A 144,179-nucleotide genomic window follows, 5' to 3' on the forward strand; every position below is an offset into this window, starting at 1 on the left:
GTGCATCTGAGTTTGATTGACTTATATAAAGTAGAAACTCAGGTCGCATCCTGGAAACTTTTAATCTGTAGCGGAACTGATCACAGTTGACCAAATAATCTGCCAATTCCCTTCACCGGACTGCAGCAGCGACAGAAGCTAAGTCCCTTTCCCTCTCATCCCACAGCGCTTGCTCAGCACTATAAAGAAGCATTAAATCCCAGCAAGAGAAAATGAGAGCTTTCAAAGTAAGGAGATGATGAGCAGACTTATATACAGGGTAGGGCATGGGTTTCATATTATCTGGATGTATAATTGCTGTCACACACTTCTCTCTGACATTTTTAGGCTTGGTATTTGAAGTCATCAATTACGAAGTAAAAAGAACAGTTTGGATAATGTGCACAATACCACTTGTTCCTTTACGGCCTGTCAACTACGGTACACAGGGATGTCAATTGAATAGTAGAAATTATCAATATTAAAATAATATTGGTACAGAATTTCTGCCATGAGAGTCACCTCCTCACATAAAACTGATTCTACAGGAAATACTTTTTAATAATGTTTTAAACATTTGTAATTGTATTTAAAACACGAAATGTAAATGAAATAGCATTTTACATTTTCTATAATGTCACATACCACCGGGGTCTCTAGTGGAACGCATATGACAGTTTAACAACCACTGCATCTGTATTAATGTTTTTGTAGGCAATCATAAAATAATAGGGTTCTCAAATATATTTTTTTACTCTCTGAAAATCTTCTTTCATATATCATGGAAATCTCTGATGGACTTCAGTTATGCTAATTCAAACTTCAGTTCTGATGTCTCTTGTGTGTCAAATCTTAATCATACTTGTAGAGTAGCGTATATATAAATAAATACAACTCATATAATAGTATGACTAAAATATTTTCAGATTGTAGAAGGTCATTCCACTGTATGGGCTGTGGTAGTCTTTTTTGTTTAGTTTTGTGTTTTGTTGAATTCAGAAAAAAAGCATCTACCCCAGTGGGTTCCCTGTTCAGTTTAACAGCTTTTACAATAACAATTTTTCTTGCAAACTGTACCCTATTTTGAACTGAACTGCCAGTTTTATAGCCCCCTAAGAATTAGCATAAGTCGTTGAATGACATTCATAAGTATATGTATGTTTTTTATAGGAAACTTTTGACAGCTGTATTAACCTTCTAGTTTATTATTCAGAAAATGTATAATTCAGAAGTATGTTCTGGTAGCTAACTCATTCTGTTCTTTCAACATCTGTTTGAGCTAAGAAAATGGGTAATTTTTTAATGTGTTCAGATGTTATGTTAGGCCTGTCAATGTAAACGATTAGGTTGATGCATCGTTCCAGCATCACTTCTTTACATTCACAGAAGCCAACTCAATAAACACCATGTGATACATTTGAAAAGTTAAAATAAATTACCTATATACTGTAGGCCGTTCCATCAGGCGCACGTGCTTGAGATGCCATTAACTTCCGGTCGGTATTTGTTTATTGGTCTGGCTAGTGTCTAATAAACTACTTATATTTTATTTATTATGTGTTAATATTAATTTATATTATTATTTTATTGTACACCTAAAAGATTATTAGGAACACCATACTAATACTGTGTTTGAACCCCTTTCGCCTTCAGAACTGCCTTAATTCTACGTGACATTTCAACAAGGTGCTGAAAGCATTCTTTAGAAATGTTGGCCCATGTTGATAGGATAGCATCTTGCAGTTGATGGAGATTTGTGGGATGCACATGCAGGGCACGAAGCTCCCGTTCCACCACATCCCAAAGATGCTCTATTGGGTTGAGATCTGGTGACTGTGGGGGCAATCTTAGTACAGTGAACTCATTGTCATGTTCAAGAAACCAATTTGAAATCATTTGAGCTTTGTGACATGGTGCATTATCCTGCTGGAAGAAGCCATCAGAGGAGGGGTACATGGTGGTCATAAAGGGATGGACATGGTCAGAAACAATGCTCAGGTAGGCCGTGGCATTTAAACGATGCCCAATTTGCATTAAGGGGCCTAAAGTGTGCCAAGAAAACATCCCCCACACCATTACACCACCACCACCAGCAGCCTGCACAGTGGTAACAAGGCATGATGGATCCATGTTCTCATTCTGTTTACGCTAAATTCTGACTCTACCATCTGAATGTCTCTACAGAAATCGAGACTCATCAGACCAGGCAACATTTTCCCAGTGTTCAACTGTCCAATTTTGGTGAGCTCGTGCAAATTGTAACCTCTCTTTCCTATTTGTAGTGGAGATGAGTGGTACCCGGTGGGGTCTTTTGCTGTTGTAGCCCATCCGCCTCAAGGTTGTGCGTGTTGTGGCTTCACAAATGCTTTGCTGCATACCTCGGTTGTAACAAGTGGATATTTCAGTCAAAGTTGCTCTTCTGTCGGAGCCGATAGTTTTGCAGTAACGTGCTCCGACATATAGCTCTGTTGTGCTCCAGGTGACCCGAGTTCGAGTCCCGGCTCGAGGTCCTTTCCCGACCCCACTCACTCTCTCTCGCCCACTTCACTTCCTGTCCTCTCTAAGCAACAGCTGTCTAAATAAAGGCAAAAACGCCCCAAAAATTAAATCTTAAAAAAAGGAACAAAAAGTTAAGTTGCTCTTCTATCAGCTTGAATCAGTCGGCCCATTCTCCTCTGACCTCTAGCATCAACAAGGCATTTTCGCCATTCTTTGTAAACCCTAGAAATGGTTGTGCGTTAAAATCCCAGCAACTGAGCCCGTCTGGCACCAACAACCATGCCACGCTCAAAATTGCTTAAATCTCCTATCTTTCCCATTCTGACATTCAGTTTGGAGTTCAGGGCCCAGTTTTTCAAAAGTAATCCACTAAGATTTTGGATAACGGATTGGATCAAATCTTGAAAATGTGTTTTTCAAAAGAAAAAACGGATTACATAATCGAATTAGATCACGTAATCCAATCTTTTTTTCATCAGTTTTGATCCGGATCAAACCTTTAGTTTGGGTTTTTCAGAACTTTTTTGTAGGATTTGGATCACTTTGATCCAAAATGTCTGGATTAAACGGATCCCATCAGAAGGGTGGATTCAGCGTGGATTTCATGCCCAAAATGTAATGAAAACTTAAAACATTTATCAAATAATACTTTATTTGGATCATGCAGTATTTTAGAAGATATCCTATTTATTCATAAGGTTTTAATTTTATTTGTTCATCCGTCAGGCTACAGTGATTAAACGTATTCAGCCTTTCAGTATAGGCCTAAAGCAAAGTAGAAAGAGTTTGGCCTCATAAAATAATTATCCAAACAGCTGTCAAAATTGACCAAAAACAATACATTTTATTCTGTCACTAATTGATCTATATATTCATCACAGTCGAAAATATTTTTGTTTTTAGAATATTTATTAGTGATGCATGCAAGGATTACAGAATAACCAATAAAATGCAAAGAATGGCAATCACTGATTTTTGAAATCCAATACAAAACCAAATCAGAAATAGTGTCTAACCATTGCGTCCCTTGTTGCACGTCCTGTTTGCTCGTTCTGGCAGAGGAACAACTGACTTTGACCAAACTGCAGCAAACCAAGGCCAGACTTGAGATCAGCCTCCTAAAGGCTACTCTCAGACAAGCTGGTCTCTCCACATCAGATGATGAAGTCTGAAATTATTGTGGAGTATTTGACATTAAGTCTTTTTTTTATTCAATATATCTATACTTGATGCTTGTTATAAATATCCTCAATGTACAGTGTTTGTGTTGTAGGTCTCAGATGAGCGGACTGCAGGAAGAGGATGGGGTGGGGTTTTTCTTGTTTTTAGTTTTTTTTAAATGTGTGTGTTTTCATTTCAAATAAAAATACACTTATATTGACCCCACATTGGCTATTCCACTTGTTGCTCTTTACATATCTATAGTTCTACATTATGATTTCCTATCCTGTTTGAGCACTGGTTATCCAGCACTGGTTATCCAGATTTGGTGATCCTGAAAAGTTCCTATCCGGATCAGATTGATCCAATCCGATGTTGCTTTAAAAAACTGGCTCCAAAAGTAAAATGGATTACGTGATCACGGATCGCAAAAAAGGATTACTAAATCCAGATCAATTTTATCCGGATTAAACCTTTTTAAAAACCGGGCCCTGGAGATTGTCTTGACCAGGACCACACCCCTAAATGCATTGAAGCAACTGCCATGTGATTCGTTGATTAGATAATTGCATTAATGAGAAATTTAACAGGTGTTCCTAATAATCCTTTAGGTGAGTGTATACTCATAATTGTATAAAATAAACAATTTGTTGAATTTTGTTGTTTGTTAATTCTATTACATAAACAATTCAAATGCGTCGTGTATCTTTGTTGCATTTAAAGAAACCATATGGGACAATGACATCTAGCGGTTGAGCTTGGTATTGCAGTCTAAATTCAAAATATTGGAGAGGCAAGTTCAGCAAAGTAACGGTTGTTCGCGTTCTTTTTCTGGTTATTAGATCAACAGGGACTCGATTATTTGTGTACTGGAAGTTAAGGGTAATCCACAAACATGCACATATGTTGTGACGTTTGTTTTTGTTGTTGCTTCAAAACCGCATATTTGCTGTACATATACAGCATATTTTCTACAAATATAAAGTGTTCACTATACAAACATTATCTATTCCAAACTCTAAGTTAACTTTTAAAGTTCTCCTTAAAAAGTTGAAATATAAAATGAAAGTGTCACGTCCGTAAGGACGTTTATAGTATTGTGTGGGCGTGTTGTATTGTTTTTCCGTCCTGGCTGTTTCTCTTACTTTCACTTTCTTAGGTTGTTGCTGATTGGCTATCTTGCCTGTCAGTTAAGACTAATGAGATGAGTGGCCGCGCCTTGGGAGGCGGGAGCGGCATCAGCATGATGAGTGACACCTGGTGAAGCGGATACTTAAAGACCGTGCTGCTGCCAATTTGACAGAGAACCTTAACTAGAGAGCACAGGACCATTACTAGAGAGCACAGGACCATTACTAGAGAGCACAGGACCATTACTAGAGAGCACAGGACCATTACTAGAGAGCACAGGACCATTACTAGAGAGCACAGGACCATTACTAGAGAGCACAGGACCATTACTAGAGAGCACAGGACCATTACTAGAGAGCACAGGACCATTACTAGAGAGCAGAGGACCTTTACTAGAGAGCAGAGGACCTTTACTAGAGAGCAGAGGACCTTTACTAGAGAGCTTTGTATTGAGAACCTTTGCTTGTGTAGAGAGAGGGCGAGAACTGTTTGTATGTTTTATTACGTTGTTCTCATGTGTGTACATCGTTCCTTGCTGTGGCTGTGTCCAAGCCCTTTTCACTTGTGAATGTTGCGGTCCACAAAGGAGAAGGGAATAGGTAAGATGTCACGTGACGTACATTGTACACACGTAGTAAATTTGTTGTATTAAAACACTAGTTAGGGATTTGTGCCACCCGCGGTATTTATGTTTATTATTTAGTGTAGTTTAGTTACGACGTCACGGACGTTGAAGTCTTTTCTTTTGATCTTTTCTTTTTTGTTTAGTATTAGAAGTTAACTGTGTTCGATAACTGTTTTTGCTTGTATTACTTGTTTGTTTGGCACAATCCGTTTTCCCCTTTCCTTCGTGGTTGGGTTTTGTGTGTATATATATTATTAAACTCATATTCACTTTATTCAGTGGTCTCTCGTATTTTCTCACCTCACTTAGTGTTACATGTTGATGTGTGTCGGAGTTGGTTACATATGTTCCCCTCCTAAAAACCCTAGACGGTTACGAGTCATAGGAGGGTCGTAACAGTAAGTAAATGAGAAGCTTGGACCCATTATCAATGCTTGCAACTATAGAGGGCATGCATTGATGTCACTTTCCCACGCGAACATGCCGGGACATGCTCCCTTTATTGGTAATAAGGCTGCTTTCAATAGGAGAAACAAAGAAACTCAACTATAACAGGCAGTTATTTGCTGAAATTACAAGTCCTTAAGACTCACAAAAGATTCAGGTGTTCTTGGACACTCAAATGTTGCCTCCTGATATTGCAATCATTATTTTTGCTGAGTGTTGTACCACTCAAGGGGGTGCGTTTCCGGCATGTTCACGTGGTACAGTGACGACAAGTGCATACCCTCTATTTACCTTTTTTTGTCTCCATCTCAAACTGCGTCATACGCACGCAAGTTATGGTTCTCTACATTTTCAAAATTGACTGAACAAAGGCTCCTCACTCAGCCTCCCACCATGGCACAGCATGGGCCTTGTTTACAAATGTGCATGTGTTTTAGCGTAAAACTAGAGTGTGATGTTTGAATTGAAAAAAGCTTGCAAGATAACTTTTTCTGTGTACATGAGCACGCAACTTGTGGGCAATTATTATTCAAAGAGGCCCATTATGTCGGTTCCGTGTTGTTTGCATCACACTCATTATTTAGAGGTAGAAATTTTGGTGTGGAAGAGCTGTGCTGCTGTCTCTCTGTGACTCGGTCCCTTCTCTCTGCTGCCAGTTTGAGTGTGGCAGCAGGCACAGACTGGGAAATATTCCAGGAACCTTTCTCAAGCAGCTGAATATTCATCTTCATTAGGGCATCATCACCCCACCACACTCCAGTGCTGATTCCTGTTAACACTGAGCGATTGTGCAAAATGGGTGGCAGTGTGGGTGATGCTGGGGTGGGGGGTGTCATGGATGAAGGCTTAGAGAAAAGTGGAATATGGAATGAGACAGTAGGGTGAGCATGAACGCTATTATGAAGGACACACTGACTCATTGCTCTACTTCAGCAACAATGTGCCCCTCGCAGATTTGGTAAATCGTTTCTGGTCATGGATTAATGTGCACTTGTAAAAGTTGAGTCTTAAAAACATATTTAAAACATCTTGTCTTTTACATGATTAATATTAAGGAGATGCTATTTGAGGCATATTTGTTTTTTGAAGGTGAACATCTTATCTCTAATAGTGGAGTTTGCTCATAATGTATAGGTTACTTTGTGTGTTGGCCAAATTTCTTTATCTCCTGAATACTTGTGGTGACATTTTAGACAAACAGCTCTACAGCGCATTTCGTAAATATGTTATCTCCTTCTGCAAAATGTGAACAAGTAACGATCTTAGTTCTTTGTCAGCCGCCATAATGCTTTGAAAGGGAGGGGTGGAGTGAACCACAGGTTGCAATCGGCAACCTCATCAGGATTGGATCTTGTAACATCTGCTTTTGGAAGGCAAGACCATGTTTCTGTTCTACACCATTTGTAGTGGACGCTTTTGCATTGCATTGAATTTTCCAGTTGAATTAGTGTAATGTATAGCAGAGAGCACGATCGCTATTTAACACACAGGCTAGTTGACCTACAGTAGATGGAAGCATGTCTCTTTACACCTTATTTTATTTTGGCTCCACAGACCCTTTATAGAGTTGTTTGCTGAGCTTTTTTAAGACCTAAAGGCTTTATAAAGCTAAGAAAAAATAATCTGGGACACTGGGTATAAAAAATCAGTATTACGAGCCAATTACAGCACTTCTCTTAACATTTTGGCTGGTGGGCATTAGGTTTCCATGCTGTAATCAGTGAAGCCTGTCAGATTTTCTTAATGTTCTCAAACCTTCCGCTAGGGCATTGAAATTCTTTATTGTTAAATTCTTAATTCGTTTTGTTTAAAGTCTGTTTTGCATGCATTTTCTACTAAATGTATTTACTTGAGACATGTTGGATTGTTGTGGGCATGTTGGTATGAATTACCTATAGTTTTTTAGTTAGTTTGACAGTAACCTCTGCGTATTACAGCTTTTCAGCTTGAAAGCCCTATGTATTCTCTATCCTTTTCTCCTGGCAAACATGGTCCTAGTTTAATTTACCCTCACGTTATTACTTCAGTGATTATAGGGACAAATATTGCTGTAGTTTATGCAAGCTTCGTGGTCATGTTTATGTGGCCAATAACTACCCCTGCTAGTCTGCAAAGATCTTTGAGCAGAACTCATGATCATGAAAAACAGCTGAACATCTTTTTACTTAAACCCTGGGTCTTTGTAGGTTTTTGTCTAATGTCTACCATCTGCACGTCAACCAAAACTGGTTGGAAAACTGAACTGAAAGCATGTAAACAGAGGGAACTCAGACAGACTCTTTTCTGTTAGGCTGTCAGACCGCATTTTAGCTTTCAGTGTGGACTGACAAATTGTCACACCACACCCTGCTAGAAGACAGTTTGTTATTTTTTGTACCAAACATCCCAATCTGTAATTGGTCAAACAAACTCATTTTATGGGATAAGGCATGTTTTGCTGGGCCGGTCATGATGTTTGACCTAACAGAGCAACATTTATATATTATCAAAGAGCCACAGTGTTTACAATTTGAGAAAATCAACCTTTAAATGGACATTTTTATCCAGCATAAACTAGGATATATAAATGTATTTCACTTAAGCATACATTACTCTTAACATTTAGAAATGTTTATGCTTAGAGGAATGTTTATCACAATGATTGACGTCAAAACTAAAGCCAACACTAGAATAAAGTCAAGATAAATTCTTAGGCAGCAAATTCTTTACCTATTTCTGTTCAGCCCCCAACTCAGCATTATATTACTCCATGAGTGTTTGTCTACGTCACTTTAATGACATCAGACCATAAGGCCGTGATGAACAGCTTTTTTCATCGAGGCATGAATCAGAGCCTATATGCCAAAACAAAACCAGGGCTGGATTTCTTTAATCGTCATTAATTGTTGTAGCACTGATTCCCAGCTGACCATTTTAGCTGTGCTTTACACTTGTCATATGTCATCAATCTGATGGGGCTGCTGGCTGAAGTGAATGTTATCCTTCTGAATTCACAGTCTAATGTATTTGGCCAACAAGCGAAGGCGGGCGGGTGTTGAGATTTTATGTCTCATATCACATGGTCTACTTCTCAGTAGAATTGTGTTTGGACTAAGGGGCCGTCTGCATTTCATGTCTCCATTCAAGATCTGTCGTAATTTGAACCAATAAACATCAGTCAGAGCAAATATCCCATGCATTCAGTAAATCTTCATCTATGAAAGTCATGGGATTCTCATGAGCTCCAGTCAGGTTTTACGGGATGTGGACAACCCTTATGGGAACACCTAATAAACAACCATAAACATGACCATGCTTCGGTTATCCCCGTTGGGACCAATAGCGTTCCTATCACGAGTGAAAATGCTTCATGTGAAGACTGTTGTAAAGCTGTTCAGACTTTAAAATAGGAGAATATACAACATCTGATATAATGCTTTATGGCCCTGGGATATTTTTTTATGACAGATGGTTGGAGATGTTATGCGCATGGCATAACATAGGATGTCAGGTTTACAGACTGGAGTCGTTTTGATCATGACTACATAGATTGTTGTTGGTGTTGATTGGGATAATCTCTGAAATAATTTACATGCCAGTAATATTTAGACACAGCATCCCCTTTGACTCAATTTGTTATAGTGTACTCAGTGTTATGATTCTGCTGCCAAAATCTGTTGTAAAATCTTGCAGATTTGTTTTGAGAACCGATGTCAGGGGAGCTGAGAATGACCAAGGAAAAAAGACTGGCACTGTAACAACTGTCCTGGTAAAATTAATAACCTCATTGCCAAAGTACCTCAATATTTTACGTCACTGAAAGGGAGCAAAGGCTTAATAAAGAAGTCTCTCTATTCACAGTCTTGCTGCTTGTGTTGATTTGAGGCTCCCAGTCTTGATGATTCATCAAGCTCCATATGAAATACGATCTAGCGAAACAAGACATGTTTGACGCAGCAAGCTGAAATGAATTAAACCATCAAGACTGCTTGAAGTGCTGTAGCTACAAACTTCTCTCTGTACTGCTATGCTACTGTGCACTCCTTTTGAAACTTGCTCATTATGGATTTCTACCTTTTTTTTAAAACCCTGTGGAGATCCAGTTCTTGTATTTCCTGTATATCGCCTTTGTATGCAGTTAAAAATACAAGAACTGGATCTCAACAGGGGTTTTAATAAAAGTAGAAAGCCATATTGAGGTCTAAATTCAGCCTGTTAGATATAGTTTAAGCTTAATCAGAGACTATGGCCCCTGGAGCACATCCCCCCAAGGCACTATCTTCTATGCACATCTGACAGACTGCCATGCACAGACTCAAATCCTATTCTCATTTACAATCAAAGATTAACGGACGACAGCTATTTCAGATCACAGAGACCAATTGCATGCCATTTTACAGTTCTCACCCATCCACTACATTTCGTTACACTGTACTTGTATATGTGTAATGACAATAAAGTTTAATCTAATCTAATCTAATCTAATCTAATCTTCCTCACCCGGCATAAAGCTAGTGTTTTCAGTCGACAAGAATGCTGGGAAATTGATAGACTTTGAATGGTTCCTTAGGGATACTATCAAGGTATTTAGTGTAGCTGTAGGGGACAGAGGCTTGGGCTGACTTACAGTAAACTATTTTGTCATACAAACCTTCATTTTCTCTTCAATTTAATTTTGTATACTGGCAAGAGTCTGTCTGTGGAGCTTTTTATTTACGTGTTTCCACTTGAGGAGCGTATGCTTTTAATAAAGTAAAATGTCCAGTTTAGGGTATGCCAATATAATTGAACAGGACATTCCAAGTCACATTTTGCATTTATAGCCATAATAAGCACATTTGTCTTTGTGTACTACACAAATTGATATGGTCAAGCACCGGTAAACAGCTGATGCTATCACTCATATTGATTATTCTGTTCTGGTCTGTCATAGTCGGCATAGTTGGGTAAACTTCAGCGGTAAATTGGGACTACCACAATTTTGTTTTCATCCTCATTTGCTCAAATAGCAAAAGAAAAACTCAACTACAGTGTTTTCACTACTTTCAACATAATGAAAAATATAGAGAGAGTCTGATGATGGCAGTCAAAAGAGAGAATGATGTCAAATTTGCCGTGACTTCCATAGATGAATGAGGGAGCATGAGAGGAGAAAGATAGGTGAGCAGCAAGAGAGTGAGAGAGGGATATAAAGCACTGAGACAAACAAATGTGAGTTATTGATTTATTGGGGGGGAATAGTCTTTGTGACTTTGTGCAGGATTGATCAAATGGAAGGTTATCCTAACTCACAGAAGCAAGCTATTTGCCAATATCCATCAGTGCAGATTCAAAATGCTTGCAACAACCCTTGACATTCAAAAACAGTGCAACAGTTTGTGTTAAAGGCCACATAACAAGATGAGAGGCTGATGTTAAAAAGATGAAAAGTTGGATTAATGCTAGTGGGCATGAGTAACATGAAGAATTTAGCCAAGCATATTCAATGTAGTTTTAAAGCTTGTTCCTGCTCATATTTATTTTGAATGTGTCCGCTTTTAACAATATTGCTTGTGGGTAAAATAATGTTAAGTGTTATTTTTTTTATTTCTTCACAACTTCATATTTTCCCTTGTAATTTGAGGTTCAAGTTGTAGGTTTTGTATGTTATAATATTAGCTGTTCATCTGATTACACGTTATGCTTTTATATTTGTATACATTTTTATGACATTAAGTTTATATTCTAAAATTTTTTTTGAAGTGTTTTAGGAGATGTACAATACTGTGAAGCATTAATGCTTTGAAACTGGCTGTCAGTAAATGTGATTGAACCCACGACCTTGGCGTTGTTAACGCCATGTTCTTACCATGGAGCTACAGGAAAGCTAAAGAAAAATTACGTTTATTTTGCTTTTTTGGCCAGTGATGTGTGCATGTTTGTGAGCATATAACTGTTGATAAGATCAGAAGAAGGATGAGCCTGTGCTTTAGAGCAGCTGGAGAGGAGTTTGGAGACATTCATAACATTGGTTGTGAAGGCATACTGTGGTAGAAATGGCTGCTAGTGGTTATCTTCTTAAAAAATCCTCAGCATAAAGATGAGGTGGCAGAAGGAAAAGGTGTATGTCTTGAACATTTAGTGGAATGTTTAATGGTATGTTGGTCTTGTTATATTATGGCCTTGGCGGGGGAGAAGGAAGAGAAAGCGCAAAAGAAGATAGCAGATACTGAGGTCAGAAGGGGCTTTTATTTACTTTATTTTCAATTAGCTGGCCTGAGCATGTACTTTATATTTTAAGTTTGTGACCAAACCTAGTACTAGAGAAACAATTACAACAAAAGAACCATAATTGCAACACAATATAGAAATTGAAGGGATGGTTCCATTAAAAACTAAACAAAAAAAACTGTCATCTATTCAGTCTTATGTTGTTTGAATGCTGAATATGACTCTTTCTTTTGTTGTACCCAAAAGAAGATATCTTTGAAATATCAGACATTTCTCAATTCATTTGTGTGCATACAGTGGAGTCAGTGTGGTCCAGCATGTTGCTTGGTTACCAATGTTTTTCAAAATACCTTCTTTTAAAGGGATTTCATGCATTCTGACTTATTTACAATGTTAAATGTGCTGTCTTCTCATGCTTCACATGGTCAACTTGTCAAAGAACAGTATTTCTATGATCGATACATTCCCCGAGCGTTTGTATAGGTTTGGGAATTTCTTTTTCGAACATGAAAATGAGTTTCATGCTTTAGTCCCCTCAATCCCCCCGCACAGGTTGTATGTTTTCGGACATAATTGTATAGCTGTGTCTTTCTTTTACTGTAAATATGTGATGCAATCTGTGAAACCCGTCGGATGTCGTGCTGGGGCGTTTTTTCAGGAATACCAAATAATAGCTAGAAAGTATTTTCTTTTCCTTTTTTTTATTTAAATATTATTCTATAATGTCTTGTCTATCATCTATGTAAATATTGGTGGAAAAGTGACTTATAGTGGCTATAGCTGATGTTTAAGGACATGCCAGCGAAGCTGCAAAAAATCACTCATAACTTTCCGTCTCTTAAAGGCAGGGTTGGTGATTCTGTCTAAAAACATTTTTGTCATGCTGGTTGTAAATCTCTTTACATCCTGATTGCAAACAAAACGTATAGTGGTCAAATAATTTTTTTATAACTATTCATCAAATGTAGAAGGTGTAGGACCAAAAACGGTTCTGGCCGAACGCTGTGACTGGTCATGTGTGCATTCCAAAAGGCCTATTAATGGTAACATTGGCACTAGTTTTTGCATGTAACTGAGTTCTTAATGTAATGCTAATATATATATATATATATATATATATATATATTTTTTTTTTAATCTAAATGCAGAATTTTATATAAACAGTGAATCTGCATTGAGCCTGTTATGAAATGTGCATGTCAAAAATAGATATACATCACATTGTAGATATTCATGTACTTGTAAAGGAACTTGGATGTCTCTGCAGATCAGCCCACACTGTACTTCAGAAAAACATGTTTTTAAAATATGCCTCAGCACGGCACTTCATATAAGTCTGGATTTTAACTGATGTGAACTGAAATTATTTTGAACTGTATCTGACAATGTCGACCGACGAGGGTTTTAATCACCCAACAATTGCAATGAACTTCAAAACTTGAGCAGGACTGACAACTTGACAATAATAATATCGTCCTATTAAGATTATCTCGGCTCACAGAAAAAGTCCTTTCCTTTTAATTTCATGTTGGAACTGAATCATTATGTTGTAATACTCTCAGGAACAAGTCTGTAGATTGTGCAATTAAATTTTAGAACAAAACGCTTTTGGTGCAGTGGAACGTTCCCACAGGATTCCAAGATCCTTGCTTGCGATGTAAGAAGTGGCTGTTCTTGTGTCTTTTGTAACAATCTTATTGGGTGTCAACCACATGAACCACTTATTAATTAGAAGATAGGAATCCCACTGAGGACTTTTTCTCAGCGAGCATGTGTGCAGCCTGAATCCCCATCTGCACGGGAACGTCCCGCTTAAAGCTTTGTATAAGCACAGCAAGCAATCTCTGCACATGGCTGAATCCTCAGTGTGGGAGGTTCACAGGGTAATATTCTCAGGGTGACTGTCATCAAGGATTAGATGTTCAAAATGGTGGCACTGCAGTGTTTCTGAGGTAGACTTTTGTTCGCTGTAAATCTGCTGTCCCGCAGAGCGTAGTGCGCTTCGTGTTTTTTTCCGAAATGCTCGTAAATGACTGAGCTGGCCGGAAGAGTTGATCTAATAATGTGAATATTCACCGCCGAGAACGATTGATAGATCCACTTTAGAATGTGTTACAAAACAACGGCTCATAGTCTGTCAAAAACAAAAACTTCTGGAAAACAAACGACAAAGAGAGACGAACAAGAAGCGACAACACTGTTTATACTGTCAGTTGAATAGCTGTCTTTGAGCATGTCAGCTTGACATGTTTATGGTTTCAGCCAAACAATGACATTTGATAAAAATGTGCTTGTGCTATAAATAAACGGAGCGCCGAGGTCACAACAGATGTTTTCTCCTTTAGGTTTGTTTATAAAACGAATGTAATTAAAATGACACTTCACGTGCAAAACATTGTAATATTCTCTCAGTATTTCAAGGTATAAAGATAGAGCTATTCATTTATATTTATATATACATTTACAGTATAAAATTTGTATACAGACTAATTCTTAAACATCGGAAAGGTTGACTGTAATTCTTTTGAATTAGCAAAAATCTTTTTGTAATTAATGATACATCTATTAATTTACTTGTTCTAATTTCATCTGGGGGAAGAAAAGTTCATATTTTATTAAGGTTGCCATTTTTAATGACACACACACATCAGTGGATGTCAGATCCAAAAACAGTCTCTTCTTACAATGCCATGTAAACTTGAGACTATTGCACATTTATTCTTGTTATTAATACCAATACAGTAAACATACGCTTAGTCCTACATGTAATGTTTAAAAATAAATTTTCTGAAACAAACACACACGCTTTTTATTCGCGAGCGGAATAATGCCCAGCGACCGTAATGAGTTTCCTCTCGTCTCCTCCCAAACGGAGAAGGTGTCAGTCTTAATGAGAGCTATTAAAGGTAACTTGCGCCATTATCACGCCACCTCTGTTATTTATGGCAACCATCAGCATCTACTTTTAGAAGCCTGACTCAAAATGAATTCCTCTAAAGGTTCTTTTTCATGTCCAGTTGCTTCCTCTTTTGATGGAGGTCTGCTGCTGTATCCTATTCTAATCAACTTGTACAAGTTATTAAGACAGGTAGGCTGAGCGGCTTTGCCCCGCGGAGCGCTTCATTCAGCTGTATGACAATTTATGAATCTCAGTGCCAAAAAACGAGCTCTTGGCTCACGGCTAAATGTGAGCGAGGCTCATGGCCTGCCAGATGCTCATTCCAATTGCATTCACATCATACCTTCTTAGTGTAAAAATTCCCTGCCAGGATATAAGCGTAAAACCGCTGCTTGTACCTGACGTGGCTCCTTTTAAGCCAAGGAATTTGAAAAGAACAATGATTACTGCAATTGGGAAATAAGCTCAATAATGAATCCAAGCGAATGTAAATAAATAAATAAGTGTAATTAATAGGGGGACCAATATGAAACCCATGATAATCAAATCTGTTGTGTTTTTCAATTTGCATGATTAAGATCTTAGTTGTGTTGTTCATTTATGATCCAGGTTGTTCATTTTCAAAATGTCAACATATCAAAATTCTGAACACTGCACTTAATTATCTGCAGAGCTTTAAAATCATCAACGTAAAAACCAATTAACTTTAATTTGCTACCAATTAAAATTTGACTTTTAGGAGTGTTAATATGCTAATCATGGCACTAAACCTATGCTGGAAACTGTTTACACATTACAGACCCCTGAGGCAACATGTGTGTGTGCTGGCACAGAGAGGTGGGGAGGTGAGGGTGGAAAGGCTTGCCATAAATGAGCAAAGCATGAGGAATTTAGAGTGAACTGACTATATAATGTCATTGATTCATCAGTGATCTACTTTGGAAGTCGATAACTGTTACGGGTGCACTCCGTACTATATGGTTGTATAACTTTTTAGATTTCTAAAATAATAGAGAAGTGTACAGTCGTGATAGAATAAGTAAACTGCAGCCTTGCAAAATATGATTTTCTGTTCGTAAATCAATAAGTTGTTCTGGGTTTTATTTATTTTTAGCCTGAGGTGTTTTTAGTTTTTGATTCAATTAAATACTTACAGACCTTTATAATTAAAGTTTGAAAATCTCCCATTGACAAACATTGATGAAATGCTTAAGTTTCAATATTTAACCAACAGGCATCTTTAATACATGCTAACTGAATTGTGACTGGTTATCTTTCTTACATCTGTTTGAAAAGCAATCGGTCTCTGCTTCTTTGCATATATTTAACTATTTATAGCTGCGTTTATGCATGACATTAAATGTTGATTCTCATGTGCAGCCGACTGAAAACAAAGACATTTGCTCAGTATTGTGAACGGCAAAGTTTATTTTACATAAAAACAAAGTTGAAAACCTAAGCTTACACAAATCTTCTAGACTATTAGGCCTATTTTGCTGTCTGACCTTCAGGACATCTCTAAGATTTTGGTTTTTAAAGGGATAGTTCACCCAAAAATAAAATCTGACAAACTGTATAAATAAAGATTCTGGCATAATTTACTCACCTCCGAGTTGTTCCAAATCTGTATAAATGTCTTTTTTTTAATGAACACTTTTTTCTTAAATCAGGACTAGGCCTTAGTTACATAAGTAGTTTTTACAAACATGGCATTACAAAACATCACTTGTGTGCATGTTGAGACAAAACAATGACACTGTTCAATGCAAGTTGTTTTCAGTTTAGATAGCTCTAACATTTACTGTAGTCTATAGGACTAAACCCTGTACGGGAAACCACCCCAGATAAATATGTTTGGAAGAAAACTTGAGACCAAACTGTTCTTGGAACCAATTGACTACCAGGAAAAAATTGCTTTATATATTTTGTTCTGTTGAACAAAATAAAAGACATTTTGAAGAATGTAGGACAGCAAACAGTTCTGGGGCACTTTTGACTACCATTGTTAATTTTCCTACTATGGTAGTCAATTGAGTCCAAGAACTGATTGGTTACAAGCATTCGTCCATACAGCATATCTTTATCTGTTTTCAACCAAAAAAAGAAAATATATAGAGATTTGAAACTAGAGAATAAGTAATTCATGACAGAATTTTCATTTTTGGGTGAACTATCCTTTTAACCATTTCCAAAGTAAAGATGAATAAGAGGTTAATTCTCCTATTGGACAGGATCACTTTATTTATTATTTGTGTGATAGAGATTCTATTACACTGAATGAACGCTCAGTTTGCAGAAAATAACATTCATCCATCTGAAACTGTTATTTTACAGCTGAGACTTTAAAGAATAGTCCCTTTTTTGCATTGGTTGAGGTGGAATCGATAAACACAGTCCATTATCTTCTTGTCCTGTAGGATTGTGTTTTGAATGAAGAGTACTTCAGTGAAACCTATTCACCAATAAGGTTGATGCATTGCTGTGTAAAAGCAAAAAAAAAGTGTGAAATCTCTATAGATGTTTTAAAGAAATGTATACAGTAGCTGTATAGAAATGGACATAAGGTCAACAATGCACATGCTTTTGTTGAAACATGCACAGGCACTAGACAGTTCAGTTTCTTTCTTAGATTTGACATGCATGAAAATAAATAATATATTGTATTTTTGCAATTGTGCACTGAATGCATTTTTTACCTCTTCAAATTAAAATCAGGACGGTGTCTGCTCACAGAAACACGTGAGGCGAAATGAAAGAAATGAGGATGCAGGTAAGAGAATACTGAGATTTTCTAAAAGCAGGATATTAAAATTTATGCAAATCACATATCGTCAAAAACAATGTCAGTTGTTTTAGGCATAACCTCAAATATGTGTGTGACAGCTGAGAAAATCCCCAAGTAATTGTCTAAATGATTTGATGTGAATGCATGGACAAATGAATAAATCATGGCTTGTTTCCTGTTTGTTTGCCGAAGTTTGCTGTCGTTGTTCATAAATGACAGGGCTGAGGTGTGTGGAGAGAGGTGCCAGCAGTTCATGGCGCACCGGCCCTGTGATTAATTCCACTGACAATATAGTAACCAATGATCGATTGAGGAAGCTTGGGCTGTAAAGACCGTTTCCCCTTCACTTACTTTGCCTTTTTCAGAAGACGTCTGATATTTTGATCACCGGTAAAGGCTGTGTCAGTGGAATTAATCAATGACATAGAGAAAAAGAACCACAGGAGAACTGCATGACAAACTTCACAAGATAAATGAGATAGGGTTAAAAAGCAACTTCAGCAGGATGTAAAATGTCGTATATCCATGATTATTTGTGATTTGTGTCAAGTTGTAAACGGCTTGTCTAAAAGTATAAGGACAGTTTTCAATGCAGATTTGTTAAATAATATTGCGAGATATAAACAGTACATAGGCTATATATTATTATCAAACTGCATTATCCATTATTACCTGAAATGTAAAAATAAATATGTACATGTCAATCTTGGTCTTCCTATCTGTGCTCCCTTGCTGTGACTGCAGCACGTGTTTAATAAATGTTTTAAATGCGAAGATCAAGCTCACAAATTTCTTGCGCGTAATAATTTATTCAATACATTAAAGTGCATTCCATCCGTGTGCGTTATCCCCTACTGGTTTAAATGACCACTGATGCCGGTCAGAAGTTTGACCGCTAGAGGGAGCCAGTTCAACCAGAGTTTCAAAAGAGACGCACTCGCTCTCCTAACTGTCTCGTAGAAATGTTTAAGTGGACAGTCTTCGGTTGCAGCCTAGGTTAAGATTGAAAACATGCATGAATTCCGATGAGCTGATATTTTATTTTAATGTAATTCTTGATAACAAATCTCCAAGTAAACACCGAAATGGTTAGCCTACGGGTGTCTGGTTTAAAAATACAAACACTTACATAGGGAGCTGATCAATCGAATATGAATCTCTCTCCTCACAAAATGTTTGTGATTTTAGAAAATACATATTTAACATCTTTACTATTTATTTTGTTTATCCAGTTTTATTAGAAGGGTTTTAACACAAACGTCATCCTTTACCTGCACTCGGTTCTGCAGATGCATTCTGAATTTCAGATACACGAGCTGAGCCAGAAGGCTTTGAATTTCATCCCCAGTCGTTGCTGCCACAGTCTCTCAGAGTAGTTCACACAGTCGTTTTACAGTGACGACGAGCTCAGTGTCTTACTGAAATCACGCAGGCCGTGGTGTATTTTACAGCGCTGCGTAAAGACCGAGCCAGTTATACACAGTAGAATATAATCAATTTCTAATCGCAGGACGAAATAAGAAGACCGTCACAGGTAAAGCAGCGCGCACTCTACACCGTTGGCTCTACACCGTACGGATGCTTCCAAACGGAATGCGTTTTGCGAAAAGGGAGGGAAACCGCCAACGCTCTGCCATAAAAGTTCAGTATTCCCAGGGTAGGCGCGCACGCATTCATTGCCAGGGCTTGTGGACCTGCCTCTTTCTCAGCCCAATGAGCGCGGCAGAGGGGAGGCTCTTCCCACCAAACACCTCTGGTCCATCTCTCCTCACTGCTCCACTCAGCGAGCGGGCTTGCCGGAGCTACCCGACACCGTCAACGCCAAGTCGCTAAATTGCGCGGATCCTAATCATTCCCCAACTGCGTCTGACAACCAATTTTCTGATATTCTTTGCTTTTGACATTTTTCTCGTCCACCTCAAATTGACAGTGAATTTGCAGGAAAAAGCAAGTGCCAAGTGTATTCTGAAACAAGTCACGTCTTCTTTCTGCTTTCTTTTTCTTCTGCGAATGACACGGAACGGACGTCCGGATGAGATACAGTAAGTGCCATAGACTCGCATTATATCATACACGGGGGTATTCTAGTATTTATTATTTGGCTGGAGGCGAGTGCGGATTCATTTGACTTGACTGAAATATAACGGATGTTTCGTTTGATCCTCTTTGCGCTATTGATCCGAGAGTGAGACGGATTGACAGCCCGGTCGGTCGACACCTGAAGACCAGACAGCGCATCAGCTTGCCCGGTGTTTAGGCGTATCGCTCAGGAATGTCGTTCGCTGAAATGTTATGGCCACTTTGCAGAAGAACGTGCTGTGCCTTGGCAATAGTCAACTTGGTGTAACTCAACGTGTAACGTGTTCATGTCTGTTTTCAGTCATGCTTTAGCAGAGTACTGTTTTTGTAAAGTACTAAAATGACGCTCCTTTTAATAAAGAGGCAAAAGGCAGCCGTAAACAGTCAGCTGGCTTCTACTCGCCACTTTTTGTGTGGTGCTGAAATGTACCCGGCGATTCTCGTATTGCTTTTGCACGCTGATAATAGCCCGTCTGCTCCCGCTGTATATAGAGGCAGAGTGTTATAAAGCTTTACTGCTAAATGAAGTTACTTTACTGCGTGTTTTGAAATTTGCTAACTAGCCTGCATGGTAAATACGTATGTATATATATATATATAACTCAAAAGTTGCATATTTATTTAGAGCTAGTCTACACCTCTGTTAAGATCCGTATTTAAATTACGATTGTGTATCGTTTTCGACTGCTTTTGATGTCATACAAATATTGCATTCCACTTGGCCACCTCTCTGCTTCATTTTGAAACTTACAAAATAAAGAGATAACGGAGTTTCCAGAGGATACCGCTGGAAACCATTCAGCCAAATAATCCGGTTTAGTGAAATGCAGCTTGTGATTGTTGTATGGTTTACCAGTGAGAAGAAAACCACGGACCTGCTGCACATTTCTGATTGTGAATGAACACCCAGTAACAGCAGTATATTTTGTAGTGTTTAGAAGTGCGTGAACAAATTACTAAACAGTTGGTACAGACGACATTCTATCCACTTATAACGGCACTGTCCTCTAATTACAACTGGCAGACGGCGAATCACAGAAATCTAAATAAGCATTTGATGGAAGGATGTTTCAGTCACATTTGATTTTCTGAGTCTGTCTAAATCTGTTTGCATGACTGTATTTTGCCACCCAATGACATCATGTATCGTAATGTGATAATGTGCCAAGGACACTGAAAACAATTGAGGCAAATAAAAAAATATGAGAAAACTGCTGTTTTGTAATGTGTCTACTTTTAGTTGCTATAGTCATGTTTTGTGAGCGCAATGCACAGTGCGTTTGTTCACTTTTTTTCCAAATACATGTCAAATCATGATTTTCCTTATTTATACATTTCTTCATGTTTTAATTGTTATTATTGTTATTGTGGTTCTTATTATTATCATTATTAGTTTTCTTATATTTTTTATTGTTAAATATAATTAGTTGCCAGGAAAACAGAAACTGTAATTGTTTATAAATTAATTAGTTCCTAAAATTTCTATGTATAAATCAAGAATTTAAAGGATTATTTTGTATAACGCACTCATACTCCTATACAAGAGAGACTGTTTATTTGCCATTAAGGTTATATCAAACTGACCTTGAGATTTCTCTAAAGCCTATCAGTTTTATTTACACACACTTCCTGTAAGCCTGCATTTCTCTCTCTCTCCTCTAGATCTCTTACACTGATGAACCAACTAATGGATGTTGGATTTGGCTGTGTGTCTCCTTTCTCTCTGTTCTGGAGATACATCAGAGTGCATCCCTGAATTCTCTTCACAACATGAACCCGAGGTGGGGGACACTTAGAACAAAAGAATAAGCATTCAGCTGTCTGTCAGCTGGCCCACCCCTGACATTTGGAGGGGAAGCAAAATAAATATAAAGCCAAAAATTATAGCAAAAATGCGAAAGCGAAGAGAGGAGATGCAGCGAGACCTGTGGACTTCTCTCCTGCTAGTGTGGATTACTTGCGTGCCGTACTCTTCCATGGCTCCATTGAACAATCAGACGCAAAGTTTACAAACCGCATCAACTGCGATCCTCCGAAACAGGCCAAGCGAAGGACAAAGAATCCTGAATCGTGCCAAGAGAGGATGGGTTTGGAATCAAATGTTTGTGTTGGAGGAGTTTTCTGGACCCGATCCAATACTGGTTGGCAGGGTGAGTATTCTAATTGTCAACTGAATATTAAGCTTACTTATCATGTGGAAACATTAATTTTGCTGCTTGAATGCCTTTGCGTCTGACATTTTGTGAGGGAGCAATAATTGCTGTGAAGTAGAGGGCAAGGTTGGCATCACAGCCAAGTATGAACCTTTCACGCTATCGTTCTTTAATGGATAAAAGGCAATGATCAATTAGACTGCAGAAAGCTACTGATCTGGAGGGCAATTTATTGTGTTGTGTTTAGAAACCCCCAAAATATTCTGAAACAGTGTGAAAGAATGAAGACAAGTATAGTGAGGTTTGCAGGAAGAGAACCGGGATTCAAGGCCGCTGAGTGATCACGAGCGTCAGCTGTACGCGCACCGGTCTCGAATCCCGGCTCTCGTCCCACCTACCTCACTACAAAAAGCTTGAACAGAATTGCAGGGGCAATACGTTCAGCATGTGTGTATGGTGTATGGCATTGAGATATTTTAAGGGGTAGGAGAGCGACTTGGCACAGGACCCGTGCGAGAGCTCAGGGTCCTGAGAGGACTAAAGTCAGAACAGGCCAAAGCAGCTCGTTCACAGATTATTGCAACCGTGAACCCTGGGACATGACCTGGCACTGCATTTGTCCCACAACTATCACTTTGCTGTAACCAACTATATAAGTTAGTCACTGAAAATAATGTTTATAATAGAGTAAATAGTTATTTATTTTCAAAGAAATGCATAATGTAATATCTTTTAACACCCTCCATATTTACCACTACTATCCTCACCAACGGCGAGGTTGAGAATGCCCTCCTGTGGCTGGGCATCAGCTAATTAAGGCCTCTACTTGAATTCTCCTGTTTTTTTCCACTCGTCTCCTCCCCTTCACTCAGGCATGTGAATAAAACATGTGCTTTCATGTGGTCTTTACACCTGTGTTTTCCCGAATTCGTCGCGGTACAAAAAAGTTCTTACGAGCGGCATCCATTTTTCAAGAGCTACAATTAAACAGCCTTTGTTGAATTGTGCCATAGCGTTTGATCAGCAGAAATGAATAAACAAACACAATAAGCGAGCTCCCCATGATGATCTCCAAGGTATAAGGGCAAATGAAAGCGATGCTTTCTGGCAGACACATCCACGATGCTACAGCGTTTTCCATGGGTGATGGAGAGCCACCGCAGACGCTTAGACAGCGACGTGCTGTTCTGTTCCTCTGTAATGTGTTGTGCTTTATTCAATGCCATGAAGTTTTTGTGCAGACTCCTAAATTGCTTGAGAAAGAGTTATTGTCTGTAGGAAGACAGCGCGGGTGAATGGTCGGGTGCAAGGGGTGCCGCCGTGTTTGGCTTCCTTGGTGGGGCGGCATTGATTGAACTTCATTTTTCCACCGTGCCTTTTTTCCTCACCGCAAGGTTAAGTGCTCATGAGCATGGCTTGCGGTGCTCAGATAAGTTCCATGTTGCAGCGAGATAGGAAGCTGCGCTGTCGGAAGAGATTGAATACTCCTTCGCTCTCTTTCTCTCTTGCTATCTCTCGCTCTCTCCATCACCTAAGATCTGCAGTCCTCTCTCACTCGTTCTCTCTAATTAAAAAATGAATCAAATAAAGAGTGGGAGGTGTGTGATTCAAATGGGTCATTCGAATCAGCATGTTTTTTTCCTCTTCTCGTACCATCTCTGCCAGGCATGTGGATGTGGGCAGATTCTCGAGGAACCTCAGGCCGAGATTACGCTCGTTTTTATCCTTTAGCTTTATTACGTGCCGATCTAATGTTTAATTATACACCCAGCTCCTGTCTTGTCACTGCCCAAACTCCCCTTGAGCACCAGCTGCCAGTCGGAGGACACAATTAGCATACACGTAGAAGTGGGCATGGCATGGCTAAAAGAAGAATAGCCAGACAGAGAGAAGAAAGCGATGTCGCTATGGAGCATGACAGAATGCGCTGTGCTGTTCCACGCGGCCGTTTGGTCTCGGCGCTCTGACTCACTGGGCTGGAGATGCTGCTCGTCGTCACCTGGTTCTGAAGGGCACGTCAGAAACAACACAACTCATGCTGCTCCTGGAGCTCTGATCTGCTTCCACCACAACCCCTCCAAACAAGAGCAAGCTGCTTTTAGACAGTCTTGGAGTCCTTATGACACTTTTTCACAAACATTTTTGGTGCGGGTTTTGCATATTTTAACTTTTCCGTGGACAGGTGACATGCAAATATATTTATGACTTGCGAATCTTCATCGTCAACACGACCAAGCCATACATCACCATACTTCACATATAAATACGTTTCTGGCATGGACCACAATATTGCAATCTATAGTCCTGATGGTATGATTTTTGCTATAGGAATTTGTAGTACATTTTAATACATTATGTTTTTATATTTTTCAAAAGAAAAAATTCCAATCTTGGCCTGATAAAAACCGACGTGGTTTTGTTTACCTAAAGCATTGTCAGTTTGATTATAGCATATGTTAGTTCGATGCTATCTTGGACACGGCTTTGTTCCCTCCTCTTTTGGCTAGAGCCTGTGGTGGTGCCTATATACGACGGATAATGATGGAGACCATTCTTCTCATTGGAGTACAGATGTACTCTGCTCAAATTATTAGCGTTGCTGTCTGATGTCATTTCTTACCATACTGTGCTCTTATCTCTGATTAGATTATATTTGTTTGTGGCAAAAAGAGAATTGAAAATACGCTTTTCGTATTTAGCAATTCCGAGCTAAGAACGAGTTTTGAATGCAAGAAAATGGCTTTGATTATTAATTCAGAAAAGAAAATGGATATGTGCCTGTGGACATTTGTTTCCTTTGGTGTTGTGTAGGGAGTGTGACAAATTCTTGATAGATTGGGTAATAGATGGTCTGAAAACCATCAGCCTGCCTGTGAATCTTTTCTGTTTTTTTTACATTAAGAAAACACAAGCAAACACTGGTTGATTTGTCCTAAAGTGTGTCTCCTATATGCTGATGTCTGGTTTACTGCGAGGCTGATATCAGCATTACAATGTACCGAAAAACTTAATTCCGAACGCTTCTGAAACATGTTTATTTAAAGGAGGAGGGATTTTCCCACACAGATTTGGCCTTCATAGAGCCTTGTTTAAAATCTATATCATCATCTTGCATTGTACATTCAACCCAAATTAAGCAATAATGCACCCGTGTAAATAAGCACAAAGGCTCAGTATTATTCTCCAACGCTTCATTTAATTCGCGCCTACAACTTAACCTTGAAATATTCATTATGTTATTATTAATTACATTACAATATTAAAAATGAATAACTTGCCTATCAAATATTAATTAGTAGCGCTCTGTCATTTTGTAATGAAAGCCAGAGTGGATTAGTTTCACAGAGCACAATGACTGCAGCTGAGCAGGGGTATAAATCTAATGTCGGCCTGCTTTAAAGCTACACTGTTCAAATTTCAGCTGAAAATGACCATATTGCAGCAAAGGGGTATCATAGAAATGTTGGTTTCGGATCTAGCTTGTTTTGTTTTTTGTGGCATTTGGATGCGTGCCCTATTGCTAAGGGGAAAAGAAAAATATTGTGACAGTTTGAATGTAAGAAGCAGTGAATCCTCGAAACGGACAATCGATTCTTGTTTTCTATGCTGCCTGTGCTGTTAACTGCCACTGTTTTTTTGCTGCCTTGACACATTGAAGGCACTGAAACTGCCCCAACAATTCTACAGAGGAAATGTTTTGCTCTAACAACAGCGCTTTAACAAAAACACTTCTATGTTTGGAGGAGAGAGTGTCTCTGCGGAAGGCAATATGATCACATTTATTGCTTCAGAGGGTTGCTGCATGAAACGACGGTTGAGCACGACTACCACATTATTTATTACTCCTATATAGTAACATATGCACACTATAAGCAGTTCTCTGGTTTAAATGCTTCTGGTCATGCTCTGTAGTGAGTGGTGCATGTTACACCACAGAGCAATACTTGCCCTGTTCAACTTCTTGACACTTCATGAATTATCTATATTTCTCCTACTGATCCGCTCTGGAGAATTACAGCTCTAACTCTCAGCTGTTTTCCTTCCTTCTATGTTTGTGCTGCTCTGGAACACATTACAATTTCTCACTTTCAGGAAACAAAACTTGTTTACCGAACGCGGGGACGCATAAGTGTATGCTGCCGGTCAAAAGCTTAGGTTCACTTGCACATTCTTTATTATTTTCATTCTGCCTTACTCAACTTCTCAAAACTATGGATCAATACAAATAGAACCTAAGAATTATGTTGTGACTAGCATTACAAAATTAGGATAACGCCGTTATATTTAGCATTTAGTTATATCTTAGAGCAGGCTCCTTTTCACTAGAATCTGCAAAATATGCAATCAAATATTTTATCTACTAGCTTTTTGATGTATCCCGGTATATTTTTTAAAGAGAATTGATTTTATTGGCTGCTGTACTTCAATAACTGTAAAGGCCCCTGCACACCAATAGCGATCATTATAAAGGTAACTTAAATAATAACTCTCGTGACATGCTTAACAATGGATGATAACATTGTTTATTTTAAGCTCATTGATGCAGATTTACCCTTTCACTTCAAATGGATTTTGATTGGCTGTTGATGTTTATTGTTAATTTTTCCACTTTCGTATGTTGTGGAGTTTGCTATTGTCTTCAATTTAGATGATAGCTAAAACTATAAAATGTTATCTTTATCGTCCTTGGTGTGAACGGGCCTTAGGTCATTCATTACTTTACATTTTTAGAATATGTGTTAGCAAAATTACACTTTTGTATAAAAAATTTTTTCAAACATTTAAGTATTTACATCAAAATGTTGTAAATATCATAAGAAATATTTCATTGTGATCTTCAAACGTCTAAAGGTCTTCACACCTGATTGCATATGACTCATACAGGTATGATTACACCTGCAATAAGATCATAACAAGTCGGTTGGGGCACTGCAATGATTTCAGTCTTTTCATATCCTTCAATTCCATCATAGAACCTCACGCTTATGGTGTGTGAGACGACTTAATTCTGTGCATCTGAAGAGGCTTTTTAGCAGATCAAAGGTCCACCTCCTGATCCCTTCACAATTTACCCCTGCCATCACATACTCACATACAAGATTTTGTGCATTAATCTGTATTTGGTCAGGTTAGACAGAGGCAGCGCAGGTTCTAATGGATATCGAACAGTTCTGTGTGATTGAAGGGCCGGCGAGTGGCTGCTAACGAGGGTATTAGTGGACTTATCAGTAACCAAAGTAATGAGACACTGATGACCAGCATTGGCTACTGCTATCCATCTGCAGCTCCTAGTCTGACCTGTTATTGGGAATGTATCACTTGTGATGGGGGTGGAAAGATAGAGAAAGGTTACTTTTTTGGTCATTTTAACACTTTTATATTTTCGTGCAAAGATATGGGTAAAGCATGGTGCTGGTAACCCAAAGGTGGTGGGTTAGATGACCACATTCTCTATAATTTATATTTCACACTGAATCACTTTGGATTAAAGCATCTGATAAATGCGTAAATGTTTTAGGAATAGGACTTGCCTGAATTGGTCCAGCCTGAACTCATTGGAAAAGTGTAACCATTAATGCTGTCTATGATTTTGGACAAAGTGAATCATTTAAAAACGTTACATAAAAATAGTATATACAGTATATAAGCATGAAGGTCCAACTTCATAAACGTCATTGGGGTAAAAGGTGATTGTATAGACCCCTTTACGGCCGACGTCACGATTACGTCACATTAAAAATCAAGCAATAATACACGTTAAAACTGGAGCTGGACAATATAGAACAGATTCGGCTACAAAAGGAGGTTAAAATATCATCTTGTTGTTTTGTTTACTGCCACAATCGACAGAATACAGTCTCCAATTTGATATTTTAAAACATACCTGCTGCCATTGTCAAACAAAAACACTGACGACAGCTGTAGTTAAACACAATAAAATGAGCGGACTGAACAGAAACGATCATCAAAATACTCGCGTTTCACTTAATAAACTTTAAGATTAAAAAACGTTCTTTTTTGTGTGTATTATGATTTGTGACTAAAAATATCTCACGTATACCCAAACCAAAAACTGGGGAACAAGGTTATTTTTCATGTAGGTTCACTTTTGAACGCATGGGGTATGCTTGCTAACTTTGTTAGTTATGCAACTAGCAGTTATCTATCGGCCATAAACTAAACATAAAGGAAACTGTTTGTCATCTCTTTTTATTTAATAGTCCACAAGTGCATTAGTATAAAGGGAGAGGGAACAGTGGCAAGGCTCATGTTATTTGTCAGGTTTGTGTTCAAGGTAATGCATTTGCTAACGTTTGCCACTGTTAGTAGGCAGGCATCTATAGATGTATACGTTCTCAACTTTACTATACACGATTGGTTACTCTGTCTGGTAGGTCTTGATGTCAGGCCACTTAACTGGAGCTAATCCTGTCTGCTCTTCCCTGGATCCATTGAGTGAGGGCGTACCAGGTTCCTTGCGTTAAAGTGAACTTTTTCAAAAACAGTCGCGGTCCTAGACAGTGAATGACCTTACATGTTAAAAATTGAATCCGTTTTTTCTAGTCATTGTCGAAAAGCAAGCAAACAAAACAAACGTGCTACCTAGATTAGGTAATGCGATCAGGGCGACCTTAACGCCTCCAACTAAGCTCTGCCTACAAAAATGCGTAAAAAATGTTTACTAACTACTAAAGGCATCTATAAAAATATGATTATTACATTTCTTGCAAATTAGCTATCTTATAAAGACAGTTTATTTGAACGTGCTCGTCTGGCCAGAATTTAACTTCTGGTCTGTTTGGTTATAATCTAAAAATTTTTTTAAATTTAATTTATATTAACATAAATTTGAATGAATATTTCATTGTACAGTATATGAACAGTATTCAATTGTATTAAAACTACTGTTGTTGTACAACGTGTTGTAGAATATGCTCTAACAGCTACCCACTTCGACCACACCTGTTTGTTCTTATCAAAATCTGTGGCATGGTGGTGGCAGCACCTCAAGATTAACAATAAATGTTCCACAGCATCCTCCAAAGAAAGTCAATGGTCCTTTCTTTCTTTTTCCTCACCATTACATTTTTATTTCATGCCTCCTATTCAGTGTGTTATTTCACCCAAGAGCTGTGGGTCATGCAGGCCTTTAAAGCCATTATATCATTGCTAGGTGTGTTCGGTGGTTGTTTTTCTGTCTATCCCTGTCTCTCGCTCCCTCTGCATGGTGGCTGTAATAAAACACCAGAAGAGCTGTGGGATCACATTAACACCTCAGCGGACCAGCCGGACAGCTTGTCTATAGCTCTATGTTGTTGTCTTTGTCCCCATTAACAAGGTCTGCCCGCGTATGTGTGTGTACATGTTATGCATCCACGCATGTATGTAATTGTCGCGGGTACGTGTATGTGTGAATCTAAAGCATTTCTTGAGCTAAGCATATTTCCATTACAACACCGAGGTCACTGTACAACTGCAATTACAGACAAAAGGCTCGCTCCAGCTGCCGTTCAGCAGGTGCTCTTGAATCATTAAATATGTATACAGCCAAGCATTTAAATAAATAACTGCTGGCATTTTATTTCTCCCTCCTATCTCCAATTCTTAATGCCCTCGTAGCATCTCTACTCCCTGTCTTTTCACAGCTCTCACATACCCAAGTGCGCACATACAGCAAACGCTCACTGATATACAGCTCCGGCAGGCATAATGAGCCAGTGTGCCAGAGGTGTGACAGCGGTAGAGCACCTTCGCAGTGACTTATAGGGTCTGGTTGCAGGAAGAGTTGTTTGAGGTGTAAATCCCACAATCCTCGGCGGTAACAAGAACACAAACACACATAACCGTGCGTGCGCACACACACGGGCCATGCGCTTTGCCCCAGCTCTGAATCTTTTTCCGGAAGGCCCGGGCGGGGAATCTGCATGCAGCCAACCGCCTTCTCATCAGTCTTTTAGGGACATTGTGGGAATCCACAATGAACCTTGTGTAAACAGGTTTCACATAGCGCCGAAGCGGGCTTGATCCCGCAGCCATCCCAATGAGCGAAAGTGAGATTAGACGGGTGGAAAACAGACAAGACTCCGACCAACTGTACATGAGACAATTTCACTCAGGTTTTCAGGTAATGGCAGCTCAAAGTACTGTATATGCACAGCCATCTTTCCTGCTCGTTTGTGTTCATGTATTCTATAGATACAATCTACATAAAGACCGTCCATCTTGAATCTCACAGCCGAGGAAGAAAATCCATACATTGACAAAGTTTGTTGCATCAATGGTACCTTGCTGTAGCCTCGGAGCATGTGACGGATTCTACCTCATTTCTCTCTTTTGATGAAATATGTGCATGCTTAAGTTTGAACAAAAGCTAAGTCAAGTGTTTACATCCACTTTAAAGCAGGTATTGAAACTCGGATCACACTCCGGCCTTGGACCTGTTGGTAGAGACAGCCCCCATCCACCTGGGTACTTCACATACCTGATGTTAACCTTTGTTTGCCAGCAGTCTCTGGGTTTTGGCTGTTGAGAGAACTTGTGGAGGTGGTGCATGTAGCTGCTAAATGAAGGCTTTTGGCAGAAAGCCTTGAACTCTTTGTGGACTAATCACTGGAATTAAGCAGTTAACCTTTACTGTGTCGCCTGGGCTCGATCTTTCACAGCTAAAGTATGTTATATGGCCCTTTCATTCAGCACAGCAAGAGTCTGTGTATTGCGAAGTGTATATTCATCTTGCTATATAAACCAAAATAATGAGAGTTTTATTTTGATGTTAGGTTTTAGTGACAGACTTACATAATTTAGAAGCTTTGGGTTAAGCACTTCAGGTTTTTTACTGCTGTTGTTTTACAGTGCAATATTATATTTGGATTTTTAGTCCTGCTAAATCAAAGCTGACCCTGCTCAAAAAAGAGCATGACACAATCTTGCAAGCGATTTAAAAGGATATTTCACAGACAAATAAAAATTTCCCCATGTTTTACTCACCCTCAAGGCATCCTGACTGAATATGACTTTCTTCTTGAAGCATAATGCAGTTGAAGTCAACTTTTTGAAGCTCCAAAAAGTGCATCCATCGATCTAAATACTACTCGACACGGCTCTGTGGTCTTAAAAAAGGTCTTCTGAAGCAAATGATGGTCACGAAAGCGCCCACGTAGATGAGGCAGCATCCTATTGGAACAAAACAAAAAATGCTGCATTCGTCATTTGCCAGAAAAGCCTCAGTTTGGTCAAGCATTTGTCAAGCCTCAGTTTTTTGCGCAGCCGAGTGATAGCGGAAGCTAGACATCAACGTTAACAGCGCTGTCGATACGGAGATTTCTCTTAAACAAACGCATCAATTCGCTTCAGAAGACCTATGTTAAGACCACAGAGCCGTTTCGAGCATTATTTAGATCGATGGATGCACTTTTTTGAAGTTTCAAAAATTCATTCAGCCCATTCACTTCCATTCTACCGCTTGGAAGTAAAATTATACGTGGTATTATAGCTTCGACTACATCATTCTTCAAGAAGAAAGTCATATTCAGTCAGTATGCCATGAGGGTGCATAATACATGGGAAATGTTTTATTTGCCTTTGAAATATTCCTCTAATGCAAGAATGAGCGAGACGTTTTAAGCTCTGGCAGCCAGGCTAATTTCTCCATCATATTGAACTGCAATTTTCAATCCTGATCACTTAAACACTTGATTATAATTATTGAAACCTCCTAATTGGTCTCTGGTATAGTCATTGTAGGCTGCTAAGTCATCCAATGAGTCAGTAGATACTTGGCAGACCTAAGCAGCCCGCTCTTCTTGGGGATCCGCAGGCAGCGGGGCTTATCCAGGCTGCCTCAACCCATGAAAGCCTAGGAGCCAAACTGGGAGGACAGTGTAATCTTGTTAAGAATGGATGTTGCTATTGTGTCATTTAATGTGTAGTTGGCTGCGTGGTTCACAGGGAGCAAAAGTGGGCAGTCCAGACAATGGGATCAGGTGGGTGGAGAGCTCTATTTCAAGGTTTTTAAAAACAGACACTGCATGCTCCAATCTGCCGGGGCTTCAAAATAGCAACGAAAGAAGAAGTCAACACACACTTCCGGTTTGTCGCGGCTCCTGCTGGCTGTGGCTGGGTGGCGGCCATTTTTTAAATATTATAAAGTAGCCATGGTGTTTTAGTTTAATTGTCCTTGTGGAGAGAGCTGGAAAAATAATATAACCCAGAGAGGTCAAATGCTTTGCGTGACAGACTGAAAAAACACAACTAAACACACGCACAGAGAGATCAGCTGCAACTAGCTTTTCTCACATCTGCATGGTGGCAATGTCCAAACATAATCCATTCTAAAAATGATCATTATATCTAACAAAATAGAACAAATCTTGTCAGAGGTCTTGCTGTAATAGTACAAGGCTTTAACATGCAAATGTGCCGGGTGGGTTTTGCAGACAACATTTCATTTCATCTCATTTCAATTCCTTTTTCCTCTTCTTGGCATTGAAAGGTTGCATGAAAAATTCAAGCCGTTATAATATGAGATCCAGATGAATCATGAATCCTTAATGGCTATCAGGCCTGTATAGGCTGGCCTCTGGAATTACACTCAAAAGAATGATGGCTTTCTTTGTACTTGGCCAGTTGTCAGTGTCTTTGTGTGTGTGTGTGTGTGTGTGTGTGTGGGGGGGGGGGGGGGGATAATGCAGCATGAGAAAAAGAACAAGGACCTGTGTAGTGCCTCTCATGCAGACCTGAGGTTACACCTGCCTGTGTGGTATAGAAATAAAGGGAGTCAGCTAGAACAGGAAGTGAGAAAGGATGGGAGGCCTAGTATTCCACAAGTATTGCTTTGTGTCTGCCATACAGTTAATTTCATTGTGTTGTTCTGCTGGAGTGGTCACGTATGATGGTGTGAAAAAGAGATGTATAAAGGAAATGTGTTCTCTCCCTCACCTCCTACACTAACGTGTCAAAAAAGAGAGATGTGTAAATTTTTATTATCTAACATACAATTACTATTATTCAGGACGTTCTGAGAATCACGTTCACTATTGAGTTGCCAAATTGATTGGGGGGAAGATGTGACTCTTACCAATTTCTCCTGCAGCAAAACAGTTTTCAGCAAGAAGTCTCCCCCACACACAGACTAGGCAATAACACATAATGTGCAATGCCACATTTTCTCGAAATGTGAAAGAGATATCAGCATTTAAAAATGGTAAGGAATCTTTTGTGTTCCTGCAGCACATATGTTTACCCAGGGAAAATAGTTATATACAGTACATATTCAATAATATTGAATTCTCATATACACACACACACGCCCGAAGACAAGCGCAAACACATATGTAATCCTTGACGTCTAATCACACAGCAACATGAACCCATAAGCAGAGACAGACGGTTCCAGAAATTCTCGGCCAATAACAGATCCATGATGTCATGCCAAACATTACAGGTGCGCACATTACAAATGCAAGGTCACTGTCATGCTGCTGCTGTATATTTTTATCTGCGGAGAGGAAACCGAAAACATGTCATGTATTCTTGCCTGGGCGAAGCGAGCTTTATGACTCAATATTTTCATACCTTCTGAAATGCTCCCCGCCCCGTCAAAGGGGGCGACCCGGCTAGCCAGTAGCACCTCGCTGTATCGATCCGATCCGGTGATATTTCAGTGCATCTTTTAAGTTCAGGAAGGCATGTGTGTGGCATTGTGTGATTTTTGGTTTATGCTGAAGATTGCAGTGAAATTGGAGCTTATCATTTGCTTGCGGACATGTGCTCTGTGTGCTGCCTGAAATCTATTCAAGAGACGGCCTGCCAGTCCGCGTGACCTTTTCTTTTGTTAAAGCGTAGTGTTTTCATAAATACCGTACTGATATCCTGGGCTTGATAATTACGGTGTTCCTGCACACACAGCCTCTTTATTAGTTTCCTGACAATGGGCTGTCTAGTCAGCTACAGGAGTCAGCTACAGGAAAAGCCCGAATAACTTCACCTGCCCTTCACATCTCTTGCACCTGAAATAAAGCAAACACTGCAGTCCACCTGATATTTGAATACTGGTAATGAAACTCTAAACACATGAATTTAATATTTGATTTTAGCTAGATTGCATACTCACACATACTGTCGGTTGCACAAAGTATAGATAGGTGTGCAAAAGTTTATCACACGATGTTCAAGCAGATTCCTGAAAGGCTCATATGCGTATAAATTTGTCATAATGTATTCCTTTTTTAATACGCAAGTGTGTATTTAGGCATCCCAGTAGCTAGTAGTCTACGTTATATAAGCTTTGTGCATCTTTTCTTATAGACCTATTCTACTGAACTACTAAGGAGCCGTTTATTCTGTAACATTTTTGTTGCTCTGATGTTGTTTATTTTAGGGTCAGTTAAAAAAAAATTCTGTAGGTAATACACAGTACTGTGCAATTTTCTTAGGCCACCGCCAGCTTTTAACACGCTCTTCATATCTATTTGTCCCTCTCTTTTATTAAGACACATAGACAATACAGAGAATATGTACACAAAATAATAGAACAGAATCCTTTGTTTAATTACTCCACACAAATGAATTGTGTTTCTAATAAAGAAACACTGTTGCTTAACTCTAATGGCTATATGACTTTTGCACAATAGCCTACTGTATATATTTAATTCTTTTTGCTCAACATCTCCCTTTTCCCGATGTGTCTATGTGAAAACTTATAGGTGAATAATGATTTCTTCATAAAATATTCACACAAAAATCTGGCTTTTCCTGGTTAGTTCATGAGACTCATTATGTTTCAGAAATGTTTTGTTATTAATCCCTGATGGATATTTTTGATTTGTGTATTTGTAGTTGACAAATATACCCTACATGTGTCCAATGGTGTGACATAGAAAAAATTTAGAAAACAAACTATTAATAATATTTTGTTTTATATTATCGAAATATCTATTCTATAATATAAAATAAAATAGCATAAAACAGATTTATCTTCATTGTTTTTTTTTCCAAATGTTTACTGTCACATCATAGGACACATTTACACATTCATTTGTATTCATTTTGACCCTTTATTATAATTTGAAATCTGGGGAATGAAGAAAACAGTGTCATAGATCCCTTTAAAAGGGCCTTTCAGTATGTTCTTTTTTATTCCGCTGCAACATCACTGAATCTGCTCTGTCGTTGCCTAGACTTGAATCTGTAATAAGCCTATCAGGTGAATATGATGACAAAATGACAAGGAGGAAAAGGAGATTACAGTGGTGGCGCTGGACGGAGCTGTACACATGTTATTGAATTTTTTCGGTATCCCTTGCCAGTAGTTTTGTCCTTGTCAAAAGAGATCACTCTCTGCAGGTCAGACTCTAGGGAACAGGTCACTGAGGTTTGATCCAAAAGAACCAACCTAAAGTAAAGCAGAGAGAGAGAGAGAAAGAGAGAGGGAGAGAGAGAGAGTCATTTTAAAATAAAATATTGCTTCACCTCATAATACTAACACATACTAACACATAATACGACTGGACGAGAGGCATTCCAGGATTGCTGATATAGGACCAAAACAGCACTGGGGACAGTGTGTCATATATTAAAGCAATATCGCACTTGCAGTGCTGTTGTGGTCGTATATCAGTACATTGTGATCAACTGCAGCATCACAGTCACACAGATTTACAGCCATATTGCATTAATATAGCTGCAGTTCATAACGGAAACCTAACTTTCGGCTTATCGAATGCATGCATGCGTTCAATCGGAATCCGTTAGGAACCAACTTCTTATGAGAAAATGGGGCTGGGCTAGATGTGTCTGTTAGGGAACATAATTACTACTAATGACCATCAGGAGTTCAGTTTTCACCCTCCAGGGATTGGTGAAAGGGCTTTCGCCTTATCAGTTGATTAGTGCAAATCGAGGAGGCCGGATCCAGCATGTTAAGTAAACGGGACTGAGAAGTGTAGCATTATCTGGGGAAGACTAATGGAGCAGCGCAGAGTTCATCCTGAGCTAATGTGGGCCCCACACATGGAACCACTTACAGAAATCAGCTAATAATATAAAAAATTCTGCCAACTCCCCATCTGGCCCAAAAGCGAGAATCCACCGCACACATGCTCACATCAACCACATTAGGGCCGATTGTTATGATGGTATATTCCCTGTGATGGTAGAAATGTGTTAACCAGTAGAGAGTCTGCTGTAGCATCTATAATGCAGTATGACTGTGGGGTAATTTAGAAAATCCAACGGCAAGCCGATAACTATATCATACTCTCCAAAGTGTGTTGCAGACGGCGCTTTCAGTGCAGTCAGCTTTATTGGGAGTGATTTTGTTTTGACACATTGTGCCACGCTGTGAAGGTCTGATGTAGGCTCGCTGTAACTGTAGATTGTTTACGGTTGCCGAGCTGTGGTGCAACAAACCGTGCTAATATAAAATTCAACTGATGTGAGATCGAACGGCACACACAGGTGTGCAACTGTGCCTATATCAGCTATTTTACAATGACTTCAAAGGAGGCTTTTTCAGATATAATGTAGAAGAGTTTTGAGTCTTGCTTTTGACTCAAGTGTGGCATAATCTGAAACTTTCTCTGCTGACTTGGTCATCTGTTATGAATGTCTATACATGCAGTACCAGTACCAGGAAACGCTTGACTGAAATGCTTCTAATGACTTAAAAAATCTTTTAATATGAAGGTGTTTGCCTAAATGCTCAAATGCCTAGCTTACCTTTGTAGACAAAATTATAAATGTTCCAATCAAATGAATCTTGATAATGTCAGAAAACTTTGATAGAAGATGATGTAACGAATTAGGTTGAATAGCTGTCAGCTGTTAAATGAAGTTACATAATTAATAATACTTATTTAGAGCAACCAATTACCAAGCAATGCTTCATTTTGTACAGTCTGTGGTGTTAAAAGGTTGCATTAGCAAAAACAAAATACTTGGTCAGGCCAAAGTGTCTGAAAAATTTGGTCCCACATTTCTTATCAATTTTACTGATAGTCCACGGTATGTAGATTTTTGGGAATAATATGTCACAGTTTACTTTATTCTGCTATCCTCGCTTACAAACACGAACTACAGTGTCCTGCACGAAGCATGTTCCTGTCAGATATTCACAGAAAATCGCTTTTTGAACAAGATCCGGCTGACCGGACTGAATTTTGAGAATTCTTTTACAATCAAGAAATAGTGAAGGAGAATGAGTGGGAGTGGGATTTTGTGCCATTTTGTTTAGGTACCACAAGGTGCTGCTCATTTGCTGATCGCAGGATTCTGGATGTCTTATTACTGTATTTGTTGTATATATGTTTCTATATACTGTCATGATTCTGCCTAATCTTGTCTTGGTTTTCTGGTCTAGGGGCAGAATCATGACAGACCCACGTGTTTTATGTGGAGAGAAACATATTATTGTCAATCAGGACATAATATGTGTTCTCTCCAGTCTCGTCATTAGCCCCGCCCCTCTCGTTCCTAGTATTGCTTTCCTCCTGTGTCTCATTACCCACACCTGCCCATTGTTATCTCCTTTGTTAGTCTCCCTATTTAATGGCCTCTTGTCTATTGGCTTGTGCTCGTTTGTTGTACTTGTTTCCTGTCATGTTCTTGATCTCTGTCATGTTCTTGGTCACTGTATGCAGTTTGGCAAGTTCCTTGTTTAATTATTCTTAGTTTATTTTTGCCCCCCTTGCGGGAAGTCTTTGTTTTCAATTTTGTATCTTAGTTTTGTTAGTGTTTACCCCATCGTTGGGTGTTTTTGTTATTAAAGTCTGTGTGTTAATCCCTTCATCCCTGTTTTGCTGCCTGCACTTGGGTTCTCCTTACCACGTTCCTGACATATACACAGGAAAGAAAAAACGTGTGCGGGTGACATTTTATTCACAGCGGTAAATACCTTTATATTGTCCATCCCTATTATCTGTTTACTATGGTATAAAAATACTTATACGGCAATAACTCATAAACATTGTCATAATCTACAGAATCAGATAATTTCTGTAGATTCATTCTTATTTTAGTAACATGCAGCCACACATGTTGCAGTTGCACTGGTCCAACTTAATTCCACATTGAAATTAATTCTATAGATGGATCTGCATTGGTAGAGTTGGCCTTTTGCAAAGTACAATACAGATAAAGTAATTAGCTGTTGACCGTGCAGTATCACTGCAATGATCTTGTGAGGTACTGTACACTCAGGGCCACATTTGATGTGTTCAGAATAATCCATAATTGGACAAGGGCTGGGAGGGATAACACCATGTTATACACGCCTGGACATGTTCTCTCGCCTCTGGTATGCTAATGGCGTTGGTTTAGCATAAACCATATCCTTGCAAGAAACGTGTTTACCGGGTAAACCCCCATCTCAGGTAGAATGATGGAGATGAAAGTGGCTGGATGATGAATAATCTTGTGTCACAGGTAACTTATTAAATATAATTTATTCAACAGCTAAACCAGTATTGATCATTCAATATTTACTCATCCGTTTTTACTTTTTGAGTTATCGTATCTTTAGAAGTCATGAGGCAACAATCAGTTTCACAGTGATTGTCAAATAAACCAGCTGTGGGATGCTGTTAAACAAACACTGTGTATCGTCTGAGTCCTTGTTAAACAAAGATCTCAGATTGGCTCCCAGATATACACAAAAACCCATAATTACTCATTGAAAAGAAAAATCGAGTGAACAATGATGCATCTTTTGCCGTGCATGTGCGAATAATAAATGTGCAGCTATATTGTAAATATGTAGCCTAGAACTGAACGAAAAGACAGCAGGCGGTTTATTGCATTACATCTTTATGTCTGTGCTCTCAGCCATGCGTTGGATACAAACATGCCATAAAATGTTTGAATAAATGACTCTGGAGTCCCTCAGATATATAGTGCTGAACAGAACTATGCTTGGGAATACAGCCTCATTATAAAGAAGTAATGCAGACGTTATTTTGAAATACAAGTTAAATGCTCCAATGAGCAGTGATCCCTCAACATACAAATGACATCACATTCATTAGAGAGTTCACCCCTTCTGGCACAACTAGGAAATCATGTTATTCCTATATGATACCCAGATCATTAACATGGACCGCGCAACAAATGCTCTTGCCTGTGAAGAAACCATAACACCTTGCTTTGAATAGGCTATGCCCAGCCTTCTTATTTTCCCATTTCGAATTAGTCAGTGGTTTCTGAGATAAAATTGAGTATACCCACTTGTGTAGTGCAGGGGAATGCACGGGAATAAGGCGTATACCATCGGTAATTTTTCCAGGGTGTGTCATAACAGTCGTGAATAACAGGACAAACAGAATGATCTGCTGCCAATATTGTAGAAAAAACCTATGACTGATCTCAGATCTGTTCTACCTCCGCGTTCTACAAGCGCTCATCAATCAAATTGAGATGGCCAATCCAATGAAGGAGGCCAAGCATTTCTGTCCAATCAAAAGAAAGAAGGCTGTAGTTGCTTTTTACAGAAGCCCAGCTCGAGGTCAGTTTAACTGTGAAAGAGCGCAATGTACGTGATTAGTTACATGTTTTATCATAGAAATGTCAGGTGTAGTTCACATGTCGCATCTAAAAATGTGTGCAAAACACTGGCTGCGTCGCAAATATTTCAAATGCATAACTTCTTGATTTCCATTAGCTCAGTGGTAAGAGCATTGCGTTAACAACACAAGGTTATGGGTTCGATCCCACGGGATTGCAGATACTTATTTATAAATGTATAGCATGATGCAATGTAAGTCGCTTTGGATAAAAGCGTCTGCCAAATGCGTAAATGTAAATGTAAACTTCTAAATGAATTCTCGTTCTTTCATTTCTATTTTCTTTAAATGTTACCTTTTTCAAATAAAAAAACAAGTATCTGCAACTCAAAGTATCTTATTACTCGAAAAGTTCAAGGGAAAGTTCACTCAAAACTGGACATTCTGTTATCACTCGTTTACCTCAATGTCATTTCCAATCCAAATGCTCTTTCATGAAACATAGATTGTATTATAAATAATTCAAATAAAAATATTGACCATGAGTTTACTTTTTTAATGATGCTGACAATCATGAAAAGACAGACATGGTTGTACATTAGCTATTGTTATTTAATTTGCACTCTAAAAGTCTTAAAGGCACATATAGAGTACATTAATGTTTTTGGACATTGTTATTTCTAAAATCCTGCGTACTGCCCTGGTTGTCTCTTCATATAGCCTGTAGGACAGGATTGTTCTGTGGCGTTCATCCTTTGCTGGGCCCTTTAAAAATGGGGGCATAAATAAACAGTATACCCACCTCTCCAGGCACCACTACACCACTACTCATAAGTAGGGGGAAAAGTAAATAGTTGAAAAAGAAATAAAAGTTGTTTTGCAGCATTTTTGCCAATGCAATGGAATCCTTCGAAGGGATTTCATTTTTCTTCATCTCCTTGGGACCTTAGGACCTTTAAACAGAGGCATGCGCTGCAAAAAGAACACAATTATAATTCCGATAGTCTTGTACAGTAAATGTAAACAGATAGCAGTCTGCTTGGCTTCCCTCCTCTCTCTCCCAAAAGGCAAGTAATGAGGTAGAATATATGTAATCGTCTTGAGTGGAGGCTTTTTACTTTCTTTTTTCCCTTCCTTTTCCAAATTGAAAAGTGTTGGCTGATCTATACCCGGGAGGCAACGAGATGGACTTAAAAAAAATGGGAGTACAGAGTTTTCAGGGTAAGCATTAAAGTGATTTGTAAACAGTATAATATATGGCTTCTCATAAATGGTGGCACATTTTCATTTCCATACAATGGAGTTGTGTTTTGTCACCAGCTTAATTTCAGGTTGGTTAAGTGCCAGGCTCAAAGGGGAAGATAAACAAACACAGTCCCTCTACGTACCTGCACAAGTGCAAATTGGTAGCAAACTTTGATTTACTGTCTCGGGTTACATTTGTGAATTTTGAATTCCCCAGGCAAGATTTCTGAGTATTTTGAGTTGCATATTGTGTTGAGGGCATTTTTTTCTATTTGATTAATATTTTTAATGCATATGATTTAAATCCTGTGGTGAGCTCAAGCTCCTGTGATATGCTTATCGTGCTATTTTAGGCGGTCATTTTAAATGCATTGTTGATTTGTTGCATTATTAATAAGACACTGTATTGAGATTTTTGCTCTTTTACTTCATTTTTCTCACAAACTGGCTCACAAACTTTAGAACGTAATTTGTTAGAGTGCATTCTGAATGAAGCTCTGAGCTCTGACTGTTATACCTCTTTGGCGTCTTTTTTCCTATACTTTTGTTTATTGTTTTACCAAACCAGTTTACATTTAAAGCTTGTCATTCCAATATAACAGAAACGCCAGACAATGGATACCTGACACAGGCGCCAGTCCTACTTTCTTGCACCCTATATTTGGTTTTTGAATGACTGGGTGTCATATATGACATTACTGTCAGCTAAACACCTTCTACTCCACAGGTTTCACTTTGCTTGTACATCTCTAATCGAATGGTGGATTGTGAAAGGGAGAGAATAAGAGAAAAGTTACACCCCTTCGCAAAAAAAAGGTGGTTGTGCATTCCAAATTCTTTCCCGAGGACAAATTTTACGGCCTCAATGTCCCAACAGACGGATTACTTGTTACGGATTCCCAATCTTTGTAGACAGTGAAGACAGACTCTGCCTGTGACTTCCTTTCACAGCCCCTTTGGTAAGTTACGTGTGGTGGGGGCGGGCCATCTGGGATCAACGCGTTTCTTGCCAGCCCAGGCTGGCCCTCGCTAAATGACTTACTCCATGAGATTGAATTTGCATGCTAAAGGTCAAAGTAGTGGATCATGACTGCACATGGGTGGTGGGTGATAAATTCTTGGTCTTAAGTAAATGGATAAACTTGCAATGCTCCGATGGGTACTTACTTGGTTATGTGTTTCAGTCGCATTGTAGTTCTACAAGGAGATGGTTGTAGCAAAATATCACATACACATTTTATTGGGACTGCACAATGATCTGTGTGTGTTATCCCAAGTGTGCATTATCCCGCTCTTTATACTTCATCGATGCCAAGATTTATTTTTGGAATATATGATATCTTAGCCTTGACATTTTGCTCCCTATTTCCCTCACTTCCATTCAAGCAAAGAAAAAGGGATATTTCCTGCAGATAATGATACATGTTTAATCATTTTAAACGTCTGAATGCGTTTCATAAAAGCACCATCAAAGGTAGACTGAAATCGTTTAATATCCCCTAGAGTTAATGTATAATAATATTTCAAGACTGCCTTAATTTGTAAGAAGTTTTTCCTTTCTGTGTTTCTAGAAGAACATAAGGAGTTTGGGGCCATTTCGATGGGGAAATGGTATTTTTTTTCAGTTACCTATTTTTCAAAACATAGTGTTTTGATTTTCAAATGTTTAAAAGTTATTTTAATGGGGCCTGCTGAATGTAAACATAAATGTGCTGGGTTACAGTGACACTAATCAAAAGCATCACTGTGTGAGTGAATCAGTGTGACAGAATCAAAGTAATTTTACATGCAGAAGGGAATTTCTTGTTTCTCTGCAATTGCAAATGAAGAAATACTATGCTATGATTATTCCATTTCAAAAAAAGATTGTACAAACCAGAAAGAGAGAGAGAGGATTGATGATGTGGAATAGTTGAGCATCTCATGATTTTGCTCATTTGCTACGCTCCCTTTTTCACAACCGAATGGCATATTAGTATTAGTGAGTTTTTTGTTCATGATAACTTTGCATATTTTATCATATTTTAGCCCTTTATTCCTATTTTGTTTTACTTGTTACTTAGGTCAACAGGCTGTGTGAATGGAAACATTTGTCCTCATGTTGTGACTGAATTGTTATTTGGACCTGTTAGAAGAGAAGCAGGAGCACAGGGCAAAAGTGAGATTGATGAGTGTTTGGGCACTTTCCTCACGACCTCTTCGCATCTGGCAAGAACAAAGGCAGGCGGATGTGACAGCCAGCATCCATCTCCCAGTCGGGGGAATAGGAAGGGGGAACACATACAGCGACACCCCCACATGCCCCCTCTCCCGTTGGCTTCCATTGGCGGGAAGGGCCCCGTGTGTTTGAGTGGCCATCACTTTTTAGCTTGTTGTCCTTTCGTTTAGATTCTGGTTGAATACTATTTTTACTTTTTCCATTGGCATAATCCATAACCATCCATAATTCTCAGAATACAATTCATAGTGTCCAAACAAAATATGATCTGACCTTATTTTTATAATATGAAGTTTTCCATTTAAAATTAGATTTTTGTGTAAGAAATAAAGTATATGTCTTGGGGTGTAACGGTATAAAGTAATGAAATGTTATAATCTGTTACTTGTTTCCTTTCCTTAACATTCTTATAATATTTATTTGTATTATTATCAAAACACTTTTTGTACTAAATGTTGCAACCTTTTTTGACTGTAAAATGTTACATTTTTTAGAAACCTGGCACATGTGTGATAGTATATTTGTCAAAGTTTTTGGTCAGCTCGACCGCTGTCCGTGGTGCTGAATCAATAGGCATGACGGCAGTGAATGCAGCTCACAGTAGTGAGTGGATGAGGCATTGTTAGAGTGCTCAGTCAGAGCAGCCCTTTTACCAGCAGCACAAATCTCACTGTGCATGCGTTCTGATGTAAATTGCAGGTGAGGGGGGGTGAATCATAGTCGGCTGATGTGCCTGCAGTGCAGCGCGAGATCTCTGTTGACACTGGAGATGTGCATTTAAGAAGGATAATAAAAATGGATGAGTAATTTGTCAAGAACATGAATGTGTTCATTTTGAACTATCAATTTTATGTATTTTTTTTATTCTATTGACAAGCATTTCAATTGATCACATTCAGCACTTCCCTCTGAGTCTTCTGCAATTATATTCGAATCTCTAAGGTTTTTTGTCCTTTTTTTACATCTGATGGTTATATGCTGAAAAATCCTGCATTTAAACTACCCTTGAGGTCATACGCATTTATCCATTGTGTCTTTGCCAACCCTCAGAATCAGTTGAAAAAAGTTAATGATGTGCCTCCAAAATAATTCAGAAGTCAGTGAAGAAGACCTCTATATTTATCTTCCCAAGGCGAGCAGATGAAAGTAAGATAAATATCTGCTGTGGGATTATTTTGCTGGGTAAACTGCTTATTTTGCCCTTGGCACACACCAGAAAAAGAAATGCAGGAAATACAGGTGCTAAAACTGTGCAGCAAGTAAGATGCTTTCATCATTTAGTGTTTCTTTCATGAAATGTACAGTACACCTTAAGAGGGAAACAAGAAAGGATGCTCAACCTTTGTGTTCCTGTCGGTGAAACATTACCCCATGCCTCTTTCCTACTGTTTTAAAAACTCAAGCCTATGAAGCTGCATTGTCACACATAAGAGTGCGTACGCGTTCACGCAGTCTTCGGTCTGTGAGACAAAGCAACTGCTTGTTGCCACGTCTACTCTGCCGTGATGTGACATGTTAAAACAGAGCTCTCTGTAATTTCACATTAGAACAGACAGCGAGCATAGATAGTGCTGCCTGAGCACTGATACCCCCTCGTGTCCCTAAAGCCTTTGTGGGGACAGCCAACAGACACTTCAAAGAAAAGAACATGATAATTGCGGCTCTATCAGTACATTGGTCTCTGCCTAGGAGAGATGGATGAGTTATTTGCATGGCTAATGGCATTGTAGTACCTTTGTGGCCTTAGGGAACCCCTCGAAAATAAAAATATACAGTACATGACTTGATGAACAGATTCCTTGCAGAGATACATACACATCAAATCGGTTTTATTTTGTAGTATTATTAGTATTGTGTGTATTCTTAAGCATTGGCAGATCTATGGATGTCAAATGCGTTTCTATAGAACTCCAGAAGTTCACAATCACAGCCAGTCCTAAACAGCAACTCTGTCCAAGGCCAGACCCGACGTGTTGCTTGTGATGGTGTTACTTGTGTGAAATCGGTGCATGTTTTAACAGGAGAGCTGGTAATGACATCCTGTAGCAATCCACAGTTCATTCAGTCACTCACTAAATGAAGCAAAGGAAAAAACAGAAACAGAAAGCCGACTGTGCTGAAATATGAAATTACAGACTAAATCGGTATTATCTGGGCAGAGATAAACCTATAACAGACTGTTGTGCGGTGTGGATCTGCTTTATGAAAATCTGTTTTGGATTTTATTACATTTGCCTTGTGTGACAATATAAAGTGATCTGTTTCGTTCTTTCTCAGCACTGTAGACTCAAGGTTGCTTCTCAGTAGGAATAGATCAGGTGCACAAAAGGCCGATCATGTGTCTGGGAAAGTTTCAGGGAAAGCCACTTCGTTCAAGGCACTGTGTGGTATTCGTTTACAAAGTATGTACTGTATAGCCTGCTTGCTCTTATACTGTAGTTTTGGATCAGGCCCATATTATTTTCTGTGAAATAGAATTATTATCTTGTTATATCTGTTATTACTGTAAATGTATGTATAAGAGTACCTGTGAATAATGAAGAGTACATTTGTTTATAGCTGTCTTTGCTTATTGGATTACATAATAATATTATACATTACAATTGTTTAATTTTCAAAGCATTTGTAGTGAAATATCTAAAGATATATATTTTTGTTAAATAATTAAAGAATAGTATGCTAGACATATTGTATCTTCCCATTAGCTGTATTATTGCAATGTAAGTTTCAAGTGTGACTGCAATATTTATTACACGGTATCACTCGTGAATATTTACACTATTTACGCTATGTTCCAAGCTGTCCATTTTTCAATATCTTAGACGGAATAAATTAGATATTGTGAGAAGCAAGTCATATGTTCCTGCACCGGCATAAAATAATAGAGTTTAGAGTTATGGCGGTAGTTTGGAAAGACTGGTTACATGTAATGCATGTAATAAAACTTATAATACTCATAAAATTGATAGCTCATTATTTTTGTTGCATAGCAACGTTCTGTTAGTCTGTACATATCAAATGCTGTATAGCTGCATCCCGCGTGTGCACTGCAACTTGTCGCAAGCAATAGAGCTATGCAAATTGAGATACATTTCTACGAGGAGCCATTTAGGCCTTAATTACTGAAATGACTCTAATGATCAAATAAAAATATTGATCGACTGTAGTGAAATTCATTCAAATGTATTACTGAAATACCTCTTACAAAAGCTAGTGAAATAAAAAAATGTATCGAACTTAGTGCAACTTATTCAAATTTCTTACCGAAATACATCTTACAAACATATTGAAATAAAAACATCGATCGAACTTAGTGAAAATAATTCATATGTATTACTGACATACATCTTACTAGTAGTATCGATGTTTTTATATCACTGGTGTTTCTAATATGTATTTCAGTAATACATATGAATGCATGTCACTATGTTCGATCTATGTTTATATTTTGTTTTTAAGAGTAATTTCAATAATTAAGGCCTAAACGGCCCCTCGTAGATTTCTGCAATGGAATGATACCATTTTATGGTGATTATTCTCTTGAAAAGTAAGGTTTTATTATATGTAAATGTGTGCGTGTAGCGTGACTTCAACTGACTAAGCTAAATTAAAAGCTGTTTGAAAAAGGCATGTTGTACTACACATTCTGCCTGAATAGCATTAAGTGAATTATATCAACGCTGAAGAAGCTGATGATGAGAAAGCTAATGTCAGCGTTGGCATTTTAATTGAAGATGGCATCGGGTCCGAAAGTCCCTGAATTTGTTCCAAGAAAGGTTATTGAATTTACTCTTTCAATATATGTATAATCAGAATGAACCCTTGCACCCACATTATACAGATACTGTGGTGGCCCGACGGGGCTGCAGTACAGCACTTAGTCTACATTTACAGTTAGTTTACTCAGTGCCAAGCCGAGCCCTACACTTAAACCATGCCTAATTGACCGTTGAGATGGTCCATGGGTTGGGGCTCCTCTGACATATTAGAAGCTGAGTGACACGGTGTCTCTGTAGGTGACGTGGATATTCTCTTCACCACTCACAGTGAATCCTTAGTAGACACCATCTCTGCCACTTGCCCTGACAAGCATCACATTAATTTGCCGTGTACTATAGGGCTTAATGCTGCACTTTAGTGCACATCCAGCAGGCGCAGGCGAAGGAAGGGCTTCTCATTACTGAGCCACTGATTGTTCCTCAGGCTACCATAAAGGTTTCCATCTCCAGCAGCCGTTGACATATTTTCTCCTGAACTGACAATAAAAGCAGCTCTCTGCTGCGGTGCCGAGGAGAGACGGGTGTAAAACCCACCGTTGTTTCTGTTGAGCGCCACATTCGGGCAGCTCTGAATGCTAATCCACACCAGTGTGCTGGCAGATTTAAGGCTGCCCTGTTTTTTTTTTTGCGTACCATATTTTTGCTGTTAAACCATGGCTTGCTGTTTTTCGTACTTGTAAGTTTATCTTCGGATCAAGGTTACAGGGTGGTTGGTTTTCTGCCACCTCTTTTACCCTTTTTTCTAGATCAAATATGCATGATGAAGCTTATTATTTATTTATATGGAAATATTTAAACAACTGTACAAAACAAGAAACTACAAGACCATACAGTATGTGGGTTAGGAGAGTTTGCTAAGATACTGATGTCGTCAGATGTTAGAGGGCTGGAGTTGCCTTGGCAACCCGTATAATGACAGACTGCCTCCCCTTGCAACCGTACTTTCAGTCGATTGTTTGCACATTGAGATTAAACGATCACTCGTCAGAATGGGACTGGCGTGGGTCCAAGCCTGAAATGTTGTATGTACACATAGGGCTATAAGGGTGAACAAACAGAGGAAATGACATGTCCTCAGCGGTGACACCTTTTTTCGTATATTACAGCAATAAATGATAACATGTATTGTCAGTCATGAAGCGAAAATCACAAGGAGGGAAAAAAATCCAGTTTCCCATCAGAAAGCGTACATCATTAATTTAAGCTCATTTAAGGGTTTTCGTAGAGGGAAGAATGTTGTGAAGATGATGTGTTAATGAGATAGATCTTTCATGTGGAATGATAGGACAATTAGGAGAACAAAAGTGCAAGGTGTGACAATTTAAGCGAGTGTACTTTGTCAGTGTCTGGGAACAGCACCACCGAGACAAAATATGCATAAAACCACAGTTATTAAGCAATTGCTTCTTTTTTTGAAGTCTGTATTTCAAAGCTCACGTTGGCCTTGTTACCGCAATCTCAAGTGTACACCCACCTCGCACCAGACTGTATATATTACCGCTTCAGAAATGGAACCGAGAAAGTGCCATAAAGGATGCAGCTACAGAATTTGTGAGGAAAAAAAGGTTTCAGACTTGTTATTTTTTTCATTTACGGCATTTAAAAAAAATAACACCATTGGAAAAAAGGTGTGCTTGATAATATTATAACTTTCCATGTATTAAGTTTATAATTTCATTTCATTTAAAAAATAATAAAAAGATAGCAGATTGCAAAAATCGTACTTAAAAATAAATCGCAAATTATTCATCTCATATTCACACCCGCATTCTGCTTTTGAACCCGTTTTCCTGATTTATAGCATTTGTTATCAAAAAACCTGGCGCGACGTTTAAAAGCACCATACTTGAAATGAATTACGGCGCAAATTAGATTTCCGAGCTCTAGTGGAGGGTAAGATTATCATTGATTCAGCTCTCGCAAATCATCTCTGTTGTTCCAATTTGTGGAGTTTACAAACTTTCCGATTAATTTTTTTGAACGTACTCTGGAGGTATATGAGATTCGAAATGATCAAAAGGAGAACATTTTATTTTTATTGTATTAAAAAAGCCATCCAACTCATGAAAACATTTAACATGATAGAAAATGTTTGAACATGAGAAAAGGATTAGCTAGATCTGGGCTTCCTTCCCATTGGTTGGCAGATGTCCGTCTGTGTTCCCTCTCAGCACACAGGGACAGTCTTGGCCTTTCCTTTTTGTCCATTTTTTCCTTGCACAATCCAATTGCCTTCTGGTTGTGGAACTGTGACCTGCCGGGCTGATTTCAAGTTTTCAAGTTTTTGAACAGGGCCCCGAGGCAGGTGTGAGCAGAGCGCTTTAACCTCCACCCCTTTCTAGCAACGTACAGAGCGATGAATGACAGACTGATGTGATACACAATCCAAGCATAACCTGGAAATCCAGGACTTAGTCTGCCCTTAACCTTTTTTGTCTTTAGAGATTGAACATTTGTGCCGTCACAGTAAAACGCTAGTGACTCTGTTGCTCTGCACTTGGCGTTGGGCTTTAATTATTGGACGTGATTGATTACAGCTCAGTCTGGCATGGACGGCATTGATCTGGTCCTGCTCAAGTGGTATTAGCTATGAATGGAAGGGGTCTAACTCATCCGCCCTTGTTTCTTTTTAGCTCCATACGGATTTGGACGTGGGGGGCAAGAACATCAAGTACGTGCTGGCAGGGGAAGGAGCGGGTACCATCTTCGCCATCAACGATGGGACTGGAGACATTCACGCGATGAAGAGGCTGGACAGGGAAGAGAAGGCAGAGTACACACTCACGGCACAGGTCATAGACAGAGACTCCAACCAACCTATGGAACCGCCCTCAGAGTTCATCATCAAAGTGCAAGACATCAATGACAACCCCCCACAGTTCATAGAAGGCCCTTACAAAGGTTCAGTGCCAGAGATGTCCCAAGTGGGTGAGTAATCTCCTTTCATCATCTCCGCTTGTCTCAGCTAAATTATGATACAAGGTCATTTATATCACTATGAAAAGGATAGGTACAACAGTAAGTGAAATATACAGTTGGGGCAGACGTCCGAGACCACTGTCATTACGGGATTCACTCAAGCTGCCATAGACTTCACGATCTGATGATCAATGTTCAATCAGAATGATCTGAAAATCTTCAAAAGTTCATGTTGTGTGACTTGTTTGAAGCAAGGAAATCTGAACCAGAACTTGGTTATAGTTTGCTCTCATTAGATTACTGGCTAAAAATATTCTTATACACAGATTTAAATGAAATAATTTGTTTAATGTGGTCTCAAACTCAATGGATAAACAAAAATAAATTTGTAAAGTGACACAAATAAAGTGACAAAACTTCTCTTTCAACTCCTTCCCATGTTTGGGGGGGTTATAATAGGTGGTTGGAGCTGTGATATGACCAACATAACCATAACAAAAGTTCATTTCTTTTTAAACGTTGTGCATTCAAAAGTTCTCCAGAATTTCTAGCGATGCAGTATGTGTCACGGTTTGGTTAGGGGAAGAACCCAATTGCAAGCAGCGACGATGAGATTTAACAAAGACTTTAATAAAAGACAAATTACAAATAATCCACCCACGATGAGGGGAAAACTGAACTGAGGCACAAATCAAAAACAGAAAACAAAGACTTCCCACGAGGGGGCAAAAAACAAAAGACAAATACTTAACGCTATAATAACTAAGACTAACTAAACATGCATCAAAACAAGGCGCAAGGTAAACTTCACGACCACGACATGGAAACAGGTACAAGCCAGGAAACATGTACAACGAACGTGCACAAGACAGTAGACAAGAGGGCATTTTATAGGGAGACTAACAAAGGAGAATTAACAAGGGTCAGGTGCAGGTACTGAAACACTCAGGGAAGGTTAACGAGACATAAGGGCGGGAAACACTGACGAGACACGAGAAAGCACATGGCAAGTCAGAATCAAAACAAAGCCATGTCTTTCTCACACAAAAGTCTGCCATGACTCCGCTGCAAGACCAAGAATAAGCATGACATGATAGCGGAATCATGACAGTATAATGATTGCCTCCTGAAGACTAGTTTTAAATAGAGCTCATAGTCTGTTGTGAGTTTTCTTTTTTCCATTCTGAGCCTGACCTTGAGAAGGATCTTTAGTATGAGTAAGGCTGTGTAGGAGATCTCAGAATGCCACGTAAGCTTTTTGTAATAACCCTTATGACATTCAGCAAACTGTGTTGTTCTGCGATGCACGCTACATGCGTAGCATTTCGAGTAAAATTCGATATTTGTCACGAAGGTATACAAGAAAAGTATTTCAGCACGAGCAGAAAATTACTCCATAAAGTCGTCACTTATTTTGCATGTTATAAATGTGCTTTTTGGTTCAGGGCTTAGGCCTACTACAAACAACATGAAACAATGTAATGGAGGCCAATGCTGTATTCCTTAATATAGATTAAATATCAAAGTTACAGAAAGTGCCATTAATGAAATGATCAAGGTCAGTTTGAGAACGCCACTAAAAAGCCCTCTGTGTGGTGAATTCTGACCCAAGGCTCACGTTTGAAGTATAGAATGCGGTCGGTGAAATGATACACTTCTCCGAGTACATTATAATCCAGCTATGAATAACATAGAGCATCCTTGTATCATTCCATACCCTTGAACTTTTTCATTTGGTTCAATTGGAGTTGGAGAAACAGTATAGGCGAGGGAATGTCTCTATTCTGCTCTCAGGATTTAATTCCTCAGTGTAGTTTTCTGAGAGGTTTGACAGTGAAGTGTGGGATAGGCCTACAGCAGACGGTGGGGTGAAAAGCACACAAGGCGAAGGAGGGCAGGAAGAGGGTCACCTGTGGGAATACAGCAGCAAAAGATGCCTGAAGTCGACTTCTTTTGTGATTGTTCTTTCCTTTTGTCACTGCTGATTAATTAAACATTAGCTGATGTTCTCTTGTTTGCTTGAAAGGCATCCTCGATGACTTGTTTTGGTCTTATAAAGTATTTATGTTTTGGGAGACAGTCAGAGTGAATCAAAAGCTTGTTTGGGAGTGAGAGAAAAACAACAAACAGACAAATAAGGAGGCCTCTTTGCTTTCCTGCTTTGTATACACAAATGAGAGAAAGTTTGCTGCCTGTTCTGATGCCATATGTTTGGTTTTCTCATAAAGGCCGAACGAATCTGTAAATGTAAATGCGATGAACTAATGAAGTTTATGTGGGATGCTGAAGTTTATTTTGTATACATGTCAAAATAGTATTTGTTTGTGTTTTAGCATTTTTATGTACAGTAGCTGTTACGCTAGTCACAGTATTAAAAAAAACACCCTTTCAGTAAAGCATTTTCTCTTTCTGAACACAAAAATATATTTTGAAGTATGCTGTTAAGTGAACCCATTCGCTTCTATTTAACGGACACCCCCGCTAACGCAGTACGTTCTGACAACGTCGCCAGTTCGTCTTCATTTGGTCACCGTGACACGTTCTGAGGACTTCTTGGAAACGTTTCTTAGAATCTTTGCTTACATACCAGAAACGTCCTAGGCACGTCCTCAAATATTGTTTTGAATGAATCCCATGGAGAACGTTGTAGCGATTTGATGTACTGGTCCTCAGATAACACTGGTCATTTTGATAAATGAATCTGGACGTTTTTGCTAACATTCCAGAACATTTTGAACTACGTCCTCAAATAACGTTGTGAATTGATCCCGTTGAGAGCATTGTAGCGACGTGATGTTCTCATCTTCAGATGACCAGGGGCCTCATTTATAAAACTTTGCATAGGATTTGCGTCAGAATTGGCGTACGGATGAAACATAGGACGAGCGTACGCACAGAAATATTCGGATTTATAAAACCCTGCGCATGTACATCCTACGCAGTTTTCCCTTAATAAATCACAGTCAATTCTAAATGTAGCACAGCTTTTGCGGCTTCATGTCACGCCCATAGTTGCCCATAAATAGTCTGTGAAACGCCAACAGGTTAATATTCATTGATTGCGAAATAATGGCAAACACAGAGAGGAATCAAAAAAACGTAACTTCACTCGATGTGAAGTAAAAGTTATCGTTGGCGAGGTGGAAAAGAGGAGAAAAATGTGGTTTGGAGGGCACAGTGTGGGCATTACTAATGCCAAAAAGGCTCTTGAGTGGCAAAAGGTTGCAGACGGCAAAAATACTGTAGCCTCACAACCTCGACCGTAGCCGAAATAAAAAGAAATGGTCGGACATCAAAGTCGAGGCAAAAAAGTGACTAGACCTCCATCGCCTTTGTGTGTCTGCCACGGGTGGGGGAAAGGGGACACCGGAGCTGATGAAGACATTTTTACTATGAAAACATCTTTCTATCTATCTATCTATCTATCTATCTATCTATCTATCTATCTATCTATCTATCTATCTATCTATCTATCTATCTATCTATCTATCTATTTATTTATTTACCTATCTATTTACATATCTCCCTAATTATCTATTTATCTATCTGTCTATCTAATTGCATCTATCTGCTCCACTAGACGGACACATTGACGAGAATATCAGTTTTGTACATTATTTCGTTCTGTTTACCATATTATTTATGAGGATGAATTGCATAACATGCCAATATTATTGCAGAACATATTTCACTTTTCTTTTTGCAAATATGTGTTAATTTGCATTTCTGTTGTAATTTTCGTTTGATTTTGTTTGTTTTACACTGCAGATCGATCAAACGGGTGTTCGTGTAGGCTGTTAATTATAAGAGTTGCTTTGTGAAGTCTTCATGTTATTTATGAGAGGCAGTATTGCCATTTCTTTTACATAACGGTCTACAGTTTTACACACTTTCACGTGTTCCATCTGCCGACGGTGTCGCCATTTCTCATTTCACCCGTTTTTGTGCGTATGCCTGGGTCAGAGCTTGCGTGAAGGACCGCACATTTTCCTGTCAAGTTTCCTTTTTTTAAAAAACAATTATTACGTAGAGAGCGGCGTACGCCTTCTTTTGTGGGTATGCAACTTTTATAAATGAGGCCCCTGGATGAGATGTACAGTGCTGTGTTGAGTTTTATAATTGTTATACTGTGCTTTATACATATTTGAATACAGAATTACCCCAATTAGGCATAAAATTTAATTTTTAACGCACAGAATTCTTTAATCCAATGACAATTGTTTACATTAAATAAATTAAAAAGATTTTAACAACGGTGATTGTTTGGTCAATAGGACGTGCTCATCACGTCCCAGAAACCGAATATGGAACAGTCTTCAGGAGGTAATCACCATGTCCCAACAACGTCCAATGTTACGTCATCAGGACGAATATGGGAATCACAAATTTACATCGCTGGAACGTTATTATGGTACTTCGTGGCAACGAATATGTTAGCTGGGACAAAACCAATGCAAGTAAATGGGCGCCGACACTGTTCGGTTACCAACTTTCTCTATATGATCAGACATCTGACCAAGTGTAAAAAAAAACTCAAATGTCTCTTGTCTCTGGAGTCTAATGCTGTTGCCAGTGTACCAAGCATATCTAAGGCAATTTGATCTGAGGCATGAAAATCCACTGCACTTTTAAAATTTTGAACATTTAATGAAAGCTCGCTGACCCAAGTTTTCCCTTTAGAATGGTGTATGTATATTCATGAGATTATCTCAGATTTGAATTTCGCTTCAAATAAATTAAGTCCATTACTTACTAGCACTGGTCTATCCAGAATGGGGAATTATAACTCATTTGCATGGATTGGACAAATCTCATTGGATTACTGCGTCTGTTTTTTCACTAATGGGGTCTTTGACTCTAAGGCCAATACAAATTCCCCCATCAGGTCTTCAAACCATATGCCGGAATTACAAAGCTCCCTGCCTTCTGGTGCTGACAAGAGGATTGCTACATTGTTGAAATTAGCAAGTCTTCTTGAAGTGACTTTTGAGGTAATTAACATTGAGTCGCCCATACCCGCCTCCCTTCTGCAGAAAAAGGTGTGAATGACAATAATTGCTACAAGGAAAAATAAACAGGGGAAAGTTGTTTTTGTCATCGGAACGTGGAATGTGTGTGAGGCCCCTGCGACGGGGGCTTCATTATGGAGTCGGGTAATAAAGTCGGAAAAGACAGATGGCACATGGTTCCTCTGCCCTGCTTGCCATGTGCCCGCTCTCTCCTGGCAAAATGAACCCTGTACGGAGACACGGTGCACAGGAATGTGTCAGGATCTGCTAAATTGGAGTGCTGATATAAAACTGAAGTGACGTTAATAGATTACCCAGAGTTCATTTGCATTTTTGCATTTTGCATTTGCATTGAGTTATTATGAGCTCTGGTAACAGGGCTAACAGGCGAGGGGTCTGTTCCTCTAATAACATTTCTGATTATGCACGCTATATTCCTGGCAGGTAAAAAATAAATAAGGTCTTGTAGGGCGGATTTTTGACAATGATTTGGAAGCCATTTTCTGAGACATATTTATGGAAATATGTAACGCATCCGACATACTGCTTAGCATGGATCGAAACGCTTACTTTAAAGCTATCAGCCAATGTACATTTACAGTCCGCACATTCATTTAATGGGTCTTAAATATGCTGCAACTCGTTGAAATCATTTGAACCACTGCTGTATGGTCTAATATTAAGCTGTTTTATTTTACTCGGAGCAATAAACATGTCTTTAGTTCATAAAAAAATCGCACTAAAGTACATTATTGGCCTGCAGAGATATGCTTAACAGTTGTTTACTATATGAAGTAAAGATTTTATAGACATACACATTTTGAATGCATTCTTCACTACTGTAGGTCTGCAGAGCTTTCACAGCAGACGTCCTCAGCTGCCAGCCTGGCAGCAATAAGACATTATGCCTGGCTCAGAATTTCCTGAGCACATATTTTTCAGAGAAATGTGAACCAGTTTAAGCAATTGAGCCTTGTGAGATATCAATTGGTCGTAAAGAAAGTGCCCACAGACTGTTAAACAAACAACTGAACACACTGTCATGGGCTTGACATGTTAAACAATTAGAAGAAAGTCTTCCTCTGAACCAGGAGCTATCTTTACCAGGACGCTTTTTAATGCTCTAAGTCAACCATACTTATAGTCTAATTACAGTTTGCCAGCATTCATGAGTGCTTTCACATGAAATTGCTGAAGCCATAGGCGGTGCATAGATCTTTTTAATTACCTGCTTATTAATTATTCTTTTTAGCTGTCAGTATTTTTAATGACTAAATCTTTGACAACACCATCAAAATTACTGTTTCCTATGCCAAATAAAGCCTTTTTTAGATGATGTTTGCTGTTTTAAATCTGCTGTGGTGAATACAGTGAACATCTGCTGCTTGTTTTTTTTACAGTACACCTCAATAACCATGTAGAAAACAAATTGTGTAGTAGTGATTGCAGCATGGCGTCAATTTCTCTGTTATATTCCAAAGGTTTGTACTTATATGCTTAAGTGTGTGATGTGGTGCATGGAAGTGGCAGATGGAGAAGGAAGTGGGGGGCGCTGGGCCTTTAACATGGTGTGCAGCTGGGCCACAATGAAGGCACATCTGCTGGTCAGACTCCATGCTGAGGTTTGCCCATGGCCTCAGCTGGTTTTGAGGGTCAGGGAGTTAACTCACTGCAGCCAAACCATGCCTGTCTGACCTCAGAAAATATGAGAAGGCAGTGATCAGCAGAAACGTGTAAGCGACCTGCCTCTCCAGACACTTTTTTCCATACTAAACTTTTGTTTGTGCGTGTGTGTGTGTGTGAACATTAACATGAAAAACATTTACATAAGAATTCATAAATAAAATGGATCAATAAAAATAGCACACGTGCATTATAACAGTGCAAAAAGTGGGTTATTTTAGACCAGCGTTGGGTCAAAAAGGGACAAACCCAGCCCACTGGGTTATAAATAACCTATGCTGGTTTGTTTCAACCCAAACCCATTGTTTGGTCAAATATAAACATAAACGTAATGGGTTAAAAATAACCTAGCATCTTTACATTGTTCTCTTTTACACACATTTATAAAAATGACCCATGATATGGTCAAAAAAGAAAAAAACACTATAGTTAAGTTAAATGAACCTACAACCCACCATAGATTTGTATATAATAATTGTTCCTTTTGACCCAACAAACAATGGGTTGCGAATAAGCCATCATTCGAGAATGGATTTTGGACATGTGTAGTGTTTGTGTCAGGTTGAACTGATTTTTCTAATATAATAATTTATATTCTGTAAAAATATTCCTATCCCCCTCCTGTCTATTCCTAGTAAGGCCTAACCATCTCCATCCAGTTACTCTTGAATTTATATGACTGCCTTATAAATCCACAGTGGTTTTGCAACAAGAGTGAATTAAATTAAATTTCATTTGAAATGGGCTTAGTGAATAAGATGTAAGCAATTCTAGCTATGAATGTGCAGTTTTCTTTGAAACCTTCCCTCCCGCCGCTTGGACATCAATGCTATACATCACAAAGAAAGAGCTTATAAATTATCTTACTTCACTCCACTCAACTCTGCAGTCTCTGCTATTTATAAAAGGAGATAGAGGTACAAAAATGGTTTCATCCATTTCTATCAAAATTATTTTTGTATCATTGAATCTCGTACAGCGTCCTTTTTTGTTTTACTGTTCGTAGTGACAGTTCTAGGTTGCTGGGTCATTGATCATAACAGTCGACATAGAATCCTCTACCAAACATATCAGAGTTCACTGAAATTTCTATCAGATAACATACACGGCTTTCACTGCATCTAATCCCAACACAAAGTGGTGTGCATAATTTCTAAGGTTTGAAGTTGACCCATCACCAAATAACTTTCCATCCGTCAGTTAATGATGTTCCGTGCTCTCGAATATAATACAGGAACACTGCTCTGGGTTTAGTCACAGACGTCAGTCTGTGCTTTTCACATTCAGGAACAAAAAGCCCCACATGCACAGGAAATGATGCCATTCATTGTGTTAAGCACAAGAGTGCATTTAATGATTATATGAGAGCTCAAAGAATTATGGACAAGAAAGAGGAACACATTTTTGTCTGCTTTATCCCTTTAGCTAAAGAGGATAACAAAAAAAGATTATAGATGGAAATAGGCAACAAATGATGAAAGAGGGGGAGCGTACTTTTGCAGTTGGGTGATGAGAAGAGCCCATAAATAGCTCAGGCCGGCGCTAATGGGCCCAGGAGGGTATTGTGTTGGCTTAGAGAGTGACGCTGATGCCATATGACAGGGTAATCAGCGCTGAGGTGGACACTGACATTATCTGTCTCTGATGATAAGGGAAAGCATGGAGGTGAAGCTAACCTCACATCACTCAGACCTATCTCCTTCATCCCGGCAGTGAGCTGAATGATAGCTGCATGCTGATATTCGCTGCTACAGCGTATGAGACGGAATAGTGTTTGCAGGTTCGGTCTGCCTAATTGACCTGATTTACTGCAGATTGGAAATTATCTCTGAACCAAAGCCATGACATCCAGCCAGAGAGCCTTTAAAAACTGTTGAAGCTTAGCGTATATGCAGAAGCTTCATTTCAGGTGTACAGTTGTTTGTTCGCTCTTTAAAAGTGAAAGCGCACATACATGTTTGTGCATATTATTTATGTGATTTTTCTGTGAATTCCCTCTTTAGATCGGTTATAGACGTGTGTGTGGGAGAGTGTCTTACACGAGAAGCATCCTGTAGAGGAAAGCTGAGATTTCGCTGAATGCTTGAGTGTTCTAATCTACGCTCTCGCCGTTGGCACTGCTTATTTATATCTGATACGACGCCTGGCTGCTTTCTCACAGACGGCCCTCTGTTCAAAATCTCCTTCATCTATTAATTATGCAAGAGACACAGTGTGGATATTTAATGTAGCGTCAAAGCTTTTCTTTCACTCCTCACCCAAGGACCTAATTTCATTGCGCTGGAACTGTGCTTCTATCTGTACTTTTCTCTGTGTTCCTCTTAATTTCCATCACCTTGCTGGCAAGCCAGTGAAACCTCTCTCTCTTTCTTTTCTTGCACATTATTAAGTTGTGGCATAGCAGCAGTCTGTGCTCCCCACAGGCATTCAGCGTTGCCCGCCCAAATTAAAAGCGCTGATTACATCCTGTGGGCAAAGTGTTTTTATTTGCTCTTTTATAGTCATTTCTATATTATAATGAGCGACAGTATGCAGAATAAACACACAATTGCAGTGAAGCACGTGATCAAACTCAGAATGCCATTATACACAGGCTTTTTAGCGTAGGACACCATGGCTCAACAGGCTTTGTGCTCCTTGGGCAAAGCAGTCTGTGGAAAAGGTGTTTGTTCTCTTGTGAGAAAAGGTCTCTGTAAAAGGTCTTTCTCGTGGGGGTCGCACCCCACATGATTTACAGTGCCTGGCTTCGTTGGGGGGGGGGAAATGTGAAGGAAACACATTCATCATTGTGGTGTATGTCTGAGCGTAGTGGAGCACCCAATCGTGGCTGGGAATGAAAGGCCGGGCATAAAAGTCTTTACTGCAAGGTCATTTGAAAAAGATAAGTTGGAGAGATCAATTGGTAAATCTCCACCGCATGGAGCTTTTGTGGTTTCCACAGGGGACTGGCTTATTAAAATAGATCTGTGCTCCATGAGCATTCCCTGCATGCATGATACGCCTAATAGCCAAACTTAAATATTTACAAAAATGTTTTAATAGTAAAGATTCCATGTTTTAAAGTTTTATCGTTCAACATTATTTATAATCATAACATTTTAAAATGAGGATGTGTAGAAAAAGGATGGACTAATTTATTTCCATATTCTTACCCCCCCCCCCTTTATACATAATTTATAAACAAAAATCCTTCAGGTGCGAATAAGAGTGTATTTAGTAGTACGTGTGTTCCTTTTGATGGATTGCTTGTCAGAAGGCTCCACGAGCGCTTCCTATGGCTCACTGAAACATTTACTCACCAGTCACGTTCCCTGCGTTTGGTCTTACCATTCAGAATCTCACTGCAAACGTGTTAACCCTTCTCACCCAGACCATTTTGTCCGAGGCCAGAGGGTTTGCTCATGTGACTCGCTTTTATTTGATACTACCAGTGTGGGGTGGAGCTCAATCCATCACCGCGTCCGTATCGTGCAGTTGTCATGTCGGAGGTGACAGTTGAAAGGAGATCAATGGCCTCTGCAACACTCCGTCTACTCCCACGTCCACCCAGCTCCTTTGACCATGATGCTTTTGATCGTCATAAGACTGTTTTGTGTGCACAGTGATAGTTATATGTCAACTTTGATGGTCCCATCATGCTTACAGGAAGTCACTCATGGTAGTGTTACATCATTGCCTTACCTTCACACCACGCACACACCTGCCTTTTATCACCTATCCTTTCCTTCTTTTCACTCTTTCTGGTGAGGTAGAGCAGACTTGGCTGGCGCTCTCTGTGATGATCACAATCACTTCAGTGTGTCCTTAGTGCTTCAATACTTATCTCACTCTAGACACAGCTGCAAAATTCGACATACCCACCACTTCAAGCCAACCAGAGGGACAGAACTATTCCTTTAGTCCACATTGATGACATGACTCCCATGTGTCACTCACAAAAATGTTGAGAAGTATTTTTGTTACTTTTCAGATTGCGAATTGCTTTGTTTGCGCCTTTCTGTCATCTCTGTCTTTTCTAAGTCGGAATAAAATAGTAGAGAGCAGATCTCTGTGTCATGGAGCCAGGCAGATCTGCAGTCTTCTTTAACGGCATGTTTATTTTTTGACAGCACGTGTCACTGTTTTGATGTAACTCTTGTCTCATAGAATTTTTAAAACACAAACTGTGATTAAGGGTGATGAAAGGGATCCATTCACGAAGCCCCTTTGACTTATTGGCCTTCTTAGTGTGACTTCCATCTTACCCCGTCTTGTTTCATTTAATTCTGACCGTCTAGGGATCAATTAAATATGTGAAGTGTAGCAATTTGCCTGGAAATTACTTGACAGCATCCTCCGCAAATCCTGCACATATTTTCTAAGAACTAATTAAAATGAATCAATGACATGCCACTTCAAAATGACGGTCGATGTCAAAGCCATCAAAAGACACTCTTAATTGTTTTATTTCTGTGGTTCTTGTAAACAGTGTGTCAAGGACTGCACTCAAACATCCATGTTACACACGTTTTTTTTCCTACCTCGGATGCCTTTCATAAGGACGTACTTTACAGCTCTTGCCACCCCACTGCACATTAACTCGCCCTAGGCTGCTAGCATGTTGTGTTAAGTGTTGGTTGTCTTGCTGTCTCATCAAAAAACATTAATTGTGGCACTAAAGGGATGGTCACTTACACTAAATCTGCCTGAGGCCTCTGTTTCATCACTGGCTTGTGGGAGCAGATTTAAAAGATTGACAACCATGTACGATAGACAGTTTCAGTGGCAAAAACATAAACATTATGTGGCCCAAACTTAACAAACCTAAACCGGTTGACCTCTGCAAAGAATCAATAACTGTCGAGTAGTTTTAATATATTGTAATACAATTAATATACCCTACAATGTTAATATAAAAAATTATGAATATAAAATAAATATAGAATAAATTGTTATATTATTACCAAACACAGACCGGAATTTAAAGTGATAGTTCACCCCAAAAGTTTTTTTTTTCATCACTTACTCACCCTTTTGTCATTTCAAACCTTTTCATCTTCCACATAACACAAAATATATAAGTTGGTAACCGAACATCAATGGCCACCATATACTTGTATGGTTTGGACACAAAACCAATGCCAAGTGAATGGGGGCCAGTTTACAACATTGTTCAAAATATCTTCTTTTGTGTTCTGCGGAAGAAAGAAAGTCATACAGGTTTGGAACAACTTGAGGGTGAGTCATTCATGACCGAATTTTTATTTTTGGGTGAACTATCACTTTGAACTTACATTTACGCATTTGGCAGACACTTTTATCCAAAGCGACTTACATTGCATTAGCCTATACATTTATACATAGGTATGTGCAATACCCTGCGATCGAACCCACAACCTTGCATTGTTAACGCAATGCTCTTTCCACTGAGCTACAAGAAAACTTCCGCCAGGCGCATGTGTCCTATGAAACCATCTATAATTCTCATGCTCTTTTGGTTAATAAAAGTGTTTTGGTGTAATCGGATACTTCCAAAGTCCCTTAACAAAAGCCAGTGTTTTGAATGTGAACGAACAGCTGTTATGAGGACACATTAGATGAGCGGAGTGCAAGATGGGACTATTTTATTATTTATAGTCTCCCTCTCTAAGCCTCTCAGCAACATTCATGTCCCTTGATAAACAACACGAAGGAAACACCCTTTTCAATTATACCTCCAGCTGTAAATCATGTCGGAATGAGTGGTGGTCTAAAAATTACACCCTTCCATATGACAGGCGGGAAGCACACACCTTGATATCCTGCTGATAGCTTTTAGCATTTGCCGTAAATGTCCACCTGTATCGACAAAGACACAAGCTTTGCTGTTATGAGCTCAAATTGGCCGCAATCCAGTATGTTTCGGTGTGCTCTAATGGACGAGTTGACTTGCCTGTTGTCCCGTGATTCACAGTTGTGAACTCGGACTATTATCCCAGCCGGTTGGTTTAGGCCGCAATTTTGGGAGAATGATGGGTCTTTGATGAGAGCCTTCAAAGCTGGTGATACATCTCAGACCATTGCATTTCAATCACGAAGATCTGGGGCTGGCACTGCCCGCCTTTTACTTCAACACTCACATTCCATTGCAGAGCGATCTGACATTTTGGCGCTTTTATTTTCTATTGGGAAAAACTACCATCTAAACAAATTCGATTTTATTCACATGTTATACATTAGTAGATTTAAAGGGATGTTTCAAAAACGAAAATTGTGTTTTGAATTACTCACCCTCAAGTTGTTCCAAATCTGTATTTTATTTCTTTTGTTGAACTCAAAGGATGATGTTTGGAAGAATGTCAGAAACCAGACAGATCACATCCCCCACTTCATCTGTTTGATTAGGGACATTCTTCGAATTATCTTCCTTTGTGTTGAGCAGAGCAAAATAATCTATACAGGTTTGGAAAAATCTGAGGGTGCGTAAATGATGACAGATTTGTCATTTTTGGGTGAACTATCCCTTTAAAGTAATGTTCTAATAAACAGTTTGGTCTTTAAATCTGAGATGTCAAAATTTAATCTGAACATAGAAATATTAAAGCAGTGTTATGATTAACATACATATATTACATTTAATACATATATTTATGCATAAGTTTTTTAATTACCCCTTTGTACAAAAGGTCACATTTTCCTGCCTCCATTGAAGTACATGAGAGGCTCTTTGAAGCATTCTCACTAATGCTGGGATAACAAGGAACATTTGGGTTTCCACAACTTTGTGGAGTTAATCCCAGCGTGAGTGCATGGGGTAACAACCAAATACTAAAACTTGCTGTATTTCGTGCTATTTATCAGTTACAATTTTTTCAGCAAATTTTCTCAAGCTCAAACTTTTGGACCTCACTGTATATATTAGATTATACTATGCAATGTTATAGAGACTGCATGGTGCAATTCCCGAAACCATCTTTCTGTTCCTATAGACACAATTGTGATCCCATCCCAGCTGCCACTGGTTCGGCAAATGACATCAGTAAATAGCTTCCTGCGGGAAGCTAAGTGGTGCCATGATGGGATACCCATTTGTCTAGCCACATCACCAGCCTTGCACAGCTGCCCACCCAGAACTGGAAAATTATACCATAAAACCAATCTTTATAGCTTTGAAATTCCAGAAATTGTCAAGACTTCCCTTGGGCATGGGAAGAGTTTGACATTAAATATAAACAATCAAATTGTTGTCCATCTTGAATGCGTCTTGGAGGACATTTACACTTATCTCTGTAAGATTTGTTCAGTAAAACATATGAAGTGACGATGTGTAAATACCCTCAAAAGCTCTAACTGGGATTATACCAGCTTTATCAGATTCAGAAAGTGCACCAGTGACTCAATGTCTCTAAGCCCCTCTGTGAATCTACCCATTATTGCTTTTCACTTCAATGGTCTTTCCAGCAGTTTTCTACCATTTTATCAGAATGACTGACTTTGATTTTGGTGCTTTTGGGGTTACATTTTTATGGACTTTTATGTTTCTTATTACTGCCAGACGTGCATCACTGATAGTTCTTGCCCCATGGCATCTGGATATTTTGTTTATCAAATTAGCTTGTGTTTTTAAGAATAAGAAATGTTTTTGAGCACTGTGTTTCATTTTATGCAATTCTATGTTGCATAAAACTTTTTATAATGCAATTTAATGCAAATTTACAACAAATTTACCATCTTGTTTATCTGATGACAGGATTATAGGCTTTGAGTTAAGTAATTTGGACATCAATGCAAGTTTTTTTTTCTCTGGGGCCAGAATTGATATATACATATGAGTCAGAGTGTGTTACCTCTCAGTTCTCTATTAGGGATTACAATTCATTCTGTATTCTGCTTTTGTCATACATACATAACAACATTCCTGACAAATGCTTTTCAATTTGCATATATTAATTAGTATTAACATCACAGCTAAACAGTACTTGACACCTTTTTTTGTCTTCAATACACCATGTATTTAATATTCAGAAAATTCAGTATGAGCTAAAGTCAAAATTGTGTTATGTGTTCTTCGAGACATGCCCTTTAAACTTCACAGCATTCAGAGACCTTCAACAGATGACTTCAAAAGTACATTATTATCCTACCTCTAAACAATTCACGCCATTCAGTGCACCATTTGTACCGCAAGTATAAAGTCTGATAGCACTAAAGCTTCCGTGAATATGCCGGCTGATAATGATGCAACCACAGGCAGAACCGTGGAGAAGCACAGCATGGCTCAGGGCTATGGGAGCAAATGCACTGAGATGTAAACAGCTTGAAAGCGGGCCGGCCCCGGGGACATGTGGTGGCCTGCTCAGGGTGATGCTTTCTCCATATTACTCAGTTGTTCCATGAATATGCATTAAACCCTTGTCACATAGGCGAGAAAAACTTGTCTCTGAACTCGTGACGTATGGAGACCTTATCAAACAATACAAGCTTGTGATTCAGCAGAACCTGGTGTCCTAAATCTCTGTCATTATACAACTGACGATACAGCATTCATTGTTTATCCAATACCCACCCCAACCTGAATTCATAAGGAGGTTTGGTATTGATTTCGTTTCACTGTATCCATATATGCAGTAAGTACAAAGCACAGTTTCCCTTTATTTTTTTATTAGGCCCAATGCCCCACTGCAGTGTTTCAAGCATGGAGTTGACATTTCTCCAGACACAAATACGATTTTTATGGCTGTTCTCTTTGAGATCACCCAAACAACTCTCATGGCTGAAAAAGCAATGAAGCACCCTTGATTTCCCAAATGTGATGGAAGAAATGTCACAATATTTAGATTAATGGGTGGCAGACTTGTATAAAGCAAGCTACGCTTCCATCCCCCAAACAACTGGGTCAATGTGATCATAATTCTTTTTGAAGTTTGTCAGGGACCCTTATAAAAGATTCGCGTTTCTTTCAAAGAAATCTTTCTCGTCTTCACTAAAATCTTTTATGGCACTGTCAGCGTGACAGTTCTACAGCTGTTGGATGTAGCGAGAAACAATATTTTCTGAATTACATTTCTGAAAGTGTCTGCCACCCATGGGTGTAGCCATCCGGTGCCCAGGAGTCTTGGACTTTGTCGCGCAATACGTTACAAGGACAGGCCAATCTGTAGTGATTTGGAGCTCTGCCAGTAGACAGCTCTTCAAATCCCTCATTCTCTTTATCAGTGGAGGGGAGGCAAATTTCACTTCTGCACAAGGTGGGGGGACTCCAACTGTTTTAAAGAACGGTCTCTTTATTTTAAAGTTCCTATTCTATATGTTGCATTAACTGTGTTCTACTGTATTTGTAGATTTCTTGTGGGGAAATAAAAGCACCTCTGCAAATTAGCACATTGGCCCATAGTTGTCTTGTGTTAACACCGTGGCCCGTCCTGTGAACAGGCAGTCATTAAACGTATTAATGCGTTGCAGATTGTCTTATTTTCATTGCAGAGGTATTCGTTACAAAATTTCATTACATTGTTTTCAAATGACCTCCCTCTCAGAGCAAAACAGATTGTACTCGCATGTATATTTTATCACTGGATGTTTCCTTCCTCCTCTTTTATGCAGAACCGAAGTGGTAAAACAGATTAAAGACTGCATTTGGCCATTTGGATGGTGTGCTTGATGTTTCCACTTCATGTTTTTTAACAGCTGTCCAGTACACAGCAGCGACAGACAGAGACAACCACTTTATCAAGCGCCTTTCAGCACTCTACAAGTTAACAGTAATGCCTTTATTAATCTCTGTGCCTCCAAGGCAGCTTTTGAGAGGAAACGTTGAGTAAATAAAGACAAAATATTCCAGTCTTGGACAAAGATAAAGAGATTGCTTTTTATCTAGGCATGAATCAGCTGTCTAACTCAAAGAAGTACCTCCCCAGGGAAATGCAGAAGAAATGATAGTATACTGTTAGAATTGAGATTATTTTGCCATTGACTATAACTCAGGCATTCTGGGAACACACACAGACACTGATATACGCTCATAATGCAATGTAATTGAAACATTTGATAACACAAAGCAGTATGTCAAATAACAGAAATCCAATTGAGTGAAAGGAAGTAATATATGTCAAGTTACAGATATCCTATAGAGTGAATCGCTCATGTTTCCGTGATCATATATCACCCACATGCTTGCGCACTCAAGGACGTGAACCAACCGTCATTAATCATACAGAAATACTACAATATCGCATCATCCGCAGGAGACCAAACGTTAGTTGTAAACAACCCAAAGATTTTGTCACTAGATGATTTTTTCAACGTTCAGTCATGTAACTTAATCCATTCATGTTGTGACTTCATGAACGATTTGTGTTATGTTCACTTACAATTGGGCAGAGGATTTCCAGTTCCCAGTATGTTTTGCGTTAGACTGCACTTGTTTTGTGTTTTTAGTAAAGACTTTATCTTTGAGATTTTTAGATATTTTTGAGTTATGTGGAAAAAATGAGAAGAGTGGTCCCTATGCTTAAGTAGTGGGCCGTTACATTTTTGAACTTAAATTAATATTTTCTTCTTCTTCAAAAAAAAAAAAAGATAAATTAAATGTTTATGTCACAATAACTAAAAAAATTATTGTTTTTATTTGCATGTAATTGTAGAAAATAAAAACTGGAGAAACAGGTCAAAATAGTATATTCAATATTCTTTGTAAAAGCCTCTGGTGGAGGTAGAGGGTCTTATTCACACTCAGAGAAATCAAAACCCACTACATTATCCTCAGTGGAGTTCAGAACTGAGAGCTTTTCCTTTATTCCTTCAGGAGAAGGTTGTGATGTGTTCCTCCACTTGGACCTAAATCAAGCTGTGCACGTTCCAGTCTTCATTGCACACGTTTTTTGCTCCGTTTCCGACAGCTCCAGATACCTGTAGATGTAGCTCAGGCACGGTTACCGGGCGGACGTTTACCAAGCTGTCAGTGCTTTACAAACAATTACCAAACCATCTGCACTGTCAGCGAGCTGTGTAGCATTAGTGCCTCAGTTTCTTTTATACACCGTCTCACTTTCAATTGTGTGTTACTGTCTCTGTCTTTTTCATTTTCTTCCTTCTGAATTCATCCAAGCCATGGGTTAATGAAGGGGGGTAAACTAGAAGAGCCGCATGGATTGTTTGTTTGTCTGACTTTCTTCGTTTTGATCTTGTTAAGTCCTGGAGCTGTAATGTTTTTTCCCAATGTTGAAGTCTCACAGCATGGGTGAGCGCTTGTGCACATCTGAGCAACGAAACCGACTTTTATGAGTTTATTCTGGAAAAGCTTTCAAACCATGGCCAGGGGTATTATTGAGACAGTGCTACAAAGAAAAAATATTTTCTCTCAAAGAAAACAAGTGTGTAAAATGGACACAATTTATGTGTTTATTGGCAGTAAATTGTTTATTGAAGACTTTTTCTTATCTTTCACTCTGCTCCATAGGTACATCAGTTACAAGAGTAACAGCAACCGATGCAGATGATCCAGTCTATGGAAACAGTGCCAAACTGGTCTACAGTATTCTGGAGGGCCAACCCTATTTTTCCATTGACCAAACCACTGGTAAGTGTTGACTTTAGCTATGTTGCCATGAGAATAAGTCACCTCGCAATGTCCAGAGGGTAATGAGTCTTTCAGTCTCAGTCAAGTATTTCAAATTCTTATTGTTTCACCTACTCAAGGCTTCAAAAAAAGTGTGAGATTAATGCCCCCACATGTGCCAAAAAACGTTTTAGTCGTTCATTCGTTTATCATCATCATCATCATCATCGTTATTGTAGGTTGGAAAGAAATATTAGAGAAAGACTAAATGAACAAGATCATTTTACCTGAAGGACGCATATGCATGCAGATGCCGGTTTTGTTCCGTAATGGCGCACAAAGTAATTTACGCCTTCTTGATTTAAATGACAGGCCTATCTTTGAATTCCATCTGCATTCCGCTTCTTTTTCAACCTTGACTTTGTTTTTTCCCTAATTGCCTTTTCAGATGACTTGTTAACAGTGCGTCTGTAAGCAACATGATTAAATAATGGTGAAATCACATTAATAAGCAATGAGATGGAAATGAACAGTTCGTAATTTGGAAAAACAACAGACAATGAACAAGTCCTGTATCTGTCCAAATTGTATCTGCATATTAAATAAACAGACCTTAAAAATTAATACTTTTTTACGAGAACACCTTGTCGGTTTCATAACCCCTCGCGTTTCAGTCACCGCTGCTGTCAGCTTTGTCTGAGAATGCAAATGGTCGAGAGAAGGTACGAAAGCCCAAATTGAGGTGCTGTGTGCACGGTTTGCGTGATTACTGAACACATGCAGATGGCTTATTCAGGTGAGCCAGATGTTTTAATGAATGGTAATGAAAAATAAGAGGTAAAGGGAAAACATCCATTAGAAAGCATTTGACACTTTCAACATCTCACAGGAAATGAGACACGTTTGATAAACAAGTAAACATTGTGCTCCGATTCATTATTTGGCTGGCAACGTAAAAATAAATAAATAAATTGAAAGTAAACCTCCGAATACCTATGGAAATGAATGTTTGTCTCGACCTGCTTCTCTGATCGGCAGGAATTAATTTGAATAGTTAATGATGAATTATGATGAGAATTGAATGAAGGAAGAACCATGACAGATTATTGACAGTGTGCGTAGAGGCATCAAAAGAAATGTTTAACAGCGCATGACACATGCATTTCAGTACAGTGTACATGACAAAACAAAAAACAAAGACATATAAGAACAGCATGAAACGTTTAGGAAACAATGCATGCATGCTGTAAATTATTCAGGCCTAATGGAATCTTCGTCTTGAACACGATTGCAATTTCTTTCGATAGAATGCCTTTGAGTCATCCTTTTCATTGTAAAATATCTTGTTTCTATTTATTGAGAATGTTTTGTCACTTCAAGAGAATGGTGGCTATTTCCCAGGATTTAAGCTTATCACACATTGAAGCATCATAAGACGTGCAAATTGTTTTGGGAATCGCTTTCCTAATGCAAAAAAATTGCTGTGTTGGGCCAAACCCCTTGGGATAAAGATAAAAGAACAGCTTTAAATGGTGGGAAATCTCATTCTGCATCTGTCAATGAAGTGATCCGGATGAATGGCAAAACATCTACAATAAATGTAAAAATATGTCCAGAGGCTCTTGGAACACATTTAGTAAAAAAAAATAAACACTCCACTTTATTTAATATGGAGGGGTATTTTACTTGTGGGTGTTTTGGTGTTTTTTATTTTTTCTTGGACTGGTGAGTCGATGGCTGTGCATATAATATTAACGATTATAAGATACCGACAGCATAATTCACATTCACTCTGCATACAAATGACTCCAGGTGCTGCCACAAGTTCGCAGCAAACAAACAACCTCATTTGCAATGCCAAATAAAAGCGATACAGGCAATGCACGGCACACACTAAACTGGCCAAGGTGTCAAGGACAGGAGACCAACAGCAAACAGATCGCAGACAGTCATTGATTTCAGCATCACATTTTAACATTTCAGCATTAGTATCATAAGTCAGAGTCAGATAATGATTTAAAGGTGTGTGAATGGTTACCCTATGTAGTTTTTAATAGATCAAGAATGTGCATAAATAGACAAATAGCATGTGATTCAATCTTTATGGCCATCTTAGAATGTTTGATAATGTGTCTAATTGCATACAAACTGTAAAATGGGTGTTTTTAATTGCATTTCCATTTAACTTATTATTTATCTATTGATTTAGTAATGACAAAAACAAATCTATGTAAATTAAGTCAAATTAATTATATTTTGTGATGTTCTATTATAGCAATTGTTAGGGTGGCTCTGGCAGGGATGGATCGTGAGATGAGGGAAGAGTATCTTATTGTCATTCAGGCAAAAGACATGGGAGGCCACATGGGTGGGTTGTCAGGAACCACTACTGTGACCATCACTCTTAATGATATCAATGATAACCCACCAAAGTTCACAAAAGGTAAAAGCCACACCCACTTACAAACAATATATATTCAGTGTGTTGTGTCTCACCTTAGAGACCAGATCTTATACTTTCCTGTACCTGTTGGTCTGTAAAGGCTCTTATGAGTTCAATATACCTGAGGATCTCGGCATCGGGAAGCCTGGAGGAAGAGTAAAGGCAAACGACAGAGACATCGGGGAAAATGCTAAATCAACTTACAGCATCATAGGTGGAGACGAGCGGGACGTGTTTGAGATTGTCACCGATGCTCAGACTCAGGAGGGAATCCTCAGACTCAAGAAGGTAAGACCGCAAAAATAGGTTTAATGTGCCATAGGGACTGTCGAACAGTTGTAAACTGTCAGTTAAAGGATTGTCACGCTGTGCTGCGTATTGTGGAAAATATGAAAAGTGGCTCATTACCGATGACAAATGACTGTTAATATTGCAAAGGCAGGAGCTCTCGTTTTGTATTGCGTGTTGTCTTCCTCTACAGAAGTTGGAGTGCTTTTTATAGACACTGGGAATTTCAGAGGTACTAACTTTTAACTTTTTGACATAGTTGCAGGATTTTGTTCATTAAGAATTGGGGGTGGGCAGGAATTGGCTATCAAATTTAAGCAAGCATCGGCATGCATCATCACAACTACAACGCTACTGCTAAAATCCACACAATGCAAGCATTGTTGTTGATTGCAAGTTGTTTTTTAAAGGACTTATATAAATTATGTGTCAGGATCTTGTGCTTGTACAAATGAAGCCCTACTTGGCTTTAAAAACCACACTGAAACCTGCAAATCTGCAGTCTAGGTGTTCTGAGATTTGAGAACTACTGTACTTAAAACCCTTGACTTGCCTTCGTTCCAATCTCAGTCCTTGTGTAGCGGCGTATATTTGCATACGGATTGGCCATTGTATGCAAATGAAGAACCCTTCATAGCGGACGAGGGGACAATGAAGCTCTTTTCTCTTACAGGAACATCTACACTGCAGCTGTGCAGCAACAATGCCACACGAACAACATCAGAAAACATAGAACATTTAGCAAGACATGAAATATATTTACCTTTTAATACTGGTAATATCAAAATATTGCTAAATGTAGACTGTTTGTGCATATGATCAACAGAAATTTAAGGCAGAGTATATAAATTGAACAATTTACATACTCTACATTATTAAAGAGTAAATATTTTGTGATTTTTAAGGTCCTACTTTGGTTCATGGAGTGTACAACAACAAGTTTACGTACATACAGTACATGGCAGTTATTTTTACCCTACTTCTTGACTGACTCTCAAATAATTTGTTCGGCGATTCATCTGTCTAATCCCCTCTCTCTCTGTCATTCTACTCTGATCTGATTGGTCAGATGGTCTAGTCTGCTGTAATTGGTCTACCTTGTGCAGTGTCGCAAATGGAATGTAGGCAGGCATTACACGGAGTGAGGCAAATCCAACCCGGAGCTGAAATTAGAACGACAGACAACTTGTTCGCGTGATTCAGAGTCATCTCCTTTTTCCCCAAACCAATAACTTCGTAATAAATTTGTTCACATTTGGCTTTAACTTGGCAGACTTCTTACATTCACACACAGCGACATTACACACTGCATGAAATGTAATTTTGAGGACATTGTTATATTTACTCTTTAACTACTCTAGCTCATTCATGATATTAAAATATGAAGATACTCAGCGATTCTGGTTCTCCCTCATCAGTTTCGCAATTCTGTGTGTGCTTTGTCAAATGAATATGGTCTCAAACAGCAGGCAGACAACGAATCCGAACAAGAAAGGCAGAAGAAAGATCCAGAGGCACAGCTAGAAATGAATAAATAAAAAGTGTTTCGGTTTGTCCGTTGTCTCTCGCAGCAGAATGTGTAATAGTGTCCCTGTTATTCTCCGTCTTCTCATCCCATAGCACTTGGCCTGGAATCTGTTGTCTGCAATGCTAATAGCATGATGGATGGCATTGCATGAGAAAAACAGGCAATCAACAGCCCGTTCCCCACTAACCTCTATACCTCCAGACGGCATTGGAGTTCAGGAGAGCAGAACAAGCTTGTAATGCGCACAACCCTTATTTTTCCTCAATTTTTTGCACCTGCCACTGTGCTCAAACTCTCATTTTCCCCAGGTGCTGGGGACGAGCCAGCATGCGCCGAGCATCATCTGCACCGGGTCGCCCGTTGCAGCCTTCTCCAACAATTAAAATTTAGTTGAACTGCTTCTAAATATTGAATGGGCATGACCAAAGAGCCTTTATAGCAAGGTTAAACATATTGATCTGATTGAGATGCCACAGGCTCAGGCAGTCCAGATACCGCTTTGTTGTAAAGGGATCCATGCTTTCATCTCTCCCCTCTCCCCTTTAGGCTGTTATGGAGGTGGAGAGGGATGCTGTACTATATGCACCCCACTGCTGATCTTTGATGGCTGTAAATGTGTCTTGTATACAAACACTCTCATAGCATGCTGGAGGTGAGTTAGAGATTTCTAAACAGATGTCCATGAAATCCAGACTAAAAAGAGCCAGGGTAAACAAATTACAGTCAGACTGATCTGTATGCATGCGATGGACACATAAAAGCGCAAATTGCATTCTTTTGGAAATGATGGAGGTCAGGGGACAGCCATTGTCTAACAGTGCTGAAACAGAGACCCGCAGGGATGCAAATATGGCTATTGGAGAGCAGAGTTAAATGGCAAGCATGATTATCAAAAGAAGGAGATGTTGGCATGATATTTTTAGATTGAACAGATTTGCGTGTGTCTGTAATGAGAGAGGCTTGTTTCTGTTTTGCCAAAATGCAAAGCTGCAAATTCATAACGTCCTGAAGTGAACTACAAAATGCTAACAATTCAAGTACGTTGTTGAAACCTTTTCTTTCTTTCTTTTTTCAATCTTTCTTTCTTGCTTTCTCTCTGTCTTTCTTTCGGTCTTTCTTTCTTCTCTCTCTCTCTCTCTCTCTCTCTCTCTCTCTCTCTCTCTCTCTCTCTCTCTCTCTCTCTCTCTCCCTCTTTCTCTCTTTCTTTATAATTTTTTTACATTTGACCCATAAAACTCTAAAAGCTTTCACTAAAATTCAATGGTCTTGTACAGCATTGACCTTTTCCAAAGCAAGCAAGGAGCCAGACTGCAGCTTGTTCAGGATTTTACATCGAATGGAAACGTTTGGTTGTAAAGCTCTGCTGAACAGTGTGCAAAAGTATTTAGAACCAGTTTTCTAGACGTTGTAGATCCTACATTAATATCTGGTTGTCTGAGCATGTATTAATTTATCACTGTTGTGAAACACCAGTCCATTGAGGTGGAAAGCACACTTGGGCTTGCTGAACAGGTCTCTCAAAAGAATGAACGCCAGAAATACTGCAGGACCAGATGGAATCCCTGGGCAGATCCACACGGCACGTGCGGATAGGTGTTCAGTATCATTTCCAGTCTTTTCCTTGGCCAGTCTATTATATATGAACGTATTAAAACATCCGCTATTGTTCCTGTGCTGGAAATAACAAAATCCACCTTGATCGTAATGGCTGCCATCTGGTGTCTCTCAACTGTAGACATGAAGTTCTGTGAAAGAATATTCCAGCACTATATCCGTTCCTCACTCCTGCATTGAGGAATGCAGTTTCACATGCGATCACTTTTGTTCTGCACACAAGACTCACACATGGGGAGGGTGTGAATGGTGTTTGTTGACCACAGGTGAAAACTAGGGCACATCGCATGTACCTGCACAGCCTGAAAGAGAGACGCCAGGTGGCAAAGGTGAGATACTACACCTTTGCAAAATGGTGATATTTTCGTTTGCAGATGACACTGCAGTGGTGGGTCTAATACAGACATATCCTGATCATGACCCGGGGAAGAGAATGAAAAATGTGTTCATGTTTTAGAGAACATGTTCATCAACCAGCATGTAAAGAAGCCCTAACTCAGCTCAGGGTACCACCGGGTGCTCTTTCCAAACTGAAAAACATACATCAGAAAAAAGCAGGACCAAGGCTAGGAAAAATGTTAAGCATTGCAGTCACCCCTAAACAACAGCCTCTTCACAAAGCTGCGGTCAGGGCTACACTACTACAGTCTCAATGCTCAGCTACTTCCCTCAGGCGATCTGGATTCCTAGCAAGGACACTGCCAAGTGACAGCAGTAGCTTTCTCCAAAACACATACTTCATTTCATCACTGACGATGTATCTGTCAGGAGCACTATCAGTTCTACTTCATGCACTATGTGTGTGCATCTTCTCATTTTACTGTTATCTAACTTTGTTTTTACAAGCTGATTATCTTATGTAAGTACGTAATAATTATGCAGTTTAAGTTGAAGTTGACTGTTGCAGAAGTAAAGCTTTTTGCTGTTAAAGTGCTGCACACTGTATGTGGCAAATAAAAGACAATTTATTTTACTTGAATTGAGCAAATGCGCGCCACTAAACCATAAAAACAAACTGCGTAAGATTAGCCTATATAGCACGGTGTCACAAGAGAAGTCATTACATTACAAAAATAACTTGGTAATATCTCATCTATAAATTCTGAAAAAATATTATAGTTTAAATTATAAAATTATAATATGAATATAAAGTGGTCGTGGAGGAGATAGAACTAAGTGTTCTAAAAATATGTGTCCATTGAATCATGCATTTTATTATTAATATTACTTGAGTTTATTTGGGTAAAAATATATTTTTCGTATTATTTCACTTTAGAAATCAAACTTTGAAGACTGAGAACAGGGAGTACACATTTCCGATGTAAATTTTGTAATACAGTCCATTATAAGTGTTATAGTGGTCTCAATGCATTTTAAGGAACATCGTGTTTTACTTTCTTTTGGTATAATTGTGGTGGTTAAGGAGGGGAAGGATGAAATAAATCTGAAGTAAAATCTCCCAAAATCCTCCAGCACAGCAGCACACAGAGGTACATGGGCTGTTCTCATACTGGTGCCCTGCTGTCAACCGCTGTGATTTCAAAGCTCGCTGATAGAGGAACTCCAGCTGCTCCCAGGCGCCGCTGGGACTTCTCTTGGCCCGTGTGACCTCCCCAGTGGGACCGGTCTTTTTTTTATAACATAAGCACATACTGTAAATTCTTCATTATATAATTTCTCTTGACTCTCAGGGTCGGTTCCTTCTTGGTTTCTCTTCAGTAGTCGGGTCTGTCTTAGTTTTGTCAAAGTGCAAACGCGACATGAGCCCATTATTCTAGTAAAACAGTTGGAAAAAAGAGAAGTGATTCGGAATATCACTGTATCAATCTGGCATGGCCATGGAGAGAGGCAAAGCCATGACATTTTTACTGGATGGAAATTGTCAGGGTGGAATTGACCAGAACAACAGCTCTCTATGTAGAGCGCCATGCACTCTACATAACTCTGCTGTAGCATGTTACGCAGGTGGGCTTATTTCATCCGTTTATGTAAACAGAAATCACAAATATTTATCCTGGAGTACGAATAATTCCCAAATTGTATTTTATCTGCTGCTTCAATAATATCTTCCCATTGGATAATTGCCTCAGAGAATGCATTAACAATGTTAACGTCATGGTATTGTGGGCAAGGATTAATCTTGTTATTCAGACAACACAAACATACAAATTATATTTTTTCATGATTTCTAAACAATTTGCAATATGGTCCTCGTGTTTCCATTAGATTAACCTTATTTGCAGGCTCATTTAAATCCCAAACACATGCTGTCTCTGCCACAAATTAATAACACATCCCACGCTCCAGGTAAAAGTGTGGTTATTGCTACTAAATATTATTTTAGTTTGTAGGGCTATGGGGCCAGCAGTTTAAATCTTAGCCCCTGTACGTCGTATTACAACCAGACCTGCAAACCCAGCAAACTGAATGTGCTGAAATCAGAAAACATTTGTCCTTGTTTCGGTTTCCATTAATAATAATGCCCATTTCTTCCCCCTCTGTTCCCAGCCTTTGGACTTCGAGAGCAAAAGATTCTACAACCTATCCGTGGTGGCTACCAACATACGTGCCGATTCGGTTACGGGTGGGCCGTACATGGACCAGGCCACAGTGAAAGTTGTCGTTGAAGATGCAGATGAACCCCCGGTTTTCACCAAGCCCGCATATCTCTTCGATGTGCACGAAAACGCTGCGATCAACACGGTTATAGGATCAGTCACCGCAAGGGACCAGGATGCCCCGCACAGCCAAGTCAGGTAAGGACATCATTTTTTTCACCTTGACAGTTGTGCCTCCGCTTTGCTAAAGAGGCCCAGAACTTCTTCATTAGATCAAGAGTAGATCAAACTTAAAGCTTCCACATCAATCTAATATGCTTGCACTCTTTCACAAATGCAGCCATTAAAAGCTGCTGATGAAATTGCCTGTAGAGGTGCATTTGCATTCAAACTAAATGGAGCTCTCACCTCTGCAGAATTGGATGCACTGGGAGAGAGTGAGGACAATGCCAGAAAAAGATTCCTCTCACTGATGTATTTCACTTCTGTGACTTCCCTACTTGAAAAATTACAAGGGCACCTTGAGTGTAGGTTATACAGCCAATTTCTTGCAGTCCAACCAGCATTCCATTAATTCTCTAGTGACTTGCCATGTTTCGGGGACAACACTCAACAGGTTGTGTAATTACATGGGGAACTGGGAGAAGGGGAGAAATCAGAGATTGAGTTTCAGCGGTGCAATGGAGTTTATATTAAGTGAGCGTTCCCTTGTGTGTGTTATATTTATTTATTCAAAGAGCTCCAGTGACCATGTCCTCAAGACTTGGTGTCTTTCTTGTGCACAAGAGCTGTTCCACATACTGCATATAGTAAGCTACGTAAACTCTGTGCAGCAGACAATACATTTACATTTCATTACACTTATGCATGTGGCAGGCGCTTTTTTACAAAGTGACTTAAAGTGCTTTTAGCTCCTGCAGTATGCATATAATTAATTCATGCGTTTCCTTGAAATCAAACCTATACGCATTGTTAGCTTTTGGGTATGCTTTAGTCATTTAAACGTACCCGAGCAGACGCCAGTCCGTTTAAACAGAACGCAGATCAAGTCCGTAGTCTTTGCTTCTCTCAAGGTGGAAGACATTTTCATTTGTTGTTTTAGTCTTCGCCTTTGATGAATGAATTTTCCTTCTGGCTGTCAATTGCATTTGTGCACCCGTTGTTCTGACATTTTGCCTCATCGTACCGATACATTGTATCATTGTGATGATGAATTACTTTTATGCCGGGGCCGTCCAGTAGATTGTGTTAGCTACAGCATGACAACGTCCACTTAAGCATTAAAAGATGAATTATCTTTTCTAATGTGATCAAAAGATTTTTTGTTGTTTGATTCGTTTGGACACGATAGCATCCTTAAATTAATTTCAAACCTTAAAGTGGGAAAGTCGCATGTCTTTCCGTAAGGAGCAGGAGAGTTAAAGTATTTAAAGGTAAAAGCCACTTTGTTTTTAGGAAACAGATAAAAAGATGACTGACTCTATCTACCAAGCGGCCCATGTTGAATTTCAGAGAAATTAGATAACCGTACCTCGGCACAAATGACAAGATTTCTGCTTGAATACGGCTAATTGTGCACATCGGTGTGGCTGTCACGTCAATGGCAAAGGCAATCAAGGTGAAATAGGGGAAGAATGTAAAAAAAATATGGGGCACTGGTAAAAATGAAAATGTCAGTTTTAATCACAGCAGGACACGAAAATAGTCACTCACCGCAACATTGTTCAACATCAGCCAGACCTCTTAGACCACCACTCTCTTTAACCCACATCTCTGCCTCATTTCTTTCTAGCAACAGCCCCAAAGCTATATTAGTGCATTGAACCATAAGACATTCCAGGTAAATGTCTCCCTAAAACATTGCAGAATTTCTCTTGTTATTGTGATCTTGACACACATCAAATGGTACCAAGCTGTGTCCAAGTTCAAATTAGGCCTGTTAAGAGTATTGTCTATCTGTCAAAAGAAGTGGGTGTAATCAGTGGGGATCTTTTAACCTTCTCTGACAGATTTCCCTCTGGCTCCAACTGTAGTCGTGAAATCTGATTTCTAGCATATGCTAATACATGGCGACTGCTCTTGATAGAATTAGCATTATATTACTGTGCACTTTACCTATATAGAATAGTTTTTTATTCGACTTTGTTACCGTGGCACATTTAAAGAGTTCTGTCATCTGGTAACCATCATGTACAGTGGAATAAATTTGCTACCGTGAAGTTCTCTTAATTACTCTATTACCCAACATAATGACTACAGGCTTAGAGAACATGCATGCTGTTCTTATTTAGAAGATCAAATTAAATGTATTTTTCAATTAAATACAAACATTAATATAAACAAATTCATTCACATTAGATGGCATTATTATTTTTAGAAATTAGTTGTGTCAAGCCTTTTTGTATCTTTATTGTGCTGAATTAATCAGTGAACAACGTGTTCTTAATATTGTTTTGTGGAAGGGCTTGTAATTACACACTGGGATTGTGTTTGCTGTTGTAATTATATTAAGGTTTAAAATGTGGTTTGTGAAAAAGAAAGAGGGTTAAAGAAGCCTTGTTTGAATTATTTTGCTCATCATGGATGAACTGTAACAACACGTCTCTTTAAAGGCCACTAGTAAGTGAAACGTAGCGTTAATTATATTTTCCTTTTCTCACAAAACATCTTTGGTCTTTTAAACTTCTTTACACCTTTAAACACAACACACATGCTTTTCTATGGAATACTGAAAAACTAATTTGATTGTTTACCCCCCCCTCCACTGAAAAAAAGTGTTCCCTACTGTAACTTTGTCAGTTTGATTGACACATAGCAGAACATTTCAGGGTCTGTCTCTCTGTGGTACGTGAAGCTGTCAGAGCTTGACTGAAATCTACTCAGCCTCCTGGAGACTGTTCCCAGGTGGGAATGCTGTCTGGACGCTCCTCATGGACCTCCACCCTTATTCTTATGATCTTTATCATGGCTAAACATTTTTCTCACATTCCCAATCCAGGGCACACATTCCTATTTCAATTGTAAATCTTTTTTGTTCCAGGAAATGCCTTTATGCATTGGGACCTTCTCAGCAATTCTGTTTCATATCTAGTTTTTTAGGGAGAACATTACATTGATAATTCAGAGATTAGTCATTTAGAGGTACATCTCAACCAAGATGAATATTTTACAAATATCTGTCAAATTTTATGTTTTTGTCAACCATCACAAATCAGGTTATGTAAAGTAAAATATTTTTGTATATGATGTAGTGCAGTGTATGTGTACGTATGCATACGATGCTGTAGATAAGAAAATGGATACAAAATGTGCAGTATGTACTGAGGTCTGTTTCTTGTTTCCTCCCTTTTTTCCTTCTGCAGGTATTTTATTGACAGGCACACAGATTTGGAGAGGCAGTTTAACATTAATGTTGATGATGGGAAGATCACATTGGCTAAACCCCTAGATAGAGAGACGGAAATGTGGCACAATATCACAGTGACAGCCACTGAAGTCAGTAAGTAATATTTCTTCGTTATATTTTTCAGATAATAACCTCTTTATTACAATAAATCATTAAGATATGTCTAAAAACAGAGGGACATCAGACCGGTTAGACCAATCACAATTGGCATCAGTTTTAATTATGTCAAATAATTGCGATGCAGAAGCAGATGTTGATATTTATAGTCAGCACTTGGAAATAAACTTCAAATGAACTGCGACAAAAAGAAAACCCTCATTTTACACACCAGGTTTTCATTTAGCCGTCAATAGATTTTAGGTGGTAAAGTTTTACTTCAAAAACTGAATGCACAGAGATTGTCCTGAGCTAAATAGCTTAGCAGTCCATTTGTGGACATCTAATGAGTAATTTTTACTCGCGGCAGAGCTGTTTGCTGTACATAATAGATAAAAGAACATCTGTTGACTGGATAAAGAACGTATTAAACAGAAGCTGTGGACCAGAAATAAATACTACACAAGCTATCCATAAACCAGGAGATTCATTTTGATTGGCATGTTGAGCTACATTATTTGGATGCCGGAGCCAAAAATGTTTCCCTGGAGGAGAAAGAACCCTGACGTTGTCGTATACAATTAACATAAGATTTCTTTGAGCTCAAAGAGTAGAGTTAACTGAATTTTTAAGGGCTCCTCACACAGCAACATTGTATATTAAACTAAGCATGTAGAACGGTAATGTTTCTCAGCAGTTTTTGGTTACAATTCAGAGCTGATCAAAATAAACACAATTTGAACAGAAATTTAAGTACAACTGTGCAGAGTTATTTAAAAGGATATTATTTAAACAAAGCCTGAAGAACATTTGACAGGCTAAACGTCGACAGGCTTTACACATGCCCTGAAATGACCTGTAGCGATGTTAAGGTCCCATGTCATGTGGTAACGCCAAGCGACTAAATAATTGGTTTAAAAGTCAGTGGTTGCAACCCTAATTAAATACAATCATTTACAGGGGTCTTCAAAAGGGACTGTAAATTACTACCAATGAATAATTCCAATGCAGAGTTAATCTAATTCAATTGCCCTTTATTTTCTTCTAGACTTCAGCTGCCACCGTTTTATTAATATTAATTTTTTTTAACCTTCATGTATTAAACATGCACCTGTACGGGGAATTTCGAAAGCACTTTGAATTTATTTTTTTTCTTTGCCGTAATCCTGTTTTGCATACTTGATAACGTCTAAAGCTCAGACGGATGTGGCGTCTCATCTGTCTCTCCATCAACCTAGAGGATGAGAGAGAGAAATGGGCGTGAGGCAGAGAGAGAAGGCAAAAATAACTGGGTCATTGTATTTACCTGGGATTTGCAACCGCTCACTTCTATGTTTGGACATCATACTTGTGTTTTCAGTGCTTTCATAACTTGTCTCTTTTTACATAAGGAAACCACAGCCAGATTTCCAGAGCCATAGTAGCGATCAAAGTGCTGGACATAAATGACAATGCCCCTGAGTTTGCGACTGAGTATGAAGCTTTCCTTTGTGAGAATGGCAAACCTGGATCGGTAAGAGAGCATCAATCAGACTTGCTTGTATCATCTCACATCACCTCTGTAACGTCCGGCCACATTGAATTATAGCCTATTGATTTTAGAGAGAGAGAGAAAGTAGGAGTCACCTGGGTGGCCTTTTTTAGCTACTTTCTCTCTCTGAAGAAAATGGAAACATTCAGTTCCATTCAGAGCCGGCAACACTTTAACCTACATGCTGTCACTTACAGGTGCTGTGTGTAATGTGCTATTCACACAGCTTGTTCTATAGAGGCCTTAAATAATGAAGTGTTATGTTTATTTTACCTTAGGATTAACTATTTCTATTAACAAAGTCCCCTTGCATGTGAATCCTTAACCTCCACCTGCAACATATAGTAGTCGGTCAGAACGCTCTTCACCTATGTGGTAAGAAGAATGCCCGGGATGACAGGGTCCTTCTTTTACCCAAACGCTAAATCAAAAAGATAAAGAACTTGTCTTATAAAAGGATGGCAGATATATTGATGGACTTGGCACAGAGAAGTGGGCAGCCAATGGCAGCACCCAATAGCTTAGGGTCTCTACTTTTATGAGTGAATGGGACAGATTTTTCATTCTGTGTTGGTTGCTGTCAGTGTATGGCCCCATATCATGTCAGAAGCAGAGTAATGTATGACTTAGGCCCCTTAAGTGTCCACCAACCCATCTCTGTGTGTCCACAGGTGATCCAAACCATCAGTGCTGTGGACAAAGACAATCCTTCCCAGGGACACACATTCCGCTACCGCCTAGAGACACTCAACAATCCCAATTTCACCATCAAAAACAATTTAGGTAAGAAGAACATACGAGCGTGAAAGAGAGTGGGGGAAAAAAGAACAAGCGAGACATCTGCAAGCGCAAACATTTTGTGTCGAATGCAGGCATGTTCGTGCGTTTAAATGGGAAATCTGTCGGAATTAGTGTACCCAAAAGTTAACAGATGCACAATTATCTGGACATCAGCTATTTTTTACTCCCCAGTGCATTGTGAAACAAAGCAAATGAACAGAATCCGAAACCACTTTCAGGGAGGGTTAGCGATGCTAGCTCAATGTAGGGTGACTTACTCAAGGCTGAGGCTGCACAGCAGATGGTTTTAAATTTGTTTGCTAAACACACTTATTTTCTTTTTCGTTTTATAGTATAATCTACGACCTCGACCTTCCTCTCCAGTCTGAGCTCCTGCTGTTCTTGCTGCACAACCAAGCATTGCACTATGCTTTCGAAGTCTTAAGAGAGAACTGTATTGATCTCGTTCCATTTGGCATGTGGTCTTATGGATGACCGTTGAAGGAACTGTTGTTTTGGCCGCTCACCAAAAGGAGGAAATGTGATATTTTTGAACCAGACAGATCAGACGTTACATCAAAAGAAGTCTGCCTTTCAAGGGACAGACATGTGTTGAGTTAATATGAAAGTAAGCGAGAGTGAGAAAAGGAAATGAATTGTGGATTCCCCTCTATCTTTAAAGCATATTGAGTGGAGTTCCAGGAAATTACAATATGAAAGTAAGGAAGTATTATTATTTATAATAATAGTAATATTAATAATATATATTAATTATAACAACAACAATAATAATAATAATAATAATATGAGTAATAATTAAAATAGCTTTTATAATTATTATTTAATTTTATTATTATTATTAATATATTTTGTTGTAATATATGAATGAATTGCTTTGCAATTTAAATGTATTACTAATATAAATGTAAATGCATTGCTTTAATCTTTATTCTAAAGCTTTCCTGTAGCTCAGTGTTTAGAGCATAGTGTTAGCAATGCCAGGGTAATGGGCATTGCACATACACAGATACAAATGTATTATATGATGCACTGTAAAAGTGCCAAATGCATTAATGTAAATATAATCTGATCAAATTTTTCCAGTTGTTTTGATGCTATACTGTATTTGAAGAGTTATCACATAAACCTGATTATCTATTTTAACCAAAATTACTCCTGTATGACTAATGTTACAGAGAACAAAGAATCCAGAGAGATTTTTGCTATTACAAACATTTGAATGGGTTTCAAGGTGAAAAGAAAGATGAAATAACAGTGATAGGAAAATTACTGAACAATGGACCATTCAGACAAAGATAGACCTTGAGGACTGCAAGATGAAGCAGACAGGCGGAATGTCATTAGTGACAATCTGAGATATCTTGAAAGGCGGCGTGTATTGTTGGTCAGCCTGAGTGAGTTCAGGTTAAAGATGGCCACTCCATCAAACAGACGGGAGAAAGCTCTGTAAGGACATGGAGCTTTGATGCTCAGCCTGAGGCGTCTGGTGCACTGAGGCCTCTTTCTCATCTCTCCTGTTGTGTGTGTATGTGTGCCTCCACATGTGTCAGAATGGGCTTGGCATCTAAACTTGTGCCTTGTGGTTTGACAGCATGTCTAAAACTGTGGTTTAACAGTTTAGTTTAACCGATTATAAACCTGATAATCTATTTTAACCAAACTTACTCCTGTAATAATCAGGCACTATCACAGAATACATTCACTAGTGAGACACATGTGAGATACATATAAATCTAAACATCTGCTCTTTATTTGTGTTTCCCTTAGTCCACATTCAATTAACCAGATTCAGGTTATTGCAGCTCCATACTCTTAATGTATTTTATCAGTTGTATTTTATTTCTCCTTAGCAATGTTATGAGATACATGTGAGACTTACTGTGCAGTGGCTATGAGGCAGATTCTTTAAAATGCCTGAACCTCTGGAGCAAAGCTGAGAAGGTTTCTCTGTGATGATAACTGTAATTACAGTAGCTGGTGATGTGAAGAGGCCGTGGTGAACCGAGAACTGTCAGGTCCACTTCAGTTATCTTGACCCAAAAGAGAAGAGTAATGAATGCATCAGGGCGTTTTGCCCTAAAATAAGGATGGAACACAACTTAATAGCTGCCCTATACTGTCAAAACCGCTGATGTTTTACATCAATGTTTGCCAGCCTTACAGCGTCATCATACATCTACACTGAAGTAAGGAATGTGTTACCTCCGTTTCAAATGTTTATCAAATAATGGAGATCATTTACTATTATCTTTATTATTTTCAAAATTGCTATAATTACAATCGATACTGTGGGTGAAAAACAGACAGACTTAAGCAATTTGTCGAATAGAATCAGTTGTTTTAAAGCTTCTTTTAGTTTGATATCAGATGGCACAGATGTTTAATGAGAGGAAAATAGGAGAGTGTTTTATTCTGGGAAACAGAAAAATAAGACTGAGAATGATTAAAGATTACAGCTGAAGAAAATCAGCCTTGGCCTAAAGTCTATTTGTATATAATTTACACAAATTGAAAAAAGTTATGGATTATACAAAAAAGATTAATTTGAAAAATATAATAATATTTGTATTAAGGAGCTTTGGAAACAATCTTAAGTGCTCCCTGGGGTCACTGTTTTACACTATAATATATACTGCATATATACTGTACATATATATGGGCCATATGGGAATTCATGCACACTGCTGTCCCACATCAAAAACACACATTTAAAAAGCATTCAAGCATTCAAATCTTAGTTGTTTAATAAGATCCTTCTATCATCTTTCGAAACCCACAATAATATTTAAAATATCAGTAAGCTTAATATACTGTATATAAAATCATTATTTATTGTCTAACCAAACCACCAAATTTTAACTAAAACATATTTTTTTATACTTCATTTTTATTATTGAAGTTTATGTAAAAAAATGTTTTCCGGAATTTCATGTCACCACCGAAACAGTATACGTTTTAGTCCATGAGACTGATTTGACACCCCTACATTTTTATCAAGAATCATTACTGTGTCCCTCTCTCTAATACGTACATGGTCGGTCTTATCATTTTGAAATAAATGTGTTCAAAAGTCTCAAAATCTGTGTGTTACTTTAAGGAACGTCACTAAAACCTCACCTATTGCACTGCAACTTTAATAGCCAATGTCAATAATCTATGCATACCTAAGTCACTTGCACTATTTTAGTCTAAATTATTATCTGTTCATAGCGACCTGTACATTAATGTTCATAGTATATAGCCATCTGTATATATTGTTCATAGTATATACCTACTGTCATATTTTCATAGAACATTCCTACTGCAAAATATTTTTATAGTCCATGCCCACTGTATTATATTCTCTCATATTGTATTCTGTATTTATTCTAACTGTATATCCTGCACTTAATATGCACTTCTGGTTAGACCTAAACTACATTTCGTTACACTGTACTTGTATATGTGTAATGACAATAAAGTTGAATCTAATCTAATCTAATCATCCAAAAAACAACTTTTTTGGGTGTTATTCCATCAAATTTAGTTTTTATGTGTGTACATTGGTTCAGAACTGTGCTCGGAAACCATGTGCTGATTAGCATCTCTGAGCAAGGCTCAAAAGTATCTCTACCCAAACAGTCAAAAAATGTTTAGGTAGTGAGAAAATGGAAGGAACCTTTGTTTGGAGGAATAAAGTAAACTCTATACAGTTTTGCAAATCATAAATATTTGTGTATGTTTTAGTAGTGATATAGTATTTGAGCTGTATGTTTTCTATTAGATATTTACTGTCAAATGTGTGTCTGCTATATGTGCCGGCTGTGTGTGCAACATATTTAGTTATTATCATTAACATAAAATGTTGAAAATCTGATTTAGCCGTGCAAATTAAATAATGTGATCACTACCAAAACATTACCGAAACATGGTATGTTTTGTAAAAAGTTATCAACAAAGATTTATGTACAAACTAATGATTCCTTAATTTTGAGATCGGTATTATACATGTTATGCTCTTTTCTCTTTTCAGAGAAAGGTTGGATTGAAAATACAAATAATCTCACAAATTACACTTTAAATATTGTTAGAACACTAAATTGTATTGATTTACATATGGAAAAAATTATTTTAATAGCAAAACATTTATTTAAAAAGTAGATTTAAACAATTTTTTAATCTAAATGTATTTAAACATTTGATTTAAACAATTTATTTTAAATATGTTTCCAATTTTGATTTTGCACCAATTCTGTAGAATGGCTTTTAGACAGGTATATTCATATATTATTAATATTATTAATTTAGATAAGATTTTGATGTACACATGTTAATATATCTGGGCTGGTACAGTGAACGCATTTGACACTTTTTGTGACCATTCCTTGTGAATAGACAATTGAAAACATAGACAGATCATCACATCTACAAATGAACACTGCATGTTAGCAAATAGTCTTTGGTGAAATGGGACACATTAGTTCATTGGAAAATGTTCTTCACACGTAATGACACTAACATGAGAAAAAAGGAATTTAATTACATTGATAAATCAGCTCACAGCATTTGCTGATAATTGCTTTGTGATCTCAGGGAAACAAAACTAAAGCCATATTTACATTTTTCATTAGCATGTTTATGAGCGGAAATTAAACTCCGACCCTCTTCAGTCTACCAACATTTGTTCCGGTGAGCTCCGATATGTCCTTTCATTTCATAGTTGGAAATTATGAAATTTCTGTTGTTCACCTTCATGAAGCTAATAAATAAACACATACATTAACATTTCCGCAGTTGCTCTCAGGACTCTATTAAGTGATAAAAAAGCTTTTTCCATTGCTCAGTTGTTCTGTCTGAGGCATTATCTAAACCTTCACCCAATAGCTGATTCTATTTGCTCTTGCCTGAAATGAAAAGGGAAAATATAACAGAAAAGGAAAGCTTTTACAAGGACATTTTACAGTGAATGAGCTAAAGGAGCTTTTTGACAGAGTGGAGAAGTAAAAAATAAACTTTGGGCTATGAGGGGTCAAATAATGAAATTACAACTTCTGAACTTCTGTAGCTCTTTACAGTATAAATGAAAAGTTCACTATTAAGGGTTCTGACTCCCTGACACTTCTTCAATACCCGTTTACCTCTGCTGAACCATCTCTTTGATACTGACAGCAGGGATTAAGCTTATCTTCACATTTAACTGATGTAAACGCTCTTGCGAATCTTGGCGCTGTGTTTGATGGGAAATTAAATGTGTAAATAAGGCTAACATTTATATTCGTAAATGTCTTTGATTTCACACAATCGGCGCATCTTTGTCTCTCTCCAGATAACTCGATCAGTGTTCTTGCCAAGCACGATTCCTTTCGACGACAGAAACAGGAGACGTACCTCCTGCCCATCGTAGTGACTGACAACGGAGAGCCTCCGATGAGCAGCACAAACACTTTGACTATCCGAGTGTGCGGATGCAGCCAGGAAGGGATGTTGCAGTCGTGTAATGTTGAGGCTTTTGTTCTACCCATTGGTCTCAGCATGGGAGCCCTGATTGCTATTCTGGCTTGCATAATACTTTTACTGGGTAGGTCATTTTAACTGCTTCTTTTGGAACTTACTAATTTATTAATATGAATGTCATTTTGTGATTTGCATGTAATTTGAATCTGAAATGAAATGGTGTTTCGTTTTCTGAAAGAATACATTTGATGGTAATACAAAGCCATTATGACTGAGCAAAGTATTTTTTTGTTTTGCAGTTATCGTGGTTTTATTTGTGACATTGAGACGACACAAGAACGAGCCTCTCATCATCAAAGACGACGAGGATGTGAGGGAGAACATCATCCGTTACGATGACGAGGGAGGTGGAGAGGAAGACACAGAGGCCTTTGACATCGCCACGCTGCAGAACCCAGATGGTATCAACGGCTATCTGCCTAGGAAGGACATCAAGCCCGACCTGCAGTTCATGCCCAGGCAGGGTCAGCACTCCGGTCCAAATGGAGTAGATGTGGATGAATTCATCAATGTACGGCTTCACGAGGCGGACAATGACCCCACGGCACCACCTTACGACTCCATCCAGATCTACGGCTACGAGGGCAGGGGATCCATCGCAGGCTCTCTGAGTTCCCTTGAAACGGCGTCCTCGGACTCGGACCAGAACTATGACTACCTTAGAGAGTGGGGGCCGCGCTTCAGAAGACTGGGAGACCTCTATTCCGTGGGTGAGAGTGACAAAGAGACTTGACCTCCAGGCACCATGGACCTTTTGCTTCCGTCCACTCAACTTGTGTATTAAGCTACGGGGATTACCAGATGTTAGACACTGCTGTTTAAAGGGGGCGGGGGGCTTTTTTAATTTTTAGAGAGACCTAATAGCATTAGTCATCTACCACATCAGAGTGCATTGTAATGTCAGAACTTAACAGTGTCTATAGTAGGAGGTCAATGAATCTTGTGGAGTATGAGTTTAGATTACTGTCATTGAGTGTCTAGCAGTATTTTTGGGTATTTGTCTTACACTGTGACCACCAGAGGCATCAGAACCTTGATTCTTGGTAGTCGCTTGAAAAGAAAGGAGGGAGACTTTTGGACAAGTTGTAGTCCAACGTGGCTGCACAGAAGAGAAAAACTGCAGAGGACTCAGAATGACGCCACTCCCCAGCGAAAACAGATCTCTTGCAGCCAATCAGATAAAAGAAGATTTTAAAAGAAAGCAAACTAAATAGCAATACATGATCTACATTACTAATGAATGTATGTGTGGTTTAATGAAAACAAATCAGACTGGCTTAAGGATCTGCCTGCTGACTTAACATTTGACCCTTTGATACTACGTGGCTGGATTTATCGAGATAACTGGAAAAGCCCCGTGGCACGCTTTATACAACCCTTTGTATTTACTTGCTTTAAGTGTGGTTCACACTCGAAGATTATTAGACTGTGTGAGGCAGAGTCAAGGACAAGAGAATCGTGAAAACAATGAGGCCTTCGTTTTACAAAAGCAAGCATTAAATACTGTTGAATTCAAATGTTTTTTGGAACATTGATAGTGTTTCTTCATTAATGTATATGTTTTATATAAATATTCATCGCCAGTTGTCTGTTTTGTGCTGCAGGTACGAGTATATTTGTATTTTTTATTTATTTATTTATTTATTTTGGTATACTTGTTATATTATGATTAACTTTAAGTTAAGCTTTTCTCTCTCCAGCTTTTCATTCTGTCGCGTCAGTCGTTGTGACGGTGACTGTACTGAATTTTCTCTATGGAAATTAACACGGATTAAATACATTTAAAACACAACAATTCATTACTATACGGAACTGTGAAAAACAGAAAGGATTTGTTCTTGACCAGGAATGAGAAGTCAATATTTTATTGACACTCCGTGTGTGTATATATTCACATACTGTATTCATTGAAACAAGTGATCATTTTAAGCACAATAGCTGGGAGCATTTAGTTCATGTTTATATTTGAGACCCCTGACATTTTTCAAATCCAAAACTGATCATGGCGAAATCCATAAAAGGAATACAGAAACAGACATGCGTTATGTGCTGCACTGTATGATTTTCGAGCAACAAAGCAAATCAAAACAAAAAAAATAAAAGATGTACATAGAGTGGTTGCTGATTCTCTTAGCGTTTCTTTGGAGTGAAGGTTTGTCTATGCACGTTAGCTATTGCACATGAGGATCTAGACAGCACTAAGGCTACGTGCATACTATGTTTGTACTGGTGCGATATATGGCAATTCTCTTTGAACGGATGGTAGCCTATATATAAAATAGTATTTCATGCAAATCATATTTTCTACTGTGCTTTAATGCTCATACACTTGTATGTTTAATTAGTTACTCTCTGTATTGTAATCGAAGATATCCATGTATTGTTTCCTACTTTGTGAAATATATTTTTATAAATGCTTGTGGGTGTAACTTTCCTTAAACACATACAGGAATCTGGGTAGTCGATATATATTTTTTTCATGTTTGTTTTCCATTTGACATAAAACGCTGGTAAAAGTTTAAAAGCATGATGAATATTGTGCTGCACTGAATTAAGATCGACCAAAATGTATCTTTATCCCATTTCTTCCACCAGTGGCTGATCTCTTTATGACTGTCATAACGTCACGACTTCTGCTCATATACAGAAACGTTGCTTTACTGTCAGACTGGTATCCTTTGTGAGAGATGCTGATAGAGTTTTAATTATCTGTCCCCCACAGTGTTTTCCAACAAAGTGGAGGCTTACGTGCCATAATCCTCTCCCACCCCCCCCCCCCCTCTCTCTTTGAAATATTTGAATATATGCTCAATCCTATCTGATATTACAGGCTTTTCATGAAGAACAAAAGCTTGTGATCTTGTCGAATACTGTGCTAAAGTGAATTTATCATTTGCCGCGCTAAAAAAAACTGCGAAATCCATTCATACAGACAGTATGTACACTGTTTGTTTGTATATGGGTTTTGTTTATATTTTTCTTTTATGCTCAAGGTTAACATTATAAGCAAACTAAATAATACAATGTTGCTGCAGTTCAATGTCCATAAAGAGCTGTATAGACAACACTTGCTTACCACAATGAAATAGAAGTAATATAAGCTATACGCATTTAGAAAATGCTCAGATGGTGGATGGGTTTTAATTCCAAATTAATTGAAAGAATCTTAATAGTCATATCACGTATTTCAATGAGTGGCCCTAAATATTTTACCCTTGAACATAACACTTAACCTCAGGCCCTTCCATGTACAGCCTAACTCGATAATGGTAAATTAATCTGGAAAAAAGCACCATCTAAAAGAGCTAAATACAAAACAAACCTTGCATCACTCGCAAATAATATCTTAAAAATATAATGCAAGTCATAGAAATCTTGTAGGTTAAAGTTATAGCTTTTCCTATACCCGATACTAAATTCTGCACTATTGTCTGTTCTACTCATGTGGACCAGGCCGGTCAATTAAAAATCATTTAATTTAAATGGGTAATACTGTATGACTTCAGATGTACATTCTGCATATTCATCCTTGGAATTTTCTGCGCAGACTAGATAATAAATTGGAAAATGGCATATGTCCCCATTAAAAGGACATCTTTATAGAAGTCAAGTGATTTGGAACAGGCCATTACTCTGCCTCCCCCACAGATCACTGGAGCAATGGAAATACACATGCACCATATGACCACCCTGTCACGCACATTAATATTGTTGACAACTTTCAAACTTTTGATGGTGTCAAAGAGGATGTATCCACTAATCCTGGAGAAAATGTCTTTGTAAAATGTCCTTATCAAAGTAAGAATTCAATGTGGAAAACGAAAATAGTCAACATTGTTTTTGTCACCAAGCTTGAATATATTGGCTTACTTTTGTGCTATTTAATGCACGTGACAACTTAAATCTGTGATAACTTTCCCCAATTTGCAATAAAAATGCCCTTGTCCAGAGAAACCAGCTCAATAACAAAATCTGCTAGTGCTGACCCTTGCATGAATGTACGCTAATATGCTAGTATGTGTTTACATGTCCACCAGCTATAATAATATATGATATAATACACTGCTTTCCTGACTGATGTTGTTTACAACAGAGCATCCCTTCATTGCATGTGGATAAAATTCAAAATGAACGTGCGCTATTAACAAGATGGTTTGCTTTTATTGTAATCCAGGAAAGATAAAATAAGTTTCTCTGCTTGTTCAGTTCTGCTTGGCATGTATCTGTTGGCAGCATGTGTTTTTTCTGTCTTAGTTCCAGACAAGTAAAAAGTGTTCCATAATTCTTTCTCTGTTTATATCTGTCTTGGACTTAAGTAGCTTTCTCTCAATGTTATTCTCTATCCTCCTCCTATAAAGAAATGAGCTTTGATTTAGAAGACCTTAGATTTGACTCAGCCACCCTTCAAGTGCCCTGGTTTGTATTCAAAACAATTCTGAAAGCATCTCTTATACAGTTTAACATATTTTTTGAAATAGTTGGTTTGACAGTATTAGATGGACCATGGATGTTTAATCAGGTCAAGTACAATGATAATTCAAAATGACTGAAGACCAGTTCCAAAGGCAATGTGGATTCATGCATATTAAAATGAAATGCAGATTTGATGGTATGACGATGTTAATTAAAGCAATCCTGATGATAATGGATATGACACAATGGAGACGGCTAAAGAGCTTATGGGAAATATAACCAATCACAAAATACGATGACTAAAATACATCTGACAAAAACTAAAGTTACTTTGGAAACTTCAAGCGAACAATACATTAGTTGAATCGTTCAGTGGTCAGTGCTCTGACTAAACAGCCATTAACATCAACAACCAGCATCTGATAGAGAGAAATGTCAAGTTGATGAATAATACAGCAGTAGAAAAATATGAAAGCACTTTGGTGCTAGAACTCCTGCAGAGAATCAGATAGAAAGCAGAACCTCTTTTGCAAGTGCCATACGCTGAAAATCAATGAGTTCTGGTCAGAGGCTCTTCACCACAGCATCTACAACACTTCCAGAGCTCAGCCGCAGTTAATGATAAGAAGAGTGTGCACGATCAACCGCAAACCATTTCACATAACTGCTTTTGCAAAAGTTGGGTCAGCCATAGTGTCAAGACAGTTTTCTCACAGACCAACAGAAATGGAGACTACAACAAGACCAACCACATTTGATCAAATTAGGTATTGACCAAATGCCAAGAACTGAGTGCTATTGTATAGTAGATGCCTTTTTTGACCCCAAGCCCAGTTAGTCTTTAACAGAATTCTCTTCTCCATAGTATGAAATTACATTAGGAAATCATACCATATCCAACATGCACTTCTGAGACAAACTGCCTACCACTTCTGAAGCTATAATGTATATAATATACTGAATAAATATACACTCAGTTGGCCATTAACCCTAATTTATTTTGTGATAATACCTTTAAATGATCATGCTTATTTTACAGATTGTTACTACATAATAAGTCAAGGGATGCAAAATATGAATTCGAGTTGTAATTATTTAATTATGTAAGATGACAGAGACCAAGGATGTGATACAGGAGACATTCTGTTCCTCTCTAGTGGAATGAGTTGCCAGCTTTCACCTGATCCACTACAACCAGATACCTTCAAAAACTCAAGACACAACTGCAAAGTTTTTGATGCTGCTGACAAAGAACTCTCATATTGAATGCTGCGTAGCATAGAAAGATATTTGGAAGAATGCTTGTCACCAAAAAGCTCTTGTCCACCATTGACTTCCATAGTATGAAATTACAGTGGTATCCAAAAGTGCCCCAGAAGTGATTGCTTTCCAACATTCTTTAAAATATCTTCTTTAGTGTTAAACAGAACAAATACATTTACCGCAGTCAATGGTGGCCAAGAAATGTTTGGTTACAAGCATTCTTCAAAACATCTTTATCTGTGTTCATCAGCACAAAGACATTTATAAAGATTTGGAAAAACTGAGTAAATGAACACAGAATCTTCATTTTTAGGTGAACTGTTCCTTATACTTAAGTCTGCAGCATTGTTTCATTTAAATATCAACCAGAGAGCAAGGACTGATCGAAAAGTATAATCTAAACATGTCAAAGGGCAAAGCACAGAAACAACTAACCAACCCGACTTCTCATGAAAACTCCTGTAAATGATGCTGTGTGCAGGACTGAAATGACATGGGTTGAACTCTCAGTGCATTTACTCACCACAATGTTGCTTTTCTTCGCTTGGTCTCAGACAGCACCCTACGATCACTCTAGAGGTGAACCTTGATTACAACAGACTATCCCAGAGGACTCCATTTGTGATTAAAATCGGAGGCCTCTCGCTTGGAAAGATTGATACGTCGGTATTAACAATTCAGCAAAATTGGCACCTCAAAGTGTTATTTTGAACTAAACAAGCATGAATAGCATGGTTCACATGTAATGCCTCAGATCAACTGCTTGAGATGAGAACTTGGGGGACACTTGGGAGAATCGGGCACATGGCACCGCTGTTGCAGTTCTCACCAATTAAACTAAAGTCACCCGTCTAAACTCATTCAAGAAAATAAATGAGCCAATACATGAAGAGTTGCATTGAGGAGAAATAACAAACTAGTGCAAAATAAAGTGCTTTGGAGATGTGACAGGACGTCGCCTCACTGGACTGCTTTAATGCTGGCAAAGCTTGTGTTTTGCATCTGATGTAATAGAAGACATAATCATGCCATGAGGGAATATTGAAGACGACCAGGATTTCATGTCTCGCTATAGCAGAGTACTTTCAGTACAATTATTAAATGGAGTAAAAGTAAAATTTGAATGGATCGTGTGCAGAAAGGCTTCTTTTCAACCTACAGACCTACATATCTGCCATGATGCAACCTAGTTACATTCATTAGTTGTCAACTACAGATTACACATTTAAACATGAGGAAATAAAATTGAGCTTAAAGCCACGATTTGTGTTTTTATAATACACTACAGTTACCATTCAACTACATGCTCCTTCGGATGAGCTGAAATTAGGTTGCTAGGTATCTACTGAAACCTGAGATAAAGAATCCAAGAAAAAGAAAAAAATACAAAATCCAGTGGAACTTGTTCGATCTAATGAGCGTCTAATGATCTGTTTTGGAAAAGGCAGCAGTCTGATACCTCAGCGTTCTTTCACAATTAGGAATCCAGTTGGCATCAAGTTAACGTATGTGCCACCCATTTTAGCTCTGGGACTTGGAGCAATATGAGATGTGACAGCAGAAATGACATCGCATAGGAGCTCTGAGGAAAACAATGTAAACAAAGTGCTTTGAGATGCAACACTGAAAGGCTTCATGTAAATAAAAGACTAACCTGCTAAATGACAGAGCTGTTTAGGAGAAAAACAACATTGGGGAACATGGCACACCACTGATGAGAAATACAACTGAGATAACATCAGGGAAATGGGAAAATACTTGAAGCTATTAGCAGTAACAAACAGCGCTGCTGTTAAGAAGAAAACATCAGGTTTACATCCGATACATTTACAGAACTTTTTCACGAATTCAATAATGTTATCAAAAAATTTGCAAATCGTTAGTATTATTGATTTTTTTCTAGGATTGTTCTCTGAATGTTCACAAGATACACACAGATCTTGAGAAGTGAAAAAGCAGTTATTTGAACAGCAAAACAGTAAAGTACAGTACGTGCCTTTAGCACTTAGCCATTTGCCAAAGTAATCTAAACTTTTGGATGATATTCTTGAAACCTTGGTCAGAACTTCTTGACAATGCATTCTGACCAAAGTTTTTTTTTCTTTGGACAAAGGTTGTTTTATATTTACAATTCAATATTCATTGTTACCTATCAAAAGCTACTCTCGATGCTGAGTTTCAAACGCTATGGGAGAACATCTTTGTTCGACTGGTTGTGAATCACGTGTGTCAAACACGGCAACATTTTAGGCTTTAAATAACCTCGGCAGCTGATATGGCAAATTTCACCTGCAGGTTATAAATATGCGTGGTGCGAACGCGTCTTCAGGTTCCTTTGTCTTTAAGGACTCCCTGTCAGAGGTACCTGGAAGAACTGGACAGACATGAGTTCTGTTTTGAGTGTTTGGGGGTTGATCATGCTACCCTGGGATTGGAGGGAGAGTGCTAACTCTGTGATGTGTTTGGGGACAGTTTTTCATCCCCGTCCAGAGCTGGGGAACCTCCATGTCTGGCCCCTGAAGGGCACAAGATGTTAACGACAGACGCTTCCCTCACAGGTTGGGGTGCGGTCTTAAATGACCGTCCAGCCCAAGGGATCTGGAGAGGTCATCTTCTCGATTGGCACATTAATTGCCTCGAAATGATGGCTGTATTTCTGGCCCTGAAATACTTCCTCCAGCAGTTACGAGGCTACCATGTCCTTGTGTGAGTGGACAACACTTCAGTAGTCTCGTACATAAATCACCAGGGTGGGCTGCGGTCGCGCCACCTCAACAAATTGGCCCAGCAGATCCTCACCTGGGCAGAGGGCAAATTCCTGTCCCTCAGAGCAATTCACATCCCGGGGCAAATTAATGTGGGAGCAGAGGGAGTTGCTGTCCAGACAAGCTGTGACAAATGGGGAATGGAAACTCTACCCCGAGATAGTCAGACAAATCTGGGAAAGATTTTAAGAAGCAGAAGTGGACCTCTTTGCTACACAGGAAACAGCACAAGCCGGTCAGGAGAGATCTTTGTCTCAGGCACAAGGGACAGTATTTCATCCCCGTCCAGAGCTGTGGAACCTCCATGTCTGGCCCCTGAAGGGCACCAGCTGAGAGGTTCTGGGCTTTTGCCCGATGTAATAGAGAATATTTTAAACCCCAGGGCTCCCTCCACTAGATGAAGCAAGGCGGCTGATGCCTTCTTCTAAACGGACTGTTCCGTCACGCGCCTTAGCAATAGTGCTCGAGGGTCTGGTTAGCGCCTCTTTTTGAATCTATGGAGTCAGCACCTATCAGGCTTCTGACCTTTAAAAGGTTTTTTCTAATGGCAATCACCTCTCCTAAGAGCTATTATCCTCACCCAAGTTATCTGCCGAAAGTTCAGTTCTCCACCGTGCATCCGGTTGTTCTTGAGGCCTTCTGTCCTCGGCCGTTCACGATGTTGGAGCAGGAAAGACACACCTACTGTGTCCAGTGTGTGCTCTTCAGAATTACATCCACCGCACTAGCCAGTGGCGTAAATCGGAGCAGCTTTTTCATATGTTATGGGAGTCGCATCAAAGTGGGTGGATGCCGCCAGGCAAACAATGTCACAGTGGGTAAGGGATGCTAAGGGGGTTATATCTTCTATGACCTTAGCAAGAGTTGTCCACTTGCAGCAAGTGTGTGATGCGGCTGGCTGGTCCTCTCCGCACACATTTGTCAGATTTTATAGTCGGGGTGTCCATGTTACTCCAGGCTCACACGTCCTGGAGTCTACATCTCAGAATTACGTCTGATGCCTCCTCTTGGCTTGTGCCAACACACAACATTGGGGGTCCAGACACTTTGCATTGCAGCAGCGTTGGTATTCTCGTTCCCATAGCGTTTGAAACGCAGCATAGAGAGTAGCTTTTGATAGGGAACGTCTTGGGTTACTTGGCTGTAACCCTGTTCCCTGAAAAAGCGGGAACGAGATGCTTCACCTCAATGCAGCACTGTAGGCGTGCCGGACGACCTTTCAGACAAAGTTGGAACCTGAAGACGTATTTATAACCTGCAGGTGCTAGTGTAATTAGCCAAATCACCTGCCGAGGTTATTTAAAGCCAAAAATGTTGGCATGTTTGACACACGTGCTTCACAACCGGTCGAAAAAAGACGTTCTCCCATAGCGTTTCCCCCGATTTTTTAGGGAACAGGGTTAAAGCCAAGTAACCCGAGACGTTTCTCACTTCCTTACCTTTACAATTGTAACTGTGTAACAAATTCTTTGTTTCTCTGCAAGCCTTAAGGTATTTGTTAGTGTAAGAGTGTAATTGCTGATTATTGAGTTTACAAGGTCTCATAAGATGTAATTTTATTTATGTAAAATGTACACAAAAAGCACAAGAGAGGTACAAATTATAAATTTGAATCTTTAATTTTCCATTTTGTTAATTTCATTTTAACCCCTAAACCATAGAAACGGGAAGAAAGAGACTGTATGCATAAACCACATAAAATGATCATTGAGTGCAACAAAATCTGCAAAGGAAAAACTGCTTGGCTGGTTTTTACCTTTATTTTTTATGTTCCACAGGCTCTTTGAAGAGGCACTATGTATCTTTTTTTACACATATGACCATCTCTCTTTAATTAAATGAAGTGAAACAGCCTTGTGTAGCAGGTTCATGGATTCCTTTATGTCAGCGAGTTTCCGAAGGCAGCCATCTGAATTTCAAATGATAAATGTAAATATAAATCCGACTCTTAGTGTAGCAATTACATTAAATCCCACATTATGGAAATAAAGACAAAACCAACAAAACATAATTTAATTTTCTGCATTTACTTTCTCATAGGAGTACAGAAAGAGGAACGGTGCATTTAATTTAGTCATATCTATGTGCTTAGTCTTCACTGAAAACTCAATTAAGGCAACTATAAGTGAAATATTTATATTCTACCAATCCTCTAAAATGTTTGCGTGAAATATCAATGTGCAATTAAATGGTGCTTCTATATAGATGCAAATAACAGAATGTAGTGGATGTAAATGAATCAATCTCGGTTTGTAATGATGAAACTTTTAAAAGTAAAAAGGAGTCAGGGAAAAGCAATAAAAACACAATTAGGATCATTGCAAATACCAGAATGAACAACAAAACAATGGGGTCTCTTCATTGAGTCTGGTTTACACGACATTAAAATACATATAGATTTTACCCTACAGGAATGCCAAACCTGTGCAAAAGAATAATTATTCCAATGGACATTGGAAGGGTTATAAACATGAAGATCTTGGCTGGTCCAATCTTTATCATCAAATTGTTCCTATTTGTCTTATTGATCAGTATCCGTGCGGTGGAATTAAAATGATTTAAGTGTTTGCTGTTGAGGGTGACATTGTGGCTCCCTGAAAACAAATTTCAAGCACTTTCTTCTCAGTTTTTTAAATGTATAACATCTCTGTTAATCTCTGTGTTTATATTGTATTTATTATTTTATTTAAAAAAGTAAATGCACTATTTATTACATTTTTAATAGTCCATATAATAGTCCTTATAATACAATAGGGTTATTCAACAAGTTTGTCAAATAGAAAAATCTTCACAGTGCCTGATAGACACTGTAGTCTTACTATAAATACAAAGAGTGTGTGAATTAACATTATGTTTTCACTGTAAGCTAAATATAATTGTTACAGAATCAGGTGCATATCACAACTGATTCACATTTACTTATATATACCTGTAATTTATATTTTTTGAAACAGTTAACCTGGCAACCATACATGGGTAACTGCAATTTTCAAATAACTGGATTTGGCTCATCGGACACCAGTTGAAAAAGCCTAGCGTGCAGAAAGCAACAGGAAACATTTTCAGCAGAAACTTTCTCTACGTGACTTCTAATGGTTTTTCCCATTTGGTGAAGTTGCGCCTGTACATCTTAACAGACAATTTACAAGGTCCAGTATTGCTCTGCGCAAAGATGTGGGTTTGTCCAAAACTGCTACTTCACGCTGTTCCAAAGCTTCATTTGACATTTACCGTACACAGATTCATTTCCGCATTGTTGGATGTAAGGGAGCACAAAGCACAGATGTGCTCCACAGGGCTCTGTTTATCCCAACAGTCAGCGTTTTTCCTAAATACCTCACATATGTGCACCTCCAGCTTGGATCCCATCTATGTTGACAGCTGAGAAAGGGATTGCTGACCATTAATTGTGCCCAAAGAACAGTCAACTCACAGTCATCCAGGTGTATATAAAGCAGAATCTAAGAGAGGGGTGGGGCTTTGTAGGGTGGTAAAAATGACGCAGATGGAGAGAGATAGATGCTTCAGCTGAGACATTTAGCATGAGCCAGAGGGAATTAGAAACTCACAGAAGCATAAAATTATTTCATCCTGCTGCATTTAGAAATACTTCTAACCTCGGATATAAGTCCCGCAACACCACTGCCTTCAATCCATATACATTTATCTCAATCTTGGCTATCTGACAGCTTGTTTCAGAAGATAAGTTTGTTTTGCCTCAGAGTGGAGTAAACCTTATCAAGTGTCATTTGACTCCATGTTGTTGGCATATGCTGTAGATGGGAAGTGCATGCTAATGATTGCCTCTAGTGTGTCAATTAGGCTTGGATATTAACAGCCACTAAGGGACACAACAATCATTGTTATTACATGACAAATGTGAAATATTCGCTTTAGCAATTTATGCTAATGCATTTAGCGACATCCAGCAGTAAGGTTGCGAATTGCAACCAATGGCTCGCTCCAACCCTACCTCCCCCTCTTTTTCGTAGCTCTACAGTGGATGACACAGGACTAAGATGTTGTCATGTTTTCACTTCTTTGCCGATGGAGATAGCGTACTTATGAAACTTGCTTTGTAGAGCAGTTTGTCCGTTTAAGGCTACTGGAGAAACAACATGATGAATTCCATGTAAGGGGATCGGCAGTGTATGTAGATTAAAATAGCTCATTCTAAGGTAATAAAAACATTACGCTTCATTATTTAAGCTCTTTATACATCTATGAATTTCTCTGCGATGAAAAACATCAGTTACATTTTAAAATGGAACTGGCAGCAGACTCCTCAAAGGAGAGGAGTTAACGGATGCTCCGCCCAATCCATCTAACATACGTCATTTAGGATGGATAGTCACTACAGGATGGAAGTACATTTTAACGGAAGATAATGAGGGCACACACATTTTTAAAAGAAAACGACTGTAACAAAAGTGCAATAGAAGGGAAGGAAGGACGCGACACCGGAGAGAGAGCATGGCGTGACAAACCAAAACAATGCTCTTTCTCCAGACAAAACACATGGGACTGACATGATCCTGCCACAAGACTCGAAAACCAAGACAAGGAGAGGTAGACTGCCGGCCATAAAACATAAACACAAACTTAACGTGTTCGGCACCGATCCTCTCTCGTCAACAGTCCTGTCGGTCGTCCTTTTAAGCTCAGGATCTCCTCCGTAAAATATGCGGTACCGGAGCGCGCACAGCTGATTGCAATTATCACTCAGCTCTCGCCTCGCCTTCCTCACCACAACGACCTACATTGATAAACTATTTACAATAAACTCTGCAACATTTCATGAAAAATATGTATTAGTACTATTATTTCATTACTACTTTAATTCACAAAATACGATTTTGAAAATACAATAAGGTAAGATTACAACTGGTCACAGCAGGATGTAACCATACATAAAAAAAAATGTATGCACAAGTGGACTGTCTCCTCTCTTGTGATGTATCTGCTTTAACAAAGAACATGTTGTCTTTGAAAAAATTTAATTAAAAAAAAGTCACCAGGCAAAGAAAATAAAGAAAAGTCATTTGAATTAAATTCCATTGTTAAGAACAGTAAAAACAATCAAACAAAAACAGTAACCGAGCCAATTTTTATGGTGTGCAGAGATGAATGCTTCATGATCAGTGAGACTGATGAGATTGAAGATTTCTGAAAATAAGAATATCCCAGCATCTAATCTCCAGTTTAAATCTATAAAACAACAGTGGGTGTGGGAAAATTTAATTTGAATACGTCAATAAAGGATTTCAGACAAATAACTGAGATGCGGTTACAAACCCTGGAGAAATTTTAATTAAAATATCCCTTCTGGATTTCATCAGGTTGGATATTGACGTTGCCACTCAAGGGATACATCATAATTGAATATTTTACACAACAGAGCTGATGTGCATCATTGATATCATGTATACCTCAAGGGGCTTAGTGGACTGGAGAGTAAATCAGGGGGAATCATCCTTTACTGTGCTTATACGATTCCAATAGTTTATTTCAAGCTGATAGATGCTGTCCTTGAGAAAGTGTAGAAAAGTGGTCACTTGGATGTATTGACAATGTGTCTAGAGACTTACCCAATGCTCTAAATACTAATGACATACAGAAGTACAGCGAGTCTCAGTGGCCTTACTTCACTTTTTGATGCTTATTTAATTAACCAACATGTATTGAAACATTCCAGAACAATTAATTGACTGCTTCAGAAAAACAATTTACAAACTTAATGATATTTTAAAGAGAAAATACCAACGAATAAAATATATGTTAAAACTTAAATAACAAATTTCGGACACGGCTGTTGTTTGGAAAATCATTTGAACACTGAATAAATTATTTATTTAAATATTGTATATTCACTTACTGTATGAATTTTATGAAAAAGTTGTAAATAAATTGTTTATATAAAGCATATGGTAATATCTTTCCAAACACACATGTGATGCTTTTTGGATGAATTGCTGTGCACTGTGCCTGTTTGTGAGATCAATTAAGTAAATGCACTCTTTGAAGAATATGTCAAATTCCAATTTGCACAGTCCAAATTATACCGTGAGTAATTGCAAGTTCCCTATCAGAAGCTACCCTCAATGCTGCGTCTTAAACACTATGGAAGAACATTCTTTGTTTGACCGGTTGTGAAGCAAGTGTGTCAAACATGCCACGAATTGGCTTTAAATAACCTCGGCAGGTAACGTGGCATATTACCCCCGCACTTACAGGTTATAAATACATGTGACGCGGACACGTCTTGAGGTTTCTTTGTCTTCAAGGACTGTTTTGTGTTTGTGTGGTGTTGTTACATTATTGTACCACTAGGTGGCACTCAATCTACTTAAGTTGCATAGAGAGGCAGATAGAAGAGAGAAGAAGAAGTTCTAGATATGCTGAGCTGGTGCATGTGCCTTATCCTGAATGCGTTAGCCATTAATAAAGTTACCGAAAGGAATCTACAGTCTCCAGCTTCTTGTCTGCATTGAGACATAACAAAATTGGCGACGAGGACATTGTTTTTGAAAGATTTTCTGAGGATGGCTTCAGTAAGTGCTCCATTTCCCAATCCTTTTTTGCCTTGTCCCGGTGAGTCTACTATACCGCTAGTCACATGGCTAAAGATGTTACGGAACTACGTGCTAGTCATCAATGCTACTGGGGATTTATGGTCATAAGCAGAAAACAGGGTTTGCTTCTCTACTGCTTCGGAACCGAAGGTCAGAGATTGTTTCATACACGACCTAATACAGGTGATGATCTGGCTGATGCAATTACTGCTTTGGAACAGCACTTCGTTCCGAAAAGAAATGTGGTTGTGGAAAGACATGCTTTCAGGAAACGCATACAGAGGACAGATGAACAGGTAGTGCAAAACATTGCTGCATTGAGGGATTTGGCGACTACTTGTGAATTTACTGACAATCTTGACGATATGCTGCGTGATCAGCCTGTTGAAAATATGGTTAACCCTCACATTCGTAAAAGATTATTAGTGGGATCTTAATTGACACTGGAGACTGCAATTACAATTGCTACACAGCTAAAGACTGCTGATGCTGAGGCGAAATCTCTGGCTACAAGTAACCTCGCTCCAGTAAAAGCTGTACATGCTAAGCCTGCTTTCCAAAGACAGCGTCCAAAGGCCAAACTTAAGCACGTACCTCATCAAAACCATCTGCTTCTGCTCCGTCAGCTCGAATATGCTTTCGCTGTGGCTCTGCTGGACATCTTGCTAAACACACAGAACGTACTCGGTTACTTACGTAACCTCGGTTCCCTGAGATACGGGAACGAGTACTGCGTAGCAGGACGCTATGGGGAAAACTCCTTTTTCTCCGATGACTGAAGCAATTCAAAAGCGCAGTGAAAACTGCACGGTGATTGGTTGGAAAAAAGCAGAGCTTTGAACCAATCGTAGCGGAGCTGCCGGACCAATGGCGATGGCACCCGCCAAAATGGGCGGGGCTTATGGCTATATAAGCGGACACATCGCCGTAGGGTCTTCAGGTTACTTCGACTGAAGCGACGACACAGCAGCTCGTAGCACGGCAAGGAACGCAGTACTCGTTCCCGTATCTCAGGGAACCGAGGTTACGTAAGTAACCGAGTACGTTCCCTATCGATACTTCACTCGTACTGCGTAGCAGGACGCTATGGGGAACAAGTATAATCACGCCGTGCTACAGATGGAACGAAAAACATAAATGGTCTCGGAGCCTGGGCTCGGAGACGGAGTAAAGCAGGGAAACCCTGAAAGCGGTAGAGGCCAAGCTAGAAGGTGGCCTAGACCGGTTATCGTCCCAGAGTAATTAAGTGCTGGCGTGGCCATAGCCATGGCTCAGCGACCTAATTCAAGCAGAAAGGACCCGGGCCTGAAGGGCCGGAACGTCCAGGTTATAAAACCTTGTAAAAGTGGACGGCGAAGCCCAGCAGGCCGCCGCACAGATATCTTTTATAGAGACACCGCTATACCATGCCCAGGAAGAGGCAACGCCTCTAGTGGAATGGGCTCTAATTCCCGTGGGGCATTGAAGGCCCAAGGAAGAGTAAGCCAGCGATATAGCCTCAACTATCCACTTCGATAGTCTATGTTTCGAGACCGAGGACCCTTTGGTGCGGTCACCGAAGCACACAAAGAGCTGTTCCGACCGTCTGAATGGGGCGGAGCGCTCAAAGTATATTCTTAACGCTCTGACTGGGCAGAGCAGACTAAGCTCTGGATCCCGCTCTGAGGAGGGGAGAGCAGAGAGCGAAATAACCTGTGCTCTGAACGGAGTAGAGAGCACCTTAGGTACATAGCCATGTCTTGGTTTGAGAACGACTCTGGCGTCGCTAGGCCCAAATTCCAGACAGGATGAGCTCACACAGAGAGCCTGTAAGTCACTCACACGCTTCACCGATGCTAAAGCGAGAAGCAGAGCGGTCTTGAGCGTCAAAGGACGGAGGTCCGCAGATAGCAGCGGCTCAAAGGGAGGACCCTTTAGAGCCCTCAGGACCGTGGGCAGATCCCAAGAGGGAACTGTAAGAGGGCGAGGGGGGTGTAGCCGCCTGGAGCCCTTCAGGAAACGAACGACAAGATCGTTCTTGCCCACTCCTTGTCCTCCGATGTGGGTATGTGAGGCTGAAATAGCCGCCACATAGACCTTGAGTGTGGAAGGGGCACGGCCGTTATCCAACAACTCTTGTAAAAATGACAGTATCAGTGATACGTCACAGGACACTGGGTCAGCGCCGCGTGTTGTACACCAGGAGGCGAAGACAGACCATTTGAGGGCGTAGAGGCGTCTAGTAGACGGAGCTCTAGCTTGTGATATGGTGTTCAGTACGCTCTCTGGGAGGTCCGTAGGCTCCCGTCGAGAGGCCAAAGGTGCAGAGCCCACAGCTCTGGCTGGGGGTGCCATATCGTGTTCCCTGCCTGAGAGAGGAGGTCCCGCCTCAGGGGAATGGGCCACGGGGCTGCTATTAGCAGCTGGGAGAGATCTGCGACCCAAGGCTGGTTCGTCCACAGAGGGGCTACCAAAAGCACTCGGTGAGCTTGATCCCTGATTCTCCTGATCGTCTGCTGCAAGAGCGCGATCGGGGGAAAAGCATAGAGGAGCCGGTTGGGCCAAGCGTGGGCCAAGGCGTCCTTGCCCTTCGAGAAGTACGTCGGGCAGTGAGTATTGTCTTCTGAGGCGAAAAGGTCGACTTCTGCCTTGCCGAAGAGTTTCCAGATTTGTTGAACCGACATGGGGTGGAGCGTCCATTCGTCTGAAGGAACATTGCTCCGAGATAGCATATCTGCTCCCCGGTTCAGTTTGCCTGGAAGGTGAGTTGCCCTCAGTGAGCGCAGATTGGACTGGGCCCATTCCAAGAGGTGAGAAACTAGGGAAAAAAGGCGTCTTGAGGAGAGGCCTCCCTGGTGATTTATGTAAGATACTACTGTCATGCTGTCTGATCGGACTAAGACGTGACGATCTTTTAGCACCGGTAGGAAGTAGCGGAGGGCCAACCATACTGCCTGCATTTCCAGGTAGTTGATATGGAGGCTTCCTTCCTGGTTCGACCAGAGGCCGAAGGCCGGGTCGCCATCGCACAGAGCCCCCCAACCCGTGTTGGAGGCGTCTGTCGTGACCACTTTCCGACTGGATGTGGAGCCCATGGGCACACCCTGCTCTAGCCAAAGGGGATCTTTCCACGAGGCTAGGGCGGTTACGCAGGCTTGATTCACCACAACACGCAGTCGACCAAGACGCCAAGCGTGTGGAGGAACTCTGGGCTTCAGCCAGTACTGGAGGGGGCGCATCCGGAGGATGCCCAGACTCAGTACCTGAGATGCAGAGGCCATCAGACCTAGCATTTTCTGAAAAACCCTGAGGGGGCGTGAAACCCCGGGTGTGAATGAGGCCGCGAGCCGTCGAATGACCAGAGCTCGGTCTGGAGAAATTCTGGCGGTCATGCGTTTTGAGTCGAAGACTGTTCCCAGGAACAAAATGTTTTGGCTGGGTGACAGTGCGCTCTTGGCAAGATTGATCCTGAGTCCCAGGCACTCCAGGTGGCTGAGGAGGAGGGATCTGTGAGACTTTAGCTCGTCCTCCGACTGGGCTAGAACAAGCCAGTCGTCGAGGTAATTCAGAATGCGGATTCCCTTCTGTCTGAGAGGGGAAAGAGCCGCGTCCATGCACTTCGTGAAAGTGCGGGGAGCTAGAGAAAGTCCGAATGGAAGGACCGTGTATTGATAAGCAATTCCCTCGTAGGCGAATCTCAAGAATCGTCTGTGACGAGGGGCTATCTGAATGTGGAAGTAAGCATCTTCCAGGTCCAGGGAGAAGAACCAGTCCTCTGGGCGTATTTGCGAGAGGATCTGCTTCATCGTGAGCATCCTGAAGCGCCGTTTCATAAGGGCGTGATTCAGATGCCTGAGATCGAGGATGGGGCGGAAGCCGCCGTCCTTCTTTGGTACTAGAAAGTACCGGCTGTAGAAGCCTGACTCGATTTGGTCTGGGGGAACCATTTCTATGGCTCTTTTTCCCAGTAAATTCCTCAACTCCGTGCGCAGAACGTGAGAATTTGAGTCCTGCACTCGGGTGGGGACGACCCCGCGAAAGCGCGGGGGTCGACGAGCAAACTGGAGTGAATATCCTTGGGATATTATTTCCAGAACCCAGTCTGATACCCCGGGGATGGCTCTCCAGGCCTTGGCCCGGGTGGCAAGGGTTTGGGTGTAGAGAGGAGATACGCCGCCTTTTGGGGGCTTGACTCCCAGGAACAATGGAAGAGGAAGTTTGCTCTTTTTTTGACAAAGTTTGTGTTTTATTAAACATTTCGCAGAATGTGGTGTGGGCGTTAGAAAAGGCCCCGCACTTACAACATTGCATTTTAACAAAACATTTTTGCCGGCACCCGGAACTGAACGGGGTGACCTGGCAGACATGAGAGCAGTCTTTGAAGGAGGGCCGGCTGGAGCGGGCCCTGTAGCCTTCCTCTTCCTCGCATAGGGCTCAGGATGGGGCCTGAGGCGCAGGGTCCAGCGTGATCTTTGGCCGGGGACCTTGTCGCTGAGGATGCGGGAAGCGCCGTCCAGATCGGGAGCGCTGACGGTTGTCAGCTCCCGAAGCCTTCTGAGCAGCAGGGGTTCTTACCGGCTGTTGCGTCGAGGCTGGCTTAGGATGGCTCGCCACCGGCCGAGATCCGGGTCTTTTAGGCAGAAAGTGCCTCATGGCTTGCGAAGACTTCTGCGCTGCCGTGAAGCGTTCTGCGAAACCCTCCACCGCCGGTCCGAAGAGGCCGTTCGTGGAAATAGGAGCATCCAGGAAGGGGACCTTATCCGCATCCTTGATCTCCGTGAGCGTCAGCCATAGATGACGCTCAAGCACCACCAAGCTGGCCATGGATCTGCCTATCGCCTGGGCCGTGGCCTTGGTGGCGCGTAGAGCAAGATCCGTCGCGCTCCGTAGCTCTCTGAAGAGCGCAGGGTCAGGGTCGGACTCATCCATGCCTTGGAGGAGCTTGGCCTGATAGACCTGGAGCACAGCCATGGAGTGAAGCGCTGAAGCCGCCTGGCCTGAGGACGAGTATGCGCGTCCAGCGAGGGCCGAGGTGGTCCTGCACGGCTTGGAAGGATGAGACGCTTTAGCCCTCCATCCGATGGCGGCGGGCGGACACAGATGTGCGGCCACAGACTCATCGAGGGGGGGTAGCTTCTCGTATCCTTTTTCCTCTGCGCCGTCCACGGAGGTGAGCGCAGAGGAGGAAGAAGGTCGAAGACGGGCCGAGTAGGGGGCGCGCCATGACTTCGTGAGTTCGCCGTGAACTTCTGGAAAGAACGGTGAGTTACGTTGACGAGGAGCCTGACGGCGCCCCGGCAAAAACCACTCGTCCAAGCGGCTGCGAGAGGGTTTCTCTGGGGGTGACCACTCCAAACCCAGCTCGTTGACAGCCTTCGTGAGGACCCGGAAGAGCTCGGAGTCCGCACTGGGGGCGTGTCCGCCGGGTTCTGGAGACGGCGAGGGGGCGGGGTCATCCAGCGAGCCCGCTAACTCCTCCCCGTCTGAAGCCGCTAACGACATGGCGTCGTCATCCTCCGGTTCGTTTCCACCGAACGAGATCATGTCACAGGCGGCCGCCAGTGGACGCTGATCTGTTCGGGTGAAACAAACCGGGGAAACATCTCTCTGCGGGGAAAGCGAGGCACGGCGTGCCGGCGTGAGCTCGCGTTTCCCCGAGCGCTTAGCTCCTCTACCCCGCTGCTTCTGTCGCACAGAGTCCTGTGCGAGCAGCGGCGGCGGGGATCGAGGGGAGGAGTCACTCTCTGAAAAGAAAGCTATCCGCGAGCGCAGAGAGGAGAGACTCATACTCTCGCAGTGAGAGCATTCCGTCTCTTTTAGCGCGTTCTCTGCGTGGGAGAGACCCAGACATGAAACGCACTCGTCGTGACCGTCGACAGCGTGCAGGAAAACCCCACACGAGCGACAGGGACGACGCGGCATTGTAGCGCAGTGAAAACTGCACGTAAATGCCGCAGGAAATTTGCTCTAAACGCTCTCTGAAAAGAAAGCGTGAAAATTGCTCTTTAGATTCGCCGGATAGCGGCAGGGAAAAGACCGGCTGGATCGCTAAGCCGCTCACACGCGAAGACGCCAACAGAAGCCGCCGGAGCGAAGCCGCTGATGAATCCGCTGGAGCGAAGGCGCTGAGCCGAAGGTCGAATCCGCTGCAGGTGCTCTCTCGACGGCGAAGCAGTCAGTCTCGGGAAGCGAAGACGAGTCGTCGCTGAAGGAGAAGAGATCTGAAGACCCTACGGCGATGTGTCCGCTTATATAGCCATAAGCCCCGCCCATTTTGGCGGGTGCCATCGCCATTGGTCCGGCAGCTCCGCTACGATTGGTTCAAAGCTCTGCTTTTTTCCAACCAATCACCGTGCAGTTTTCACTGCGCTTTTGAATTGCTTCAGTCATCGGAGAAAAAGGAGTTTTCCCCATAGCGTCCTGCTACGCAGTACGAGTGAAGTATCGATAGGGAACTGCCCGGCTGCATCTGCTTAATGTAAGAATTGCAATAAGATTGGACATTTTGCATGAGTCTGCCATTCTGCTCCTACTCATTCAGTTCATTCAGTTGAATTGCCAGATGTCTGTATTCTCCATCTGCCTGGAGCGACTGACATTCTGATGTGTGATGTGACCATACATGCCGTTCCTTCGCACAACTTGGCACTGATGGTCAAGAACGTACTGTTGCTTTCGCATCCAGAACACTCACCTCAGCTAAACAAAAATACTCCACTGTTGAAAAGGCTCAGGCGTGTGTCTGGGCAGTGGAAAAATGGAGAACGTATTTGTGGGGTTGTAGATTTACTTTGCGAAGTGACAATCAAGCGTTAATGACACTGCTGACCACAAAAGGGACTGATAGAGCTTATATGTTTCGACTACATAGTTGAGTATCGTGCTGGATCTGAGAACTTCACTGTAGATTGTTTATCCCGCTTGCCCTTGCCTCTTCCTTTGGATGCTGAGTCGGATCCAGAACCCGAGTTTGTGGCTTTACTGTCTTCTGGTCCAATTGCCATTTCCCAGGATAAATTTGCTACTGCCTCTAATCACTGTTCTGAACTCTCTGCGTTGCACACGCAAACACTTTGTTGTGTGGATGGCCTTCATCTTCCGCTGCTGTGGATCCTGTGATTCGTCCATACTACAAGCTCCGACAGGAGTTCAGTGTGCAAGCTGAGTTTGTATTTAGAGGATCTCTATTGGTTGTGCCTGGAAAAAGTCATTGTTCCGTATTGCACATAAGGGTCATCAAGGAATTGTGAGACCAAAGCAACGCCTGCGTGAAATGTATTGGTGGCCAAACATAGACACATTTGTGACAGAGAAAATTGCTGCCTGTCAGTTATGTCTCTCTCTGGACAAAACTGCAAAAACCTCTGCTGTCCCACTACAGCCCGTGAGAAAACTGGCGATAGACATTGTGGGCATGTCCGAGACTGCTGTCTGGGACTCTCTGACACTCACTGACTATTATAGTAAATGACCTGAGGTAGCCTTTACTGTGTCTGTTGCAACAAAGCATGTTACTGCATTTCTTAACTCTGTCTTTAGTAGACACGGCAACCCGACCACTCTGGTCAGTGATAATGGGACTTACTTCACTATTCCTGAAAGAGAGGGATATTAAGCACATCCGCACTTCAGTGTATCATCCTGTTGCAAATGCTGCTATTGAACGCTTTCACAGAGTTCTCTAGAGTACAATTCAATCAGGAATCCTACAATCCGCACCATGGAAAACAACTTGGAATGACTTCCTGCAGATTTAATGCTCTACACCTCATGTTGTAACAGGTATCCCTTTCTGTCGGTCTCTTGACGTTGTGTCGAGACTGACAGAATGGGGTTTGACTGGAGAACCTATTACCTCTGATTATACTTTGAAAAGGCCAATGAACTTGTTGAATGGGACAGCACGCCAGACTCCGCCCCATCTAACGCCCCCCCTGACAGAACAAATTGGCAAAATGAATACCCCTTTCAGAGAAGTTGTCAGCATGGAGACTACTGCCAGAGATCTCCCCTTGGGAAGTAAGGACTGTAGGAACAAAAGCAGAATTCAGTTCGCATATCGTCCTCCGCGTTTCTGCGGCGTGGTCTCCACTTCCTTGAAACCGGAACGAGCGCATTTGTTGACTCAGGAGTTGTAATCTCTGCTGGACAGAGGGGCCGTAGAACAATTTCCCCTGTCAGACAGAGAGGCGGGTATTACGTCCATATTTTCTGATTCCCAAAAAGGACGGGGGGTTGCGTCCGATATTTTATCTTTATAGATTGAACCGCTATCTAAGAACATACAAGTTCAAAATGTTGACAATCAGGACGATCGTGTCTCAGATTCGACTCCAGTGCATCCGCATTTTAAATGACACGGACGACTGGCTGATTTTGGCCCAATCTTGGGAGCTAGTGCCTCGACATTGGGATGTCATCTTATCTCATCTCAAAATGCTACGATTGAGGCTAAACGCTACGAAAAGCGTTCTCTCTCCTGCACAGAAGACAACGTATGTGGGAGTTGTATGGGACTCGGTCACGATTCGGGCACAGTGGTCCCTTGCACGTGTCGAATCCATTCAAAACGGTGATGCCCTTGGGCCTCCTGCATATGAGACCATTTCAGTTGTGGCACAGATCCAGAGAATTTCATCCAAGGGCCAATCCCTTGTACAGGTTACGCGCCAGGGGCTTCGTAACCTGTCTATATGGTCAGACCTCGGTTTCCGACTTGAGGTTCCACTCTCGGTCCATGTCGTCTTCGCAAGATTCTAACAACAGACGCTTCCCTCCCAGGTTGGGTTGCGGTCTTAGATGACTGTGCAGCCCAAGGGATCTTCATGGCTTTATTTCGGGGCCTGAAATACTTCCTCCGGCAGGGACAAGGCTTCCATGTCCTAGTGCGGGTGGACAACACATTTTAGTTGTCTCGTACATAAATCACCAGGGCAGCCTAGCAGATCCTGCCCTGGGCAGAGGGCAAACTCCGATCCCTCAGAGCGATTTACATCCCGGGGCATATGAATGTGGGAGCAGGCTTGCTGTCCAGACAAGCTGTAATGAATGGGGAATGGAAACTCCACCCCGATAGTCAAACGAATCTGGGAAAGCGAAGCAGAGGTGGACCTCTTTGCCATGTAGGAGACAGCACAATGTCCGCTCTACTTCTTGGGGCTTCTGTGGGAAAACACCCTTTAGTCACCCGCTTCATTCATGGAGCAAAGGCCTCCTTCTAGAGAAACAGTCCCGTCATGGGACTTAGCGATCGTGCTCAAGGGTCTGGTTGGTGCCCCTTTCAAACCTATGGATCTAGCCTGTCAGGCTTCTGACCCTTAAGATGTTTTTTCTAATGGCAATCACTTCCTTTAAGAGAATCTGAGATTTTTAGGTGCTCCCCACCTCGCCATCCTGTTTAATTTTTGGCCCTGGGATGGCAAAGCTATTCTGCATCCTCACCTGGGTTATCTGCCTAAAGTTCTGTTCTCCACTGTGCATCCGGTTTTTCAAGAGGCCTTATGTCCTCCGCCTGTTCAAGATGTCGGCGCAGGAATGATTACACCTACTGTGTCCAGTACGTGCTCTTCGGAATTACGTCCACCGCACCAGCCGCTTTTCATATACTATGGGAGCCGCAACCGAGGGATTTATTGGCGTGTTTGACACACGTGCTTCACAACCGGTCAATCTAAGAATGTTCTTCCAAGGCGTTTGACATGCATCATCTCGTTCCCGCTTTTTCAGGGAACAGGGTAACAGCCAAGTAATAAGTCCATTTGCTGTGGATGGAATGTGCACACTAATGATTGCATCTACTCTGTGTTAATAAGGCTGTGATATGAACTGCCACTGAAGGACAAAACAGCAAAGTCATTGAAGTTCTTTACATTGTGACTAAAGTCTCAAATCCTATAGTGATACAGGAACTTTGTTCCTCCAAAATGAAAATATTTATGTCAATATTCTTTCAAATAAGCATGATTTTACATTCCTCAATGGAAAGATGAACTTTGACAACTACTTGTGAAAGGTGATTGAAGCTGTGAAATTACCTTTTAAAACTGATATTCTTATTTTTTATGGAATATTGCTTGATTGTTTATTATAAATTATTTATCTGTGCACATCATAATTTTGTATTCATGTTTCTCATAATAATTATTTCATAAACCTTAATCTTTGGTGTGAGGGTGGGACTATACTAACTCTCCAATTGGATCCAATCAATCCTTGAAGGACAAAATCAAGTACCCTACCTTTAGATAATTTCAGAAGCCATTTTACTTGAATATATGTCACCATAGAAAAGAAAACACCATTGGTACATCCATATTAATTGTTTTATTTTAATTTAACAAATATTGAATAGAAAGAGGACGACACCACAACTTCACATTTGTCTTGCTCGGTGGCATTAGAAGGTCTAACTCTTGATTTAACTTGTATTGAAACAATTTTGCTAAAGTCAGGGGGATTTTATTCCAATGAGAAATGAGTACAGGGTCAAGGGCAATCGAGTCAGGTCTTGTTGAGTTCAACCCACAATGTCCATCTGATGGGGCCCCCATAAAGATGCTTCTGAAGTATCTGAAGTTGGTAATAAGTACTCATGGTACACTTCTTTGTTTCAAACAGCGGCACAGACCAGTGGTGAGCGATGAGAGTGAGAGATCGTAGGTAAGGGATTATCTGACCTTTCCTATCCCTCCCTTTATTGAAGCTGTCCTGCAGTCTCTGCATTCGTGGTATTTACATTAACATTTCAATACATCCAGCCCAGCCAAAGATAAAATATTCATTTGACCTTTAAGGAGAAAGACATACTTAAGCACTGACATGTCATTTAACCTTAAGAATTGTACAGTGTTGAGGGCCGAGAGCAGGAGTGACCCTCATTATTGTTAGTTTTCAGAGCTAAAGGAATGCTTTCAGTGCTGCTTGGAAGGGGTTCGTTTTGTAGAATCTGTGCTGCCATCTGTACATGCTCTCTCATCTTTCTGCTCTCTAAATTTGGTAGGTTTGACGATGAACAAGGCACCACTAATTATGATGCATAAACACTAGAATGCACCCTTTCTCGGTCTCTCTCTCTCTCTCTCTCTTGCTCGCAAACTACCATACACAGAAACTGAGACCCCACATCTGCTTGAAGCGGAAACAAAATGGATGCATGCCCTTTGGGAGCCCAGGCAAATGAATACTGTTGGCAGAACAATTAGCATTTAAAAGGGAGAGTAACCTTTGCTCAATACATCATTTTTATTGCTGTGGATGTTCGTTTTCACCAGAAACAGGGGCCTGTGTCTGTAAGAGTGAGTGGGAAATATGATTTTTGATGGTCTTTGGCTCAGGTGACAGTCAGCGTCCTAAAAAATTGTACAGTAATTTGAGTACTTTCAAACATAGTGGTCACAGTAAGTGGAAAAGACTGTGCATGATATTGTTCTCATTCATTACTGACAGTTGTAAAAACACTTTGCCTCTTTTTTAAAAATTGTATTGTTTCATTTGAATGTAAGAATAAATACAATCAGAATAAATACAAACAAGCTTGACTAACGTTAACTGTGCAGAACAGTGTGTTTAATTATTACAATCACAAGAATGCAAATTACTACAAGTTACTATAACAAGATTTGTGGTTTAGAGAACCATGTCTGAACCACATTAAGCATATCTTTTAGAGGTATCAGTCAGGAGGTTGTGATATTTTAATCAACCATGGTTTATGAATTATAGCAACCAAACGTTTTTTAAAGTTTAAAACCAACGTAAAACCATGGTAACCAAAAATGTTGCATTGTCTCACTATAGTAACCATAGTTTAACCATAGTAAACAAATGGTAATACATAAAAATTAATAAAAAATCCAAAAAACATGGTAATTACATTTTCATAATAAACCATGTTTACATTTCTAATGTCTAAGAGAATCCGAATTAGAAAGAGCCTGATTGTCAAGTGTGCTTTACACACAGAAGAAATCTGTCTTAGTGACAGAAGCTTCTACTGCACATATAGTTAAAAAGTGACGAGACATGTAACAAAAATGGGAAAAATCAATATTTAAAAACAGTACACTTTGACAAAAGACAATATATGACAAAAGCGCAACAGAGTAAGAGTGTATATTGTATGAACAGATGTGCTTGGACTGGTAAAAAGTATTAAATAATTAGCCTAGTATAAATATAATAAATAGTTTTGGTCTTGGTGCTTAGTGCCCTGTAGCACCGTCCAGACGGTAGCATTTCAAAAGTGTGCTGGTTTTGATAGGTCCAGAGGGATTTTACGAGCCCTTTTAGTCACTCTGGATGATACAGTTCTTGGAGAGTGGGGAGGGCAGTCTGGACTAAATAGAGCTAGGAACAGAGAGTTAGTTTGGTCTGGAGGAGGGTTGGGACGATGGTGTTGAAGGCTGAACTGAAGTCCACGATACATACATCTTATGGGGAATTATTGCCGCCAGGATGAAAGTACAAAGTCATGTATTTTTGGTCTGGATGGGTCAATATATTGCTGCCTATATGGGTCTTGACAGTTCCTCATAGCTTTACTTGTCATGGACACTGATGTTGGTTGTCACTCAAAGAAAACTAACCATCCCTGAACAATTATGTAGAGATGACTAGAGAAAATCCACAGTCTCTTTCCTTCTTGGTTTTCTTGATTGAATCTTTAGAGGCACAACCCAGACCTGTCTCCTCTTTTGATTGAACAACTATCTGGCATTTTAGCTAAACAAACCTGGTTAGCATATATTGCTCAAAACAAGATACTAAAAACATAATCTATTTTAAACCAATATTCTGTCAGTGTATTTTGGTTCTTTTGTAATTTAGTATATGTGAATTGTTCAGACAGATTTTGTGTCGCCAGTGTAAATCGTTTTTGACTTTGTGCTTGGTAATATATCAATGTTTGCCGGTTCTGTTTGTGCCTGAAAGATATAGAGAATGACATAAATAACAAGAATGAGATGGAGATAAGTTTATTGGAAATGATGTACGGCACTCCAATTACTACTTTGATAACCAGCAGCAAGCAACATCTCCATTACCAAAATAACAAAACTGAAAGCCCACTCGATATCTAAAATAAGATTTTTCAGTATTAAAGTATCAAAACGCCTTTCATCCTCAAAGCAAGCATGTCATCTTGTTGTTAACCTCAGTTCCCTATATCTATTGGCAAAAAAAGTGTTATTTAAGAGTGGCTTTCTAATATTTCTCAAACTGCAAACACTGTTTGTATTATTATTGAATTTATGATCCATCTCTTTTGAAGAGATAGCCCATCTCTACTAGAATGGACTGTACTTGACAAAACTCCACAGACGTTGAGGCATGACCTTAAAGTATTTACACCACTTTCTCCCCTGCTGCCTGAACATATTATAAAATACGTAAATATGGCCAGGATAAATCCAGCGACTGTAAAGCCGCCCCTTTTTGTGTATTTAATTTCACACATATTTGCACAGGAAAATTACATTTTATTTATCTAATATAGCAGGGAATCCTGGGTAAATATCAGGTCTTTGGATATTGGGCTGTAAACACAACCCACAGGTTTGTAGGGATGCAAACAAAAAAACTAAAGTGACAAGTGACAAATCAATAGCCACTTATTTTTCATTATAAAGATGTGTACGTATATTTTTACTGTATGAAATTACTTTTTATATACACACATTTTTTACAACTAATATACAACAGTACAGATGTCCCTTCAAGCATGTAGTTTCTATCTATTGCATCAGCAACAGCATACAGTGGGGGGAGAATCACCTTAATGCATATCCAGCTATCATTTCAGAATGCTGTCAGAACATGAGAATGATGCTACATTGAAGATTAAGTTGTGCTTGACAAGATCATTACTCTTATCTGTATAAAGTAGCCAAATGGTTATTTTCCCACTTTTGTAGTGTGTTTTGTAATGAGTACTTAGTACATATGTCACTTGCTATAGTCAAATGGATTTCTGTAGATTTGACTTTAGAAAAATGGCAGTTGAATGATCCAGAGAGTACAAACTGTTCGTTCTTAGAGTCCATATATTACCTTTTTGTTTTCTTGTAGTAACAGCTTAATTTACCCTTCATCTAGAGACAACAAAAGTTGTTTTCAAGAGATTTTGACAGCAAAAATGGTCTCTCTTTTTTTCTACTGGTCTGGAGGTAACAAAAGCCATTTTAAGGGTTGGTATATACAGAATGTCTCTGTCACTATCACCTTTGGCAAGTGCTGCTGTATGTTTAAATGAGTGAAAGCTGTGAGTGAGGTAAAAAGGGAGCTTCAGATCGGATGAAGAAGAGAAATAGTTTCCAACACAACTAACACAAATAGGCTTGTAATAAACTGTATATTACATTTTGTGAAAAAAATTGTATTGAAAAAAATGTGATATCATAAAACAGATGATGACTAAAATCAAGCTATTCTTCTTTATCCATCAAAATCTCTATCACCACACAATTCAGTGGCAATGGACTGCGGGTTTACAGTGACATGGTTGCAGTCATGTAGGCAAGAAACAGCAGTGTATTAAATTGGTCACAGGTCTCAGTACCTTGTAGTGGTTTCAGGCTGTATGTTCTTCCTGGTTGCCAAACATGGTTTAGCCTGCAGTGAGTTTCCCTCTTTAAAGAGGAAAACTGGTTTTTAACTATGAGCAGATCGTCCTTTGTTTTACTAATCATCCCATGGGCACAAACTGTTAATAACAAAGGCTGAAACAACAAGCCCTTATCTTGCAAGAAAACAGGAAAATAGATATCCCCATTGTGCACAATTTAGCTCTGCTCTCATTCCTTTCAGCTGTTCCATTTTCTTTTTCACAGAGAATAAAGGTTGTATGAAAGATGCATAGATGGATATTAGTCTCTCTCTCAGTCACACTGGGATTGATGTTGCCCCCATGCCTCTGAAAATTATACGGATAAATATGAACTGAGTGGCAATGTGGCCTTGTGGCACATTATGTTGATTAAACACAGAAAATAGAAATTCAACTTGTATTGAGAGCAGTTTATCTCAATCAGCCACTAACTGTTTTTGCATTTCTTTATTTGAAGCTATTCCATTTAACTTTCCTTTATTGCACGTATTAAACTAAAGCTACAAAATAATTTCCAGATGGCAGGGCATAAAGTAAACATGCCATAGAGTGTTCTGCAATTCCACTGAAATACATTTCCTCTAAACTCCTGAAACTTCAATTACACATAAAATGAGACAAAAAAAATAAATGGACCTTGTGAAGTAGTGAGAAGCCATTTCCATGCTTCAAAAAGAATACCATAATGTTTGATAAGGAGTAGCATCTGCAGAGAACAAAATGGAATGCATGGCTAATTCACTCTGTTTTAAGGGTTTGCTTACCATCACCAAATGTGAAAAGTGGAGAGGCAGAAGGGATTTCATCCAATTTGTTGTTGAGCCACTAACTGCAACAAACATATTTCCTATTTCTTGCATATCTTGTTTGCAAGGCAAGGCAAAGCAATATTGATATTCTATAAACACTGTAGATAGGTTTTAACCCATTAACTGCATTAACCAACAAGGGAGCTGATCGAGACACATTGTAAGATCACTGCTCTCCTCGGTACTGCATCACTCTGAATAAGCTAGACAGCTAACTAAGAAACAATGAAACTAACAAACACATACACATCAGTTTATCCTTTTCCAGAATGTTTACTTATTTTTGTAAAACTGACATACTATATACAATGTGAAAATGTGAACTGCATATTATTTTGTTTTGCATACACATATAAACGTGTGCACTGCAATCTGCACATGGGTGTTTCAGTATCATATTATATATCGATCACAATTTAACTTCCACAATTAACAAGCACAATTGGAATGCTTTTGAGCTAAATTTCATGTGTCCCAGAAATGGGTAAGAATACTTACTGTATGCAATGTCAGGGCCGGTTCTAGACATTTGGAGGCCCTAGCAAAATTTATGTTGGAGGCCCCCCATCCTACCCCCGCCACACCCTCCTCCCCTTCACCTTTCAGAATTCACAAGTGAATTTTTGCCCCACATTGTGAGAGGAATAATCTAGATGTTGTATTTTGGATTGTGTTGTTTACATCCAATAAGATGATTATTAAAATCAAAGTTAGGAGATGGGGTGGTGGAGGGATGCTGATAATTTGTCAATGAACAGAGGTAAGTCTGCAGTATACATACCTCTTATCTTGTTGATTAACTGAATGTACTCCACTCGTGTTTAATAAGGTTTAATTATCTGAACGTGCTCCTCCCGAACTTTGTTAATAAAACATTAAATAAAAAGTTTATTCAGGAATTTTTTTTGCAGTAATTAGTTCAGTAATTTATTTATAGTAACACTGGAATAATGAACAGTTTTTTTCAGTGATAGACTAAATAGTGTCATATGTATTGTAGAGAAATACCTTTAATATGAATATACACAAATCAGCTGCTAGTGTGTAAGTGATATAAATAAACTACTAAATAATGTCTAGTTAATTTCTTCAACTGTAATTATGTGTTTACTCATATGCTTAAAATTGCATACTTATTTTCAATAAATATTGCAACAGCAAAAAAAATTAAATAGGTCTATTATGATAGAGTCTTATGAAAGAAACTTCTTTACTTTTACTTTAGTATTTTGCCATTTATTTCCTGACTAGGGCTGGAAATCGATTCCAAAAGAATTGATTCCTTGATTCAGAGGCGTTAGGAATCAAGAGTCGATTCCACAGGTTGTAATCGATTCCATCGAGGGGAATCGACTCTTTTGTAAGATTCAGAATCAGATCAACTGTTAATCATGAATTTGCCTCTCTCCAACAGTGACTGGAAGACCGTATCATTTCCGCGGACAGATTCTTTCGGACGGTTTGTTTACTTTAGAACTTCTTTCTATTTTCTAACAAAATTCTGCATTGTCAGAAGCAAATTCAGTCCATCAACGTTCGCGCTCTTTTGAACTCAGAATAACCGTCAAATTATAGCCTATCCCAAAATGAAACTGATCGTCAGGCTCAGTTTATTTTTTTACAATACATTACAATCACTCCAAAACATATGATACCTGCATCACGAGCTGCACTTTCTTTGCGTGCCTGCTTAGCCTTACGCTTAGCAGCCCCTGAAGGATGTGATCGTTTCGGCGCCATCAGATCAGAAAAGTTGGATTTTATTCATCATCACACTAACGTTAATTGGTTTACTATAGGTGAGTGGCAATTGTTATATCCAATGGAAAAACAGCCTAGTCTTTTGCTGCTCTTGATTGGTGGATCTGCGGGATGTTTTGGAGGCCCCGCCTCCAAGCCCGAGGCCCTAGGCAACGGCCTACTCCGCCTATAGGTAGCGCCGGCCCTGTGCAATGTACTGTAATTATTTCAGTTTTTTTTTTGTAAATTTTTCAAGAGTCAGTTTTTTGTTTTGTCATTATGGTGTATGGAGTGTAGATTCATGTTAAACAAAATAAATTGCAATATACAGAATTCTAATTGAGTACCTACTGTATGTGTGGGAATCACTTGATCAGTGGTGGGAATTCTGTGTTGTGACGAAGGGACTTAATGATAAAACATTTTGTAATTTCGTGCAAAACAATCTAGCTCCCTGGCCTGACCCTGTTATATGACACATGCAAACAAGTTTACCTTAATTTAACATGAATAGCTAGTACCTTGAACCCGATAACTTTGACTCAAGTCTTTTGATATTTGATAATAACTTGATGAGACTTTTTCATGTCGTAGTACATTCTTCATCGCTAAGCGGTGCGACTAAGTAATTTGTGTAGCTTACAGACCCCTCTGCTGGTGTAAATAATCACTCTGGTACTGGATATGTTGATCAGGCTTTTACTGTATATTTTCTGGTTGTTTTGGACGTGCTGTAAAACGGGCACATTTGGTCACCTCATTGTATGGTTATTTACCGATTGGTAATGTTATTGGTAATTGCATCACCCATAACCCCATTTTTTAAAATGTAAAACACACAGAAACAGAAAGTAAGACGATTGCTGAGTTGTGCTGTGCTCTCCGCGCTGACCATCCATTCAGAGCCCACACCCCCAGCTTCTTTTCCACACTCAAGGTCAGAAGAAGTAGAGATTTAGCCTTAGGTTTAGCCAAGTCTATTCCAGTTCTCCTGCAAGTCCTGTGTATTTATTTATTTATTAGATTTGTTTTCCATCTCTGGAGTTTGAATGTCAGAGGGCTGTTGGCGGTGTGCCCTTCGGGAAAGTAGCCCTGTTGCTTTGTTGCTGAGGATGTGGCTCTGCAACTACATTCGGACTCAAAGGCCCAGAGAGGTCATGCGGAGAGAGGGGCAACTGCCTGTCACCATCCCTCTCATTCATAAAAGAATCCACTCGGTGTGTCTGAGCACTCTCCTGCTCTCCTCCCTCGGGGGCAGGTCTGCATTACCCCATCCATGCACAGAGATGAGCAGTGATGGACTATGTATGATGTATGTTGTCTTAACCCACATCTTACATAGTCCCTGCAGTCATACACGAAACCTGTTAAAGTTTTCAATCAATGACTGAAAAGTTAATGTTCTTGAGTTTACATACAACCTTCATAGGTTTACATATACGCATCAATAAAATGATATATGCAGTGCGTTGCAAAAGTATTCATCCCCTTCATTTTATTCACATTTTGTTAGGTTGCTGCCTTATCTTAAACTACTTTGACATTAATCTACCATTCACAATAATGTTAAAACAAAAAGCAGATTTGTGACTTAGAACTTTGCAAATTTATTAAATTAAAAAATAAAATAGGTAGCCTACATTGCATAGGTATTCATACCCTTGACTCAGCAGTTGGTTAGATGCTTTAACCAACTATTGAGTAGAGTTGGGTATTGTTTGGGTTTTTTCGGTAGCGGTACTATTAAAAATGCACCAGTGCCAAAGCGGTACCTGAACCGATACTTTAAAAAGAGCCACAAAATGATGGTGGATGACTCAAGAATACCATTTTATTATAAAAAAGTTATTTAAATTGAACAATATATTAAAAGTTTAAAGTATACATGAATGTATAAGTAAATACTTGATCATTCATCTTACATAAATATTACAATTCGTTTGATCATTTGTAAGATTTACATTTTGCAGTTAGCATTACGTTAGCCTACTACTAACCTGAGGAATTGATCGACTCCTTTTTGCTAGTGTTGGTGTTACTGGGGCTGGGGTCGTCCACGCTGAGAGTGCCAGCTGACATCCGAAAGCTGTCAAACACGGTGCATCCCTCTGCTCTCAAGTTTATTCCGTGTGCCTTCAAATGTTTCATTGGGTTTGGTGTGTTTCCCCCTTTACACGCAACCGTTGCAAAACATTTGCTGCGCGTCGCGGTTTTGGAATCATTTCATGTGAAATATAGCCACATTTAGAGCGTTTAGTTTTAGGCATTTTAACTTAAGCGCGTTTAATGTAGCTAGCTAACCTAATGGTAACGTTGGACCACCTGCTGTACTACTGCACTAGTTGCTGCAATCACACGCTTTTCGCGATTTGTGCTTTATGATATGAAATGTGAAAACAAATTGGACAGTAATACTGCTACAAAGATGTGTAGGATTTGTATCATCAAAGCTTTCCGACGTTTATATGAGTTTTCTCATTCAGGAATCTTTTTTTTTCGATCATTCTGACACCCCTTGAAAACAGTATTTAAATTTAGCAATCATGCTTGTTGAAGGATCTAATGCTTCTTTATATCAGTGTCATTACTCATAGCACCAGAGGAGCAATATTTATCGGTTCATGCATTTAAGTGGCACCGAAATGAGGCAACGAAATTTGCGTTCTGATTCGGTCCAGTTCCGGTCATTTAGATACGGCACCGGGTTTCGGTACCCAACCCTTCTATTGAGTCAAGGGTATGAATACCTACAGTATGTAGTAGAACTTTGCAAATGTATAAAAAAAGTACAAGTCACAAAGGTTTTTTTAGTTTTCAGACTCCAATATTTTCGGTTATGATGTGACAAGCTTTACAAATCTGCATTTTTGAATTTTCTTAAATTTTTCTCCTCAGATCCTCTCAAACTCTGTCAGGTTGGATGGTGATCATCAGTAAACAGACAATTTCAGGTTTATACAGAGATGTTCAGTTGGGTTCAAGCCCAAGCACTAGCTGGGCCACTGAAAGACATAGACAGAGTTTCATAAGCCACTCTTGCATTGTTTTAGCTGTGTGCTTAGGATCATTGTCATGTTGGAGAATGAACCTTCCTCCCTTTCCAAGGTTCTGAATGTTCTGGACTAGGTTGTCATGATCATTATCTCTGTATTTTGTCTCATTGAGCTTTTCTTCTACTCGGACAAATGCCCCAGTCCCTGCAGCTGAAAAACACCCCACATCATGATGCTGTCTCTGCCACACTTTACTATTGAGATGGTATTATACAGGTGTTGAGAAGTGCCTGGTTTTCTCGAGACATGATAATGAAACTGAAATTCACAAGACCAGAGAATCTTATTTCTGACAGTTTGAAAGATTCGTTGAAAGGTAAGTTTTTGCATATTTCAAGTTTTCATGGGTCTTCACTGACAAAGGCTTGAGTTTGGCCACTCTGCAATAATGCCCAGATTGGTGGGATGTTTGTCCTTGTGTAAGTTTCTCCCATCTCCATATGTGATCATGGAGCTCAACCTGAGTGATCATCACCTTCTTGGTCGTGGCTCTAACCAAGTAACTTTGATGGCTCAGTTTGGACAGGAGGTCAGCTCAAGTAAGAGATCTGGTGTTTCCAATCCTCTTTCATTAAGGATTAATGGAGGCTACATGCTTCTGTGAACTTTCAATGCAACAGATTTTTTTAAGAAGCCTTCCCCAGATCTGTGACTTGACACAATCCTGTCTCAGACTGGCAGACCTCATGTCTTGGTTTGTTCTTTGATATGCATTTTCAGCTGTTGCACCTTTTATTGAGAGGTATGTGCCACTCCAAATCATACTCATGCAATTGAATTTGCTACAGGTTAACTCCATTTGAAGTGTAGAAACATAAACACGCACAACTAATGCTTCTGAGTTAAATATCAAGTGTCACAGAAAAGGGTATGAATACTAATGCAATGTACTTATTTCAGTTTTTCTTATTTTTCATAAATTTTAAAATCAGTTTTTTGTTTTGTCATTATTGTGAATGGAGTGTAGATTAATGTATTTCTTTATTTAAAGTAGTTTAAGATAAGGCAGCATCATAACAAAATGTGAGTAAAATGAAGGGGGAAGAATACTTTTGCAAGGCATACAGATGAAGAACAGACAATAATTTACTATACACAAAATATGTTTTTTTAAGAAATATGTGGTCGCCATGGTGCGATTCTTCATGGCCCTCAAGGTTGTTGGCACACAACAATTCCAATCCAGCCTTTGTTTTGAAGGATAAATCTTTCACAGGCTTGGTTTTATTGAGTTTACTGGCATGATTTGTTGGCCTCCAAGGTCTTCTTCCTCTCAGCTCAGATCCTGCTTATACATGTGTCAAGTCCACCATTGTCATGACTGTCAGCTATGTATGATGAAAGATGCTGGAATTAATAAATACGCGCTCACACGCAAAAGAAAACAGGTGCTTTGAGCACAACTCCCTCACAGCTAATATCAGCTACACTCATAAAACTCTTATGGGATCTCCCACCGGAATTACACCGTGCTGTACATTTCTAAGATTCTGGGTTTTTGCATGTTGCATTTTTTTGTGAAATAATCCACAAGAAAGATGCAGCGTGTCAAATTATGAGGTGAAATGTATTTCATCGGCACCGGTGTTGTACAGAGACCACTCGCCAATATTTACAGGGTTCAGGTGCACATGTGCACACCAGCTTCGGGGCTTCTTCTAAATCTATTTGTTACACCATGCTGCTATTTTGGAAGTACTTTCGTCAGTAAACCTCGCTTAGAAACGCTACATAAGAGCTTTGACCTGAGATCCCTGTAGTTTATCGGAAAATACAATACAAAACAAAACAAAAAAATCTGTAGAGATCTACTTTCTTGTCTCTGTGCCATAGTCTGTAAAGGGCACATATGTGTAGATGTAACACAGAAGACTAAATAACTTTTTCCTTCAGCTTTCATGTTTGGTTCAGACCCATTTGTTTCTTGTCAACCTCACTTAAGTGATCATTCGGAGGCTAAAAGTACAATATTGTGAAGAAGGGCCGGTTGTATAAGGATGGACAGTTTAGAGTAAGGATTTTGCTGGAGGGCTTAAGTGATAAACATGCGGAAAGCTGGAAGGCTGCTGTCGGAACCTGCTCTGAACTCTGTCTCGAATAACACTCAAAGTCAAAGCAAGGCTGCCCTCAGTGATAAACAATGACAAGTTCTTAATAAACAATCCGTCACATTCATTTCGTATTAATGCCAGACTTGCATCTCCTGTCAATCTTCATTCAGAGGTCCAATTATAAAAACTTTACTGAGCCTGAAAGGTGGCTTTCCCTCTTCACGGTGGTAAAACGGAGGTACTGAAACAGACCATCAGCTGTCACGCATTAAAACACTGCTTTTTTGTTTTATTTGAATATTGTGACTCGATAACAGATTCCTTTTTAAGAAATTTTAGTTCATTCTCACTCTAAATATGACATAGGCAATATGGTTATTTTCTACTCAACCTCATATGATAAATGAATTGTAATAACTTAATGCAGGACATCAGGAATAAAATTAAACAATTCGCATCAAGTATTGTTTTAAAGTTGGAAACCAAACAGCACCGGCACCCGTTCACTTCTATTGTATGGACACAAAACCAACACAAGTGAATGGGTACCAGTTAACAACATTTTTCAAAATATGAAAGAAAAGTCATGCAGGTTTGAAATTACACAAGAATTTGTACATTTGGGAAAAATTTAAATTTTGGGCTGAAGTATAACTTGAATATCTTTGATCTCAACTCTGGCAAAGCTGATTTATGATGTTGTGGTATTTCATCACATTCTGCCGGTCAACTGCCTGCATGATCTGTTGTCATGATTCATCATAAAATTGTATATCCATATGATAAAAAAATGTGAAAAAGAGAAAAGCTGAAAAGATGAGCAATAAATAACTGTGTATTTTTGCAAAGACCAGTTTTTCTTTCACTGAGGAATACCCAGAGAGTCATGCAACTTCACACCATCCTGGGGACAAAACTGTAGCAAATAGCATTTTGTATCTCTACAGAGCAACTCTGAAGGTATTAAGGTTTTCGAAAAAAAAAACACTTAATAGCGCTCAGGAATACATTCACAACAGAAGATTTTGTTATATTAAAATGGGGGAAATGGCTTTCTCTCTGTTTGCTACATGGACATGCAGTTTGTTAAGAACCCGGCACGAAATGAAACTCCGTAGACTGTCACACTGACCGTGCAGGAACTGCCAGAGGAAAGGGAACCCCTGTGTGTTTTTGATTAAATTTGAGAAATGGTTTGGAGACCCCTTTGGTCCTGGCTGATGTGTGTGGTCCGAGGCCCTGTATTGAAAGTAAATAAATACGAAAAATGGTTGCACACTGTGGTGAACGCACAATGCTTTCGGCTGTTTTCTGGCTGCCTGCCTCCGCATTGGAGCAGCCCAGCTGCCACCTGCGATATTCCACATATGACATTTATCCAGGGGAGGGCTTTGACAGATGATTCAAAGCAGCTTTACACCACAGCCAAGAAAGGCCCCTAGTTATATTTGATGAGGCTGGGGACGATTGCTTCACCCTGTTGTGGCATTCTGATGTTTAAAATGAAGGGCAGCAGCTTTAGGATTCTATGACAACAGTATAAAGAAAATGGAGAACATGCACAAGCATATACACTGGTCCTGTCTTCATGTTTTTACTTTGTTCAACAGACTTTTATGTATTATAAACAGTATGTATTATAATAACGTATAAAAACGTTATGATAAATCAAGGTTTATTTTGCCAGATAAAGTCAAATAGCTGCCGTCCTTCTGTCACCATTACGTAATGACAGGGCAGTTTGCTTTGCTAGACCTATGCAGGCAAGCACAATTTTTCAGGTTTCATTTGCAAGACCATGCTGAAGTGTTGGATTCATCCTATAGCAAATGGAAATCACAAATGTCTTTAATATTTAAATTTCTCAGAGACGGCAATTAAATCAGCACATTGAGATTACTTAAGTGCCCAATTTCTCCAGTTTTCTCCTAAGAAATAAGCCCTCCTTAAAAATTTCACAATCTGGCCTCAGAACTTTCAATATAGCAAAGTCTGCAAGTCTAAATGACTAAATGTAAATGTAACCATGTCAGATATTTCAGAGATTCACTCTCATTTTTCACCTAATTTCTCAACATACATTACTTAGCTTTACATGCTTGCTGTATTTCAACAATTTCTATCTTCCCTAACAAAATTTCGTGGAAATATCTGAGACAATCTTGATACTCGCAGTAAATGAAACATAACTGAGACCTCTATGAAATCTTCCTGACGAGTAAGCTTTGAGCGATAAAAATGGCCTCTGGGAGAACATTTCACAAAGTGGCACACCATTTTTCAGGAGACCTCTGAAAGTAATTTTCTTCCTAACTTTAATACAATTGTCATATTAAATACATTGTAAAATGTTTTCTTTATGTCATTAATTAGACACCATTTTATTTAAACAGCCTTACTTAATGAGTGCAATATAACACGGTCATCGTTTCACATTTTGAAAGTCAATTAAAAAGCATAAAGATGATGTTATGGATGGTAAATTATCAAAGGTGTGAACCATTAATGAGTCAGTAAACTGATTAAAAGCTCAAGTGTTAATTGGCAGACAAGATTAAACACTCGTCATTGAAGAGGCTTTTAAAGCAAAGCAACTTTCTCATCTCCTTTTTTTTCTTGCCGCCTGTCATTTGGACATGCTTCCAGTGGCCATCTTTGTTTAACATAGATTTGATTTAATATTACATCTTCAACCCCTGGGAGGTTGCTTGTAAATGTGAAAAAAAGAGATTACAGCCTACAATTTATAACAAGCTATGATAACCATGGCGTCAAAGACACCATGACTCTATCCAACTAAAGTAACTAAATAAAAACAAAACAATAACAAATGGCAATATCCTAAGCAGTTCTTATAAATTATGATTAAATAATTCAATAAAACTCTCAAGTATGTACATGAAAACTACACAATACACAGAGTGCAGTGGCTGGATGTCTAGGTTGTCCCCCCGCAGAAAGTGCTTTCTGTCTTTGGCAGGCACACATGTTTGCAGATTGTCATGCAGAATGTGACTCAGCCCATGGGCATTGCTCCGATTCTTATCTCTCTGCACACATCTGATGAAAAAACACTGTCTGCCAAACACAGGTACTTCTACATTCCCCTCGTATCTTTTTTAACGATTCCATCAAAGCTGGGTAAGCCGGGTGGCAATATAGAGACAAATCTCGACTGCATCTACTCGGAGGAATGCCTGATATAAAATGACATTTGATTTACAGGGAAAGGGACATGAAGGAGTGGACAAAGAAAAACAGACTAGAAATTGGATTGGAGAGGTGGAAATTTCAGCGCTATGAGTTTGACAAACCCACCCTCCTTTTTTCGCCATCTGACAGCTGAATCTGAATTATTTTTACATTTATTATGAGAATAAGACTGTTGTCTTTTTCAGTGAAACAGTTGATGGCCTGGTTTAAGCCTAGTCCCAGACTAAAATGCATGTTTAAGATCTTTACTGCAAAAAACCGACATATCTTAAAAAAAGATCATTGGTATTTTTGTCTCAAAAGGCACATAAGTATGTATTTTTCTAAGGAACATTTATAAAAGCTTCTTAAATGTCTGAGCAGTTCACCCAAACAGAAATATTCAGTCATCGTTTACCCTCAAAATGTCTTTGTTCTTATGAACACAGAGAAAGATATTTGGAAGAATGCTTGCAACCCAACAGATATTGTGTTCAACAGAACGAAGAAATTAATAAAGCATTTTTTTCTAACATGGTAGTCAATGGTTGTCAAGAACTGTTTGGTTACAATCATTCTTCCAATTTAAATTTAACTAAGGTATAGTATTGGCTGAAGCTAATCCTTGTTTATGAAACCCCATATGTGTTTGGATTTAATCACTCACATCACTTTCTATATATATCAAGAACTATTGTTTAAACCATGTATTACTGAATGTTGCAGTTTCTTATAAAGTTACCTGCCGGCTGTTTTTTATTAACTTGTCAACTTCACCTAGTTAAAACATTGTGCTGTAGATAAATACAGAGCAACTAGATGAAATCAGGTAAATGGTCTACATGGATTAGATTGTGAATTTTTCTACTTGATTACGGACGAGTTTAATTGCATTAGTATATACAAAAAATATTACGCACCGGAAATTCAAGGAAATACACCATGTTGTATCTAAGCATGATATCCTAGTTTTAATCACCTCTGTTTCATAGCTTTTTAGTGAATAAATTAAACTTTCAGGTAGCCACTTTGCTGTCTGGAGGTGTTGCTTTTAAAGGCTGAATGATGGCTGACACTGCCTGGGCTTTGCAGGGAAGGATGTGTGAGTTTTACTGTCTCCTTGCATGATGTGTGTTTACAAAATTGCGTCTTTTCACCATGCCGAACTGTCAGCATTCACAGCATCTGCCTCTCTCCTTCACATGGCAGCCCCATCCAGACTGACAGGCCATTCCCCACAGAACTCTGGGTAATTGGCATTCAGAATCATACGAATAATAGGGAAAGGGCTATAATTTCTGGAGACATCCCCTGCCTTCTCATCCCTCTTTTCAACACAGACCAAAGTTCTGTTGCCCACACCCAGTCGACAGCGAGGCTGTTTTGCATGCAGCGTGTTGGGCAGCCGGTCCCTGTGGGGCTAGGAGTGGCAGAAAAAGCAGGAAGCAGCTTTCTATGCATGAGGAGAAATCTCCTTCAAGTCTGCGTTTTTCCCCCCTGGTGGATTTCTGTAGGGATTTATGACCTGTCACCTTGGAACTGGTGGGAAGGTGATCTCTCAGCGTCAATTTTGCCAGCGCTACATGTCAATCTCAGACAAGGTTTTACTCAACAAACCAGACTATAGTGGAAATCCACATATTAACGAGGGAAGACAGAGAAGGCATATTTGCTGCCTCAGCGCTTTTGGATGTGAACGTCAAGGAACAATGACACTGTTAAAAATGCTGACTTGGCTGCGCAATTTAAGGTATTGTCATTTTTTGATAAATCTGGAAAAGACAGCATTAATAGTCATTATGTATCTGTACTACAGGGCAAAAAAGTATATCACTCTGTAAAACTATTTCAGAATACTATAAGGTCCATAAACATGCAATTCATTTAGAGTAATTTACTCTTCAGACCAAAATTGCCAGGTTAGTTGTAAATTGTTTATTTTTCACCTAAATAAGCCACAGCATAAAAGTTTGTGTCACCAAACCACTAGTTGATGTTGACAGACTGAATGCTGGTCTGGAACAGAATATATGAGTGAAGTGCAGCGACAGCTATTTCTCCTCCCCTCTCAAAGCATTCTGTAATTTCTCCGGTTTAGCTCCAAACTGGGTTTTCCATCTGCCGCTCCTGATTCACGGAGAAAAACCTGACACGCTTTCAAAACATACACTCCTCGCTGCAGGCAAAACTTCACAACTCTGAAGTCCGCTCTGCATCCACTCCGCAACTTTCGCACACTCTAATCTTGAAAGGTGCAAACACATACGAGTTGAATGATACAAAATGTTACATTTCTGAGCCCTTTTATGTAATATAAATGAAATCTTGGAAGGACATTTGTGAAATTAGATTACTGTGTCTAACTCGAAAAATAATTGTATAATAAAAAAATATATGAGTAAAACATAAGACAAACAGAATCTTATCTGTTTAATTATTAAAGGTCATGCATGGAAGGACTGCCTGCTCCCTCTCTGGCATATAAATCACAACATCACTTTTATTTCTGAAAGGACACAGCGGGTAAAGCCTTTGATATAATAGAATAGAAAATCAAACAAAACAGAAAGGAATGTTTGTTACCCAGAAAGATACAAATGATGGCTATTTTCACAGCTTTATGTGACATCAAAAGCAACTGCAGATACTTTTTAGTGAGGTAAAAAGCAGCTGTCCTAAATAAAATAACCTTAGGGTCATTATTCATATATTTGACCATAAGTACGTCAGATGTCATATTTTGTTACAAAGAATCAAGACCATTCGTAGTTAATAAATGATGGAGCAACAAGAGTCTAAATCAACAAGTGATTTTTTTTAATTTACAGTGACTATTATGAATCGTGAATCAATCATACAATTTTGTTTCGGAATTGTAATGTACATTTAAATGTTATATGTAATATCTTGGTAACAAGATGAACAAGTGATGTTGCCAAACTGTTGGAATAGGCTATGAAGTGTGCAACTGGAAGAATATATGGTGTTATTTACTACTACTACTTAAAAGCTTGACCCAAATATATTTTCTTATTATACATTTGCTTTGGAGTTTTGGAGAATTTTCGTTTATGGTGGTGTAGAAATTTTGGGCTCTGTTCTAAATGCAGAAAATTAAAAGGATTTAAATCAAATATGTTTGTGCAGAGATATGAGATTTCAGAAGATCTGAGATAGACCTGGTTGCTTAGGATTATAATTGACAGTCCCTTAAAGAAATTATATTACATTTTGCCCTTATAAGCTATAAGCTTTCAAGAGATGATCTTATTCGCACGTAGAAAATAAAACAGTATGTACATGCTTTGGATCTTTTGTGGCTCTAAATATCTTTACATTCAAACGTCAGGTCTCTGAACTTATTAACCCTAGCTCATATGTTTTCTAAAGAATTGACTGCATTTTAGAACCTTGTGTGTTTTATTTATTGGTTTATTGGTTTAAGTGTATTGTTGGTGTTCATCTGATTTATATGACGCTGAAGTCATATATGTGATTGAGAATTGATTAGAAAACTATCAGCAAGCGTCTTTCAATTGAAATATTTCAGCGGTTTACCCCGGCTGCTCTTTGTTTCACCTTAATGATTGCTTTTTGATGTCTACATTTGTTCAGGTGGTGTTGTTAATATCCCACCCTGTTTATCATGTCACATGTGTCAATTGCAATCAAGCAGAATGGAGCGGCATGTTCAAATGACCTGCACCAGACAGATGAAGGAAGTTGCACGTTTTCACTTGACACATGAGTCAGATTGTTTGTCCTCCTCCAATCAGTCAATTTCAATGGGACTCTCTAATGGCACAGTTTAGAATGACCTTCCTGAGGGCAAATTCAAGACACAATAAACATACTGTTCATCACATGCATCAGCTCTCTTCAGAGGCAGTATGGGAATGAAAGTATAATCTTAGACCCAATGGCATTGTACATAAGGTCCCTAGAATCAAGCCCTGAAGTAAAATGTTTTTGTTTAACTGTCTATAGTCCAACAATATTTTGTGTATATAATTTTTATGCAAAACTCCATGTTGACATAGAAAACATATATTTTCACCATAGGTTTATGCAACACTATTGTATCATTTCTCACCATGTGGCTCTGTTCTCTCTGTGCAAATGAAAACCGGCTACCTTGATCACACTCTGAGAGAAATAAAAGTGATATACAAACACATTTTTCGAATGCTCCAAAGCCTGAAATAGATGCCTTTCCTAGTTCTACAGAGGTAGAATGTGACTATAAGAACATATTGTGAAGTTGCAGCTCTTTCTGCCTCTCCACATCAAAGGCTTATGCTGACAGAGGCTCATGGTAAGAATGGTTGTTTACTAGGTAGATCATACCACATGCCTCTCCCTTCCACCTTGATGTCTCTCTGAGGCATCTTTCAGCCTTCATTTAGTTATTTTTATTTCCTCTCTTCCTTTCCTTTCATCCGTTTCCCTCTTAGACACAAAGGTGTCTTTGTGACTGTCATTTTTTTGGCATGACAAAACTTTGGACATTTTGAAAAGCACAGGAGATGGGAGGAGAGAGGAAGTAGGAGGAGGAAGAGAAGATTATGGGAAATTTGCCCCTTTGGAGCACCGCAAAGAAACATCTGTGATCTCACCTCACTGTGTTCCTCCCACTATTCTGAAGACCTGTCAGCTCAATGAAGAACTCATCCTTTTGGTTGACTACAGAATGGCATTATCAACCACGATGTTGTACATGCACATCTAGTGGAATGAAGAAATTAGAATTAACGCAAAGAAATATAGATTTTTTTATTTTTATTTTAAAAAATCACGTCAAACCTACATTCCTTTATCTTGCCTTTATAAAATAAAAATGTTGTAGTGAGAGGACATTAAGTTCAACATGTATGCAAAAATAAAAACAATGAATAGGCCTACTGTATACTTGTCAAATTTTTTATATTGCAACAACAAATAAATTATAGTATAGGCATTGTACTATATATGGTAAAAGCGAGATGAAGATGCTTAAAAATCTACTTCTCCATTAAGCAAAAAATCGGAAAATCTAAAAATATATCTGCATAAATGTGAATAAATGACAGGATAAAATCCGCCCAAACTACTTATTTGTAACTTTTTAGTACACCGAATTACTGAATTATGTCAACATCATTTAATAATGCATTAGATTTATTTTTATAAATATCGGTACATATGATGTGTTTTTTTCAACTTTGTTCCATTGTCTTTGCACCACTTTAGTTTTTCTTTTGAGTATTGCTCTGAATGACTGAATGTTTATGCTTAAACCCTACAATCAATAGTGTAATTGTCAAATTATACACTCTCTCAGTTTGAAAGAGAGAAATGATAAGGTTGGCTAAATTAGGACTGGCTGGCTGTAGAGCAGCTAAATTGATGTGTCTTATCCGTCAGGATATATCCTAAAAATATGTCCTTCTCTGACCTCAGAGCAGAGCAAGACACCTGGCCTGGCCAGAAATAGCAGTGTGAACGAGCAGCGCTGTCCAGCAGAATCAAGCCTGAACCATGACACAGGGTAAAGGGGCAGCCGACTGAATGATGACAAGTGAAGTGCCATTTATCTTCATTTACCCTCAATCCCCTTGTTCCACACAGCCTGTTGCCGCCCCTTTTTATAACAGGGCCCTTGTAAAGCCGGATAATATGGAGGGGTATGACAGAACCCTTCCAAAGACACTTGCAGACTGTCAGAGAGAAGAGCTTACAATGGCGCTAAACAGAATCCCAGCGACTCAGAGGGGCCGGTTTGCAAAGCTGAGTATAAACGGTGTGTCTTCTTTTACACCGTCTAGAACTACTGTAAGAACTAGGATGCAATTACAGAGATATGTTTGTATTAACATGCATGCATGTGGCTGGCGTTTATTTAAAGTTTTTAGCATGTATTAAAACACTGTTAGAGAGGTGATAAAAACAGGCCATAGTTTCGGTAGAGACAGCTTAAACATGACTTACATTTTTCATTTCTGTTCAATTTTAAAATAGATAGTACACCCCAAAATGATTTCATCATTTATTTACTTACCGTCATGTCAGTCGAACTTGTATGACTTTTTTACTAAGCACAAAAGAAGATATTATTAAGAATGTAGAAAACCACACTTCCGGCTTCCATTTTATTGACACCAAATGTTTTTTGGGTCATCAAAATAGGTTTTCAGTGATGTGAGGGTGAATAAAGGATGGCACATTTTGGGGGGGACTTTCCCTTTAACATTATTATCTCTGTTTGATCTGTCATTCGTAAAAAAAGGTGAGGCTGACAGTGAAAGAGAGCCATTTAAATTACGTATCAAAAGAGACATTTTTCAAATAATTCAATGTCACATTGTTGTGTTATCTCTTATTCTGAGGATGGCCGTTTTAAAAGCTTCACCGATAGCCAATGGCTTGAATAAATTTGGCACACAGCGCACCATTTGTCGAAGCGCATGAACACAGGAGGCCAGCCAAGATTCAAAAATGTCAATATCTGATTCATGAAAAAGCTGAGAAATGGAGCTCATTCCACAGAGTGCGGCTATGTTAATCACATCACAGGAGAGCAGATCTAGGCTCCGTCACACTTTGTAAGTCTGAATTAAAGAGTGAAGGGCCTCCCTGTGTTTCATGCTTTGGCTGTAAACAGCACAGTTAAATGTTATGTTCCTCATTATGTTGTAAGTGGGTTAGCATATTCATTCGCCACTGAAGTAGGTTATACCTAGAAGCGCCTTCATCCCTGATTAGCATGTCATCAACAAGCAGTTTGTGCCCACGCTGGACTCTTGACGATTCACATGTGGCCAAGATAATGAAAATTAAAGCAAAAAATCAGAGGGAGCTTTTGGTCCCCCTCTCTGGAGGCTTAAACACTAATTGTAGTGAAAAATGGACTTAATTTCTACAGTCCCTTAGTAAGAGTTTCTTACATCCAAGCTGATGGAAAAGAACGAAATAGTATTACTACTAATTAAGGCTAAGCAGAATAAATTATGCAAGTGTATAATACTCCAGGGTAAATGCTAAAAAGGAATTTTCACGACGGTGCAACTACACAAGCAGCACAATTCAATGCTAATAATAAAGCAAATTTCAATGGGCAGGGCAACAATAAACATTCTCACGCACAAATGATGAGAACTTGTGGAATCTGAATGGAATCTAAGTTTTGGATACATTTTTACTATTTAAGTAGATGGTAGATGATGGCCATTATATTCACTAGAATCTCAAGAAAAAAATTATGGTAGAAAGCAGATGTTTTGCAAGTACTTGATACACTTCACATTGTCTTTGTTCATGTGACGTCAGAAGTGCTGCTTTTCGCCTCATCATCTGATGCATTATGCTACACCGTTTGGGTCAGCTCAAAAATTCACAGACAGCTGTGCTGGAATTCCTGAATCCTACACGCCTCATTGACCACTGTCAGCTCTGTCCAGCGCTTCTGTCTGTGGCTAGTGTGCCGGCGCTTGGCCTGTGAAAATCTCGGCCTGCCCCATTGGGTCTAATTCTAGGAGACATATTTAGTGCATGATTTAGCTAGCAGACCTACAGCTGTGTCCCAACACTCACGACAAGGCCAGTGGGCCGTCGCACAAGTGTAATTAACCCGTTCATTATGAAAATAAGGCACCATCATGCATAATTCTGTCTCCAGCAGATGCATGGATGTGCTTGGGTGATCCGAGACTGTTCGGTACACCAAGCGTGTGATGACATCATTCTGCAATAAGTCATCTCAGGGGAGTTGCTGTACTGCCGAGAGAGGCAGTCGCAATGTGGTATTTGCAGACAATTTTGCTTTTGGGATCATTTAAGTAAGACCTAATTCGGTGGTCACGCTTGACTTTGAGCATGTGAAATTCGTTCGGACGGTGGAAGAAAATGGGCGGGAGCGATTCCTCCATTTTTCACATTTCTGTATCTTCTATTGGTCTCACGCACTCACGTGACACAAATTCGGAGGTCAGAGTTCACCAAACTTGAACGTTGCTACACAGCGAAATGCTAAATATCTAATACGGGCTTGTGTTTCTGGTCTGACGCATTTGCATGCGTATGAATGGATGTCAATGGAACGAAAAGCCAAGTGTGACCACGGTTTAATGCTTAATGCATTTTCTTTGAATGCTGAAGTATGGAATTTCTGCAACCCCAGTGGTAACACCTCTTCCATCTCCTCATGCTCATACATACAGCAGTAAATGTCAGTATAGTACCAACAGGGTTGAAACACTGTTGCTTTGTTGTTTTCTTCACTTTGCAGTTGGCCTATGCTTTTGATAAAAGCATATGTTAAATGGATAAATTTAACTGTAAATGTGAAAAGATGCCAGAATAGTTACAAGCAATTGCCAACCTCAGATGTGCAAAACTCTGAGGTGCATCGTGGTATGTATGCCTAAATAAATATAGTTTGTGCTTCAGTTTATTGTAGGGCGTTATAAATAATATATGTTTAAAAAATGTAAATGGCAATGAGGTCTGTTGATGCCTAATTAAATAGATGCACCTTTGTGTGGTGTATGAGTTGAGATTGTTCTTCTCAGTGTTTGTAAGGATACACAACACTACGGTACATATTCGGAGTGTCTAACAGATTTATTTGGAGCTTGACAGTAAGAGCTAAATTATGTAGTAATAACTGAGCTCACATGTCAGAACGAAACTCAGGCAATGTTTTGTGTCTCCCAACGATTTCTTTCCACCTTATAAATGAACTGCCTCTGTTTATTCTCTTTTTTCCATTATCTGCGTTGTTGTAAGTCTTTGCATTTTGCAAGAATTACTTTAAATTGTGAATAAAAACTTGAGAGATTGCTCAGACAAACTAGAAATTGTTGAGGTTGAGTTTTAAATGGGTGTGAGCCGAGTGGGTCTCTCTAAACATAACAACATCAACATCAGGTTTTGACACAATTTTTTCATATAATATGGACCTAAACCCACAAATGTTTTAGGAATAGTGTTCACTACTGGAATAAGAGACACAAATACATGTTTTTGATTTAGGAAGGGTCACTGGCCAGACTCATTATTTTCTAAAGACCAAGGCCACTCTTTCTGGGCACTGAAATTCTGATTAAATGTGGCTTTTCTTCATAGAGAATTAGCAATCATGTCACATTTGTTCACTTTAGCACATGCATGTTTATTATGCTAATGCTAAACAAACTTGTAATTACCCATACTGAGCACAGTGCTTGTGATATTTATGAAAGGAACGACACAGCTGTGATGCTCGCCACTGTGTTCCGTTCCTCATGTCCCTCTTCACAGTGTGTGTGTGTAGACAACCAGGCAGATGGACCTCTTTAAAACAAGTAAAATAACTAAAGACAGCAACAGCCTGTTTAAAAAAATTAATGATTTAAAGGATGATACAAACATATGGCAAAAATATGCGTCTCCGTTTCCAGGCCATTATGTCTATGATGATGTGATGTGATTAGGTGTAATATCCTTTTTATTTAGGATAATTTATAAATATTGTTGATAACATTTTCCTAATTATAAAACAAATTGGTGTGTTTATATATTGGTTCTTTTTATTATTTCCCTCCAAATTGATTTTGCTTTAAACTAGGCTAAATAACATTTGTTTTTTGTTTACCATGTGATATTTAACTCTTTGCCTTTGTTGTTTTATAACATGAAAAGCTGTTTCCTGCATTTTCAGAAAAAATTATAAAATTTTACTAAAAAGAATGAAAATCTTGAGGCTTAATGAACACAACGCACCTGATCTCTACCATGTTTCCAAAGAATGTTTTTCATAATCCGCATGTTAAGCCTGAAGTCACTCACCAGGTCATACACCGTTTCCGGGTCCAACTGCTCAATCAGATGCCATAGGAAAATAACAGGAAATGCTAATGTACACTCATGACATGATGTAAAACTGCCGAAAATCCCAATCCCATCCATCATCTCATTAAACAAATCACAAATAACTACACTGCAATTCATTTTATTTTGACAAACTATTAAAATATTGTTGTCAGAAATTCCATGAGCGTGTACACTTTGAGTTTATGAACGTTTCGATGAAATGTGTAATATGAATGAACAGAGCTCATAAACGGCTGTTTTAATAATATCCTCTATTGAAATTAGTGGAGGCTTGGACACAGAAACAGTATTCCTTACCTCACGGCAAGCTGAGACTACATCTGCCAAACTATGATTTCTGAAACATAGCGTTAATATATATATATAATGAAAGGAGAAAAATTATTTGAAATACAAGAACAACAATTTTCTTTACATTTAACCTCTCCCTTTTAAATAAAGGTTGAGCTGTAAGAGTCCGTCATGTGGAGGCCCCAGATGACTCTTTGTTATATCTCTGTTGAGAATATGATGGCACCTGTTTGAAATGTAACGGCTCAGCATGTTCAGTCTGACACACATCGCTCTAATCTGTGCGCCAAAAACCTTTGTATTCCACTAAATCTCCTTAGCATAGAATATTAAGGGTGAAAAATATGCCAAGCTTAATTGATTTCATTTAAAAAACCTTGACATTTAACATAACATAAAGCCTACTTCTGATAATCTTAATCATTAGACAACGGCTTGGTTTAAAAATGAACATATCGGAGAACAGGCAAACTTAATCATACTAAAAATACCACAATAAGGGAAAGGTTCAATTTTTTCCATTAAAGCACATGACTGCATTTAATGCCATTTTGCTTTACCGCTCAACGGGAAGTCTTACCTGCTGAATATCACATGACCCTGCAATCTTTCAAATGCAAAATTCCCTTGTTTCCCATGGGGCATATTGTAGGTGCATTGCACACCACTAATGGAAAGCGGGATGGACGATAATGCGCATTTCCCAACAGCGTTTCCCGTAGATTCTGCCCCCAGGCATCGCACATTGTTCATCAATGCTTGTTCAGTTCATTATAGCACTTAGAGACAGGCTAGGTCAAAGCATCCAGACTCTGGGTGAGTAATACACACACACAGATATACACACACACATATACACACAATAAGCCATAATTTAACACACATCTCTGCTGTGTAGCATAGCACAGTGCTGTAGTCTTGCCCTTTTGCCATTCATCAAAGCTAATGTTTTAATATTGGCACTTTAACAACAGACAGAAGTTCATCTCCAATGCAAATACACATTAATGGAATTTCCCATTTGATACATGAATATTGAATTGAACATTAAAAGAGATGTGCTAGACCAAGAGAATGAATGCAACTTTTATTCACAAATGACTTTTGAGTTTTAGAGCCTCTGCACTACAAAGTCCACATGACATATGCAGGGTTGCTCATTTAAAAGGGAATAAAAGAAAAATGCTGTTTAAATTTTGGCTTAGAAAAATGTATTTTTACTAGCTTTGGGAAATACATTCTACTGTAGTGTACAAGAAGATATTTCATAAAAATAAATGAGACATGCACATGAATGTAAAATCAACAAGGGCAGAAATTCCATTACATTGCCCACACGTTGTACGCCTTAAACAATAAATAACATTGAAGTGCTTGGTTGAGTTCAATCAATATAGAAGCTCTCATGGAACTAATACACCCTAACTGTGAAAAATCTAGCAATATTATCCTCCATAGCTTTGCACTATAGGAAACTCTATTGATTCTGTGGTCAATATTAAAAAAAGAGCTCCAACACGCAATTTTATTCAACCTCTATTCCTGAATGTGCTAGGTCAACTTTCTCTGCAGAATATAGTGGATGACATGATTCAAACTTTATAAATGTATAATCTATAATAATCGTTGTATATCTTTATAATTGTGACATGAATAAGTGTGCTGTTTGCCCAGCAGCAAGTAATGAATTCAGCTAGTAGATGTAGCTGTCCAATTACTGTAGAGTTTAAATAAGCATTAGACCTAGAATAGAAGCGCATGGCTGTGTTTATTTTCATCAGCCGTGCACAGATCGCTTGCTGGAAAGGAGGAAGTGTAGCTGGCATCATGTGAACATACTCGAATCAGTCTTCTCCCATCAGTCATCGGAATATGAAAAGTGGCCTCATACGATCCAACTGTTTCATATGTACAAGCACCATCCATGAAATAATGAATGGCTTGATATTGCTGTCAAAACCCATGTGTAAACCGTGTGTAAAGTATATGATCCGAAGACACAGCGAGAGAGTTTTTCGCACTAGTGGAGGCCAAAATGTCACGGTGGTGTATAAAGGCCTCATTAAATTTCCAATTATACACATTATCTTTAGAGTTACACTGAAAATATAAATCCAACCAAAAGGAGAAAGTTGTTTCAAAGGGAGCGGTGTACCTCCTCTCCAGATGCCAGCACACAGAATAGATAATTGGCAGGGGTTTCTGACAATGAATACCATGTGCAGGCCTGACGCGCGGCGCGGGGAGTCACGCATTAAATTACTATTGCAGCAAAGTCAGTCAGTAAGATTTAGCATGCAGCAAGCATTCCCTTCCATCTTTTTAAACTGAAACCAAATCTCTTATTGTCATTTGGGAGAGCTGAGACATTTCCCCTTGCTCTCTGTCACATTATATTGCAAGCTCCAATAGTTTGAGGTTTTGTCATATTTAGCTCATGTGTTTTCACAGCGAATCAGAAAAAAACATGTCAAAAATAAAAACGTGACAAATGTCACTGCATGCTGTGCAAACGATTATTTCTGGGGGGATTTCGGATTGCAGAAACAATATCGGTACAGGGATGAAAGACTCTGACGCAGCACACTGGTTAAAGAAAAATATCTATCTTTGCATTATAATTTTACTTGACTAATTTGAGTTACACGTGTTTTCATCCGATTACCTACATTACATTCCAAAGGGCATTCAAGTGCTAGCCTACTACTATATAACAAGGACAAAACTCTGATCGTCCTCATGTTAGTAGACCGGCCGTAATATACTCAGTAGCATCACTAGCCACAACCACATATTCCCACTACTGCACATATCACAACAGGGGTTGTGTGATACATGAATCAAATTCTTGTCAGATCTGGTAGGATCTCAGCAAAATTACTTATGAAAAAAGCATGAAGATCAACCGGCACCACATGAAGACGTCTGGTTTGAGGCAGAGACTCAGCAGGGGGGTTGTTCTATGCATACCTTCTGTCCTGGCACACCAATAGCCGGGGGATTCATTTACACTTAGAGTGCCTGATTTCATGCCTTTCTGGCCTTTGGAGATGTGCTTTGAGTAGAAATAAGAAAATTTTTCGTGGTTCACAACCTGTTAAGGTCCGGAGTGTCAGGACTTTTGTAGTTTATAGTATAGATTAAACACAGAAAAGAAAACTTCCTAAGTACAAACAGTTTATAAGGGATTTGTGCAGTTTAAGCATAAAGTAACTCCAAAGAAGATCAATTTGAGGAGAAGGAAAGAAGTTATTCTTTTTATGCACTTTATCTATATAAGAGGCAAAGAGCACTTTCTACAAGAAACAATACTTTTAAAAGATGACGTTTTCTATTATCAGTCAAAAAACAATAGTGTTGTCAGATATGAAAATAAAATGTCTGTGTAGTGAGGTAGGCGGGACGAGAGCCGGGATTCAAGGCACCGGTCTCATATCATGGAGGAGATTGGGAGCATAAGAGGACAAGCGACCGGACAGTCATTGAGAGAGGACCAGGCCTGGATTTTATGTTGTGGTTTGTTTGTGTTTGTTTACGTTTGATTTTATTAATTAAAAGTTAGTTTATGTTCGCCGGTTCCCGCCTCCTTCCTTCCCTTTTATGGAACTTCATTACAGTCTGTCAGCCCAGGTGTCACAACTATGCCTCAGAAACATTTGTATACTTTTAAGAAATTCCCAAAAAATCTAGAAGTTAAGCATCTAGAGGTCAAGAACTGTTTAGTAACAATTTGTCCAAATATCTTCATCTGCGGTCATCAGAAATGTATCACGATTAGGACAAACTTGAGGGGCAGTAAATTAAGACAGAATTAACATTTTTGGGTGAACTGAACTGTCCCTTATACATACACTTATGCAATTTAATTGTGAACTAATCAATTTAGAAGTACATCATTTTTTATCTCACTGCCCTCCCGAGATGATGAAAAGTTCTTGTATTTCTCATTTATAAGTTGGATAAAAACATCTGCTTTATTAATATTATAAGCAAATGAATGTCTTGTAAGAACTTTGTAGACAAAATGCTGCATTGCCATTTGTATCCAAGCAGCAGAATGACTAGAACATCTCTATACAGTAAACCAGGCAGGCAGTCAGCCCAGTTAACTTTTTAATTGAACCCAATTACTCACAAAACACCACTCCAGTCAGACAAGTCCATAGACAGCTGTTGGCCGCGATGCCTAATTATTATGTGCTTTCCTCACCATTTCTACCTGTGAAACACAAACACTAAAGCCTACAAAAACAAGCTCACCGTGAATCAATTGAAGTTTAACTGACTCAAACAGGACCCCACGGAGAGTATTCGAGTGTTATCTTGCCTGTTGTGATCTGGAAGCAGCAATGTAAACAGCATTGTCGATAAGTTCAGCCATTTAAAAAGAAACCCAAAACGTAACACTTGGTCTCTGGAAACCACTAGTATGGGCTACTTATCTTGATTAATTGCCGACATGCGTAACGGCATTAAAAAGTTCAATTTAAATTCATCCCTTGTGTGCACTTCCTAATTTTTGTAGCGAGCGCAAAGTCAATTCTCTCTTTCTGAAGAATAGAAAATGAACAAAGATTGAAAAGATAATGAATAAGAATTACTCTTCAGTTCAGCGACACACACAGAATTCAAAAGAACACTTCCGGCTCAAGAAATGTCTGCTGATAACACACAGAAAGTCTCTCTGACCTTTGCCCACCTCAACTTAAGCATCCTGACCACTATCAGTGTAAGTCTAATGATCGACAACGTGGCATTTTCTATTGGTAAAATGTCAGTTTCGTCTTATTGTATGACAGACAAAATGCTGTAATGGAATTCACTCGATTTTTAACCTTAGCAGTGAACAACACATAGGAACTGCCTGGGGAAATCAACCGCAGCATTTAATATGTTCTGCCCACAGTCTGTGTAGAGGTGTGGACCTTGGTCACACTCGCACGCTACCAGAGATGAATTCATCATGAGGACGTGTCTTTGCTCCCTCAGGAGGAGTCAAGCCTTGATTACCACCTTCTTACAGATAACGTGAACATAGTGACTAATGATTAGTTCATTGTGTAAACACCATATGTTACGCTGATTAAAAAACCTACCTCAACTCACGCTGATGCTTAGAAACAAGGAGTTTTAGGTGAACACGTAGGTTTAGAGATTTCCGCATTTAATGAAAGTGTAATTAGGCACAGCCTTTAAAAGCCATAGGAACCATAGACTCCAGCCAGTGTCATGATTGCACTGACAAAAGCAGGTCTTCCTCATCCGGGGTTGGATAGCATAAGATTAATAACATGTAATTACAGGGGGAAGATTGGACTGTCACTGTGTCAAAAGCAAAAATTAAATGCTTCCTGTCGGAGAGAAACAGGGCCACAGACGTCTGTGTCATTGCCGCTCAACCTCGGTTAAGGGATGTTTATCTGGTCCTCTGGTCCACATTCTCTCCCACCGTCTGTATCTGTAGAGAAGAAAATCCCCCATAAGAATGAGCCCTCTGGAGCTCCGACCAGCTTTTGTCTGAAACACGAACTGCGCGGCGCAACGGATACCTAAGCAGGTGTATCTCATCCTCTGGTAACAGAGTGGCAGATTGGCCCACTTGTTGAGCACCTAGAGCATAAATGTGTTCTCTCAGGTATGGGCGCCTTCACTAACAACTGAGTTATCAAAGCCAAGGGTTCACTGAAAAGCTCTGGCAGCACAGATGTGCGATAATGAGGCAGGAAAACATGGAGTATAGTTCTATCCAGGTCCTGCGGCCTGACCTTTAGAAGTGACACAAGTGCATTTAGGAGAGCCTTCAAATTAGTTTTCCATGGGCTAAAGGTGCCGAACCCCATAATCATTAAACTTGCTACAGCCGACATGCTGTTTCGTCTGCGGCGGTGAGGCGCTTCTAGAGGTAATGCCATTGAGGTCAGTGCTAAAAAGCAGCAGCAGGAAAGATATAAAAAACGTAAAGACATATTCATAATGAGATGCCGCGGGATAAACTGAAGTTTCTCAAAACTTCAAAGCCAAAAGCTATG

The 144,179-nt window shown here is 39.4% G+C and overlaps 1 protein-coding gene across 1 annotated transcript; it reads left to right on the top strand.

Moving 5' to 3' along the window:
* Positions 1-21,686: 21,686 nt before the first annotated feature.
* cdh8 (cadherin 8) lies at positions 21,687-88,301 on the top strand (the record flags this gene model as incomplete). Its single annotated transcript, XM_079457204.1, has 11 exons — positions 21,687-21,944; positions 49,318-49,612; positions 67,712-67,831; positions 70,086-70,253; positions 70,354-70,541; positions 76,192-76,439; positions 79,604-79,740; positions 81,135-81,256; positions 81,946-82,057; positions 87,381-87,632; positions 87,808-88,301. The coding sequence occupies 11 exons, from the start codon at positions 21,687-21,689 to the stop codon at positions 88,299-88,301; spliced, it is 2,394 nt and encodes a 797-aa protein (XP_079313330.1).
* Positions 88,302-144,179: the final 55,878 nt, after the last annotated feature.

Source organism: Barbatula barbatula (assembly GCF_947034865.1).
Source record: "Barbatula barbatula genome assembly, chromosome: 1".
Classification (NCBI taxonomy): domain Eukaryota; kingdom Metazoa; phylum Chordata; class Actinopteri; order Cypriniformes; family Nemacheilidae; genus Barbatula; species Barbatula barbatula.